Source organism: Pholis gunnellus (assembly GCF_910591455.1).
Source record: "Pholis gunnellus genome assembly, chromosome: 4".
NCBI lineage: Eukaryota > Metazoa > Chordata > Actinopteri > Perciformes > Pholidae > Pholis > Pholis gunnellus.
Genome location: NC_136530.1, coordinates 11,860,983 through 12,005,161, shown reverse-complemented (window position 1 = coordinate 12,005,161; position 144,179 = coordinate 11,860,983). Strand labels below are relative to the sequence as shown.

Below are 144,179 nucleotides of genomic sequence, written 5' to 3'. Positions count from 1 at the left end.
ATAAGAAACCTGCAGAGAGTTTTATTTCTGCCAATTATCACTATCTCTCCTATTCTTCATAACAAAGCCATCAAAACATCATGTTGAAAATATGCTGGTTAGGGGTCAGACATGGGCTGTTTTGCATCGTGCACATAATGCTGAAAGTTGTATTCTGACTTTCTGAGTTTTGGCTTCTCTGGCTTGTCAGCAGTTTTTATACGTTTGCTCCTCTTGCAAAAATCATCCACATGTATCACTCTTTCCATGTCAAAATATTAAAAAAAAAACGCTTTTGTTTATTTTACAAAATATCCTTGCTTCGTTTATACTTTTTAACAATGACAACTCTGCCTCTTTGTTCCAACCTTTGCTTCTAATCACACAGCCCCAGTGGCAATCAGAGGAAAACTACGCTACTAAGCACATTACATTTGGATGGTTCAGTTAAATCAGAGGAAGTCCTCATTGGCCAATAGACCTTATTGAATGACAGTGAACCCTAAACTGGCCTACGAGAGGCTTCTGGAGGGGCTGCATTAAGATCAAGCTATTACTACCTTCCAAGAGCCCTGTGATGTGTATGTTGGTGGGAGGAGATTGAAGTCTTTATCTAAGGTTGGTCATTTAGAGAACAGTGACCCCTGTCGTGTTTTACTCTCCCAGTTTGGAAAGTAAATGTAGGTGGTATGTTTCAAGATGCTAATTTATGTGTCCCCGCTGGCAGCTTAAGCCCTGCTCCCTTTTGAATTGGTAACACCACCAGCTGGTGTGTCCTCACTCTGGCTGAAAGCAGCATTGTTTATGGAGCGTTGAAAAGTGTTTTGCGTATAAAAACCTGTCCCTGATCCTGACAGAAGTATGGGCCAAATGGGGTGCAGCTGAAGCACTTTCGTTATGTGTCTTTAGAAACATAAAGACAGTCTCTGTCACATATTACACGGGAGGCTTTACTAAACAGGGCCTTCATGGAATGGTTGCTTATCACTGAGTCATCTAGCCGTATTCCAGGAAGGAAAACTCAGTTCAGCGTTGTCTTACAGTACACTCACTATTTCCTTTGAGCAGTTTTGTGATGATGTTTCCCTTTTTCTTCAGTGTAAAACCCACATCTACGTATCTGATTCTGGGAAAAATACTCTCAATGTGTCTGGTAAGAAATGCCTGTTTGGGAGTTAGGTCTCTATGTTTGGAGCATTACAGTTATGCTGGCCTTACACTCATTTCAGCAATTTCACCTATTTCAGAGTTATATACTAATATCTGAGTCAGAGTGATATCCAGACCAATATCAATACACTCCCGTCATTAATTGTGAGGGCACAGTTGGAGCTGTCTTATTATCTGACGTCTCTAGTCACACAATGTGTAATGATGCGTTTTCTTTGGCTGACATCAGCACACTGGGGTTGACAGGCTCTAGTAAATACAGTATGTTCATGGCAGTGTTGGCATCAATTTCTGTAACTGTACAAATGCTATAAAAGTAAAAAATTGTCACACATTTCAATGGCCATAGAATACAACACAGGTAGTTCATCTTGTCTGTTAGATGAACCGCGAGTGTACCTATAGCTCGATGTTAGCTAGAAATGACTGTGTATCTCTGTTGCCTGTATCGTGCACTGTGTTTTAGCTTTTTTCAGTTTTTTTTGGTGGTGATAGGAATAAAGGAGAGTGCACAAATCAAAGTATTGCAGTCTTTCTTTTCTAATTATTTTTTTTTATGTTGCAAAGAGCATAATATATACGTATATTCATGTAAAATGTATCAAACACCAGTCTTGGAATTTCCCTCACACTACCTCTGTATATCAATCCAACCCCAACTTAATAAAACACTAACACCACGCCAGATACTGGATGACTCCTGCTGTAGTGTGTGCATCTAACGGAATACAAATGAATGCCTTATGACAGGTGGTTGTTGAATTGTGTCAGAGAGAATTATATGAGTACACAGTCAGACACTCTCCATGTGCTTTCCCGTGATTCCTTACTGTCAATGATCTGTATGTGAAACTTTAGACCGACGGCCTACTTTCTCGTGAGTAGCACAGATAGAGATCTTGCACAGCGTCTAATGGATTAAACGTTACTCCCAGGAATAATTTGCTTGTTTTGTTTGGTGACGGTCTTTTTGGAATGCTGCCACAGGGCCAATTTAAATACCAAGCAGATTCATTACTTATATAAGGTGCACATAATTACACGGGCAGGTAAAGGAGCACTTGACTATGCCCCAAACCTCCTTAGGCCATTATACACAGAGAGTTTGAAATTGAAAAATGAATGAGCTAAAAAAAACAGTTTAATCTGATTTATATAGTTAGCTCCCCAGCTCAAATTTGAAGGTGCATAAATTAAGTAAAGAACAAGAAAAAGAGATTCACATTTTTTAGGTCAGTCCCATGTGTATTTACACCGTAAATGCAGTGATTGCGCTCAGTTTTAAGAGTAATTATGCACACTAACTAATGCTCCTGCTAAAGAAAATACTTCTGTGTGTGAGTGGAGGGTTTTTCCATCCTGACTCATGGTTGTCAAAAGAACCCGTGTGAAAAAAACTGTGTGGGAATGCATTTAGGTCACTGAAGGAAAAGAGTTTTAGAATCACTTACCTGAGTTGACCTTATAGCCTTAACAAATAGCTTAGACAGAAGTTACACTGAAAATCACTTTTGATTTTGACACTTTTTGTGGTTGTCTCAATAGAAGCAACTTTCTCATTTTTGTCTTTTGTTTGTTAATACTTTACCTACAAACAAAGCCATGTTACAACCCTGAAGGATTGTTATCCTTTTGTTTTGATGTGTTTTTGAATGCACTGCAGCAAGAAATGTGGCATTATAGGCTTCTATTCAACACCAGCACAATTCATTCATTTAGAAATAGATCTGATGTACCATGCAACTGGTATATCAAAAGGTGGAATCCAAATGTTGGTGAGAGGACATTACAATGTACAAACATACTAACGCATCTTACTTGAGATGTTGTCTCATGTTGTCTTTTGTAAACAGCTAGAGGATAGCTAGCTGAGGGTATATTGCCAAAGTGATGATATTACACACTAAATTATCAAGAGATTATGTAACTTTTTCAATATGAAAGTAAGCTTACTTCTAAGTGACTTCATGTACAATGGCTCCGGTTTAAACAGACAGACCTACAGAACTGAGCACTAGACCGAACAGAAAGCCAAATCTTAACATTAAACAACACTCGATAATGCAAATACGAAAATAAATAAATGCATACTTTCACCAAACATGCAGTTTTTTTTACAATGTCTAATTTTATATCATTGTACCCAATATATGAACCCTCAACCCTGTAACATTTCTGGGGTAAAGGTAGCATGGAAGTGAATAGGGCAATGATCACAAGACATAGTTAAAGGGCAGATACAAAGGTTCATCCAGCAGGACGCATCAGACCGACATTTGAGATAACAACAATGAGGGAGTTAGAGCATTAAACACTGAGGCACTGTTAAGATGCTTTTTCAGAAGTAGGGGACTACTTACATCACCAGACTGCATGTCTAAACAGGCTTGATTTTATCTAGCACTACGTCATGCTGTATCTCTTGACAGCCTGTAAAACAGTAATAGGATAAGGAGAGAGACGACGCAGTGTGAAGAGGAGCTTATTTTCAAATGCACAGGGAGGTCAGTATTTTTTCAGACTTTGTGTGTATAAAGACTGCATTGTTTTGAGGCAAATCACAGCTTCAATCAAATGATTTTTAAAACAAATGTATCCTCCACCAACATAAATATGTTAAGGCCTTTACAGTCAACTTTGTGTATCTGAACTACTTACATTATGCAATGCAATACAGACGGTACCAGAGGTGGGCTTCAGCTAGCATATCTTCAGTTTAATGGATATATGTGATAAGAGGACAGTAGAGCAAAGGCTGTAGGAAGTTGATCTTCAGCAGTATCAGATAAAACAAGAACATTGTGTTCTTGCCAGGGGGCTGGAACAACAAAAACAACATCAGGCAGAGAGGATGTAAACACAACAACAAAGGACACGTCTCCACAAAAGCTCACAGTGATTCAACTCATGGCCAAGATAAAGACATTACAGTGTGGTATGATCAGCTTGTATGTACAGGGTCTGGCAATGCAATTTATGCAAATTGTTGAAACAATGGAATACGAGGTTCCAATGACTTACCTCAGCCTGACTACAGCATGACTGTTACAAAATGGGGATACAATATTATTTTGTTTACTGTTTGCACCAAAAAAAGTCAGAGTGAAAATCTCATCAATATCAGCAATGCTCTGTCCAGAGAAATATTTCCATTCAGTCATGTCAGCTGGTTTACCTCCAAGTATAATGCAGTCACAGACCATTACCGTCTGTTTTGTGTACATTTTACTGTTATCATGTTACATGTCTCCCTGGTATCTAAGTTATTTTCCTTCAAATATTCACCCTCTCTTATGGAAGCTCATTTATACCAGGAAAATAAATAGATTATGTATGAAAATCACAAAATTACTCTTAGTTAGACTATAGACTGTATAAAATAGACATAGGTCTCTAAAGAGCCAAAATGAAGCTCAAAGTGGACAGCTATAGCCGTCGCCATCTTGGCAGTGACATCACAGCCTGATCCAAAAATGGGCAAAGAGGTGGAAAGTGGATGAAGCCCAGGCGGGCCGACTGAAGGCTGGTTGCTGAATATAACCCACTTAGCTCGAAATTACAAAGCTAGCTAAGGCTAACAAGCTAGTAAGAAGCTAGGCGATAGGCTACTCTGTGTTGTGTAAACGTAAACCCTGTGGTCTTGTTGCTCCCGGTGCTAACACATAAATAATACCCTACTTTTTACTCTCACTGATACTTTGTATTTCCCCAAGAGCCCTGAGAAAATCTGTTTGGCAACGGGTATGCTACATTATTCAACAGTGCACCAGGTAAGTTAAAGTTTCATTGGTGATTATTTGAGTTCTACCAGTGAAGACATAGAACACAGTCAACATTTTTGCATTGTTTTTCAGTCACATATCCTGCCATCCTAGCCTTAGTCTGCCTCGTTCTACCTTTTTTAATTGTTTGTCTTATCAGAGAAGAAATGCAACAGTACATACCTGCATGTATCCTAGTTCCAGATTGCTATCAAACCACAGATTTATCATGTTTCACCCTCCCATGATCTTTCCTAGATGCATTTTTTTCTTGACCCGCATCAGTCGGTAGATCTCTCATCACTGTGCTGTACAGTAGCCACGAGAAATAACAACACAGGGTGGGGGCGAATGGAGCCGGAAGAATGGATGGAGCTAGAGTTCAGAGGTCTACCGGAGTGATGACGGCTGTCCACACCTATCTAGGACAACAGCCGTCATGTTTACAGGAAACCAGTTTGACTCGCTGTTCAAACTTGTGGTTCACAAACACTTCTGCTTAACAGACTGAAAAGACCTGACTTTTCATTGATTCTTTTTTTCAGGTTGTCTCATCCTGGTATTTCTGTCCATCCATCATCCCTGAGGATCAAGCTAATAAAACTAAGAAATGTCAACAAAATCAACGTCAACCCTTGTTCTCGCCTACACTCGCTGTCCAAACGTGTTCTAACAAGGGACCATTAATGTGATTAAATGGGCCAAAAAAGAACAGATTCATTTAAATATACATTCATTTAATATAAGTGTTGAATACTATACATCCCCAAATACATTAAAAGTGGATTTTTCTTACTTATATTTAAAAAAATAAATAATTAAATGTCACTTGGGTCCACATCTTAAGAAGGCCACCGTGTTGACTGCTGTGTTCAGAATAAGTATCCAGAATGCTTTAATTTGCTGTAGAAAAGGATCTTTGCACTAATTAGTTACAATTGCAGCAATTTCCAACAGTCCCTTGTGTGTCTAGTGCAGTGTTAGCAGAAACAATGAGTCAGTGTGAAAGAATAAGAAACATGATCAGAAAAACAAGACGAAAGGCACGTGCAAATACATTTTTTTTGAAAGCTTTGTATTTTTGGTCTATAATCAACAGATCAATAGATCCTTTTTTAAGTGTGCTATGTGCAGTTAAACCAACATAATGACAATGTAACTGGCTTTCTAATTTTTCCTTATTATACACACACAAAAGCTGCCACATCAGTATAGGCAGTCTTAGACCAATTAAAGTATATTCTTTTAAATATAAAACAGATCATCATCTTACAATTGCACAGATGAAAAGGTCCACAGTGTCAGCTGTCACAAAAGTTCATCACCTGCTGGATTGGCATCAATTTCAAGTCATTAAATCCTTAAATCTGATGTACATTTCTTTCACTTAGAGTACTCGCCACCAAATAGTGAGTGTTCTTTGTCAGTGGAAACACTGGCAGAAGTGTGACTTTTTTTTACCTCTGACAGCATCTGCAGAAGTGGAAATAGTGAAAAAGTGGAAATATTGATATCAATGAGCGTTATTTGATTCATTAGGTAGGGTAAATCTATGAGAATATTGTTGATTGGTCCTTTATACATTGACTCTCTTTCCCTTTAGCTCTCAATTAACTTCTTCTCTTGTTATTTAGAACACTGTATTTCTCAAAGTTATACTCTTCACCATGTCATTTGTGGCAATGTCATATAAACTGGCTATTGATTGTGCTGCTGCTCTCACTCCATGAGCGAATAAGTGCAAGATAACATGTTAGATGAATGTCATCTTGTAGTCTAGTGCAGCTGGAAACACTGCATTGACTGTTAGGAAGTTAATTGTTCCTTATCTGCAGGCAACAGTTGCTGTTTTAAGTGAGGATTTAAAGATGCTAGATTCGCTTGATTTGCGGTTTCCTTTAAAGGCTTGAGTGTAGCTCAGTGAACAGTGATTGAAGGGTTGCATTGCAAATTATGAGTATGTCATGGTGATAATTATTATCATTATTATGAATAACTCAGCAGGCTCACAAGAAGATGGGCACTGTCTGCGCTGTGTAAAATAATGTTGGTTGGATCTACAAAAACATGCTGATCTGTGTTTAAAGCATTTTTTGCATTTAGGAAGGTGAAAGCCACTGCTAGAGGGTGTCAACTAAATTCCCTATGTTGGTCAAATAATCTAGTAAATCTAACTGGCTCTGTACCAAACCTACTGTTATAAAGTCCTGCATTCTGCGTCTGCAAACTGCATAATACTTTGGGTGGCCAGTAATGGCTGCATACTCAAGGATCTGTTTGTGGGGATGCACATTTTCTCAAAAAAAACCTTTTATTGCCTGATTTTTACTGCCATTGACTGCCTGATGACTTCTCACTCACTATTCTTATGCGACCTCTGGTCATTAAGGGCCACTAGTGATTACACAGCTGAGTGCATTGCAGACCCCCAGCCGCTACTCTGGGCTCAGAGACACAATGGGGGGGGGAAATACTTTGCACACTTGAACTGTGTTGGACAGCTAACAGCTAAAGAACCTACCAGTACACTACTGAGTACCCTTCTGCACTATACTCAGTGCACCTTTCTTGTTCGGATCAGCAATAACATTGTGTTCCCAAAGGTAATCACTGAGACCTCAGCTTGGCTTAAAAGAAATGTAATGACTGTAGACAGCAGTCAGTCAGTCAGTTTGCTTTTTAACAAACCCACAGGTTTGGAACAATGACAAAAAATCATCTCCCAAGCCAACACAATTGACAGACTGACTTCTTGGTTCAACTTTGACCTAGTGCACTAGCTGTATTTTTTCAGTGCTATGAGGAATTATTACCAACATTTTGAGTGAAGTCAATTTCAGTTTTACCTTCAAATAAAGTGGTTTAGAATGATAACCGGGCTTTTTTGCTTGAAGTTTTGAGTTTTCTTTTAAGGTTCATCTGTCTGTCTGCTCAAAACTGTTCCCATCAAGTGCAAAAGGGACAGCCACAGAGGAGGGGGATGGAGAGTAAGAGTAAGAAAGAGAGTAAAATACCTAGTCTCTTGTACCGCCTAAAGCAATACATCTCCCTGGAGAGGTTTCCACTGACAACAAGACATAAAGATAGAGAGAGACAGAACAAGAGACAAGGAGAGAGGAAAGAGTGAGAAAGGTAAATCAGTTGCCACAGTCATGAGAGATATGGAAATGAGAGCATGCTATACTTTTATTTCACATCACTGGAACGGCCATTTTAACATAAATGCAAAAATCAGCTGCATACAGAATGACTGGGGTAACACCTTGTACAAGGTGGTCACTCATGGTTATTTCATAAAGAGCCCTCAATGGGAACATTTATGCAAACTTTCTGAATTTTACAATGGAGAAAACGTTGTCGTTAGAGGCAGCTGCTCTTCCGTTTTAGGTTCCAGAGAATTAGGTTGTGGGTATGAATGTATCAACAATTTTGGGTTTGGGCAGTGAACATGTGTACTTTCATATGGCCTAATGTAATGCAAAGGCTAAAAGTGGCACATACTCACACTCAGTGGACAGTTGTGGGACAAAGAAAATATACCTTTTTTACTCATTTTAGTTGAATATAATAAACACTCTTGTTTTCTCTGCATCATTTTGTATTTACAAATATATCTGGTTTGGATTTCAACCCAACTTGTAACATCACAGTTCAGTTCACAAAAAACGAAAACATTTGCAAGTGTTTCAACTAGGTTATTTCCAATTAATCCATCCAAATTCTAGTGTCATAATACCTGTTACATCTGCTGGTGAATTCCAATTTTTTCAAAAGATGCTCAGACAGGTCGTACACAACAGTTCAGCCATCCCTAAAACACTTTTGTGTTCAGCAACTACTGTATTTCAAAGTTGAACCCAAAAACGTGTCAGTAAAATGTGATAGATGTTTACAATCTATACTTTCGGTAATACTTCTATGACTAGTTTGGAATATCTTGGGGATTTGTCTATGTGCTAGTGCTACTTGTCCTTACAGACTTGCTTCTGTATTGCCAGATATCAGCACTATGAGTTACAATCTCATTAATAATAATAGGCATGATGGCTAAATCTAAACTCCATTCATCCTGTAAGACTTGTCTTTCACTAGATGGTACCTTTTTAAGTAAACGTCCATTGCTCAAAATGTTTCAGCTGTTTGATTTGTCAAACCAAGTTGTCGCCTACATTCATGAAGAACTGGATGAGGCCTCACAGCAAGGCGTTGCTCTTAAATGTGTCATTATGGCCTCTGAGAGCAGCAGAATCTGAGGAATGCAAGCAGCTGACTTGGTTTTCTTGGCACGTTGTGAGTGACACTTGCAGATTGACACTGACTGACTGACTGCGCCTCTGAGAGACTACCAAAGATTGTATACCAGTGAGTGTCGGTTTGTGTGACTAGATCTGTCTAAGCATGCTTCTCTGTGGTGACAAAAGCACAGATGTGTGTCAGATTGACAAAGCATTCCTATCCGTCAAAGTGGTTGGTTATCTATCTCTTAAAGGCTGTCAGGGTAAATGGATTACATGGTTTAGATATTAAGTTTAGTACATAATGTTGGATCTTCAAAATTCATATTTTGCAGGAAACAAGTTCACTGACCTTAATTTTACTTTCTTGGGGAGATCCTACACACACGTCATGTTCTCATGATTCCTTTATTTCCTGGAGACTTAACCATAACCGCTACCAGCCTTATAACCCTTACCCTAACCTAAAGCTAAACCTAATCTCACACTATTCTTCAACCAAGATGTCACCCCAAAATTTCAAGATTTAAATGGAGACGTGAATTTTGCCCCCATAAGGAAAGTGAGTCCCCACAATGTGACAGTGTAAGCATTTTTTGTCCTCACAAGTCATGAAAACACGCCCACACACAGACATCCACAGGTTTGCACTTCTAGCAGAGCACTGTTCAATGTTTTTTTTCGAAGTCTTATTTTGATTATGTTGCACAAAGCAGAGGCCTGTGTCATACTGGATTCAGCATTGTTGCTTTAAGTGGCTTAACAGACAAGTAAAAACATTTCAAACTGATGAGAGACACCCATGTCTTTTATGTGGTTAAAGTTGTAATTAAAAAATTCTCGCGCATTGACATGTTTGTCCCCACAGAAGACCACAGCAAGGAAAGCTATGTTCCTAAGCCAAAATCATTCAGGTAACTATGCACTCAAACACAGACATAAACAGACCTTGTACTCTTGCGACATGGATCCGAACAGACACAAGACAATGCGGCGACACAGACACTCCTCGGAAGCTCGAGTCGCTCGAGTAAGCTCACCAATTCGGACAAGTATGGTCTAACTGTGGTTAGAATATGCTAAGTATATTTCAGGTTGAGAGTGAAACTCTAACTATGTTAAGGAATTGGCCATTTATTGTAAAATGCTTTCACAAAGGCAATGAGGATTCTGCATTGACAACTAACAACCGTAACAAATATGTGAATAGGTTCAAACTTAGTAAAATGAACAAAACAGAGAGCTTATTTTCATGAATAAAACGTTGTTAGTGGTGGAGGATTGAACATATAGACAATAACCAGACCAAAATACAATGTTTTAATGTTTCTTGCAGTGGTTTGAAATCTTGGAAGGTTCCCTGTGAATGTGTTCGTACAGACACACAAACACACGATAATACTTGAATACACACAAGTGCACACACAGTCATGCATGTACACACACACACACCTTGCCCAAAGCCAGTCCAATTATAGGAAGAGCACAAAGTCCTGCCTCATCAAAATGAGGAAAGGATTAAGAACTGGGAAGGAAGGAAGGCAGCAGAGAACTGGCATGCAAGTGGCTGACAGGCCCTTCAAGCATCATACTGCACTGCCTGGGCATGTACTGGCGCAACCTGTCTGTGTGTGTGTGGTTGTGGGTGCCTCATCATGGATTCTACTTGTCATAATCTGCTTCCTGTACTCTGCTGCCAGAGCTACATGTATTTGGGCTTCCTGGGTCACAAAGGTTCAGGAAGGTGGCAGCAAGATGGAACCTGTCACTCCGTAAGCCAATGTGAACCAGAATGGCTCTCAAACATTGAGCCTTGTGAGAATGGAGTGATCTCGATAGAGCTTTTCCGTTTTGTTGCTATTATTTGTGCTATTAATAAACATATATATTTGAAAGGGTCTATTTTGACAGGCTTTATTCATGTGAATTGATTTATAGTGTCTACATTTCTAGACACTAGTAATCTTGATTGAAAATGGTTCCCCTCTGTGAGTTCAACCAAACCAATTTCTTAAGAGAGCAAACCACATGATGTTTGCTGCATTTTAAACATGGTCACATGTGTGCGTGAGATAAGGGGTGCATAGGCTATCACACAATCACCATCACAAACAAGCACACACACACATACAGTTTCTTTTTTCCCTTTTTTCACAAGCTGAGCCTGCAGATGGTCGGTTTCACAGGCATGTTTTTGAACTCTTGGGTCGGGTCAATCAAACCATTTTACGGGGCAAAGAAAAGGAGAAAGAGGTAGAGGGACAAAATGAGAGCGAGAAAGCACATAAGGGACAAAACACATGCATATGATATTCTTTTGCTCTCCTGTAAAAGCAGCTCTCTAAATGAACTGTTTCTAATGTCTATCTACAAGTCTTATAAACAGAACTAACTTTACATTTTCTTATACAGGGAAGTGTTTTAGACTCACAGCATACAGGTGGATGCTGGGGTGGCTTTCTAAATGCTATAAGGAAGAGCCAATGTTACAGCATCAAGAAGGCAGCAAGAGAACACTCATGAACTGCCATAATCTGCCATAATCAAAGGCCTACATTGGAAATATACTGCTGAGAGAAGAGCAAGCAATGCGAGTGTAATGCAGACTCGAGTTGACTCCCTGAACTAACTCACAGGCTTAATTTCCACACATTCGTAATTGAAAGCAGTTAATCAACCATTCCTCTTCTATTAGCTAAGTAGTTGTTAGAGGAAATTAGCTTTGCTCAAACACCCTTTGACCGAGGTTACTGTGTGAAAGGAGAGTTCTTGTCTTTACCATATAATGAGAAGAATTGAATCTGGAAACGAGGGGTTGCGATATTGTTACCCTTGTTCTATAAGCACAGGCTCCACCCTCTGGTGGACTATATGGGTAATGCTCTCCTCTAATCACAAACTGAAGATTTGCATAAGCGTAGCCAGCCAATCAGGACTTGCCATCCTAAATGCTTGAAGACCCCAAAGTATATAATGCACACTGCTGTCCACCAGGTATATTGTAATGTTAAGGTGTTCTGTTGGTGACGTCTCTTTTTGTTGTTGGTTTTATCTATCTATCATGTCGACGGAGGAGCCGAAGATCGAACCGGCATTCTTCGGATTGGAGGATGACCCGCTCCACCTTTGAGACCCATATGTGTCGCCCCTCCCCGTAAACTGTCTTTTGTGTGTGGACGAGCAACTAGCTGTGGTGCAGCAACTAAAAAGCTGAGACCGACCTTGATCACTTATACTATCAACACTCTTCCAGCAGGAACTTTCTGTTGAGCCAGAGCCCTCTCTGCACTCAGTTGCAACCATCCACCTTGGCTACAAGGAGGGCAATGCTTGGTTGCCTCCGTTGAAAACACATTTTTCATTTGGCCAATGCTTGCAGCCAAAATGTCAGTCTGAGACAGTGGGGTGGGGTAAAGCTGGGAAGATGCCAGCAAAACGCCCAACACACCCAGATTGTAAGCAGGTGCCGCCAGTTGCGCCTCCAGTTGAAATATATATTTTCTAAATTTTCCATTGTCCCTTCAACACACAGTTGCATCGGTAGAGGCATCTTGCTTTCTGAACAGTTGTGGAGCTGTGGAAGCAGGTGGGCTGCGTGAGGCCCTCCTCAAGGGGGGTACTGAGCAGTCAGCCGGCAAATCACCATTCGCTGAAATAAAAAAGAATGTCAGTCAGTATTGTGAGCTGCTTTATATACTGTTGGGTTTGCACTTGTTCGGGTAGGTGCATCTTGATTGGCTAGCTACACATTTGCAAATTTTCATTGGGTGAATGTGGGCTCGTCATTGGAGGAGAGTATTACCCATCGAGTACAGTAGAGGGTCGATCCTGTGTGAGTTAAAACTTCAGATGAAATGTTAATGTACTACTCTGTAAGGAAAACAAACGAGACACATCATCAAAATATGATTTTAACATTTCTATTGCAGTGCACATTGATTGCCACTTCCTTTGTGCTTTCTTGACACTTGTCAATCTACTACCAAATGTTGATAAAACTGCATTTTGAAGTAAGTAAATTGCTGAATTGAAGTGAAAAAGAGCTCAAAGGTGCACATTCAGAAAAAAAAAAATACTTTGTGTGAGTGCTGGGAAAGGGTTCATACAGTTTGTTCTGGCTATCAGTGAGACAGTTTAGGTTAGAGGAAAACCTCATTCGAGGATCCAATATGCCAGCAGACTTGATGTACGGCAGGTAATAACAACCCGGCGTAGTTCTCCCTCTCACTAACGAGAGTTCACCTTAAATTTGGACTCTCTGATCTGAGAGACATTACCTTGTTAAGGCTAACCCGGCACACTTCACCCTGCATGAGCTTTCTCTGTACTTTTAAACTTTTAAATCTACCTAGAAACAGGAAGTGTTCGCAATCTTGACATCGACCAGTTTTCACTTATTCAACATACTGTGTTGGGATGCAGAAATTGGATAGTTACATGAGGAAAAACTGTGTTCAAGGAACAGTGTGCACGTTTTAGTGATATTTAGTGATTTGTGGCAGGTTGCAACCAACTATACCCCTCTGCTCACCCCTCCCTTTCCAAGCATGTTGGAGAACTACGGTGGCCTACAGATATACTGTATATATAGGTATTTTTAGGATTTTTGTACAACTAAGCGTTACTTGGTTGTTCTACATGACTTAATAATAGTTGTTAAAAACATATATAGAATTTTTAAAACAAACCTAAATATTGTTTATAGGGCAGCAAGAGTTTACAACAGCAAAGTCACTATACAACGTCATTAATATCTTAGTGGAAACAAATGTAAAGTGACGTTTATAAAGAATGAAGAACACAGACATTTGTCAGTATCAGTCATTCCTCCTGTTCTCTGTCCTCCTAGTTGCTTTTTCTCAGCCAGCAGAGAAGTTTACAAAAAAACAGCTTTTTGCCGATCATGCATCCTGTGCTTGAGTAAAAATTGCGACGGTGGATGAGAGACTGCGGACACAGCGGATTGAATTAGGTTTCACTTTCGTTTACATGTTCATAGATGAATTGCTAAAGTTTTAGGTTTTTACTCTTAATAATTATATTGCACGTACATTAACAAGCGTTGTTGCTGTCAACTTGAGTATCCTTCACTTCACCTGGTTCACTTCCACAGCTGCCTCTCTGCTCGCACTTGTGCGTGTGTTTGTGTCTATGTGTGCTTGTAGTTGGAGGAGCTTAGCCCGACAGAAGGCGCAGTGTGATAAAAAATGACGCAAAAACTATAATGAAAACAACAGTAAAGTCTGGGCTTATCAATACAATGTTGAGTTTAATACCAAGTTTAGGAACGCAGCCCTACCTTTAGATAATGTAAAAACATGAAAGGCTCTCCCTAGAGCCAGTGTCCATTCATGGCTGCCTTAGAAACATGGTGGTGCAAGACGACCCGCCCCCGTAGATATAAATGGCTTTTTCTAAGCTAAGGGAAACACTTAGTTTCTTAGTTTCAGATGATTGCACTCTGATTAAAACATAGATAGGAATATTGTATTTAATATCTGCCAATAAATTACCCCTAAATGTTAGACGCTGTTAAATGTTAGACGCTGTTCCTTTAATTACCTCCTAATTGCCTCTAACAGCGTATATTTCTGTTCACCATTTAGTGGGACAACAATTTGGGCATCTGGATTTTTCCACACAGGAAAATATAAAATTTCACTGCTGTGCTGTCTTTTTAGAAGTTGTATTCTACCCCTAAAAATGCTGTATTATGTTGGCCAAGGTAATTTAGACAAGATGACAACAATTCAATAAAGTTAATACACTGGCACCATTTTAAAAAACTTTCCTGCAGACAAGATTAAAAGAAATGTAGCTGTGCTGTAGTTATATTTATATTGAAGCAATAATGAATACAGATCTCTGTTCACACAGTGTAATGCTCTGGTTAAACGCAGCAGTAGAAATCTTATTTAGTTTGCTGACAAAGACTGGAATCAATGTTTACTCTAAATCCAACCAATGGTTCAGAGTGAGATCCAAATAAACAACAACACAGTGTGCCGGTCAAAGCTTCACAGTTTGACGGCATACCACAGCTAACTAAACAAATTCTGACTTTACTTGATGAAGCATATGATGGATCTTGTTTAGAACATTTGAGAGTTTCATTATCAACTCAATGTTCTTCAAAGTAAAAAGTAATACCAACAGCTAACACCTATTTTGACCCCTCAGATTTTCATTAGTTGCTGGTTCTACTACTGCTGACTCCGGCTCTAGCGAGCTACCACTTGGCTTGGATTAGAATATTTTCTTGTTGTTGCACTGTCTAGTTCAGTATACTGAAGTGTTTTGCTGTGGGCTGCCACCAGCTTGAGTGTGTTTGTGTGTGTACTAGGCTTTTTAACAGATTGTACCTCCCAAGGTTGTGCCTATAGGGAAAACACTAGGAGAAGACAATCCCACTGATACTGCCTTTGAGACAAACACTTGGCAGTGTTACAACTGCCTTGCTCTCAGGAACGGACTCAAAGTTCCTGTGCAGGAGGAGAAATATGCCAAAGGATCTGCACAGTAATTAATATAGGCAAGCAATGTGAGACTTTGCAGCAAATGCAAAAAGAAAGAACTGACCCATCTTAACAAGGCCAGGTCGTGGTGATGAACACAGATAGAAATTGAAGGATAAACAAAGTCCGGGAAGGTAGTAAATGGCCCTGAGGTTTTATGATCCCTTCGGGCCAAATTTGCTAAATGGAAGTTCTTGCAGCAGTACACGGTGTCTGTAAAATTGCTTCCCTTGAGACGTGATGCCTGTATATGTCACTGTCCTCGCGGGGCTTACGTCCTCACACAGCAGGAAGGACCGTCGTTGGCAAGAGGTCAGACCTCGGTGGAGATGACCTGTCTGTCCTGCCTCTGCTTGTACTTGCCTTCCCTCTTCGACTGTGTCTCTCTGTCTTCTTCCTCTATCTCATATTCCTTTATGTCTATAATAGTCTGCCTCTTCTGCCTCACTCCTGTCTTTTATACTTACTTCTCACTCTGCCCTTCTTTGTCCTTGTTACCATGGTTACTTCTCCGAATGAAGTGGGGAGGCAAGAGGACTGATGGAAGATACAGGGGCCTATGATACTCTTGCCATTCATCATTGTCCTTCTCTCTCTCCTGTTAAATCTTTACCTTTTTCAAGTCTTCAATTAACCGCCTTCAGAGGAAAGTCATGCTGAACAAGTGCCAGAACTATGCTTTCTTGCTGCCCTGTTTGTCCAGTAATTGTTTACCTCAAAGACTAAAGAAAGTCATCAATTTGAGGAAGGCTTTCACGGAGCATTTGACGACTATTTCAAATTCTAATTTGGGTTTAAGGATATAATAATCGTGATAATACCAGGCGATCTTGGTTGGCTAAAGTGGGTATAAGAGATTGTGTTGGTATAGTATGAGGAAACAGAAGAAAGTAATTGCATGTTAGAGAACAGCAGATGAAGAGCAAAGGGGGAGCAAGACAGGTGAAAGGGATGTGCAAGTCTGGGATGCAGATCAAAGTCTAGGTGATACCCAGGGTGGGAAGAAAAGAAAGAAAGAAAGAAAGAAAGAAAGAAAGAAGGAAAAAACACGGACAGTGTTTGTGTGTGTACAGCCACAGAAGAAGTGAGGCTTGTGAAAAGAAAGGGCAGTGATCAAAGAAGAGATGAATCGATGCAGGAGGCAAGGGGGAGACACAGGGAAGAGTGGGAAGTACAGTCGGCGCTACAAGGCCTGTGTGCACATAGCAACTTTATTGTTTTATGGGAATGTTTTCCTTTCATGATCTCTTCCCCCTTTCCTCCTGGCAGATGTGCGCAGACACCCACCCGCACATAAACAAACTGTCACCACCTTTCATACCAGCTTATCTGCCAGGCAGGGGAAGCTCCACGGCCATAAAAGTTCTGGCCACACTGCACATCACTGCTTCACCTTGTTATCCGGACCATAGAATAGCCCCAATCAAAAAAAACGTCAACTGATATTGCAGATGTTCTACCACCTTCCTACATAATCTTATTTGCGGGGCTTGTCTAACTAATGAACAGGCACCAGTGGAGACCAAAATGAGGGAACAGCAGGAAAGTTTAAATACACGTGGCTTCCGCGCAGCAGAAGAGGAAGTTATTTACATAATGCCTGATTACACATCTCCCTGCCAGTTTGTACTTGTATGTGTTAGTCTCATGGGTGAGGTGAGAAAGAAGGAAAAAAGAAACATGGGCTTGATTAGGATTTCCTGTGTAGTGGGGTGATGGCTAATGAGATACTTGTTTAAAACCTTGACTTTCATGGCCTTGGTGTGCACAGATCAAAGGGAGAGGATTTGTTTCCTTCATGCAATATTTGATGTTGTGTAAATGTGTATGCAGATCAGAGGTCCTGGGATGCGGGAGTTAAAACAATAAAGAGTACCACCCACATGTTTTTGTTGGTAATACTTACATTAAACAGTACATGCACATAGGAGTACCGTTAGAGTATAAGCTATGGTCATAGTTGAGTTAAGCTGTTGACTTCCTGCAATTGTATCTCCCTACTTGCCCTGACTACATGCAGTCTCCTGTCAACGGGCTAAACTAGTGTGAAAAAGATGAGATGTTTCCTACCTCGTTTGACTAAAAAGTCAGCTACTTTTAATGCAGGGGAAATAACTGCTTATCCAAACGGAAACACACTTCTGACAGTCTTTGTACTTTTTTCCCCTCAACATCAAAATGTAAAACATCCCCCTAAAGAAGACATTGCTCTCAAAGCTTTGCTCTAAATAAAAATCATGTAGTCTTTGCATCCAGGTTACAAGGGTACAGTAGACTTTATTTTCGTGAAATCTTTTCAAAATGTGCTGTGCTAGCATCGGTGTTGGTGAGTGTGTGTCTTGTATGCAAAAGACTATGTGTCAGAGCCTGACCTGACGGCATACAGGAGAAAAAGTTAAAGCAATGAATTATGTATATATATTTTTAAAAGAGACAGACATTATAAATGTTCACAATAAACATAAAAAAATATAAGCTGAGCTCAGTTGCATATGCATTGTGTCAATCGAAGCTGCACAATGTTACTTAAGAAAAGCTCAGCAGATGCAATGTCATGGTAGAGTTTGAACCAAACAGACCTTGTTATGAAAAGTTTAATTGAGAAGTACTTTCTGCAGAGGTGCCCTCACTAATTTGTGTCCATGGTTATGGATGAGCAAACTTTAGTCACGACATTGTATTGGATGTAAAAACACAACTTTGTAGACATTTGCAGAGATTTGTATGTGCAGTGGCTAAACACTACTGCTACAGTAGTCCAGCAAGTGCCACTGCATCATATCTTAACTGTGTACAATGTTTAAAACCTTTTCCATGTTGACAACAGCACCTCTTTCATCCATGAGAACTATTTTCTTCTGCAATTACAAATTTGGTTGGCGTGTGTAGTTTAATTGCATTTTGTTTGACCTGACCCTTGAACAATGTTCCCGATGATCACTCCATAGACTTAACCAGATTGTAACCAAGTAATCACATTTACGGTAGGTTAAGCACAACCCTCTAGATTACCCAAGTAACTGAGTTAAGAGTAGGATATAGCAAATGTTAAAAAAAACAAAGTAATTCACATTATCTTCGTCATACGAGACTATCCACCACCTCACACCCCGGTAGAACGTGAGTCACTCCATAGTTGTCTTTTGACGGTCAAATCCGGTTCACCCAAGTGACAGTTCGTCCCCGCAACTGAACACCTTGTCACGTTTGCAGACACGCAGGAGAGAACATAACTCACAAAGGGCACTGGGGGGCCAGCCTTGGCCTGGAGGTTGGATGGCCCCAGAGCTGCTGAGCTTCTCTCTACACTCCTCATGAATGATGCATGGCTGGCTGGAGTTTGGTACAGTGTGGGGAAAGAGAGGGAATGAGAGACAGCAGCCATAGAAGCAAATGAGCATTGATCAACAGCACTACAATTACACTGACCTCAGCTAGTTCCTTCCAGTGGGTGCCCCGAGGAGCGGAGGAAATGGCCTTGATGTGTGTGTGTGTGTGTGCGCGCGTGTGTGTGGGTGTGTGTTTAAATATGTTAAGCAGGGGAGATCTTGTAACTGTAACTTTTGAATTCATCTTTTCCCTGTTTGAACTCTAATTTTTCATTCATTTTGATCTGCAGAAGAAGATTTAAAAGTCTTAGAACTGAAAGAGTCCAAAGAACAGACAGAGAGGCAAAAAGGAAAGATTAGTTTCAGGCCTGAGAAACAAATTTAGCGCACATGCATGTATTTTGTCCAACAGCCGCAACTTGGTATGATAATGCTTAAAATGGGACTGTGAGTAGGTGACAGGGATAGAGTAGGATAAGGGAGGGAGATGTGGGGCGAGGGTGGGGGTGTAGGTGTGAGATAAAAGGGAAAGATGGGAGGAATGCAAGAGCGAAGAGGAAAGGTGATACGGTGGGCTGGGGAGTCGACAGATTGATGGATGGCTTCGCTGCAGATGGATACTGAGCAGAAACAGAGCTGCAAAAACACACATTAACACACACACACACACACGCCGACACACCTAAATGCATTCATAGACACACACACACACACACACATTAGGGGTACCATTATGAAAAGACTCACAAATTGGTACGTACATAAACATGTGAAAATAATCACACTGGCACATAAATAGTCAGACACTCTGATCCAAAGGCGGCATTCAGGTGCAGACATTTAACCCAGAACGCTTCCTCCTCTCCTTCTCTAACACACACATTATTAATGTGCGTCATGCAGCACTGGGTAGTGCGCTGACTAATAACTGTAAACAAGTATCACCATGGGGCCTATCACGCAGCCCAGTAATGGTTATTACCATCATCACTCTTCCTATGATTATCTAGGCCCGTCGTTAGCTAGAACATCGTTCCTATCCAAATGTACCACCGGCATTGCAAGAATATAGGAGATCCCTTTCCATTTCGCTCATTTACATCCCGAGCACATCTGTTCGCAAGGTGTCACTGCCGCTGCATTAAAGGTTTCAAGCTGATCTTCTGTCAAAGATTAAAAAAAAAAATAATGCTTGGTTTGATGTATCTGTAACAAGCAGCGACTTACTCGAGAAGGCTGTAATGTTCCCATCTGTCGATGTGTTGTAGCGCACCGTGGTGGCAAACTATGCAAGCTGAGTGTACAATAACCACATGGGGAGCGAGGGCTTGTGGGTTGTAAATGCCAGAGAAGTGTGTATACGAACAAAACTAAAGGCAACTGTGAAACCCTGCCAGATGTATCTAATTTTAAGATTGAACAAGAATCAAAATGTATTTCCAATTAGGAGGTATAGTCTGTTTGCTTGGTGTTTTTTTGTGTGTATTTGGATCTGGGTACACATTTGGGATTAGAGCTCTTTTTAAGTGTTACATGTCTTTATCCGCCGAATACAAAAACAATCTTTTTTAGGTCTTCAAAGTATGTGTCACCAGCTGTAGGTCAGAGGGAGGAGGAAAACAGGATTTATACTTTTTGTTCTCACATTTTTGTTCTCTAAATATGCCATCCTGGCAATCAGAGACATTTTATCAGAGCTTCTTTTCAGTTTATTTTGTCCTTGGTCTGAGGGTGCACTTTATTCCCTTTATAACTCAGTGCAGTGATGTTCCTCCACAACCTGGCCTGATCAACACTCATGCTGCTTGATGATGTGCTTAGCCTAAGGTGTTTGTATTGGTGAGTGATCAGGTATCTTACCAATTTGCATTATGCTGTCAAACGTGTTCATCATTTATTTCATTCATCATTTATACACAGTTGTAAAGCCAGACCAAGAGGGTTGTGCAGGATGTTCTGCAATTGTATTAGACGTGTGTTTGTATCTAAATGCAATCAATGTTATTGATGAATGTTTAGGGGTGCTAACAGAAATATTTAGATAAGGTGTCCAGTTTCAATATGCAATTATATTGGCACTTTTGTTGGTTCAATACTGTGATCTATTCAAGCCACAGTTTCATCGGTATACAAATGGAGTTATTGACACACTTGATATAGCTCATTAAGGGGGACAAATGATTTATATTAAATTATACCAGTATACCTCTGCCAAGGGGATTGTTGTATATCTTTAACAATTACAAAGCTGAAATCACATCTTATCAACAATGTATTTTGTTGTGCATGCTATATGTATCACACCCAGTCCAGAGTTTATTTCTTCAAATGTTGGTAATGTGTATTGTAAAGGCAGCGGTATTCAATTCTCTCTCTCTCTCTTTGGATAGATAAATGCTTAAAGAGTTATGTTTTCAATAAAACAAAATAAAACAGTTAAAAGCAGAGCACACAGAGGAGGCCAAGACTTTGAAATTGGCTCCCCATGGAAAAATAGAGGCATCGCAGTCTACAGTTTGCACTCTTAGGTCAGGTTTAATGGAGCCACAAGTAGTCAGACACTTTTTTTTAATACAAAGCCTGAAGCTGTCTTCATATTTTGTCCTACGGCAGGCGTAACCACGACTGACCGGTTTCAAGCTTGCTGAAACACAGCCTTTTTTGTTGCAGCTTGGGACCACATTTTTCTGCTTTAATCAGGAAATTAATGGCCCTTAGTCACAGAGGCCCCGATAATAAACTCATTCACTGTAAATTAATTAACAAACACAACAGGAGACAGTTAGAGGGAATTATGTAAATTGCTGCATGCATACATAATGGCACGTATATAGTATGCTAATGCTGCATCTATCAGTGTGATATTTAATGTTATCCAATGAGAGAAACAAATCTTCAAAACAAGTCAAGGCCTTTATGTAATCCATTAACATTTGTTTTCTTATAATTTGGTCAGCTAGAGTGAGGTTATTGTGCGTGGGGGGAATTGTTGCTTCTGGACAGCAGAGACAATGTCTGGAAACTTTGGTTTTTAATGTAGTTCTTCTGGTTCTGCTTCCTTAGTTAGTGGCAAGTGACAGAATAAATGGTGAAGATCATGAAAACAAAGCAATGGCTATAAACTGGACTTGATCCCACAACAATACAAACCTATGCAAAAACTCTTAGTCACTGAAACACTTTCTCTGTCACAAAATGATTCCCATTAACATGCAAGTCATCTATATTTCCCTGGACACGGGTGCCTTGTTCTCTCTCTTTCCTGAGGAATAGTGGACAGAGAACCACAAGCATTTGATTGTGTTTCAGAAATTTCCTCCCACCGAGTGAACATGATGAAGGCAAGGGTATATTTAATATTAAATAATCACTGTTTTCAATGCTGTGGAAAAATGGGCCACACAGTGTTTGTTGGTGACATTCTTACACACCAAAATGGCAAACTTCAGGTCTCAAAAGGACAGTCCACAAACCAATGGGTGACGTCATGGTGACTGCCCTCAACCTCGTATATACATTAAGACCTTGCACCACTCACCAACCAAGCAAACGTTTCTTTCCTCGGAGACACCGTTTAGTGGTGTCTAAGCTTGAAATACATGATGAAATTCCCATTTTCACTTTCTCCCTTTGTTCTACTACTGTATGTACACAAGCAGCACGGCTTTCCCTTCTCTTTGCTTTCATCCTCTCTACAGTCATGGCAGGTTCACTTTTTAATGGATTAAAATGGCAAGTGAACCAGAAGCTACACTTCCTCAAGATGATGAATAACAATACTTTCTACTTGACATAAAGACACAAGATAAAATTAATTGCTTATATGAACAAGCCCCCAAGAGGCAGAGAAACACCAAAAACCTATTACTGGACTACGGTGGCAACATGAAATACGTCGTTGGTTTGTTTCTGTACCAAGAGATGTATATGCAGGCAGACGCTTGTAATGTACATGCACACATAATTACTGAAGATACATGCACTACGATGAGCAAAAGGATGCTTACAGTTTGAATTTGTTAATGTTGGGCTGATGATTTTTGTTGGATTTACCTTTAACCAAAAATTAACATTGTGTATCCACTAATTCTGACCAGCAACAAGGATTCTGCTCCAACAGCTAATTTCCTGCGTAACTCATTCATGAACATTAGATTTCTAGCATGCGGGTATCAGTAGAGTGGTAATGACGCACAAATGAAACAGTGGGTGGCTGACGGGCTGGTGTCACTTCCCTGCTTTACAGTGCATGGCAGCAGGATTGTAGCGATATCGTGATATCAAGCGAGAATCGCAGGATAAAGAGATCACTAGAATTTCCATCTTGTCACACTTCAAGTAATGCGACATTGTCTGGACCAACAGTGTCCAGACCAATGAACTCCCTGTAGAGCTACTGGCAGCTACAGGTGTGGTTTAAGGTGCGTGGGATAACACACAGAGGTAACTGTTCGTTCTAGGCAACAATGGCGGCTCCTAAAGAGGTTAGCATATATGCTGCAACAGCCTCAGTTAGCCATCCATCCAATATCTTTAACTGCTTATCCAGACTATGACAGGGCTGACACTTAGAAACAGACAACCAGCTCACATTCACACTTATGGGAAATTTAGAGTCATCAATTAACCTAAGCTGCAAACTTCACACAGAAGGGCTGCTGTTGGAGGGATAAGGATCAAACCTGGGCCCCTCCTGCTGCAAGGCAGTACACAACCGTGCAACCAAGTATCGGGTATATCCAAATTATTTCTTCATTGAGAGAAGAACAAAGAAGGCTTTTCGATGGAAATATGTTTGTGCTCTTCTCCCGACTGGCTTTGGCAAGAGTTAGATTGACAGGCGGTTCATCAAAGTATTTTTTGAAAGTGCCTGCCCTTTTCCAAACAGTTTCAAATGACGGCTTCTCAGCTGGTTCTGTGTAGCAAACCGTCTGGCTCTTGTTTTCTATCTTCTTACCAAAGAAAGTAATACACACTTGAAACCATGACAAGAACCATCTGTGGGATTAACCAACACTCTGGATGCTGAGGAAGAATCCCAGTCCCTTTAGGGAGGTCAATTTAAACTACATGTTCACCTACTGACAGCTCAGGTTGTACAAGCCAGATAGACGGGCCCCAGACTCTTCCCACCAAAGTCTCAATAACTGTTTGAGACAGAAATGAAAGCAAATACACCAGATATGTCATTGATAATTGGACCTGTTGCTCTTCTGGTTTCTGCGTTTTCTTCCAACCCAAGTCCTTTACCATTTTGACCTACCTGCAGTTAGCGAGACAGAAGTCTGATAACCCCGGAACCTCTATAAACCACCGCTCACTGCACACTGTTATGTCTATCCATCATATTCTGGGAACGGGCCTTTTGAAAGCTCTTTTTCAACAAATGATAGCATCCTGACTTCTTTGACCAGTAGAATCTAAAAGCAAGTAGCATTCTGTCAGTCATGGCTTCAGTCACTGATCACATTATGTGGACAGAACAGAGTGTACAAAATAAACTTGCATTTCTATCACAGAGGTTGTTTCTGACTCTTCTGTAAATGGCTTTTGCTGTCTTAGAAATTCCTTAAAACTGAAGACAGTACTTTATCTCTGATCAAACATATGTAAGTGACTCCTTTTAGAAATGTTAGCTTATCAAAACAATTTGACAGGCAATACCTGGGCAAAAAGTATCTGCAGACTTTTACATAACTCAGTTGCCTTTCACAACACCTGCAACCATTCAGAAAAGAGAAACAAATGAAGCGTTTAGTCACGGCTGCATACAGGTAAAGGAGCACTGGCTGCTTATATGGAAATGTGAAAGTGATTTTTTTTATGTACAGTCCATTGTTTGTGAACACATATGTACTCAAATTGCTTTATCTGTTTGTTTGATTGATTATACAGTAGCGTCTCAGCACATTTTTTTGTTACCTTCTATCAATCTATTTTTTCTTTACACACACACATGTGTGTGTAACAAGCCATAGGGTGAAGGAGGCCCAGCTAACGGCATATTAGCCACCTGTGGGCAAGCCAAGTGCTGTATAAATACACAGGGGATCGAGGGGATGAGCTGTGGCGCCCTGTTAGCCCTAATCTAGGAAGACACCTAATCTCCACAATCCCCTGCGGAGCCTTCTCCATCACTCCCAGATGGAAGGCAAACGTTCATGAAGAAACAACCTGACAGTATCGCTGTAGAGAATTCAATAAAACTGAGCGACAAAGGCCAGATCTAAAGATTAATTAAGAACTAGTTTGTATTCTATGAATTACATGGTGTGACGAGACTTTTGAATCAGTTGCTCAGGGTCTACACATTTAGCAGTAAAGAAAGATTGTTTTCTTTAAAGAAATTCTTTAAATAACTGTTTGCTGTTTATCCAAATCAAACATCATCACTTGTTTTATCTTAATCACATTTTGGGGACTAAAATCATGCAAGCACTTCATACATTTGAGCAAATTACCATTTTCACTGGCTGTACTGAGGTGATAGAAGATATTCTATTTTAATCATGGAATATTCTATTCCTTCCATTATTAGTGCTCTGTACTGACAGGCAGCTTCCTTAACCACTGGACAGTATCCAGCTTTACATTTGTACACCTTATTAATATTAAGTTTGTATTTTATTTTTTTTAATCAATGATAGCATTTTAAATTGGAATGTAATTTAAGTGTTTATTTTTTCATAACAGATCCTGTTTAAATCACACAACTTACATGTTATTTTGTCAACGGAACTTTTCTGGTTAGGATGTCATAATATTAAGTGCCAAAGGGTTACGTATATTATATGCTGTGTTTAATGCAAATGAATAGTATTCCATTTAGAACACACTGCTCTCATTGGTAAACACTTTAATTGTAGAGGCGTAAGCATGTATCCCCAAAGATAGAAATTATGTCCTTGGCTCATATTCATGTACTTCAGAACGAGATGGAGGTAGTGCTAGAGAGAATACATAATAAAGTCCTCTGAATCTGATCCTTGTACAGTCACACCTCCAACACTTAGAATCAGAAATGGTCCGCAAGGACGAACGTTGAATAATTCAGTTGGATGCTACTGAAGGACATTTAAACACATTCATCTGGTTTGAATATCCTGTTGAATTCACTGGCCAGAAACAAGCAGTGGAAAGCTCTGTTTTTTTACTGGAACAAGCGCTTTCCTATGGAAGTAGGTCTGAGCTGAACCTCGACCCTAATCCGGCTACTCACACCCAAATGTTACTAATTGCTTGCCTGCACTTCAAATATCACTTGAAAGGTGATTGGGAGAGGGGAGAAAAAACAACAACCAATTTCCATTTTTCAAGCATCGTTCTGGCAGGTGGAGTGCCAATGAACAGTTCTATGATCCATTAATCGGGATCTCGTTTGTGCATTGGCCATCATCGCAAAGTGGCACTTGTGTTTGCAGGGTTCCATCAGAAGGGTTAATGGAGACAATGGTACTAATCAGTCCAAAGCAAACAGTTATCCTCCTGTTTCTATTCACCAGCAGCCAATCAGAAATGTAAGATCGTATGGGGTGCCTAGTTTAAATGTCATGAATATGGCCTCAACAACGCCTACCATGTACAAGGGGACTAAAAGTGTATGGTGGTCTGGTATACAGAACAAATGCTAACAACGGAAAATAGGGGATGATGTATAGGCAGGGCTTTAAGGATGTTTTATGACCCCACTGACTCCCAAATTTAATGAATAAAGGTGCATAATGCATTTGTTATTTTAGGTGTGATCTTTCTCAGGGATGACATCCAGATCACCTGAGGGAGGATTCTGCACTTAAATCCCATTTTAGATTATTTTGTTCTTTATGTTACCAAAGCAAACTAGCTCTTACCAAAGCTTTGTGTTTACATGGTCACACCACTGTCAAACCCCAGACCATATTACCTCTCCTGTCCCCTTCCATCATATGTAAACCAATGCAGCACATTCCTCCTATTTTACATAATCCACAAGTTCCTTGACACTAGTCCTCTATCCACCTCTTCTCTCCACATTGACATTTACACCAAATAATGTATATTCTCTGCCTGTTATGTAGGCCCCATTTTAACCAGTATTGTGAGTTGAGATGTCAGGGAGGACAAGGTGAGCTTACATTGGCACATACAAAGCAGGAGATACATCACCTACCTACGTAGGTGTCTTGTTGCTCAACATAAAGAGAGAGTGTGGAGACATGCTGGTCCAGCCTTGACCTTATGAGTTAACCACTATTTAAGAGCTAGATGACGAGAGCTGAAGGTGACTATTCGTGTGTAACAAAAGGAAGCGTTGAGAGCTCTGTGGCAAATCAATGGGTGGAAATTACTTCTTGATCATAACAGTAATGTCCTCCTGTATAGCTTCCATTTAATTCAAATAAAAGTGCCATGGGGGAAAGATCTATCTGTGGAGAATGTACATATACATTAATAATATGTTGATGTGGGTTTGACGGTACAGTAGGCTCACTCAAAAGATGCTTCTACCATGGTAACAAGTCAGCAGCCTCGTGCCTTATTTCCATGACAACATTATCACATGTTCTGTCAATAAGACAGTGTCAGCCAAAGATCAATGTGGAAAACCACGAGATGATGATAATTCCAGAATGACATAAAAAGACATCAAGCTTTACAAATTAGGAGGGCAATGCCAGGTTATCACAGTAATTGCAACATTCATTTTTCACCGCATGCATTTCCACCTCATACAGTGAACCATGTATTTATGTCAGGGCCATAATATAAACACTTGACAGGGGGTAAGCCTTAATGAGTCAACACAGAGAGCTGTTAACTGTACAGTCCTGAATGATTTATAGTCATGCTGAAGACTGTGGCCTGTTAAGTTGAAATATTACTCAAGATGCAGCAATTCATCTCAGTTCATCATTTTGTTGGTTTGGCCTATTATGTGTTTTTCCGATCTGTTCAACCGATATTTCCTCTCTGCATATTTCAATGTCCATGACTTGTATGTGCAGCACATCATTACATTAAACCTATAAACAATAAACAAGTGAATATAAAACAAAAAATTAAATGTAAAAGATCAATGTTAACCAATAGAAAATGATCACGACGCGATGGAGAAAATGCTCAGTACAGACAAAGGGGACATGGCAGGCAATGGGCCCTGATCTAATTTCCCCATTTGGGAATTAAAACAGCATCAATGCCCATTGTAAACAGACTAGATTTTCTGCTTCACTCCCCCTCCCTGCTCCGTGGTAAATACTTGAATAAGGTCCCACTGTTAGTCATGTGTCATCTCCAACCAATGCGTAGTGATATGCAAAATGGCACCGATCTACTCGGGAGACAAAAAAGGAGACAAAGCAAATGTCAAACTGTGTTCCCCCCGAACTGGGACTGAGACGGGGGGGGGGGGCAGGGGTGGGGGCATGTTGGTGTCATGGGGAGGTTATGCTAAATCTATCTGTGTATGTGTGTCTGCTCCCTAGTAAGGGCTTAAATGTGCAAGCAGATGTGCGCAAACACACGGTAGTTACTTATGTGTGTGTGCATGTGCATATGTGTGTTTGTATATGCAATTATCAGATTCATCAGACATTACCTTGATACTATCTCCCCCTGTCACCCAACCATCCTGGCAAACGCACACACGCACACACACACACAAGTCTCACAAGGCTTGATACTTAATGCATGGGGAAAGAGGGTGTCTGGTGTTACTGTGGGGCCCTAAGCCGGTTAATGATGCCGGGCACCAGAAGCCCCACAGATGGCTAATCTAACCATTGTCTTCCCCACCCAGCCCCTTCAAGCAAACTCCCATCCCATTGGCCCCCCATGCAGCATGCTACTGTTTACCCCTATTCTAACCAATTCTAATCCTGTTTAGCAACATTCTCAGAAATCTGAATGGCCTCCCCCCCCCCCCCAACCCTCTTCCCTCTGCTTTCTCTATCCCCTCTTCTTTTGTTTTTTCAAATGATAAAAAGGGCCACGGTTATCCTCACTTGTGTGAAAGGAGAGATAGGGCCACTGGGGAAGGAGGCGGAAGACTGAAAGCATGAGGGAGGGTGGGAAGACCTTGGAATGTTCAGGGTTTCTTTCAAGGCAAGTTCATGCTCCAGCTAATTAACGATTATGCTTCATAGTTCTTGCATTCACTAATATGCGGAGATGATGGATATGGTGCTGACGTCTCCAGCCCCCTGATGCTGCTCCCAGAGCCTCCCTCTCTCTTTTGCTCGCGTAGCCTGTCAGTCTAACTTCGCTGTGTCAATCTGAGGCCCCAGTCTGGTTGACTAATATTCCCCAAATTCCTTTCCCTCTATCTAGAGGGAAGTGTCTGTGTGTGAGGACAGCATTGTATGTGACATATAAAAATGCCTTAGTTTTTAATCATATTGCTCCTAAGCGCACATATGCATAGCTAGACAACTACAGACACATGTACACACACACACACACACACACACACACACAGGCTGTCTGTAACCTCTACCAAAGTGGGAATGTCACAAAGCAGCCTAGAGAGGATCAGTGGATTGGGCCTGTGTGTTCACTTTGCCCTTTCTGCTAGTCTTTTCACTTTTGTTACCATACATATCAAAGCATTTTTTACTTCTTTTGCTCAGCCTGCTAATATGACACATTGCCATTTATACTGATTTGAATAAGTGGATAAGAGGCACAAAGGCCCACACAGAATAGGGAATGACTTGAAACTCTTTCATCGCCCGCTGAAAAGGACATTGTTACTGTCCGACCTCACCGCCGAGTTCCAGAGGCGTTTCAGCAGCGCAGGGAGATTACAGGCGACGAAAGAATCCACTTAACACGTTTTGTTTTGTATTTCTATCTTTTCCTCTCCTCCTATTTGTTCAGCGGTGGACTTATGAAAAGGAGGAATTATACTCAAATGGGATTGCTGTCTATCTGTTGCACCCAGGTATTGGCACACTATGACTTCAAAGGCCATCGCAGTGCTTTGAAGTGTAGCTTGAAGAGAGACACCTGTTTTTTTCTTGTAGTAATAATTGTTCAACACACTGATATTTAACACCCACGCCGAATGACAGGCTTGGATTCTATGAACATGACAATCAGTCGGGGTCGGAAAATCCTCATATCCAATGACATGGCAGAGGGAAGAACACCAGGAACGCTCAATGATACCTTACTGAGGCGACTTTTAAAAGGCAACTCCCCAAGTACTGGCTAATGTAGATAGTTACTTACCAAATACTATTACAAACTGTGATCTCGTACTTTAATTGATTTGGTAAACTTGCACATAGTTGTTGCTTCAGTTATTTAATATGCTTTCAGAGTGTCAGCAGCTATCAATTCCCCTTTTAAAAACCATGTAATTAAGAAAAACAACCATCAGTCCACAAGGCTGCTGACTTTTATTTTTTATTCTGAAATATTCAAGATGTCCTGAGGCAACTTTGTCAGTAAAAGGGTTTTTTATGTGAGGATGACAGGGAAGGTCTTAACTATGGGGAGGACCCAGTAGAGCGGGTCTGCCTCAGTTAATCTGTAGCCATGCCTGTGACTTCTCAGCCTCGCCTGTGAAGATGAAAATAAAAAGGTATTATTTTCTGACCTCAAGCCAAGGCTCCCCCCCCCCCCCCCCCCGCCCCCAATTGAAAATCACCTCGTCTCACCTTCTTTTCATATGGTGTATGCTTTTATCCAAAGGATCCAAGGACTCTTACAGTACTAAGAGTGCATGCATTTTAAGTATGGGTGGCACGTGTTCAAATCGAAACCCTGCTGGAAAAAAAACATGCAACCCTAAATCAGAGAGACCGTTCCAAACATAATCTCAGAAATGCTTTAGTCTACTAAATCAACTTTGGATATGGTTAGTGTCAGGGTTACAGTACTTTGTATTAATATTTTTTTGAAATTTCTCATGGTAAATGTGCTAACCAACAGTTTTTTTGCTATTGCATCCATCAGACTGAAAGCAACATTTTAGCATGCAATTTGTGTCATGGCTATCGGATATATGTGTCTAACATTCATTCTGCTACTGAGACTCAGTCGATATGCTGGCTCAACAAAAATAATGAGCTTGGGTGAGCCATAAATGTAATACGAAATATACTGTTTAATGCAGGCTAAATGTGGACTAATTATGACAATTTGTCAATATTGGACTAGTTTAACTGAAATGAACTTGAACTAATATTATTTCTGTATTTAAATGCATGAACACAATAGTCAACTTTATTTGCTCAATGAGATTCCATTACGATTTTCATATTTCCGTATCATGCATTTTTACATATCTGGTATAATATTATTTCAATATAGAAGCAGAGGAGCCGAGCTCTTTGCAGGCATGCAGAATATGGAAAAATGTGTGCCAATGAACACATTCTGCTAATCGTTGGGTCTTCCCTATCTAGTTGAAGCATAGGGTCAAATTTTGATGACAGAAGATTAAATGATAATGTTCTTATCGGTATGCTGTTTTGTTATTTTTGTAATGGAAACTGCTTTGCATAAGCTTGAATTTGTGTAGTTGAGGTGAGGATAAATATGCACAACCATCCTCTATCCTCACTTCTAATATTCTCATTGGGACTCACCTCCGAGGGTGGTTTTTTTATGAAGATGTAAAATGTATTTTTCTCATTCCTTTAAGCCCAGGGCACATTATTTACATTTTAAGACATTCTGCTCATTCTGAAATTTCATGAGATCAATTACACAGGTAGCCCATCCTGAGACCTGTAAAGGGGAATGGCAAGCCAGCAGCATCAGCAGCATGAATATACACTGTGGTTTCCAAGCTGAGCAATAGGAAGGCTCCAACACAAAGAGAGGCTCTGTTCCCCCACTGATGAGCCAGCACAAACTGCCAGTCCCCTCACTGAATCATTCCGCTAGTAAATGTCCTTCACCATCGGCTTTTATGCAGCACAGCTCCCTCGCCCAGACTTCAGGCACTGTAAACGGCAAGCAGGGTCAGAGTAATTGAAATCATTAATCGTGTTTTATTCCACTTTGGGGCAAAGTAAGCTTGAATTGGAAAGAGGAAGGTAATGGCTTCGGATAATGTACCAGTCTTTGAGGGAAGCGAATGAAACAATATTGAGTTGCATAGAATACTGAGTTTCAAAGGTGGAATAGTTGTAGATCATGTACTATTATGCTGTCATAATAAAATCATTGATTTTTTTACTTGAATTCAAACCACAAAGACATAGAAAGACGAAGAACACAAACAACCTCTGGCATACACCTTATCACTTATTATCAAAGTAAAACAAAAGGTTTGCCATTGATACATACAATGAGTTGGGAAATAAATGCCGAAGCTTTACGCATGTTTTCCCTTTTTCAAAACATCAATAGGACATTGACACTGTTACGAAAAACTAAATATTATCAGACACAGTAGGTCAGACTGAATTTGAATGGTCTGCCTCAAACTGGATCACTGTTTGACAAAATTGGTCCCACGAACCAAAACTGAGCAGTTTTCCTGTAGAGCTGACAAGTGAACACATCAATGAAGATTTAACCTTTTTTCCAGAAATAAACATGAGAGGTAAAGTAAAAATATATTTGTATTTTCTCGTTGGGTAATCTATAGGCATTTAACCCTGTGCTGCCTCCCAAAAGCCAGAGCAGTAACTACTATCATATGTGTCTGAACCAGACAGGGCTTAAGTTCAAAAGGTGACTGTCTAGTTGACTTCATGTCCTTAGAACAGAGCACCCTGATGTGCAAGGGCAAACATGTCCTGTACCCCCATGGGAGTTGAACGGCATGCTGACCTTTGGCGCCATGCTCCCAGTTTGGGTATGACCTTGTGATGTTCCCCCGTTGGTTCAGAAAGGCCAACAATGTCAGCTTGTGTCTGACTTGTTCCACCTTGCCCTGCTCGAGTTTCAACATTGATAGACACACTGGATGAGGAAAGTATGGTGGGATCTTCATTCCCACAAAAGCTGCTCACCATGCACAAAAAAGTTGACTCTGTCCCTGACCATAGCACATGCTCATTATCATCTTTCTCTGCCCTTGCATGGCCAAGTTAGTTCACAATTAAATATTATTACATTATCATTAATATTATATATTAATATAAATATGTACAGAAAAAGCTATATCTAATTATTATCGTATCATCTTGACAGAGACATATTAACAATATAAGTTGTTGAGGGTACTTTAAAAAGTACTCCCCCTCTGTATTCCAACAAACATGGCACTTTCTGGGTCACCCCTTCTATATAGCCCATTTGGATGTGCTCACTTCCTGTTTGTCAGTTTGGACCCATGGCCAGCAGGTAATATGCTCATGCAAACAAACATTTAGGGGATTGATAATGAATATAACCAAGAAATTGTGTTGGATTGAATATATTATTGCTTTAATTAAATGTGTGTGGGTGTGACAAATGGATCTTTACATTCAAAATGTGAATGTGGCAGTATTCATATATATGTATACAGCAATGAGAAGATATGTTTAGCAGGTTAGCATGCTAAACTCCATACGTTCCACATGCTACCTTAGCCTCAGGCTTTAGGCTTCATAATGCAAAGAAGAGCGATGCAATGATGGCTGGCCTGACGATACAACTAAAAGACCACATCCCAATATTGTCTGTTGGATGAATGAATGAAATGAATTATAGAATTGCAGGTAGTAGTGTGTATCTAGGCAGTTTGCAACCCACTCTGAGAGGGCACAGGTTTGCACAGTGATGGCTCCCACCTCTGGCTCTGCTGCTTCAGTTCTGGTGTGCTTTCCCTCCCCAGTGACCTGGAAGAAGTCATCAGCCTTCTTTGCTGCAGCTGTGCAATCTGCTATACTGACTGGCTGTTGTCCCTCAACCTCTTACTGAGCAGGTGTTGTGAGATGCTGGACTCAGCGGTTCTGGGACTCACCAAAGTGTTGGGAAATCTGAGTTACCAGAACTAAACAACTTCATCGCCCTTAGTAGTTTGTTTAGCTGACTTATTGCCAGCTGCAGGTAAACTTCACAGGCCATCCTGAATCGCTCACACCACATCTCTTTCGATTGCCTGTCCAGCGCTGAAATCAGCAGATTGTTCAGATTGTTAAGCCTTCAGCACCAGCTCAGGCATGATATGTATCTTTTCCACTTGTATTTTCAAACCCTAACCCTTTAGAGTCTGTTAAAAGGCAAAGCCTGTGTGAAATGTGATCAAAGTTACATATTGTAACCCTTCCTTTATGTGACCAGTGATGAGCAAGACTACCCATGAGAATAGATGTCCATATACTTGCAGTGCCTCTTTCTTTGATTTCAACAGAACTATTACATGATGCTTGTAAAATGTATTTTTAATAGCTTTGTGGTGAGGTTTGGTGTTTTTTTTATTGTTGGCTGGAGGCGCAGAGAGGATGTGGCTCTATCTTCCTGTTCCAGGTTCCAGGTGCAGGTTGATTGCCTCAGGACAGGGCCAAGCATGCCTGCGCGCTCACACTATGCGGCATGGCAAGGCAAGCCTTAAGCGCTCACTGGAGATGGAGTGGGATTGCATTCCCTCCCATCATACAAGCTGGCGGACCTGTCCTTATCAGGTTAGCTGGCTTGGGATAGGTTCCATTGTGCTCACTCACTGACACACAGGGAAGACTAACCGTGAAGGCAAGAAAGAGAGTGACAGCTGCTTCTGGAATACAGTTTCTCTTTTTAGTTTTTTTATTTCATGATTATATTTGCCAGATAGCCTTGTTAGAATATTAGTAGCATTGGCATTTTTCCACAAATGTATTTATTGACAATTTAATATAAGCAAATGAATCTAATACACATGACAATTACAGGGAAACACAAAGCATTCTTGCATATTCAGTTTATATGACGCCCATTACTATCCCTAGACAGACATTCAATTTTCTGTTGATGAGGTTTGTGTTTATGTTGTCCTTAGGCGTTTAAAGGTGGAACCGTCTGATGATGAAAGATGCACAAGACTGGCAAGACTGGCATTCCATGCTAAGTAAGCTGAACTAGCCGTGTCTTTAAGAAAGACTATGTATACCATATCGGCATGCATATTTTGCCAGATTTCTCAAAATGTCCTGCTCACTGTTTTTTTTTCTTCTTCAATCTTCAATTAGCAGGTTAAAAATGATAATCTTTGGAAAGGATAACACCACTGTATACAACGGTGAAATATGATTAACGAAAATATAACTTCACCTTGGCTTGATCAAATTCTACAGATGACATATCTCATACTCAATGCCAAATCCTCAAAGAACTCCAGAACTCAACAACTATCAAATCTCAAACACATTAAGTTGAACTTTCAGAGATCTTTTTATGAATATAATTATCTTAAACATCTTTCACAAGGTTAAAAGTTTTATGTTATCCACTGATGAGCTTCTTCAGACTGTAATGATTTCCTTCAATGTAATCCAAAAAGTCTTTCTTCTCAACAGCAATTATACGACAAACCCCTTCCAAGAGGTGTGTGAACCCATTTTGTGGCCTGATTGAAAGCTATTCATCACAGTTGGCAGCCTCCTCACTTCCACATCGCACGCGTACGTGTGCCACGTCTCAATCCTCCGCAAAAAGGTTCTTACTTTTCAGATCAGAGCAAAATGGTCTATGCCTATATTTACCGCTCACGACATACCTTTTAGCTTTTATATGGTAAACACTCAACACTCAAATACAAACTGTATTCATTTATTGTGGATTTGTGTATATGTGACACTGGAAATATTCTTTCTCCTCTCTCTTTGGTCATCATCAAGCTGCGGTCTTACGGTGGCATGGTTGAAGTACTTCCAGTATGTTAAAATAAAACACCTGAAAGTTATTTTGTACCATTTTGAACAAGCCTGCTCAAGAGAAGAACAAAAAAACGTGTAAATAAGCAACAATATAAGCTGTCACATTGAAACGAAATGGTGCGTGTGAAAAGAAGATACAGTATTAGAGAGATTTTTTTCATTGTGTTTCCTATAGGCTACTTGGAGCACGTACACTTAACTCCCCAAGTCATGAATATGGGTCAGGGAGGACGGTGGAGGAGGACACAGGAGGAGAGAGTAAGAGGAGGCAGTAAAACATGATCGAGGGAGAGACAGATTTGTAATAAACCTACAGTATGTCATAATTTTTCACCAGAGCTGAACACCCTTTTAGTAAACATGACCACTATTTGACCCTCTGAGCAGGGGGCAGATGGTGTTGAGGATTAAAACGAAGGCGAGAGGCAATGGGAGGGGGGACAAAGGCATGGGGGATCAAAGAGAATGCAACACTAGAGGAGAGCAGTGAGAAATTAGCGTCTCTTTTCGAGCTTTTTTCTCTTTTCTATACACCATAACAAAGATATATTATCATAATCACTGCTTCTCCACTAACATCAAATCGATTCAGCTCCCCATCACTGTTCTTAAAATCCTCTGGGAGACACATCATTGTGTTCAAGGTGAACCGTGTGCAGGAGTGCTTGTTTTGTGCGTGCATATTATGTGTGTATGTGAAGGTTGCACTTCTGTGAGTCCTGTTGTGTCTGAGCATGTAGAGAATGCTTCCTGGCAGAGGCAATAAAGTCTGGCAATAATCACCAGTCCAGTGAGAGGGTGTTTGTCCTGAGGTAAAAATCGGCTCAGCCAGCAACCACGGTCACATTATCTCAACTACACACAGCAGCAAGTTAACAGTGAGAGAACTACACCTTTTGACCAGAGGGTCGGCGGTTCAAACAGATTTGGAATGTCTAAACAGGAAGGTGAATGAAATGTCTGTTTGCCTTTCAAACTCAACCTGTCCTTTCTATTTTTCTGCCCTTGAGCAAGGAGACGTGACCCTCTAAGTGCTTTAAGCGGAGCGATTTAGCAGCGATTTCTTTGTTTCTGGTGGCACAAAAATAGCTCTTAGGGTCAGCTCTTAGGAAATGTGTGTGTGACATTCCGTTCTTATAAAAAAAATCCAACCAATTACTGTTTGAGAAAAACAAATACTTGCAATTCTGGAATGTATGTACCTTGGTATTTGGTGGTGGGCTTGCAGGGAACTAAAATTAATGAATAATAGACAGACTTTTGTGGGAACATGTGCAACCCATACCTAATTGCAAAGTGACTTGGACTGAATCACTACCTGAAGCAGAAGGTTGAGGATGGGGGTACACAAATATATAAAACCCATTTAAATTAAACATTAACTTGATCAGTTGCTGCATTAAACACGTTGTGAGAGAGCCCAAAGGTGGATGTTTCCTTTAATTGCCATGCAGCTATAAGGCAAATCCGTAAAAATGACATATTCATAGTCAAGGTTACAACACTGTAGAAAATCAAAGTAAAATATAAAATGTTACACAATCCTGGGAATACTGTCTGTGGAAATAAAATCAATTGAATAATGTGCCATAATAAATTTACATTTGTGTTATTGAAACAATTTCCAGGTGCTGCTTCTTTTTAAACTCAGTGGTAGACAGTGTACCAGGAGAAGTGATAGCTATTGAATTGAGCTGTGTCGCTGCATGTCTTTCAACTGTCTGCCATGCCTCTCAGCCTCTCGTGTGATGGTTTTTATCACATCACACGAGACCACTGGAGCATGTGTGCTAGGAGGTGTGCTTGTATTGTTGTTGTCAAGCATGTCTAGATTTTTTTTTTTTTTTAAACCTGCTGCTAATCCTTTTTTCTGCTCCTGTCAGGGAGGGATGGTGTTCATATGTCAACACAGCAAAAACGGCTCCTCTGAAGACAAGCACAGCTGAGTATGAAGACATGAAAGTAAAAATGAACAGCCAAAGGTATGACCACACACAGTCACAGGGACACACAACGGTTACCTGTCCAATGCAGGTGCAACCATCTGAAGGATGCAAAAATCACAACCATCAACAAAGATACTTCAGTTCAGAGAACGTCAAAATTCGAAATAACTGAAGAACTAAAATGTGAATTTAGTTACCGAACTCATCTTGATAATCATACATTACTGATTGTTACATACCTTGTACAATAGCTGAAAATCACTGGATTAAAGCTTTGTCTATAATTGAACACCAATATGCAGTAACCATTAGGTGCAGGATTAAGGGTAGAAGGATTAAGGGTAGAACGAACAGGACGTCACTGCTGTTAAAATGTTCTTACAAGCAATTTCCTTTAAAGTCTCTTCTACCACTTGCAACATACTACAAGATAATACTGCCCCACAAATTAGCACATTCTAATTTTATTATAGAAACTGAGTTTATGGGCAGCCTTTGATGTGTGGAGCATCGCTTTTATTTCACGTTTTCCATGTGTTTGATATGACACGGCTCTAACGATCTAGAATGTAATGAGAGGCAATTGTCTTTGCTAACTATGCCTCTATTGAAAGCCTTTATAGTTCTTCATTGGACACCATTTACACCCTGATAGCACACTCTGCTAAATTAGGCTTGATGCAAATCTTTGTTAATGAGCGATATGTGAGCACTGTGTGTTTAGGCTTGTCTCAACACAGCTATTAAACACAACACTCGCTGATGTAGCATGAGAGCAACAACTATCCTTAAAGCGTGAATGTCTGATTAGTGTATTTAAATCTGTGTCTAGTTTAACATAATGATAGCTTCTCTGTTTACCGGCTGTCCTACATTTCTCCTTTCACAACTGCCCTCCGCCTCGGAAAAAAAGAACATATTTTACCCAAGATGCATCTCGATCTGGCCTTTGTATGACCCCATCCGCCATGATGCGAGTGACTCGCCGCGGGCGGGGTCACATATCCAATCAAAATCCTCTGCTGTGCGTGAGTGGCTGTGATTGGTGCTGAGCCGGGTGATGCGATTGGTGTAGCGTCGCAAAGCAAACGCAACAATAATAACGGCAAAAAGAGAAAAAAATGAAATTAATAACACGACCAGTCTCTTAATCTGTGAAAGCGGACGATGTCCCACTTTTCATGATTCATCTTATTTTATCGGAACGGAGAGCGCTTTGGCTTTCCCGCTGCGTTCGCCTTACATTCAAGCTGCACTGTGTTTTACCCTCCGTCTTTGTTTCATGACAACTCTGGGCGACTCGTACTGTTTACAGGTCATTGGCGGCGCAGAGAGGTGAAGCTGAGTTCGTAATGAGTTGACACTTGGTTCCACATAAAAACACGCATGAAACCACACAGCTGCACAGCCCACAAGAATGTTTGCACATTAGCCAACACCCCCCATTGTCTCGCCTTTGTCTGCCTGCCTTCTGACATTAGGCTGCTTCACTTTGGACTTGTTAGAGGTCCTTAGTGTGGTCAAGGGGTAAGACTGGACACCTGATGGTAGATGTAAAAGATTATAGTTTGTGTGTGAACAAAAAATGAATTTGCCCCATTTTTATTCAATAAACTGGTGTATTGTTTGTTTTAGTTATTAAAATCTCAATTTGCCCAAGTTTGTTTCAACAAAACCGTAGTCCACATATGAAACAGGTTTTTCCTGAAAGATTATAGTTCAATTGTTTGTCTTTTTGTCTATCACCTCTCAATGGCAAAGTTTATATTTCTTTCATGCATGTCTCCTTTGTTGATGCTATGGTTTGTATAAGGGGATTATTTTTCCTCCCGTTGATGGCCTGATGGCATTATTATCAACTGCTTTAGACGTCATATTTGGGTGTTTTCTTGTGTTTTGAGGGAACAGGAAAAAATGTCAAAAATACTATCGTCAGTCTCTGTGATATCTTGTTCTTGTTTGATTATGATATTTTAACCATATTTTAACCTCAGTCGAATTAATGCACAAACTAATTTTGGTAATATCTTTTAAGGTGGACAATATGATTTTACAGACAAAAGAAATATGTGTTTTGATGGGGGGAAACAGTCAGTGCAATAATTCTTTCCATTGCGAATGTAGAGGTAAGAATTCCTGTGAAAAGGTAATTTATGTGATGTAAAATCTTGACAGTTTTCTAAACTCCCCCATTTGTTGTGGACGCACAATAATACAACCCTCTACTGAATTTTTAAGAGAGAAAACAAATAGTCTGTCATTATTGCCAAGCTTGGATGCTGATGCATTTTATCTTTTGCGGTATGTATTCAATAAGGAGAGATAAGGCAGAAGCTGGGAATGTGCTCCTTTCAATTCTATATTCTTTTTTTTCTCAAACTTTCTCAAACATGCCAGACTGTTTCCGTAAATCAAGGACAGTGGGGAGGACGAGGTGTGATTGCTTTCACACCCAGGAAGTAATCACACCAGACCTGCCACAGCTCTGATTAAGACTGATAAATATCGACAAGCAGTTAATGAGATGTCAGGCAGGAACAAGGCCCTTCCCTTCATGCCTACCGATGACACCAATGGAGAGGAAAATGACCTTGACTTGGCAATGTCACAACCGTCTTTCAAGTGTGCAAAGCACAAGCTATTAATTATCTTTAGTTGTTCAGCAAGATTATCGATGGTGCAGCGCGATTATTCACATTAACGAAATAGGGGCCAGCAGATGCTTTTTGGGATATAATTCTTCATAATAATGTCAGCTAAACTAAGAATGATTGTTGTTAATTTGCATTTAGTGCAAGTAACAGACAAACATGGAATCAACAAAAGGCTACCTTCAGACAGGTGAATTGGCTGATTAAAGGATTGATTGGTCCCGATCCTTGAGTTTATAGTCTAAACCCTATCAATAAAATTTAAATAGCTACAGATTCACATTGCAATATTGAGATAATTTATGTTTTTGGTTAGCATAATGACACTGCACTGCTAGACGTCTGCTGAACTATGATGAGGATACAAGCTCAGCAGGGGGCTGAAAACAAGCAGGATCATTATCTCGCCGAGCATCATGTATGCATTGCTCTATGTGTGAGCTCTGTTCCCTTGCGTATAGGCCCACGTTAGTGCGGTTTCATTCTAGGCCATGTGATTTATGCATCATGGTACTGGTATTACGTTCTGTTTTCAGTAAATTAAGGCTCTATCTTGATAAACGCCGCCATGAGAACATCTTATCTTCCCACAGCGGCATTTTGATGTGCTTGTTCAATGGCCTTGCTGTACCTGAAGGCTGCCATGCCTCTCACATGTGACACATTCCCACCAACTGTCCAGCTTTGACCGTGAACTCCAGGTCACCCCATGTTACCCAGCCGCAGTCCTGTTGAATATTGTTTCCCTGGCAGACATACTCAACTCATCAGACAGAAAGACCATGCAGCTGCACCCAAACACCCAACAATAGGATTCTTGTTCTGGTGCAGAAAAGGTCGGGTCCCCTTTTTTGGGGAAGGGGGCGATGTGAGCGGGTGGTCGAATATTTCAGGGGTTTTGCAAAAGGATAATCCTTTGTGATGTTCTTTTGAATGGAAGCGACCATCGGGAGCATTCGATGAAGGGAAAAACTCGTTCTCCCACTTTCTAAATATTTACTATATATATATATATATATATATATATATATATATATATATATTAGGAATTGAGCATTTGTTCTGTTCAAAATACTCGACTATTTTTAAAAATGACTTATATTAGTTATGGTATGTAATACAATTGCGAAACAAGAACTAATAATGTTTCAGTTATGTATAGTCATGTCTGGCTAAAAGGCCTAAACAAATAAAGGGAAAATCAAGCCCATATTGGTGCAACATAATGAATCCATTGTTAAAGTAACAGGAATTAATCAAATGCCAAAAACCCTGGGAAAGCATAATCAGTTCAATCAGGTCTGCCAGAAAGAGCATGTGTTGGAAAGATGGTGTGGGGGTGTTGAAGAGTGGTATAAAAAAAGAGAGTAAAAGAACAAATGCATGGTGTGTGGAGAAAGTCTGGAATGAGCTAAGCTAATCAAACAGGACATTTAATTAGCATCGTCATGACAAACAGCAAAATAATCCAACAACAATAAATATCCATGACCATTAGAAACGCAATATGAGGAAATTAGTGACACATTTTGTAACTCCTGCAGGCAAATCTCTCTGATGACTCATATCGTGCACATTGCTTATTTTTTTTTGTGGTATTTTTTTGTTGTTGATGTCGTTTGTTTCATAGGACCCTTAACTAAAGGAAAGAAACAAAGATGCAAACCAACACACACATGCACACATATACCTCTTTGTTGGAAGTATTTGCCAATTAGCAAGTTGCGGGGTCGGAGTGGTAATTAGGCTTTCCGGTCGGCTGGTGTCTGTGTACAGCTTAGCTGAGACAGGTCCGAAGCTAAATGCCTCGCTATTTGTCCAGCAATTATGTCAGGTCCCCATGTCACAGGACCGACGTGACCAATTAGCTGTGCCAAGCTAAAGTGAAAGAGGGGGATTATGGCAGAAGAGATAGGAGAGGATGAAAAAGTAGACAGAGAATGGGTGTGGGGGTGTTCGTGGGGAGCTCGTAAAAGGGGGTGAGTGAGGGATCGTCTGCAGGGAATAAGAGAGAATAAAGAGAGACAGAGTTTGGCTGTGGAAATGAGGGAAAGGAGTGGGTGAGGAGGGTTTGAGGGAGCGGATTTCTTCTTTTTTTTCTCCAACGTCTGTGTAATCATGTTTCGCACTGATCCTCGTCCTGACCGACATGTGGCTAAGACATGCTAATGCGTTGCGATATTTATGCTAATACCGCCTCACTGACCGAGAAGGGATAAGAAATTGATCTTAATTGACGTCTCAATATTACCCCCTCACATTATATGGCATATTTTGATGAAACAGGCCTGCATACAATCAATATTCTCCAGCTTGGAGTAATGTGACTGTGTGTGAAAGTGAATCACATGTGAATGTAAGAGGTATACAGTGCTTTAGTTCATCTTGGCATTGGTCCATATTTTATCTCAAACTGACATATTATACTATGTATCGAGCACCCGCTATCTGGGTTATTCAAAACACCTCAAAACCGATGATGTGGTCCCAAATCTGTCTCAGGATACATGCAGTAGTCATGGTTATTTTTGTTTCTTTACATTATGTTTCCTCTGCCAAAGTGGTGCCAAGAAAATGCGGATTATTTGTCCATGAAATGCTGCTGGACCTTCAATACAGTGTGACCATCATCTGACAACAACAGTGGAGAAAAGTTGTGAAGTTGAGTCTGAGATGAGAGATAAAATGTATTCTGCCTACTGCAACACAAAAAGAACCCACATAATCCTCTGTTGAAAGTTCTCCGAGCGCATCTAGGGGGGGGAGCGCTTCAAAAATATCTGCCCTACCCAGACACCGAGACCAACCGTTCCAAGGCTCTGTATTTAATTGGACAGAGAGAGGGAGAAGAGGGGAGCCAGGGGACAAGGTGAGGGGCGGATGAGGTAGAATCTATGATCTGAGCATCTTTCCTTTTTTTGCTGGAAAAACAAGACTGTTGGCTCAGTGCCTGCAGAGATGAGAGGAGCTCATATAAATTAGTGGGCTTGAAAGACAATATGGGGAGCTTTAGTGTTGCATGGCATTGGCATGGCTCTGTGGATTGCAAACCTTTTGATTTGATTTTGACAATGTGCCTTGCAAACTTGTGAGCCAGTTTTTAAGGTAACTTTTGTGAAATTGGATCTGATTTGGAATTAGCCAGCTACATTTTCCTTTTCCTCTGGTCAGATGTGCAATTTGACTCATGCTATTCGCAGCTAAATTTGGCAAAATACTTAAGGATAGTGGTCTTTAACTTGGCAACTAAAGCAGCATTAGAAATAGATGAACTCTGGGGTAACTTCTCCCTAGGATCAATATCCATTCATCAGATGCCTGTAGCTATAAATGATGAAAGACAGCATTAAAAAAGATATTTTTCCAGACAGTGTTACTCTGAATACCCTCAGGCTTTTCCAGGGCAAGGAGAATGATGCAGGCTAAACCTTTTTGAAAGACAAACATCAAATCACAGAGCTTTGGATGAAAAATGAACAATTTCTTCTTACAGGTACACTCGGCGCATTTATAGTGATAAGCAGAGTTAAATCTGGGAGTGTGGTATGTTTTTCTGAACTGAGGCCTTTTGGTGCCACTTCATCAATAATAAATGGTCTTGTGATAACTGCTGAAAAACTACATACAGTTCTGATCATGATTACAGGAGTGAGAGACGGCCATACATTTAAACAGTAAAGTGAATGTGTTTGTATTGAAGGTCCAGCAGCATTACTCGACTGGATAACGTGTGTGCGGTTATGTGTTGGCATTGTACCTCATGGAAGAACTATATACTTGAAGTCCACATGGATAAATTATCAATTCAAAACACAACATAAAGACTCAGGAGATCGGGTCACATTTCTTAAATAATTTAATTGCAAAAGGGTATTTTAAAAATATTTCTACAAGAATGCATCATCATTTTTTTAGTAATTTGTTGTGTATGTCTGCAGCATTAAAATACATCTTAATGCTTTTCAAAGAGGAATTAACAATTGCATTTCTCAACGCTTTACTCCGTCCCTTTCGCAGATCACTATACACACACAGTACTCTCTGAAACATCTCACTTCCTTGTATGAAGAGGGGGTTTTCAAAAGCGACCAAAAGACAGATGTGGAGTGAGCTTGTTAGAAGATAGAAGAAAAGACAGTACTGTATATATTTATTTAAAACAGACAACTGAAGAAAATAAAGTTAGGAGGTTGTAACTGATGGGGTTTCGGGACGGGTGGGTGTGTTTGACGGTCTTTGGAGGATGCAGAAGAGGGAGAGAACATTGGAAGGAATGTTGGGAAAGTTTGAATTCTATTGGCACACGAAGAGATAACCACATCTGACAACGGCTAAACTATGCTGATCAAAGTGTCTCTGTAATAAAAAATGGCTATCCTCTTATTTCACACACTCTCTCACACACTTAAACATATCAGTCTATCTTAATTTCAGCAACGGGTGCAGTCAGAAGTTTCTTTCCTGTATGTGAATTTTAAGTCTCCCACAAATGTGTGAAAAATCCAGTTAAAGAATAATTGTTTGCAGTTGATGTGGGAGCAGTTTAATCATTTTAAGATGCGCAACAGTGCCAGTTGAGCTCATCACTCACGGCCGGTTGACTTTAGTGAACACAACTCCAGACCTCAGCGCACCATGTGCACCTCATCAATAGTTCATGCAAGCTCCAAAGCGCTGACATTTTTAAGAGTGGGACTGTCTGCCATCTGATTGTGTTTAGCTCCTATATGCCCCCCCTGCTTTATGTTTATGCTCATCAGCTGTGTCTTTTTTGGTGCCACATGCCACTTTGCAACAGAGGGGCTTAGCTGATTAAATGATTGAGCTGAGGGCCGCTGGGAGTATTATTGTATATTCCCGGGAGACTTTAGGTGAAAGTGAGCTTCTGATTGCATTAATTCTGGTCTTTTCTCGTCTAAAAAAATAGACTCTGTCAATCTTTTCCGAACAAAATTATGTTTTGCTTTGGGGAGAAATGAAATAATTCTGCCGAATAATATCAAGACAGATGTTTGCTCATCTAAAAGGCTCTTATTACATTTTTTCATTGTGATAACAAATCTGACGTTACCGGCGCTTCTGACCTTCAGCCATTGTAGTAAAGATCTGAGCCGACAACAATTTAAGGATATGATACTTCATGTATAGTTTGTGTTCACAAAAGTTAAATTACTACTTGATTTTGTACTACACATGTTACGGGTTAGTAAGCCCTTTGCAGAGTGTACGAGCAGTAGTGAAAACATCCGTCTGTGGAAAAAGATGAAACAATATAAAACTGGAAACACATTGTTGTTTTGCATAATACCCTCCATGGCTTTAGAAGGGACATGAGAGAGGCTGACAAAAGTAATATGGGAAGACACACTGCATGGCCGCTAACATCGCGCTATCATTACACACCTAACTAATAATATTCACATATTGCATTGATCAGCTCCAACCCAAACAATATGGAGACTGTATGGAAGATCACACCAGGGGTGCAGCCCCATCCTTTAATTCAAACACCTTTAAACACCCCTCTGTTAGAAGTGCAAATAGTATAGCGTCCGTGATGCAGCTGCTATCATTTAGGATGAGGTGGTCTGCAGATTTTGGCTTTCTGCGTGCCAGGGCTGTTGATCCTGCACTGTACTAATCACGCAGCAGCCTGAGCTGAGACAGGATGATTGCAGGCCCGACAGGAAATGAATAGAGATAATGATAGGTCAGCCAGCCGTATGTCTGCGCTCACTGCATGCTCGTATCCTCGTAATGCCAGATTGGCTGCTGCATTAATCGACCTGACGGACAAGGACCAATAGGTTTCACTTGACAGCTCTGGACTCAGATGAGGATCCTGTTGCAGGAGGGCAAACAGCGGGTCTATCAATGGAGCTCCGCCTCTACGGTCATTGAAATGATTGGCAGGTAGGCTGCATCAGCTTTGGACCATCCTCCTAATAACTCCTTAACAGTCCGACATAAGATTGATTGGGAGGATCCCATTGTTGGAGGTGATTGAAAATAGGTGAAATTAATAATTATGTAAGCCTAGAAATGTGCCTAGAAGAACTGCTAAGTGCTTCACAGATGAATGAGAATGGATTGGGGAAGCATAATATCCAGTTCACTTGGCACAAACAAACTTGAACACACCGACACAGACAGTCGCACAACAATGGGCGGAGAACAAAAGGGTGACATGTTGTCTAACCATGGGTGTTGTTCATCTCTTCCTCTCCAACTCCTTTATCCATTCTCTCTTTTCTTACTTTACTTTCTGTTAATTTCACTCTGAATCAAACATGTCACAACAACAATTCCATTTTGTCAAAACACCATTTTTCTTTTGTTATTTATCGTATTTTTGTTACAAAACATGTACAGGCTGTTTAGAACAACAACAAAAATACAATATCCAATTTATATGCAATTTCTTTTGTTTAATAATCAGCAATTCATAAGGTGAATCCTCTTGGAGTTTATCTTCCTTCTGATTGTTTCAAGTCCTTCCCAAATACAGTCCATCTGGGTGTTGGTGGGGAGTGGGGGTTGGTGGGCGAGGTACAAATAAATACATAGGGCAGGATGTCAAGAAATTAAAACAAAAATGTTGGTTATTTCTAAATCCAGATAATAGTACGTAGAAAGTAAGGTGTCCATCATGGTTTCTCTCAGTTTCTGCATGTGTGTGTATATATATATATATATGTATATATATATATATATATATATATATCCCCTAAGTTCATTTTTTGGGATTCAATAAAAAAGAATGTTCAACAGTTGTCCACAGAATATAGCGTAATTGTTTCAGATATATTTGCTCCTTGTCATGGTTCAGTTCATGCGTTAATTCTCCATGGTGGCAAATAGCGGAAGCTGTATTGTACAGTATACTTGTGTGCAACTTGACATACTCACACATCCAAGCACACTTAATCACACATATACGCACACATGTGCACGCACACATACAAAAACGCACACAAAAGGCCGAGTGGTCTTTCTATAGTGTTGCCACAGTCCTTGTCTCCCCTTAATCACATTAAGTGTCCAGAGTGGGGGTACTAGGGTTTGACCGGACATTTTGAAACCACAAATCTCCCAAAAATGTGTAAGAAAGCCAAAGAAAATGAAAGAAAAAAAATGTTTGTGGACAAACAAAAATAAAACATTGTATCTGTAAAAACACACTTGATGAGCAGGTGATCCCAAGTTTTGGAGCTATCCTGAGTCACTTCAGGTCAGGGTGAAGAGGGCATCTGGTGACCTTCTGATGATTCAGCGGCCAAAACAAGGGTCCAAAAATGTGACTGCCCTCCTTTGACCTATTTGACCCCTGTGATCTCCTTGACCTCTGATCTCAGCCCATCATATATCCTCTTCCACCACCTCACCCTTCTCCAGCAAGTGCCCTTTTACATTACACACCTTCAATATGAAGATGGAGAACGACACACACGTGCACAGTAAAACAACTTCTATCAGGGAAAGAATTGTCCTCTATCTCCTGTGGGTCCAAAACACCTCTGCTTTTTGTTTCGTCTTTTTGTTTTTGTTTTTTTGTGTGTGAACCTTTCGTCCACTTCTTTTTTTTATACCAGGGCGTTCATTCCTTACTATGTATCACGTCCATCAAAGCTGGGTTGAGAGGTCACAGAGAGGGGCTCTCGAGTGAGGATCAGAGCGTGACATTTCAGTTACAGGGCTAAGGCCAACCTCACTAAAACACACATGCATGCAAACGTCAACCCACACCAGAGCTGGTGAGGCACGCATGGAATATAAGGGGGGTAACTCTTCCTCCTCTTTCAAAAACACACAAATTCTGATTGGATGGAAAAGGAAACAATGAGGAATAACAAAAAAAAGCAGGAACAGGAAATGGAAGTGGTAGTGAAATAACGTGAACAAAAAATAGTCAGAGGCACTGCAAGCCAGTTTCATAGCGTCTAATTGGCAGAGATGGGTCAGGCAGCTAGGGTTTTCCAATGGCTCTCTCTGGCACAGTTCCTCCCCCCCTTTTCCTGTCTGGCTGTCCTTCGACTGCATCGGTCTGTTCGTCCTGACGCTCACACCTGGACAGGAAGTGTTTGGTTCATCTGTAGTCTCATGTCCTGAATGCTACCGAGAATCTTCTTCTGATGGCCAGCCAACGTTACCCCTATCCGCAGCAAGTCCCTGTGGAGTGAGAAGAAAATAAGAACAGGTGGCTGAGTCATAAAAAAAAAGTAGGCAAACATCACATGTTCAAAATTGAAGTGCAAATTTTACTTTTCACCTACAAGTAATCACACGCTCAACCAGGTGCGAACATGGGCAGCACCTTGGCAATCACCCATAAAATGGCATTCAGAGGGTAAGTCAACAAAATGGGAACACTCATCCAGCTATAGTGAATGTTGGTCTGAATGCAATATACTTCTGTTGCCTGGCAGGTGGGCAAGATGAGGAGAGTCAAGGAGCCATAATGTGATAGTTAATGATTAAAGAGCAAACCTAGCTACTGTTCGGCAGCTGGCAGGCTTCACAGAGTCCACACCAGCCTGCCACTTAGCTATAGAAACGGCGAAGCAGAAGATCTTTTTTTTTTTTTTGCAACATTCTAAACAGATTACTCGGTTAGGGGCCTGTCATTCATACTTAGAATGGGTCTGTGTGTCAGTAAATCAGCTTTAGCTCAGCCACTGTTGCAAAACACATTCCTCATTGCTCAAAAATATCCAGGAAAAACTATACAGCAAATAAGACTGGCAAGTGTAAATTAGTCTTATAGCCGAGGGCTTACAGCAGCTACGGTGTAATCTTTAGAGTAAGTTGAAGGTGCAGTGGGAAAATGTGAAATGTTGACATACTGTAAAGTTGACATTACTACACCCTGGGAGAAAAGGCCTGGGAGAGTGCACCTGCTTTGGCCGTCATTAGTCAGTCAGCATAATCTAATCATCGTGGCCCTGTTTGTTTAACGCTGTACAATTATATCATGAGAACCTCTCTTTTCCGCTCGCTTGTTTGATTTCCCCAGTCGATAGAAGAGAGCGGACGGCGTCTGGGGCAGCGATTAGCTAACTGTTGGGGCTCTGCCACAGTCTGCGTCCTCTCCGTTCAGTCACACACACGCACACACACCCAAATACTGGTTAATCTAATATTACACACAGACACCATATACTCTGCTTGTCTCAATGACTCTGTGGCCCCATCCATTTTAGTACAAAAGTGTGCGCCGAAACTCACACATGAGCAAGCAAACGCATACACACATACACATACAGTACGTGCGTGTGCTAACACACACATATACACACTGCACATCCAGCCTCTCCAAAGCCAAATAAGGGTGCATCACCGCAATTTCACACAAATAAATGGTGTTTTTCTTTTTTTTTTTTCACATTTCGCCACCCCCATCAGTGCAGCGATGGAGGATGAAATGATAATAAATGGGAACCATTAGAGGAATTACTGGCCATTAAGGGCAACAGAGAACCACAGTACACCACACCTGTCAGCCTGGCCAAATTGAAACAAATTACCCCCACCTCCATTGCCTATTATGCAGCTAATGAGGATAATTTATTTATCATTATAATCGTAATTCATTTATTTGATCATCTCTGGCCTCCAATTTCCATGACTTCCATTAGATCATTTCCTGTTGGTAAACACAGCAGAAGGTGGATGATCGTCAAGGTCAACTGGAGATCGTAGTTCAGGAAGCAGCGACGAGTGCTTGCTGAAAAATTGTTCTACTCTGGTAAATTGTGCATCTGTCGATTGTGTATAAGCTTCTGGAGCAGGTGATTATTTTTAGTCCCCTCGTGATTACATAATCCAGCAAACCTATCCTGATTGATTTTTCCAGTAAATCTTCCATTTTCCTTTTTTAAGCTATAGTATTCTTTATGTCTACATAAATGCTGGAACACATAACAGTAGATGGCATGATACAGCATGTCTTCAAGGTATGATTCATGTTCGTGGCACACCGAATATACAGTATATTGTGCTTTCATTTTTATTCTTTACATCCATTATTAATTTGATGTCTAATCGGAGCCTCTTTTCCACATCTTATCATGTTTAATTTCGCCATGAGACCAGTTTCATTCCCTCAAGGTCAATCTGTATAACACAAATTTGGTTCTCAAACTCAGCACAGTCAATCAATTTATGGCTGATTAGCTGCATCCACTCCCTCTCCACTCACTCTGCTGTCATCTGGGCCACCAGGTCAAAGGAAGCAAATCCGGCATTGACGAAGTTGTCACGGTAGCGGCTCATCTTGATGGCGTCCAGCCAGTCCCCCACAGTGGTGAAAGTGGTATAGTCTGGCACACAGCGGTCAAGCAAGGGCTGGGAAACCCTACATTGGGGAATGGGGGAGGGAGGAGGGAGAAAGAGAAACAGAGAGAGAGAGAGGGTTAAGGTCGTCACTCTACTGCCTCTACCGGCCAACCTCACCCCCAAACGCCCCCCACTGAGCGCCACCTCTCCATTTCTCCAGCTCTCCTCCTCTCTTCTCCTCTCCTCCATATGTAAGGAGTTGTGTGCAGGGGGGTGGGTGGGGGGTCACTTTTATGACTGTGGAGAGACTGGCTGGAGGCTTGGGTGGTGGGTGGTGGATGCTGATGAGGCAAGGTGGTGTGTGAGCAGATGTCAAATCTTGACTACACACATTGAAATATTACAAGGAACCACATCAGATTTCAAAGTCAGAAACTATAATAATTTGCCATAGTTACAATTAGCTGCCATAGTAACAAAGTGGATATTTTTTCTTAATTAAGAATGCATTTATCTGGCAGCATCAGTGATGTAAGAATGTGCCATGTTTCCCTAAAACTGTCTGGATTGCTCACTTCCTGTTTGTCTTGTTTCAGTGAGATGTCACTGTGTTGCATGGGGACTGACAAAACAGAAAAACAAATCCCACTTGATATTCAATCTGAGAGTTTGTACTGAGTTGCACTTTCAAACCACATGCAAGTGTGGTTTAAATCCTTTACATGTGTTTCTTCTTCCAGATTTGGTCTCCCTGTATGAAAGTTTAACTAGTAAGTTATAAAATGGTATGCGTCAATGTACATTGTTCTTGATTGAATATGCACATGTTCTTACAGGAACGTCATTCGAGGTTGGTTAGACAAAAGGGTAACACAATCCCACAGAGGTGGAAATGCATTTTGGGGAAACGCTTCATGATATCTGTGGAATGTAAACACAGATGTCGTTTACGTGTTTGTGTGACTGCATGGTAGGACTGACTCATGAACCTGCATGAATTGGCAATAATGGAAGGAGTTACTCACAAACCTTCATGTGTGTATTCCTGAAAATGTGTTGGAGTGTGTTGTGCATGTTCTTGCACACCTGTTGACAGCCCTAAAGGGCCTTTTTAAAGAACAAAGTAACCCATGGGCTGATCAATGCTGTAGATAGAGAGGCCACCTTGGGAGTTTTAATAAAACTGTGCTACAACTCAGAGAGAAGTGGAGCGGATAAACAAGGGAGGAGATGATGGTGGAGGGGGAGACAGGGAGGTGTGGTGAGCAGAGTGGGGAGAAACAGATGAGGGAGCAGGCAAAGAGAAAGAGCGCCACTGTCTCCCCTCCTCTCTGCTCTGTTGATCCCTGTCATCCTTTTTGATGGCATTAGATTCATTAACAATTAAAAGAGGAATGGGGAGAGAAAGAGGGGGAAAAGAGAAAAGGCATGGAGGGGGAGTTAATAACAGTGATACAGAGGCTCCATTGAGTGGTGTAGATGGAGGGATTTTTAATAAGGCTTGTGCTTCGGAGCCCAAGGCCTCAGGCCGTTGTTAACGCCAGACCCTGGCTTCTCTTAATAGAGTATTGTTAGTCGTCCTCCTCTAAAGTTGGCTTCAAAAGGGTCCAGACCATTGCTGGCCACATGTGAGCCAAAAGCAGAAACGCAGAAACACAGAAACACAGCAGGAAAGTTGTGTAGTATTGTTCGCTAGCTAGTGAGACAGTTACTGGCCAAGCCTAAATGTAAGGTCTAAGGTTGGGACTGTCAACTGTTTAACAAAGGGTCAGGTCTAAACTGTTCTGCATTTTAGAGAAGTTTAGAGAGTGGGAATGTCTGCATTTTTAACATAGACTCAACAGTAGAAATTAAGCACAGATGGTGGAGGAAGCCTAGCATCACCAAACCTCAGTTGCTCATTCCACTTTACGCCTACAATGCAATATGCAGCCGTGTCAAGTGCACATAACGCACACAACCAAAGGACTTTCATCCCAGACAGTGTTAGCTAACCTCTAGCCACCCTTCAATGCCGACCAGGACGGCGGCATCATCTCTCACTCCTCCCTTGTTAGGTTTGTCGGCAGGAGGCCACCTCTCCGCTGGCCCGTTTAAAATCTCGTTAGTGGCTAATTAAAAGGCGCTCCCGTCTTCTTTTTGCATCGCCTTAATCGAGCTAATTAACCGCAAGCTTAATCTTCTAAGAACGTCACTCTGGTGGCCAACCGAGACCCTGGTGTCCCCCATGAGCCTAAACCAGGATTGTCTGCAGCCCTCCCTCAAGACAGAAAGACCCTGATGCAGGGACATATAGGTAGGTCATCCCCCTCCCTATCGCTCCAACTCCACCACCTTCTATCTTCCAAATTCTTTCCAGGAAACAGGTTGTGGAGGAAGGTAGTGCAGCTAAATGTAGATATGACATCATTGATTAAGCTCCCAGTTGGCGGAGGAGTTGCTTTAAGGGCTGTATTGAGTGATGGTAATTTGGATTTGCATAATGGCCCAGGTTGCATTTGCGAGAATTAAAGAGTTGTATGGGGAGAAATCTGCACTTTAAAGGAGTTAAGAGATCGTTACAGCTGACTCACGTACACCGTATTAACTTGGATAAGAAATATTTGCACAATGGAAATCATTATCGCGGTTGCTCTGGCTCAGGCGCAAATGAAATTGCTCTGCCAGTACTCTCCCGGCTGAAAAGTCAAGTGACTTCATTCAATAAACTAATGACCTATTACTGTAATCTATCACAAGAGTCAGCAGGTCTCCTCAACATATGACCTAAGAAGACCATAGAAGATTTTTAGAAAGCAATCAGCACTAATATCTATTATGCGATGACCATAATGTGACATTATTGCCCTTTACAAAGATCACTAATCCACTTATTAAAATTCATCAAGGACTTCCAGAGCAACTAAGAGAAACGATTTCTATAATCACCAGCTCCACTGAGCATACACAAGATACAACATTTTAACTTGACGTGACCCACATACTTTTTTTCTATCAGAATCATATGACCACTTACCCGGTGGACTGTGCGCTGTTGGTGACCACCTTGAGGCTGGCAGCATTGCGGATAAGCTTGTCCAGCGTGGCCACAATCTGGGTGAATTTAGGTCGCAGGTTCCTCTCTTTGACCCAGCAGTCCAACATGAGCTGGTGCAGTGCTGTGGGACAGTCCATGGGTGGGGGCAGTCGATAGTCCTGCTCCACGGCATTTATCACCTGAGAAAAGACGATAGAGAAATCTCAATCACCTCTAATCACAGAGTACGGTGTAGAGGCAGGATGGAACACGATCAAAGAGATGGGTTGATGGAAATAGCAAGTGAGGGAGGACAGAGGAGGATGAATGAGGGAAATGATGGAGTCAAAGATAAACAGAAAAATTATTTTGGGAATGCGTAGAAATAAGGGACAGAGAAAGATCAGTTTTGAGTGGTAGTTGTGTATAGGTATGTAGAGAGAGTATGGCTTTTGGGCAGAAGTGGTTGAAAACTTTTACAATTTTAAACATGCATTTATATCTTCTTGTGTAAAATGCAAAAGTTTATGCTGGATATTTCAACTGAATAACATTTCTTGGAAATCAATAATATATAGTGTAATGTCACATAATGTAATGGAATAATAGCCTCATATCAGCTTACATCTTGATTGCTCATGTCCCAGTACGGCCGTTCGCCATACGACATCACTTCCCACATGACAATGCCGTAGCTCCACACATCACTGGCCGAGGTGAACTTCCTGTAGGCAATCGCCTCTGGAGCCGTCCAGCGAATGGGTATCTTCCCTCCCTGTGGATATGCGAATGAGTAGGTGAGCATGAAATACTGGAGGGATGGAGCACAAACACAGAATCACACACATACAAGAGGGAGAGAGAGGGTGAGAAAAACACAGTCTAAGGGAAATGCTGATGCACAACACATGGGTGCATGCTGTACAAACCAAACACCATGTACGTACAAGGTTAGAAAATGATATGTACAAACGTGTGAAGCTAGAAGAATATTTAACGTGCTACAAACTGTATTTTTCAACATCGATCTATCACCGGCGTAGAATCCTTTCATATAACTATCTGACAAATTGAACTCTGTCAGAAAGTGCTGGCATGAAATACCAATCACCTCACCTAGTGTAAAGAAAACACTTCCACATTAGGTAGATAGATACTTTATTAATCTCCTTGGATTCAGGTGCCCAGTATATTCGTATTAGTATATATACATTTTAGTTAAATTACTATAAATTACAGATAACACCATTGCTTCCTTGCCATTGTAACATATCCAGAAGGTTTTATTTGAGTTGCACTGTGGAAGAAGAGAGCCCTTTCAGTCAACAGACCCAGAAGGAAGCATAGACTGCTGTATCCTGCTTTGCCAATTTTACAATTTTACATAGGATCAAGAATCAGTCTTTCATAACAGACATGCCAGTAATTTGTCGGCAAAGGATATTGCAAAATGTCTGTAAGGCTGATTCGGCTTCATTACCAACAACGCAGCAGTATGAACAAGTTAAAAAAATGAATACAGCCATCAAAGTGGACGTACTATTTTGACTCGAAATGTAATAAATACAGCGATTAACAGTGTTTCAGCTGCATTTTTTTTAATGATCTTATTTTTTCCACTTTCACCTGCCATCCACAGTGAGAAAAAAACCTCCCTCTCTACCCATAATGGTTACGTCGCATGGGAACAGACATGACACAGATCTATTTTTTGAATACGCTCATACTTGGCAATGCTGTGGATTAACTTGTAAAAGGGGCTACAATTAACATAATTGGTGATGTATCGATGTTAAAACAGTACATGTAGCAACTTTAAACATTGATTCCAAACATGAATACACAAACTCAAGCACATACACACACATTGACTCTGACTCACCAGGGAGCTGGTGTAGGTGGGGTCTGTGGGGTCATCCTCGAGGAAACGGGATAGGCCGAAGTCAGACACCTTACACACAAGATTACTGTTGACCAAGATGTTACGGGCAGCCAGGTCTCTGTGCACGTAGTTCATGTCTGACAGGTACTTCATGCCTGCTGCGATACCACGCAGCATGCCAACCAGCTGGATCACTGTGAACTGCCCATCGTTGAGCTGGCATAGGAAGAGAGAGAACGGCAAGGATAGATTGGATGGTAGATCAAGGTTGCATGTTCAAAGAAATATATGTTAGCCTCCCTTTCACCTTTATTTGTCCTACCTATTTTTATTTTTTTTTCAACATCTTTTACAGTACTTTCTTTGCATATGCCCTCTTTCCTGCATTTTTCATCTAATATCACTTCACACTGTAACGTCTTGCTCTTTGCTACCTATCCATTCTCAGTTCCTCCCTTACCCTTTCTCTGGCAGACAGTGCATGATGTGACTTTGAGGCAGTGATACATTGGAGACTGAGCTCTTTGTAAATGTCACCAATCGCCTGAAAGCGGTATATGTCAGATAACCCTTGTGGGCTCTGCAGCAGTGCTTAAGAAGACCTTTCATGGCTCCAAAGAAAGTGAGATAATTAAAAACAGATTTGGATGGGCTAATTTGCTGTTTTTTGTTCCTCACCCGTAGGAAAGAGTCCAGTGCTCCATTCTCCATGAACTCGGTCACAATCATCACTGGCCGGCTCTTGGTGACCACACCTTCCAGACGGATAATGTTGGGATGGTCAAACTGGCCCATGATGGACGCCTCAGACAGAAAATCTCGCCTCTGGCGGTCAGTGTAGCCCACTTTGAGAGTCTTGATGGCTACGATGATCTCCCGGCGGCCAGGCAGCTTTAGGCGACCGCGACACACCTCTCCAAACTCTCCTGTGAGAGCCCACGTGAGCCAGGCAGAGAAACGGCAAAAGAAGGAGAGAGAGAGAGAAAGAGGGAGGGGAGAGAGGCATGACGGAAGAGTGGAGGAGAGTGGGGGAAAAGAGGGGAGAGGGGACAGTTAACTGGTTAGAACCAAGGAGCCAGGGAAGGGTAGCAGGAGGGGTGGGACAGAGGGAACTGCAAGATAAGCCAGGACTCTAGTGTCAAGGGATGGGGGTGATGGGGGTGCATACAATGACTTTGTGCTGTTAAGCTACGGATTAAAAGGAACAGCATGTTGAGTTTGAGGCATAATGATGAAATGTGAGAAGATGAAAAGTGGAAAAAAAACAACGCATTTGAAATGTGAAAAAAAAATGGTAAGAGCAGGGTGACAGAGTGTGAGAAGCTGAGGGGGACAGAGGAGGTGAGGGGGGCATGTATTTGGTGGGGGGAAGGGGGTGCTATGCTTCAGAGTGACTATAGAAGCGGGCACAGGAGGAGGAGATAGGTGGAGACAGAAGCTTGAGGGTTCTGGGGCTGGTGGACGCTTTACGTTTAGAGTCTACACCAAGCGTGTGCAAGAATGCAAGGGAAATCAGGCGATGTGAGCGATGTGGGGAAAGTCAGGGGAAGGTAGGCAGGGGATGGATGGAGGGATGGAGGGATGGATTGAGGAGGGGGGAGAGGAGAGGAGGGGGAAAGGGAAGACAGGGGTTGAGGGTTCGTCACTTTGAAGGCGAATGCTGGGAAGCGACGGGTTTCAAGTAGTGGCCTCAGAAGTAGAAGAACTGAAGTAGTAGCAGTAGTAATGGTAGTAGCAGAAGCAGTAGTAGGGACTCCCATCTCTGCCATCACAACGTCCTCCATTTTGGCTCAGTACAATACTAAGAAAACTCAACCTCAATTGGCACAGTCCTGCAGCTTTTGAGCAGAGATATTACTATCAAATATATCATAAACATAAAATACTTTTTTATCTACAACATATCAATTTGGGGAGGGTTTCTAAAGGAGGGGACACAACCACATAATGCCAAAAACAGGGGTTACATGTAGTTATCCAGTAGAAGCACTCTTTAATAAAGAGGTTGACAAGACAATAAAAGGTGGGCAAGGTCAGAGACTACCATTCCTGGACAAGAAATGTTTTTATATCTTATGCCCCATGCAGACAGAAATCTATATTTCACAGGGATGCAGGAGATAAATATTAGCCCTGCTCCTTGGTAACTTTGAACAATCTAACACACTCCACAGGCTACTACACATGTAGGATCTGTAGCGTCAGATTCTCCACCTGGTCTTTCAATAACAACTATATGTCAGTAACCAAGTAATGGGTTTTGGTCAAATCTATTCATGTGCAAATACTAAATAGTTATATTTTAACACACAAAGTATCTATCTGTATAAGAAGTCAAATTAGAAATGGCCAACAACTGTCCCTAAAAACAATAGGGCTGTAATTAATACTGAAAGAGATAAGAGAGCAAACCAAACACGTGCGCTCAGACAGGATTGCCATCTCCCCTAGAGAAACAAATCCTGTCTGTATGGGGCTGTAGTCTTGCATTGTGCAAAATCTGATTCCATTAGATTCAAGTTTTTAATCATTTGGAAATGACTGCAGTTTTGTAATTATTTAAACTAAATTAATTTCCTCACATAGCATTTTTCTCAATCCAGGATTGGGCTCTGTTTAAAGGAAATAAAGTGAAAATAATAATCCCCCATACAAAAGGTATTGCAGCTACTCTAAATGCACATGGCATGGCACACAACTTAAAGGTGCTGAAACTGTGAGTGACGCTAACTTAAAGAGTTATGCTTTAGAGTGCTGGAGACATCTGTAAAACTGGAAAGGGGTTCCTAACAGATGACGAGTGTGGGGGGTGGGGGGTGGGGGGGAAGGAGCAAGGAGAGGTCTAGCGATGAATTGAGTGAAAGTACCGCTTGGTGTGAAGTCCTCTAACGGTATGGCCTGGAGGTGACTAGCAGTCTTCCCCCTGTAGCTCAGGAGCTTTGGTGGGTTACCTGCGCCGATGACCTCCTCGATCTTCACGCAGGAGACGTCGATCTCCTTGGCAAACTCGCGCACAGCCTCGTTGGGATCCTCATAGGTGAAGGGGTCAATGTAGACTTTCATTCCAGGTGTTACTATAGGGGATTCAGTGGCAAGAACAGGAAAGTGAATCTATGGCGTCACACTTCATTTGAACAGTATGAAAAGGTCTGAATACATATTCTTTATCAACAAAGGATAGATCAATGCTATATTATTGCACTGGAAGCCAATTCATGATATGTGAGCTATTATTTAGTGGTTAAGGATGCTGAGCCATCGCTAAGTAGTAATGACTGAGCAGAAGTATAGAAATAATGCTTTTGGAATGTGAATAGTGCAAGAGGTAGGAGCATCTCAGCAAAGAGACTTACTGTACTGCTGCAGTTTCTCTGTGTACTCCGACTCTGAACCGTTTCTCTGCTTTCTGTTGAGAAAGATGAAAACACAAACTGAGTCACGTGGCTCCACACAGCAGGGTGCAAATGCTGGAAAGGAACAAAAGCGGGAGGAGAAAACAGATCCCTAATAATGTCTGCAGAGATATAGCCACACTACGCTGTAGCATTTGAAGCAAGGGATGCACTGTAGATAACAAAAGATTGGATCAATGACTGCTGGTACAAATATTCATACTTGGGGGACTGGAACAAGAGTCTAAACCAAAAAAGATATCATACCATTGTCTGAAGCAGCAAGTGAAAGCCACTTACTCTCGGTTCCCTTAAAAATGAGCAAACGAGACAAAAGCAGACTCAAACAGCAAGCTCAGCTGTCTCGGCTTACTCGCCCTACAGACATCACACTGAGTGTTTCTGCCTCTTATTTTTCTCGTCATGGACTCTCTCTGTCTTGCTGTCATTCTCTCTTTCCTTTTCCACTGTTTCCCTTCTCTCTTTTCATTCTTTTTGTTTCTGTATCCTCATCTTCCTTCACGGAGGAGGGGGGAGTGGCAAAGATGATGACAGAGCGAGGGGGCTGGCTTGTTGAAATTACATGTTAATGTGCTTCCTTTGTTGTCTAACGAGTAACCAGGGCAATAATACCCGATGGTGATTTGCATCTTATTTCAAATTCTAATTCGGTTCCGGAATATGCCAAAGCTCTGTGATTTGTATTACTACTATTTTCTTCTTTTTCTTCTGTGGCAGTCAGAGCAGCAGCTAAGCCAAGACCCTGAGAGAGACACAATGTAGCGGTGTGAAAATAGAAGAGAGCGAAGAAGCGAGAGGGAGAGGTGGGGTAGCAAGGGAGATTATTATTCAGTCTAGCGTGACCGATGCCCACGCTTGTCAGCCGCTGCCTGAACTGGCTTGTGGAGGGAACCCAGTGGGCGCAAGTCAGTGGTGGGTGCCAACCTTTCACACGTATATACACACATGCACTGCATTTGCTGCTTGACAAATGAGTGGTATAAGAATACACAAGTGTGGTTAGACCCAGCTGATGCAGTGTCAGGCTTTTTGAAAGGTGTGAGCAGCCGCTCGCATCTTCCCAGTCAATTGGGCCCAGCAGACAGGGCCACATCTGGGTTCTTTGTGGTCGGGCAAACGCACAGTGGATTCTGAGTGCCGGGCCATGAGGACAGACCTATCAGGCCCCACAGCTGCTCCACCATGCTGTGTCCAGTGAGCAAAGTAGCATTTTGGCCAAAGCTGTTTACTATTCACAAATGCAAAAGGCTAATCTGACATTCAGTGGCCTCACAGGTGGCACAGCAATCCGCTGAGACTCTGCTGTGGTGGTTTGGAGGACATGCAAACAAAGTTGACATTTGTAGCTATCTCTGTTTTTTGTTCAACTTGAAGGGAAAATATTTTCCACAAATGTTTCTGTAAATCCTCGCTGGACATATTGTGCAGTAAATGAGTCATGCGTAGACATGTTTTGGCACACATGCTCCTCTTTTTACGGGTTTTGACTTTTTGAGAGGCTGATAGAGTTAGGTATATTCTGACCTGAGGCAGACGATAGCGATGACCACAACTGCAATGATGAAGACAAAGGCGGCGGTGGCTGATCCCACGATGAGTGGCAGCTGCTCCTGCCATGACTTTGGAGGGTCGGCTTTAGGGGTCAAAGAGAAAAAGTGGTTACTTGGAGGACTCCTCACAAACATTCACCACACAGCCGGAAATCCATTTGTATCGCTGATGACTGTGTGTTCTGCCGTAAGTCTAACTGTAAGCTTTTACACCTCTCACGGCATTCCCACTTCAGATTTATATGCTTACATAAGTAGCCATGCCCCTGTGTTCTTCAGGCTTTATTAAGCACAATGGAGAGCAACCTGAGACTAATAAATGCATTTATGAAGACTGCAAGATAGATTATTTAGTTACTTTTCTGTGTCTGCTTAATGATGACTATGATACAGAGTAAAAGTGATGCCTTGACTGATTGCCCGGAGTAGATTTTCACCAAATCATAAGTCAAATTCTCTACAAGGATTTCAGTCTTTTTGCACGAATAGGCATAGTAGCTTCTAGGTCTATAAGCCTTTGAGCCTCCATTATGTTCATAAACGTCTGCACAGCACTATTATAGAGGTATTGCTACTAAGCCACAAATCTTCCAATATATCCCTGGGTAATGAAGTAGGTATGGGAGTAACATACTTTGCAAGTTGGTGCTGAAGTCGGCTGGGCTGCTGTAACGACCGTAGCCGGCCACTGTTCGGGCACGGACCTGTACCACATAGGGTGTACCAGCCTTGAGACCTTCAATGCGGGCGTTGCTCCGTTGTGCAGTCATGGTATGAGCAATGGCCTCTCCCTGATCCTGCAGAGGCAAAGAGAAGCAATTGTAATCAAAACAATGCCAAATAGTGGCCCCCTGTGTTCTCCCTTCTCTGATGCTCTACCCTCCCTCACACACCAATCTAACCACACAGGCCGATGAAAGAAATGCGGAGATAAGAGCGAGAGCAAGAGGGAGAGAGACATATTGTAGCCAGTGTGTTAATTCAATGGGAGGAAGATATGACAACAAACAGAGCAGATATACACTGAGTGCCTTTGTTCTTTCTCCGAGGCATCCAGACACAACTCTCTTGGCCCCTGGAAAATCCAGCACTTTTGTAATGCGTGGATTGAGAGAGGATGCGGGATAAGAGGGAGGGCAAGAGGGAGAGACGGAATTAGAGTTTCAGAAAAGGGCAGAGCATAATAGAAGTACAGAAAAGGATTGGGAGGAGAGAAATAGAAAAATGGAAGGAGGGAGAGAGTGATAGGAAGAGGGATATAAGTATGTGACTCACACAAGCTAATATTGGAAATGGTGACTTGCCTCATTGCAACCATGTGTTTATCAGCAGAGGCATTGTTTTCCACATTAACAGAAACAGATGAAACAGAGACCATGCAAGTCAATGAAATTGGATTGAATTAGAGGCATTGATTTACATTGCTGCTTACCTTCTCATGGTACTTAATCTCATAATCCAGAATGATTCCGTTGGGTTTCTCTGGAGGCAGCCAGGACAGGCTCATGGTGCTCGCTGTGGCCGCCATCAGGTGAACTGTGGGCACTGCAGAGGGAGCTACAAAGGGCAAGACAAATAAAGGGAAATCCGCTTTAGTTATCATTTTCTATGAAATGATTTTTTTCAAATTCTATGCCCTTTGTATGTCCACAGAAGCCCACATACAAAGTCTTAGGCTGTGGGCTTTGTGAAAAGCTTTGGCCGATAGTTAGTATGCAGAACCATTCCCCACTATTGCTCAAATTCTCTCTCCGAGTCCGCGGGGAGGGAGAGGGGATGTCTAAATCTCCTGTGACAAGAGAATCAAACTGAAAAACTGATGGATAAGTCTCTGGTACATGTAGTTCCCTTTACCATACACCAACTGTAGGCATGCTCAGGGGCAAGCACACATACAGATGCAGACTTTTCACTTTTGCATTCAACTCCATTAATGCCAATCTACTGCTGCACTTTTGCTCCAAACTATTGAGGAAGTTTTTTTGGGGCCAGTCATGCTTTCCTCCATTGGTAGTTTAATCCTATGAATTATTTACTTATTTAGACATCATTTATATAATTTGCCCATAAATAGACATGCATGCATTGGTGGACTCACACTCACAACGGAGCATAAAACACATTGGCACTCCACCCACCTGAGCGTCTCATGCTTTGTTCACATGTGCCTATTAATGGCCAAGTGTTGTCTGCCTCTCTGTCTCTCTTTCCTCTTTTCCAGGTTCAGGCTTGTTTTGTATGTCTGATACACTCCCTCCTGTCTACCAACTACTCAGTTTTTGTTTCATAACTTCAGCTGTCAAACTTGAGTTGTAGCTTCTATTAAAAAAAATAACATTCTTCACGTCACTATTTCCTACACAATCACCTTCTTTAATTTTCCCTGTCCTCTTCAGCTCTTCACTTTTCATCTTCCTTTTCACTAATGCAGACCTCCATCTCCACTCAGTCTTAGTCCCTCTCCCTTACTTCAAGCTATTTAATCCTTAATTTTTAGTTATTTCATCCTCCCCCTTGCATTTCCTTTCTCCCTCGGCTGCCTGTGTTTGTGGCCAGACTCTCTCTCTCTCTCTCTCTTTGCGCCCTAAACCTTCCCTGCCTCTTTCCTCCCCCATACTATCCACCAAGGCCCACTACGTCTCCCTTTCTCCCCCAGAAGACAATGCTTCCTCGGCAGATCCCCTGGTTTCTCTAGCCAGGGGATTAGGGGCCCTCCTCCGGGAGAAGACGTCGGAGTAACCATGGAGGTGGCCCCTGGGGCTTATCGCCGCCCTAGTATTTATTTTGCTTCTTAAAAGGTGAATGCACATGCAGGGATGGTCTTGGGACTACACCGGGGGATAATCTGATCACAGTTGATGCTCTCTTGCCCCCTCCTATACCATCACTTCTTTTTTTTGCACCCAACTGACCCCAAGCAACCCCGGATGGACATTGGTCCCTGTCAGGACAGTGCCGAACCCCTTGTAAAACAATGAGGCCCTCATGCGGGGTCCTGTAGGGCCTTTGGGTCTTAGACCTCCAAACAGAAGGCCTCCCTGAAAACGGAGGAAAACGCAATGGAGACAGGCGAGAGATGATGGGGGAAGGAGCAAGGGATAATCCTTGGTGTTGTCTAAACCTGCAGGAATAGTACATTTAACAAAACGACTAAACACATCCAAGGCACAACTTAAGAGCCCTGGGAGAACCTCAACAAAGAGACCAACCCACACAAACTTAAGTGTAGAGTAAGCTCAACAGCACTGAGGTTATTTAAGGTAAATTGAACCAACTGAAATGTGCAAAAATAATCTACCTACCTTCTCACTAACCTACATACCTATCTACCTTTTTTAATGCCAGATCATTAACCCTGAAATTTAATTTAGATTGTACATCTGAAATTTAATATAAGTAACACAAGCAATAGCGTATCATTACTACCCTAGTGTTTTGTATGTATATATATATATACATATATGTATCATATATATATCAGCTGTATTTCAGTCTTCTGTAAATATAATTTTTTCATCCAAGCACTGATTGCAACTTTGGCCTAGTTACTGTTGTTGCTGTGGGCTGGAGGAGTGGTGGGTTGGAAGCAGTGGGCAGCTAGAATACTGAGGGTTCAACACTTTGAATGCAGACTGCCTCGCTATTGCTATTTGCAGTGGTGTTAGTACAGAGCATGCTGTGGGCGTGTGAAAAAGGTCTCTTTCTAAGCTCATTCAGAAGAATGTCGTCCTTCTCAATCCCTGTTCAAATGGAAATATGTAACACACTCCTACATGCATACAATAAATTGATCTCTACTTCTGAAGCGCAGAACATATTCTCTGACATTGTCTTGCATCTTTTTTTAGGCTGCAGCTGCACCTACCGGCCTGATTTGTGGTGATGTTCACTGTAGAGAACTGAGGCGTGTAGGGGCTTTTGTTGGAAACACCGTTGACCGCCTGGATCTCAAAGCTGTACTGCGTGTGAGCTTGTAGATTACGGACAGTCACACGGCGCTGGGTCAGGCCCAGGTGTCGCGGCGAGATGTCGACGTTGTCGTCACACCGCGAGCACATTCCCCGCTCAGGCAGGCACTTCTTACAGATGACGTTGTAGAAGATGTCTTCACGGCCACCCAAGTCACGTGGGTCGCTCCATTCCAGCACAAGTGAGGTTTCGTTCACGCTGGAGATGACATTGCGTGGTGAAGAAGGAACAGCTGCAAAAGAGAAGTAAAGCGTGGTTAAGATGAGGAAAATAGGTTTGGAATCGGAGTGAATTTAATCTCCATGCACAATAGGTGTTACAGAATTTGTCTTGGTGACAGTACAGAGACATACTGACAATAGACAGAGATTCATACAGCAAAAAACACAGTTTACATATCATTATACACATACATTCATTATTCCATAGCTGCTTTCAACACAATTCAAGACCCAAGAATTGTCCTTGTGCTGTGGTATTAGTACATTTTTCATGCATTAACTACAACATTTTTTTCTTCCACATAACAAGAGTCTCTTCCAGCAGTTCTCCAAAAAAAGGGACAGCAGTTCAAATTTAAATTGCATGCTCATTTCCAGTGTGTGTCTGTGTGTAAAGTGCTGGGGGGAACGAGCGAGTCAAACTATTGGCAGAGCTTTGGCAATTCTTATCCAATTACTGGAGCCTTATCTCTCACTGCACTGTGGGAGAATCAGCCCCCCCACCCCAGCAACAGAAAAAAGGATCTTCTTCTTTCCTCACCAGCGAATGAATTAGCTCCTACGTGGTTGCTATTAACGAAGGCACTGCTACAAGAAAAAATCCTCCACTGTCTGTCTGTAACAGGATGGCAGCATCGTGAACAGACTACACTGAGAGGCAGACGGGGGAGGAGTTGGATGATAACGTTTAGGATAACGTTGGGAAAGCAAGCAGACTTGTTTGCCATCCGTGTGGCCTGGTGGGAACCTACTCCTGATGGCTTTTATCAGCCAATGAGAGCACTATTCAGAGAAGGAAGTCTGGGAGAATATTTACGACACAGTCAATAATTTAGTTTTATGGCTAACAATACATTTGATTACTGTATGAATTAAAAAATATAAATCTATTTCTGTCTTGTTTTACAAAGAATTTTAACATTTAACTTCATCAGTATGACTTTGAAACTTGTGGTTGCTATCCGGTCAAAGCGGTCTTTACTTACTGGTACAGGGGGAGTCGGGAGAATCGGTGTCTGAGCGGTAGTAGCCGTTTCTACAGGAGCAAACACTGGATGCTCCTGAGCTGGCACGGCTGTTGGCTGGACAGGGCAAGCAGAAGCTGTCTCCTTGTTTGGACTTGAAGGTGCCAGGGCTGCAAGCTGATGTAAAGAAGAAAAGAAAAAAGGAAAACTTTAAATAAGTAATAGTGAGGATTGCATATAACAATTTAAGGCAACACTTATATTACATTTGTGTGGGTCATATTTTCCAAAGCGGTAGTAGGCCCAAATAATCAATTTTACTTTCACACATCCTTAGTTTTAGTATACAAGCATCCACAACACTAGTGGAACATTCCATGGTGACACTGTTCCAGCTCACTGGTAAAAATGACTACAATCGCTGATTTGATGTGTTTACCATGTGTTTGTTTATGTACATGTGTGCACATGGACATGATTTGTTTTTTTTTCCCCCTCAAGCCCACATGGTCCCTTTTCCCCTGATAGAGAGTGCATGTATGGCAAACTGTAGAGGGAAAAGAGTGGAGAGGGTGTTTTGAGCAGCATGTAGCTGTTTGCTTAAACCCATGCTCACACGATGAGACTGTCATCCGAAATTACATACACAACACTCAGAGCCAACGTGCTGGCATGGTGCTTTCATTTGAATTCAGTCAGTTATGAAATACATATACACATGCACACAGAGAATCAAAGAGGCATACGCTGCAGTGTACACAAACATGAGTCTGGCCTCAACTGTACAAAGATGCATCTCTGTTCACACACACCATTTAGGTCTCAATTCACTTCAATTTACTCAGGATAAGATACTTTTGTCTGAATCCTTCTGTCTTTATAATCTCCCTTCACAGACCTTCACAAAATTAACTTCACCATACTTACCTTAACTGGTTCTCGATTAGTAAAGCCTAGTTAATCTGATAAAAACACCGCTGGCCTTTGTGCATGCCCTTTCTCCATTTATAGCCGCTGTTTGGAAGTTTATAACTCTGGTGATAAGTTGCAGACGTGGAGGGAAACACAGACAGCGGCGACTTTGGCAGGCCCCATATCTTTGATAAACTGTCTCGTTAAAAGATGAATGAGTTTGCCGCAGCGCTTAATAAAGAGAGACGAGAGCAGGTAAGACAGGCAAAGTTTACAGGGGCCAGTTGATTAGCTGACCCACTAGTGCGCTAGCTCGTCAATGTCAAGGACACACTGCGATGTTTGTCCCTCTGAATGATAATCATCACTATAGCTCCTGCGTTTGTTTTACGCTCCCTTGTTGAAAACAACAAAGGTTGGAGGTCAAATCTACAGCAGACTACTTCCTGCTACTGCTGTTTCTTTTCTTTTTTTTCTAAGTTCAATATTAGCACAAAACCACCAGTTGACTGCACCGTGTACATTAGCACTGAGTGTATTTGTTCTTCCACCATTAATCAGAGTCTTTCACACCACTGGCTAACAGGAAATACTGCTTGATAAACAGATAAGAAACAACCTTGAGTTTTACCAGGTGGGGGAACAACTTCTTTGATTTCGTATCATGCAAGTTCATTTAAGTTCACCCAAAGTAAACTACCAGCAATTTTTCAACTCCCAAGGGAAGAGAGTTTGGGGAGTTGGCCTGAAGATTTTGATGTAGCAATCCCATTAAAAAGGAGATTCTTTTTTTTCGAGGAAGGGCTGAAAAAGTGCTGACAAATAACTTCCAGTGATTAAAGGGGTCATCTTCTTCCTTTCATCAATTTTCCCCTTCAAAAAACGGCTAAAGAATGAGGAAGAAAGAGAGACAAGGGGCAAGAGCAAAAGGGAAGGAGAGGTGGAAGAGGTGGAGGCATAGATAATGCTAATTCTGCAGCCCCCCCCCCCCTTCCACACTCCCCTGTGTATTATCCTAAGCTCTATGTTCATGCAGAACATTGAGCTTAAGGAACTGATTAGAATATATGCTGAAATTGGAAAGTATGGAGCATGACGAGAAAAGTAAAGAATATTGGGGGTGCAGAATGTGCAGCAAACAAGTGGAAAGGCAAAAAAAAAAGGCTCATCCATTAATATTAATGCAGACATCGTTACTGTAACTCTTGTGGCGTATTAATGAGAGCAACGGCCTTCAGATTGAGAAGGAACGAGAAAAAGAGAGAAAATGCTAGTACAGAGAAAGGTGGAGAAAGCTGCATGTTGGCATGAGGACAGAAAAGCAGAGAAAAGAAGAGTCATGGTCAAAGCATGATGAGAAATGGGTTTGGAGAGGAGAGTGGACCTGAGGAGAGGTGAAAGGAGAAGAGAGGTAGATTTATCCCTTGTGGTTTCCACTGAAGCTTGATTAGAGTATGTTTTATCAGGACCCAGTCGCCAGGGCTTTAACCTTGAGCTGCCAGGAGCAAACAAATTAGTTTTTAACCACATACACCATGCTTTAGATTTACTACGCTCTCTCTCACACATACGCACTCTCCTTCTAAAGGTGAGTACACATATTTAGGGTCTGCCAGAAGCTGCCAGTGTAAAGTATCCACCCACTCTCTGGATGATCACCAGTATTGGTACTTAACTTAAAGGTCTTCTCAGTCTCATCTCTCACTGCTTTTAAGGAGAAAAATGAGCCCTCTGAACCCAGGCAGGCAAACCAGACAAACTGTACATGTGCAGACACCTCGCATTCAACCCCGCTGATGAATAACCCTACCAGCTCCCCGCTCTCTCTCTCTCTTTCTCATTCTGCTTTCTCCATTTGACCTGCGCACCCTAAGCCTAATTGTACGCCCCATACCCCTCAACACACACACATTTTCCATTTATCCCTCATGCTTTTCCATGCTGTCACCTGCACTGCATTTTAGTCGAGACCTTGCTGTTTAAATTCACCTTGCTCTCAACCTCTGCGAACCCGTCATGTTTTCCATCAGAACTGAAACCATCATAGGGCCTCTCAGAAACAGACAGCCTCCCCCTGCATTTCCATTTATTTAACAACCAGCTGCCAAGCAAAACTGAGGTCAGAGGAGTGCTGACGGTGTCATCTAGTGTGTACATCTAGTGTGTATTATTTGACCTTGTCATCATTGGATTAATGTGTCAAAGAATACAAGGCAAATAAATGGCTCATAATAATGTGGCAGCTGGACAATCTAGTGATAGAGGCTGTGACCTGTAGCCAAAACAATACCGCTTCAATCTCTCCAACAATCAGTGTGTGTCCACAACATCCTTTGGTGCACATGAAGCGTCCTTCAGCAAGACTTTGACCCCTTACTACTCACTCATTGTAATTCACCATGCATGCAACCATCAGATACTATGGGCCTAAAATGCAAATGAACTTTTCTCAGCAGTAATAATGTGATACATTATTGATCGCTATAGGGAAATCCCCCCCGCCCCCCCCAACCACCATCTTGCAGGAAGGAAAGACAGTGAAATATGCAACAACAAAAAAATAGCACACTGCTCTGTAAATTTGTAACGTTTCATTGAGTGGCTTTGGGTAGCAGTTGACATAGGGCTTGGACCTTGTGTACCCTGTTGACGTCTGTCTCTCTAACCTCTAGATTAATCCACCGTGACAAACACTGAGAATTAAAATCCTCGACTGACTCAAAATACCTGTTGTGAAAACACTCACCTTGACATTGAGTATCCTTCATGGCTGGTTCGAAGCCAGACGAGCAAGTGCAGGCTCCTACAGGAACCATCCACTCGCCATCTCCGTTGCAATAGAGCTTCAATGGCACGGACACCTCCAGAGCGTTGGGGACACAAGTTCCCGGCGCAATGACCAAAGAGGTTGCCTCGGCCCCAGTTGCTGTCTCTGGGAAAACTGCAAAGTTGGCAATGGTGGTGGAGCATTTTTTGTAAAAGACCCTCACTGAGATGAGTGACATGCAAGCGCCAAGATCCTGAAACGCCAAGTAGAACCCGGCTTTGGACAATGGCCCGAAACTTCGAACCTTTGTGTTTACCCGCCCAGTCTCAAGCATGGAAAAGCTCTCATCTGGGGCAATGGTATCCACCTTCACATAAGGGTTCTCCATCCAGAAAGGGCTTGTGGCTGTGGCTGAGTCTGAGTCAGACTCGTAGTAGAAGAGGTTGAAGGTCTCTTTGCAGGACCCTGGGATGTTGGGAATGCTGTTGCAATCGCGCACTGTGAATTTCATCTCCACATATACACGCAGCACATCTTTTCGTGGGATGAAGTCACTGCGCAGCCAGTTATTCTGGTTGAGCTCACGTACATTGCAGACTTGGTACGTCCGTATGGGGTTCATGGCATCATCGTACCCACTCACCTCTTCCCACTGAAAAGAGAGTGGAGAAACATAAACAGATCAGAGGCTATAAAAGTGTATTGATATCTTGGATGGATATTCAGACAGTTCTTTCTGCTTTTTGGGGCATTTTCAATAACATTCCCTTGCCTTTGCCATGCTACACTTTTCATCTCTGGTTAGTGGAGCCAGGGACGAGGACTGCAAATTCATCTCAATTACAGCAACCTGTCACCCCCTCACCACAGAGCCACCGCAGCATGTTTACCTCATATCTGTTTGGAAGTAGCAGTCACACTGCTTCACAACCAATTACGCTTCAATTACAGAGCAATGATCGCAACGTCCTCTAATGAAGACGCCGGTTAACCTTCATGATTTTCGTTTTTTACACTCCTCTACATCTTTCAATGCTGCTACAGTACCCAGGGGGTGAATTACTCAGGATAAAATGGGATTACATTTTCTAAACTTTGATTACCAGCTTCATTACATAAGCGCAAGCAAACTAGACTTAAAAGCTTTACTGTTAGACACATTTTTCAATCTCGAATGAGGACACCAAGATTAAATCATTTCACTTCAAATAGCGATTCCTGTGTGTATAATATATCTTTGTGCGTGTGTGCTGAGGGATCTGCTCTCCTTTCCTATCAGACAAACAGAGTGCATTTATTATTAAGGCCTGGTAAGGTTATTTGCATACGAAGCACCTTTAAAATAAGTGTTTTGCATTAGGTATAGCAATGCATTAAAGCATTTAAAAAACAATGAGGAGGGAGATTACATTTAACTAAATAAAACTAGACAAATTAATAAAAGCTCGAGTGCAGTTTCAGCTAAAAGTCTGTACTATTTTACTTGGCTGTCATTGGACTTGCTACCTAAATCCATGAGATTGAACCTGCAACCTACTGATTACAGGGTGGTCACACCACTCAGCCACCCTGAAATATTACAATACTTGACTCTTAAATGCCAAAACACATCTATAACAAATTAAGTGTCTATGGTTGCACTCTCAGGACCGAAGTTTTCCTCGGAGCACTTGATTGAAGGCACCAATTTGTTCTCCAGAGCCAGTTCTTACTATCTGAGCATCTTAATTGAGGCTGTGATATGGATGTGGTGGAGACAAATCTATTCTTCCAGGACCCTGGAGGCCATAAGAGGGAGAGGGAGAATGGGTGCAGCTCGGCCGTTGCATTAAAACGATGGCTCGGCGAGAACGAAAAGGAAGCGACTAGATGGAATCAATAATCACCGGCCAGGTCAATGGGATGGCTAAAAGCATGAAGTGTCAATGGGTATTTAGTTTAGTGTAATAAATCACCCACTGCAAAAGAGCGTTACAGCCAAGTGTTTGTGGGTGTGTGTTTGACTTGGTGCATGTTTGTTTAAATGTGCTAGTGTGAGTCTGTCTGCCTGAGTGTTTACTTGCTCTGTGTGTTTGTTTGAGGGTATGTACGTAAAGTTGTGCGTCTGTTTGTGTATGTGTGTGTTTAGAGAGGTCATCCCCAGAGACACGCACCAGTGGCCAAACACTCTGAGCGCCTGCTTACAAAGCATGAATGAATTAAGTAGGTCATTCGAAAAAGGGTCAAGTTTCTTGGCATCGACTTCCAACAAGATTAATCGTTTTGCGATTTCACTTAATTTTCTCGTTGTCCTTTCCAATCAAAGCTTTCAATTTTACTTTAAGATGATGATGAACAATACCTCTGTGATGCACTGCTTGGCGGTCCAAAGGCCCGCCTTAAAAATATATATGGCAACATTTTGGCATAACTATGGCTCTTTGGAACAAACTATGGATATGGATGGAGAAAGTAGACGCATATTGTGCTGCAGGAATTTAAGACATCTTCATGGACGACCTATGCTATTTAACAACCTTAAATTAATTCATAGTAAACATTAACTTTAACTAACCTTGACAGCAACTAGTCGCATTAATTTTAGGCATTAGCTGAAATGTTGTAGCGCCCACAAGCTTTTGTGCACTTGTTGTTAGTATGAATAAGCTCTCTGAGGCTAATTTTGAAGACATTTTAGCTTGTTCATAACATGTTTTAGCGTGCTGGACATCTGTGAAGCAGGCAGCAGTGACAATAGTTATTATCTCCACAAGCTAACTAACTTGGTATATTGTTATCAGTTTAATTATGGAGAACTCTGTGGTTGTCATTCCAAGTCTGCGGGAAGCCTTGCTACATAGGGGAATACCCCCTCCATGACCCATCTGTTTTGGAGGATAAATGATACAGTATATGGACAAACACACACACACACACACACAATACAGAGAGATATAGGGAAAATTGGAAATGCAAGCACCAACATGAGGGCAGCTCGAGATAGGCGTCTACGTGCACAGACACTGAAACACACATAGACATGCATGATACAACAGATTCTGCAGGCTATTACTATAGACAGATGAAGACAGTGAGATAGAGAAATCCACTAACCAAAGTGCAGACACAGAGGGGAAAGAAAACGTGTACACACACACACACACACACACACACACACACACATGTGATGGCAGTGCCTTGCACGTATTAATAATTAGATGTGCTCTTACAGACACACATTCACAAACCCGCACTGTCACAATTAGATGCAGTTTATGTTTCCTCTGTGTATCTTTATGTCTGATGCTTTATGTGTATGTGTTGTGCAACACTGTGAAAAACACAGAGATGCTGTGACTTGACTGGACAGCATGCCTGGGAGAGTGTGAGTAGTCTATGTGAGTGAGTCTTTTTCTAAGATTTTTTTCTTAGAAATGTATTTTTTTTTCTTCTTATCTCTGCTTGGACATCTCTGTGGATTTTAGTCTCACTGTTCTCCCCCTCCCTTCCAGCTCTTGCAGTGTTTTGTTTTGTTTGTCTTTCTCAGCCACTGTATCGGTTCCTCCTCAGCACTCGTCATACGTTGCAAAAACAGGCCGCGATGCTCCCATTGCAAGAGCCCAAAAGCATACAAATAAACATATGCACAACATATTGTGCATAAAGACAGAAAAATATAGCAGGCGGGATCGATTTTATTTGTAAGAGAAAAATAAAAGGAGGGAACGCAGGGTGGAAAGACAACTCAGGAACAATCACCATCTGTGGGACATTCTGCTACGAAAAAAGGCACGGGAGAAACTCTTCTCCAGTCGTTTGGTTGATAATGGGAAATCTGGAGCGCATTAGGCTCTCCACTGTATGTATATCTATTGAAAAGGAGCATCTGTTGCGTGTTTGCTTGGAAACGAAATGGGAGGCGTTCTGCATGGGTCTGGTGGGAGCATCACTACTGCATTGTATCTTAACGAGGAGGAGGGGGGCAGAGGAAGGCAAAGGAAGATGGATGCATGGGAAGGGAGAGGGACGATGGAGAAGGAGGGCACGAAAGGCTGTTAGGGCGTTTGTCCTACTGATTGTTGCAGCTGAGGATGCTAGTGTGTCTGGCTTCATTAGCGCTCAGTTACTTGGAAGTAAAAGAAGGGGAAAGTAAGGAGGGTGGTCGACTTTGAACAGCTGGGGTGGAATGTTCCTGCAATTGCAGGGTAAAAACAAAATGTAAAAAATGGGGCCCCACCTTTTAAAACACAAGGGCCAAGTCAGAGGGCCACACAAAGGCAAGGGGAGGAGCGCTGGCGGTCTTTGAAGTATAGCAGAGGAAGGGTCAAGACTCCTCTTTAGGCCATTGTGGAGACCACATGGGAAAGCAAGATGGGGCTGTCACTGGCACATTGTGTGTGGTAGATTTGGATGGCGGGGCGTGCAATGGGTCAACGGCAAGAAATACTTTAGTGTTTAAAGGGATAGTTCATGAGGGAAATGGCGTTTTTCATGTTATCAGTGCACTGGGGCAAGGGGAAGGGAACATCTGTGACTGGGCGGGTCAGTGAAATTGGATTGCAGTGTATCTTGTTCTGCTTGCTAAAAAGCGCATCCTGTTGAATCCCAAAACATATCCTGTTGAGTGATTTGTCAATGAAGGTGTGTAGGACTGTTTAACTTCAGAGAGGCATGCAGACACACTGTATGTAGAAGCACAAGCACACACAAACACACTCAACACTAAATGTACCCCTTGAATAAGTATAGGGTTGAAGTTATTGTCTACGCCTGAACATATATGTGAATTTCAATTATAAATCTAAAGCAGCGGTTATGTTGCCCACACAACTCTCTTTTCTCTATCTGTTTCTCCATTAATAAATCAGTCTTACTCTACATGAACACACAAAGGCATGCAACCACACACACACACATACACACACACACTGCACAGTGAACTCACCCCTGTCTCAGGGTGTGCAGTCCAGGCTAATTCTGTCGTGGCCCACTTCGTGTCCATCAGCGTCTCTGTGAAAAGAAGCAGAAAGAAAACAACCAGGTCAGACAAAGAGGAACAGGGTGACAGAGGAGATCAATAGAATTTTCAATAGTTTTACAACAATGTCATAAAACTTGTAAAATGAGCCGCGGAAGAGATAAGAGGCTTTGACCGAAGTTGTTCTCAGATAACTGGGTGAATGAATGAATGACAGAAAGCGCGGGCTTAAAGCGATATTAGATTCAATTAGACAAAGAAGTACTGTACGTCTGTGTGTGACAGGAAGACCAACAGACAGTAAGGCAAGGATCTAGGTGGGTGATCTGTGAGGTATTGTGTGACATTTTACTGCGGCTCCATGTCTGGCTAATTAGTTTCAATTAGACGTTCGCTTTCATGCAGGGGAAAGGAAACAACAGCGAGGCTCGCTGAGAAACGGTTCCGCTTCCCACAGGGCACCGCAACACACACACACTTGATAACACCCCCACGTACAGCGAGTAACAGGTTGTAAAACTCCCTAAGATATACAACCCAACAGAAGGCTTCAGTGAAGAGGGGGGGTTATAAAGTTAGGTGTCACAAAAGAGGAGCTTTTGAGCGGAACAGAGGTCGAAACACTTCAATTGGATTCACTTTCTGCCAATACTTGAGCACATATGCACTTCAAGTTTACCTTACTTTTGTGCCTGTCTCCTGGCACACACAGAGAAACACACACACACACACATACACATACACATCATGTTGACAGTACACACAAAATGGTGGACAGGATACTCTCCTGCAAAACCCTTCTCTCCTCTCCCCTTTTCACCCTCTTATTTTGATACTGGCAGACGACGGCTTTGTGATAGCAGTGAAGGAACACTATAAATGTTGAGTCTTTTACTACCTGGTGCTCAAGGCACAGTACGTAGCCACCCTTATTATCTCAACCGCTGTGCTGTTCTACAAGATAGTAAAAGATGATGAAACGGCGCTGCCAGAAAGTGAACTTGAACCGTCCCTGTTCGTGCGAGGAAGCGTGAGATGTTCCAATGTTTTTGCCTCAGTTTCATGCGATGAACCTGAAGAGGTCTCTCAGCTCACTTTGCTATTCTACCTACATCTCTGAGGTTTTCTCTGACTTCATCCCCCTCTTTTTTCTTTGTATTTATTTTGGAAAAAGGACTTGGGAGCTGCCGTGACTGCTGCATTCAGGAGCACCAGCGGTGACAAACGCAAATACCTTCGAACTCAGAGACCCCTTGTGAGTCTAGCCCTGTAGAGACGACTTGCTCCTAAAGCTGGAAATTCCCATTGAATCTCACCCCCTCATGCTTTGAGTGAGTGTCCCTGACATGTGTATGTGCCTATTACACCGGTGAGAAAACATGACTTCCAAGAGAGTTCCTGCCTAGGGGAAATATGGGCAAAATGGTTCACTGTGAGCCACTTCTCTGTCTCTCTGGGAGTGGTTCAGGGAGCGAATATCATGTACAGGCAGCAGCGCAGGGATCTATCCAGCTCACAGCCAAACAATCTTTTCCCTTTCTCGCCTGTCAGTTTCCGATTTTCTCTCTGTGCCGATAGTGGAGGTGCTTTCAAACAAATCATGAATTCCATCTGCTTTTGCGGAGAGCTCTCTTTGTAATCAGATGCAATGAGCCACATTTGTCTCTTGCGCAAATAAGGGCACATACTTGTGTTTTCATCTCACAAGCCGTGTCAGTGCATATTAGCTGTGGGACTTCCGCTGACTCGTACCATGACAGTGTGTGATTTGAGACCTTTTACCGACAGCCACGCAGGTAGGTAAGCCGCTGTGGTGGAAATTATACGCCTCCGCCGCCTGGTGTTTATTATTATGACTGGCTCGTGTGTTTGGTGTGTTGGCTTGTCATTTTCAGCTGACCTTGCTGAAAATAACAACGCGGTGAAACACTGACAGGCGGAGTCAAAGGGGGGAGGTAAAGGGGAGACAGAGACAAGAGAGAAAGAACGAGAGCCGGAGAGCAGAAAGAGAGAAACACGGACACACAGATGTGCGGTCTGACTCAGTGGTGTACACAGTGGATCATTCGGGAGTGCATGTGCAGCAGTTACACTTCTCTTCTCGATGCATCGCCATTGTTTAGCACTACCAGGCCTGTGCTTTCGTGTGTGTATGAATGTGTGTACGTGTGTCCATGTGCTGGTGTAATTGTGTGCATTTGTGCATTAGAGCTCTGTATTGTGCCCAAAGTGGAGCACCAATCCGGAGTCAATGGGCCAAAGCAAAAGCACCGAATGACCCCGACCTCAACCGGCTGCTCCCTCTCTGTCTGTGTCTGTGTGTGTGTGCGGGCGCGCGCGCGCATGCGTGCGTGTGTGTGTGTGTGTGTGTGTGTGTGCATGTAGGTGCCTGCTATGCTCATTTGTCTCTGCACACTATGTTTATGTGTGCGTGTGTGCATGCGTGCGTGTGTAGTACATTGGCTAATAGAGGAGCACTGCAATATTCATGACGGTGCAGCAAAATCCAGACACTTGCACAGTCACAGAAAATACACAAACACGCACACACAAAACTATAGAGGAAACAAAACAAACCAATGAAATATAGTGCTATGCCCTACGCTCAAAGCAACTGTTTCTGTGTGCCAAACTGACAAAACCCGTGCTATATGGATGATAAAGGATGAGAGCGAGCCAAAGACGGATGAAAGAGCGAAAGGTATTTTTTAAAGCAAACAACCTCTGAAAGCTTCTAAGACCATGCTGGCGGTTTGCCTTATAGGCTCGGCCAAGAGAGAGAAAAAAGAAAATTCGATGGAAAAAAAACCAGAAGGACGAGTTGGGGGAGAAACAGCCATTGTGTGACTATATGATCCTCCCTGGTACACAGGCAGTGCTCTCGTTTGCCTTTTAGCTCTATATGTTTCACTTCACCCTTTGAAATCCTGGAAATGTAAAATGAGAGAGGGGATGATTGTAGGTTGGAGGGAGGGTCGAGAGCAAACAGAGTGAATCAGGCAAATGAACATGCAAATTTACTGCCGTAAAAAACACACACAGTGAGAGTGAAGCGTACGAATGTGGGCGGTAGCACTGGATCAGCATACACAGATGCACAAGCTTAATCCATCTTCCTTGCACGCACTCACTTTATTTCTTAGTTGTTTTCAATCTCTTTCTCATCATCCCTGTGAAACTATGGATTTAATTCCCCATCTCTTTCTCTCAATCTATCCCCCTGTTGTGGCTCACTTCTCTCTGACTACTTTCTCTTTCTTCCCTCCACTCGGAAGTGATAGGTTTGACCTCTTTACATTTGTCCTTTCCTCTTCCTCCCTCTTTTTTTTTAACTCTATATCTGCACTTGTGTTTTCACACTGTGCTGGGATGGATGTGACTTGTGGGGTACAGGGGAATGATTTTCAACCTCCCACCGCTTACGAAGACTATTCAATTAGAGAGTCACTGTTTAAGTAACCCGGGGATTGCTTTAGTAAAGTGCTATTTATGATTGAGGTCAAATGCACCTGGGATAAGCATAGCAAACATGTGGGGGGGGATTGTTTTCCTTGCTAGCTCTGATTGTGTGAGAAAAATTGCAGGAATACAAACAGGCTTGGGGAGATCATATGCAGGCAAATACATGCGTTCACGCACACATGCATGCACACACGCAAAGCCAACCCTTACACTCTAATCCCGTAATGACAGGGCAGGCCTAATAACAGGGGAGGGCACTGAAGCATTTGTCCCTATGGCCGCATCCAACTCACACGCACACACGCACACGCACACACACAGACACACACACACACACACACACACAGACACACACACACACACACACACACAGCACCCACAGTTACAAGCCTCTTAAAATATTTCTTTTTTCAAACAAGCAGACTTCTTAAAGAATGAAAAAAAAAAAAGGCCCAAAGAGGAAAAGGAGAAGAAAGGCTATTATTGAGAGAGAGGAATGTGTAGTCGTTTCACGGGGCCCGAGTAGCAAGGAGCAGACAGGTGAGGGATTTAGCTTGGATCTTGCCGCAACTACTTTGAGCTTTTTAGCATGCTCGTCTTTGTTAGCGTGACCCCGTCCGATGACAACTGAAAGATAACTGAACCAATCACAAAGATATGTCTCAACAACCTCGGAGATAAGATTGTTAAAGACACGCGAGAGCAATGTCTGAAATGTTAGCAAAAAAGCTGACTTAATAATCGCCTCCTGTTGATTTCCTGCTATAAGCACAAAACAAAATGGCTTCTTCTCGTTCCAGCTTTAACTGCTGTATTAATGAAACATGATGACAGCAGGATTTTGTTTTCAGCCAGGAAAAAAAGTAATGAAAAAAAAGCTAAAACTTCAAACCTCCCCGATGACTCCTTCCCCGAAATCCTTTCCTTAGGCTACTCCACTAGTTAATTATCTGCTCCCCACCTCTTCTCCGAGCTGCTTTTGTTGTATTCTCCTCCAGTCAAACAGACCAAGCACATGGCAACCTGGCATGGGGTAGCCACTCCATTAAAATACTATGCCGTCTGGTTGCCAAACACTTGAGCCTCTGTTTAGCCAGAGAAACAGTGAAATGTGTCAACACTGAGAGTGAGGACCCCACGCTCAACTTATTAGCACTATTAGCCTGATTGCTTTCTGTGCTATCTTTGTTGGCTCCACTTTTGTTGGCCAACGTGGAGCAGAGAAAGAGGAAGAGAGACAGGGAAAAAGAGAGAGCAGGAGGAGAGATGCTATTCAAATTCAAATTGTCCAAGCAGCCTTTTTGCCTTTGTGCAGGGCCAGAGTGCGATGATTAGGAGAAGTCCCCTCCATTTTATGGCGAGACCTCCACTTCAGCACACACACACACACACACACACACACACACAGTCACGGTAATTGGTTGCTGCGACATGGACAGGCCAAGGAGGTGATTCCTCTGTGGAATTCCTGAACGGACTCGCCTCTCATGACAACCCCCCCCCCTTCAATCAGCACACACACACACACACAAATACTTCACCCCGCTTCCACTCACTGTCAGTCATCCCACAATGGCTGTCACACAATAGGTTTGTCCTGTGTGTGTGCGTTAACAGGGTTACGCCGTTGGTGCATAGTACATAAGCTCTGTTTCCACCTTTCTGTGTCTCTCTTTCTCCCTCCTTGTCTCTTATTTTTAACTCGAGGCTCGTTCCTATCTCACTCAGTGTAACTCTTGTATCATCTCTCCCCGTGGGGAGGTCTAATGAACGGCAGTCGTTGCTCTCTGCATTTGTTGCTGGGCCCCCATCCCCTCAATTATGTCCCCCTTGTCAAAAGATACCTTGGGGCCTAATACTATGTGGGTTTTTTGGTCCGTCTGCTTGGCCTATCATGTCTGCAGAGGCCATTTCTGACAAGCAGTTCTTACCAGATAACGCTGGGACTTGTGATATAAATAAACAAAAACAAACACAACAATGTTCTTTTCTATCAGAGGCTTTATGGGAGCAGAGCAGAGCAGTTGAAGTGGAAAATAGCTTTGATCACAATAAGGAGGACATTGTGAGCTAGCGCAGCTGCTTCTTGAAATGACATATATGTGTGAGCGTGTGTGTAAGTGTGGGTATTTGCTGCAACCAAGTAGTGTATTGTGTTTTCAAGGGATCATGAAGTCTAGTCTAGTTCCTGCACTGCCGATGGACTGGGCCTCTTTTGTCTTTACCCCCTTTTTTTCTCCCCCTCCCTATCCCCTTCTCTCACTCACTCTCCTAATTACTAAGCACAGTGGATCTGACGAACAGGTAGCCCTAAGGGCAGCTGTCTACAAAACCAGGTGTGCCTCCCTGTGTGTGTGTGTGTATGTCTGTGTCTGTGAGTGTGTGTGAATACATGTCAGCATGTGTGTGTTTGAATGACTATGTGCATATATGTGTACACGTTTCTTGAAGCCGGCGTCTTGCTGTGATGAGTAGGAGTGATTGTACGTGTGCCTGTTTGAGTCATCGATGTGTGCGTAAATGTAAGCGGTTTGAAACTCGAGCTTCTGCTTTGTTTACTGCATTGTCGCTGTGACTTTTACTCTTGTACCTCTTAGGATTATTCGCTCTAATGTTTGCCACTTAGGAATTTAAGCTTCTTTCTCTGTTTCTCTCTGTGTAAGTATATTTAAGGAACTTCATTTTCTTACTCACTTTAATGAAAATGCTAACATTTGAAGTCTCACAAAACTCCAGCTTGCAAACTTTCTTTTGTGTGTGCGTGTGTGAATGTGCACATTCTCTCCCTTCTATTCCCCAACTTCCTAGTTAACCACCCAACCCCTCACCCTGTCCGAGACCCGGAATTCACAGCTGTCTGCATTGTCCCGTGGGTTCATTGAATGGCTCTGTGTTCACTTGCTATTGAATAAGTCACAGCCCCTTCATCAACAGTACTGACAAAATAACACACACACACACACATTAGCGGTTGGAGGGAAGTCTTTAGCGCTTGTTTTATTGGCTACTTCCTCTGACACAAGCACTTTAGAATACCTTCAAAAATCCAATTTTGGAAAGGTTCAATGGGAATCCTCGATACTGTGAGTGTCTGCATTTTGTCAGGAATGCCATCTTTGCTCCTTTTCGTGCACCTCGGACTAATCAGCTAATTTATTTTGTCGCTGTTTGCTTTTAGGTGGAAGTACCGGTGTTCAAACAGCACAGCAGATTGCTCGAGACATGCAGTTTAACTTATAACTAACTGACGTGGTGTTTTCAGCCGAATACTTGAGCTAGCTTTGAACCTGCAACCTTTTAGTTATCGCTCCATTTCCCATACTGTGAGGAGCTGCACTTAGCATTTTGCTTCATTTCTTCTCTGCTCCTTTACTCAGCATGTACACAGCCGTTTTCACGTGTGTGTGCTGCTTCAACAAAACTGCTAATACAGACTATGGTGACTTAATAACAGAATTCTGGGACATTGTCTAACCTCTTCTTTAACCTAATCTTTTGTTTTTTTTAAAGCCATGCCTCACTGCTTGATGTCAAGTTCACAGGGTTTCATTCCTCACCGAAATATTCCTCTGAAGGAGTCATCTCAGGCCATGCTGGTTTACTGCACTGAGATGTTTGGCGTTGCCTAATTAGGGCTCCCGGTGCTCTAACTTGCCTCTCACTGGAAAACAAGCTTAGGGCCATTTATTTGATAGTGACATCATGTGAGATGGAAAACTAACTCCTACAACTACAGTAAACAGGGAAATTGTCCCTGCAAACTACCTCTTCTCTTTTCGTATTTTTCTACAAATTGAAAAAGGTCGTAGAATGAATCAGACTTGAGTAATAATCTACAAAGTATTGCTTCATTGTAGCATTGATTTTATAAGGTTTGATGTCACATTCACCACTTACATTTTATTTTGGAACGGCGTGTTCCTAATTTGCTAATTATTACGTTAAGGGCATCACGTCTGCCTATGTAACCACCACCAGGAAACGGGCGCAGAACCAAGTTTCTGTAGGGACACAATATGTTTACATCACCTAACATGGAAACGATTGCCTCAACCTTTACTGTAAATGAAGCGATTTTTCTTTCACCTTTCCTGGAAATTCTCCACACCTCTCTCTCTCTCTTTCTTTTACAACATTTCAGAATGCAGTCTGGGTTCATTTGTCCCCCCCTCCAAATAAATTCAACATCGATTGCCGACAGTAAACACTGTTTCAGCATAACACCCTAGTCATGAATTAGATTGCTGAATCCAAGCGCGGGTGACTTCTGCGTGAGACGACTAAATGCCGTGATCTGATTTCCTGGCTAATGACTCAGCCAAGTGCATCTTAAAAATGCAAACAAGCAAGCGAGGAGAAGCAGGTTCGTTTTTGCCTCGAGGATCTGCATATGCAAATATGGATCTCCTAGTCAGGTTCTGTGGGTATTTGCGCGTGTGTGCATGGATGTATTAGTCAGAGTGGAAGGAAGGAAGCGAGACAGAGTAATTTGGCTGTCTATCTGTGTGTATGTTTTAGTGTGTGTGTGTGTGTGTGTGAGTGTGTGTGTGTGTGTGCGTGTGTGCGTGTGTGTGCGTGTGTCACTACAGCTGTTGATTTAATTCCGTCTCACCTCACGCTCCCCGGGGGGGGCGGCAATACCTGGAATACAATTTGTATTTAAAACACAATAGTGTAAGTGTAACCTCAGCCAAGTCTGATTGATTTAGCAGTCTGCCAAGCAGATGAAAGGGAAAGAAGAAAATCACTCACACACACACATGAATACACGTAGGTGCACATTTCAAACTTCTATAAAAAGACTTCTTTGACACATATCAAGATAACAAGCAGGCAACATGTCTGCTAACATCAATTCCGCCATTACCTCGCTTTTAACTATACCTATGCATAACATATACTTTAAAAACACCATAGTTCAGCAACAACACAGCCAGCATGACAGAAAATATTCTTTGACATCTTCTAAAACAAGATAAATTTGTTCTTATCTATCCATCTCATGTTCCATGTACTCTGGCATTTACTTAAAGCATGTTACTGATGTTCAACAATTGCCTCATTATATGTTTATCTACAAAGAGAGAGGCATAAAAGGAGGGCGGTGGAGTCATTTACTCGATGAGATAAAGCAGTGCCGATATTCTTTGATTGGCTGCTTTGTCTTGCCAAACCTGCGGACCGCTCGGATGACTCCACAGTGGATATGGCTAATGAGCAAACGGCGCGAAGTAACACGCAACCCTGATACGAATCATGTGAGGTGGCGCAGACGCCAATAAATAGAAGTGCCTCCAAGGTCAAACGAGAAGAGGGAAACTTAGATTATGATTTAAATAGGTTTAAAATAAGCTTCATTCTTACTCAACAGTCTCTTTTACATTTGAAGTCCTCATTAAAAATAGAAAATGAAATCAATCAAAGAGAGGCATGCAGGTATGGGAGGCAGTCATCCATGGTTATGAACACAGATGTGTGCATACAAAATCAAGCATTAACTATCTATCTATGTCTCCTACTTTATTCTCTGTCGTTATTTAAGGAAGGCAGCATCCCAGTATTGTGTTAGGCTGAGCGTGTGTGTCTGTCTGTGAGCAGAAATTCACCTGGCGCCTCTGCCTCTCTAAGGGATTTTGGGTATTAGTGCTGCAGGCTAACATTGTGACAGGTGAGTGTCAAGACTCGCCAACCTCAAAGTCACATTTAGCATATCAAGTCTGCCAATGGGGTTTTGGCAGCCAACAACCTGCCCTTATACTTTGCCATCATCAACCCCGAGCAAAGACTCCTTGGGAGAGTGGCCTTGTGGTTACGGAGACAAGGCTGGAACTAACGCGTCACAGGTTTGATTGCCAAGGTCAGTGTGTGTCCATTATGTTAAATGCCCTTTAGAAAGAAAATGAACTTGTATTTACACAGTGATTATCTGGAGCAGTACAATTTTAAAAATCCACGTCAAAAAGCAATGAATGAGGAATGAACCATGTTAAAATAATATTAGAATATGTGCCAACAGTCATTTTCAATGCATTACTCCCCATCTTAATACAGCCACAGCACAAAGGAAATAACTATTGAATATGGGTTTGTTTGTCGAGATAAGCAAGGGAGAGGCGAGAGAGAGAGAGAGAGAGAAAAAAAAGAAAGAAAGAGAGTGAGATTCCCAGCTCTGGGTGTGGTTGCTCGTGGAAGAAAAAAAAAGTCATCCAGTGAACGCTCATTTACACCAGCATTGCTTGTAAGTCTCCCTAGATTTCAGCACAAGCAAAAAGAGAAAGAGAGAAAAAGGTGAAGACAACGAGACATGGAACAAACAGGGAAGGGAAGGGAAGGGGGAGAACGTGCAAGAGAAAATAAGAGACATTCAGAGAGAGAGGGAGGGAGCAAAGCAGAGAAAGAGATGGGAATGAAAGGCAAGGGGGCCAGTAAGGTAACAAATGGGGGGGGGGGGGGGGGGGTGAAGAGGGAGGAGAGAACACAGAGGAGAGAAAAGGGGGGAGAGGAGAGGATGGAAAGCTGGTACATGCTCTCTTGTATTCCCCACAGCCCCTGTGCTTCTTTCATTGCCACTGTTTTTTTGGCATGCTGACATGCAACGGCCTTCAGAGACCGTGTCTGCGTGTGAATGTGTGTGTGTAGCCGTCTACAATGCCCTGTGTATATGTGTGTGTCTTCCTGAAGTGTCTGTGTTTAACTTGCAGCCTGATGGGAACTGTTTTTGCTCATTGCCTTACTGCAGCCCAGGGAGCCATCGTCTACTTCACTGCTGTCCTTTTCTCTGCTCTGCTCTGCTCTTCTCCTCTCCTCTCCTCTCTTCTCCTCTCCTCTCCACTGTCCCTGTGCCAACCAGGGCATCCATTCATAACTGCTCGATAGGTCTGGCAACAGACTGTGTTGAAGATAACGGCACAGATTCCCAGACTGAACATATGAAAATGTGATAGCTGCAACTTGTCCTTGGGGAGTAATGTGTGAATTTCAATGGAAATATTTCATTGGTGCCGAGAACGGTGTTTGTGTGCACTCACACACTCACCTGTGTGAACGAATGAGTATTTGCTTGTCTGGGTGGAAGCTGGTGATTATCTGAGTGTCTCAGAAGCAGTAGAAGCATAAACAAGCTCAAATGCAGGCACACACCGACACACACACACACGCTTGTGTTCAATAGGAGGTGGGCTATTGTGCTGCCTGTGCAGTTGGATTGTGTGTGTGCAGTTGCCTCACACCTCTAATAGCAGGTTTCAAGCAATTCCGTGTGTCAGCAATGGCTGACTCAACAAACAGAACTCAATCACATGGGAACAAAAACCCATACTGTACACTTGCATAATGCTAATGCATACACAATATGCATATTACGTTATTAAGCAATAATAACACCAACACACCGTCAAATAGAAAATGAGACATGTTATTAAGACTCTCTCTCACTCACACACACACACACACACAAATCCTGTTTGTTCACTGGGGGTGTAGCCTAGAAAGAGCTGGAACCGGGCATTGAATAAAAGCTGTGGCTTTTTGAATGGCTGAGCACCACAAGTAAAGGGCTTAGCACCCAGCTTTGCCATTCTGTTTCAATAGCCACTGAGTCTCTCCAACACACACATGCTCTCTCTTGCTCTCCCTCTCCCTCTCCCTCTCTCATTGTTTCTCTTAATACAGTCTCTCTTAATTCAGTCATTTGCCATCATATCAGATCACCTTCCAGTGCAGCATGTAATGATCGTGTTGAATTTAATTAAAGATGGCTACTTCCTGTTACACCAGGAACAGCTGCCTGTGCGTCTGCAGCTAGGGACAAAGCCCTGATGCGGTCCACATTTTCAGCATGCCAGTGGCTTCCAATTACTTTAAAACAGTTTAAAAAATACTGTGGTGGTAGAGACCAAAAGTCTTTGAGGTTTGCTTGTTTCTTTTCTGCTTCTCCTCGGAAACTTGCTCAGACAGGATAAACAAAAAAAACAGAACGAAAATAGGAGCTGGGGACTACCCTATTAGCGTGGACTCAGCTAGACATACTAAAGGCTCATTGAGCATCCGCAAATGATTTATGAAGATGTTGCAGGGTAATTATCAAGTCAATTATCACCGCCAGACATGTTAATTTCCCAGGTATGCCCTCATTTACCTGTGAGGCAGAAAAGAAGGAGGAGGTTGGGGAAAAAAAGAAAAGGGAGAGAAAATGGCATATGGGGAATTTAAGCTGATGAGTAATTATACTCTACCCCACCTCCATCACACATACACATCACCGCACCCCCACTCCCCTGTCCTATCCTTCAAAAGGAAGGATAAGGAGGACCAGGTGGCGAGCAAACCCTGCGGGCAGACTGATGCTTCTCACATCAGCTTGTGAAGAAGACAGAGGGCTTGTTACAGTTTACCTGCTTGCCCAGTCATTAGCCTTTCAGGTCAGAGACTCAGAGAACAAAAGGGAGGTTAGGGCAGTTAAAGTCAGGAATGCAACCTGCCAAGTCAGGGCTCTGTGGGCCTGTGTGACTGAGACACTGTCGCACGCACACATCCTTTCTGTTAGAGCCACGCAAATCCATATACACAAAGATCACATAAAAGTAGAGATATCTCTTTCTCTTTACCCTCACATACAAAGAGTTGTGGGAGTGGCACTTTATGTAAAACAAGTAAAGCATAATGTAGCATGCAACATTACAAATACAAACAGGAAGGGCAACAATGGCCCAGATGCACTCACACACCAGCTGCTCTTTACTGCATATAAAACATTGTACACTGGGCAGTTCGTTTGATTTCCTTTCTTTTACCCTCGGTAATCCTTTCTTCCTTCCTCTTTATTCTGTTTCTCTTTTGTCTCTACCTTTATGAGAGTCTCTCCTTCATGTGCCTACCACTCCTAGTCTTTTCTATTTTTTTTCTCCTAGGTGTGTGTAAGCTGGCTAACAAACCGCTTTGGAGTGAAGTCGTTCCAGTTTCGCTGCCTCTAAAACCTTAGCAGCAGCATTGCTTTCCTGCGTGAGATAGGTTGATAACAACGTAATTTCTGTCTGACCCTTTTTTTCAGTCGTCGCACTGTGGGCAACGGTTAATGATGACAAACAGCTCGGGATTGATTGCTGAAAAGGGTTTATAGATTTATTTTAGGGACCAGGCTTTTATTTCAATTCTGCAGCGGATGGAGGCGGATGAATTTGTTTATTTGTTATGTGACATCATTAACTTAAAGTAAGAGATGCAAGGGCGAGACCATTATTATTTATGGCTGTTTTGTTTTCCAATGCCACATACCCACAAATGGCTGGGTGAGATTAATCACATTGATCAGTGTTTGAGTTGAAGCTCTCTTTCTCATGCTATCTGTGTATCTCTCTGTGTCTCTCTCTCGCGCTCCCCTCCCCTCGCCACCAAGATTCTTGTCGGACCTGCATTCTTAATCGCTACTGAGTTAATTAATCTCACACTTGGCGGCTGTAATAACTTGACTTGTTAAACCTCCGCTGTGCAAATGGACTTTGCCTCTTCAGCAGCTAAACGCACCAGTAATGAACCAGCCAGGAGACAGGGATAGTCAGGACCATCCATTAAAAGCCTCAAATATGCTCATGACAATGCTAATACCTGCTCAACCTTACACGTGCATTGCATTTTCAATTTAGCAATTCAACATTTCCACAAAGTGGCTTCTTTTAAGTGTAGTGGTGCTGTGCAATAAGCTTCAGGTTCTAGATTGCAAGATGACATAAGAAAATGCAAACATCCGCTCCATCATTCTGACAGCAGATGCAACACTGTGCCTCTAGAAGTATGATGCAATTTGAAGGTAATAAATAACAGCTGAGGAGAAAGAGAAAAGGGGTTTATACTAGTTGTTGTATTAGCTTAATACATTATTACAATGTATACAATGCAGCCTCTAACCTCCAAAATACACATCACATTTGGTACCACACAGATTCCAGGAACCTGGCTATATGACTTTACACTAAACAAGCGGATTGACATAATGACTCAAAACAATAACTACATTTATATTGCAAACAATACAAAACTTAATTTTAGTGCCAAGATTTCAACAATATGATCTCAATAAGACAAAGGGTTGATTTAGGTTTGTACTCTCATATTTACTCTCAAAGGGTGGAAGGGCGAAGTGGCGGCCCCTACTTTTTTATGGAAAATTTGGTAGTAGCTTTGAGAGACATATTTTAATTGTTGTGTACCCCCTTTATATAAAATAGAAAGTGGATGAAGAATATTTGGGATGTAAATAAAAATGGGGACGACAATGACAGGACAGGGAAAGTAATAGCCAGACTAGAGCCTGTAGCATCCACACTCTACCTGCTCTCAGCCCAGCTCTGCATTATCTGGTCAATATCATGGTCAGGGATGGGTGAGGTCCCAAACCTTATTACTTATTAATGTATTTAACCTATAGAGAAACCACTCGATAGATAGGCACGGCACAGATTCTGGGCTCTGGGCAATTAAAAGAAGTTGACGGATGGACGGATAGACACACAAGGCTACTGAGCCCATATGGCAGGTGGCTTCAGAGGCCCACTGCAATTACATAAAGACCTCTGCGCATTGGCATGACACGCAGAGGGCCCCAGACAGCAACACCAGAGAAAGAAAAAATAAATCATTCAGCAGTTAGTAACGCGCACACATGGACACACACATATGCACATACACATGTACAGACAGACACAGACAGACTGGCAAGGACGCAGGTCCCAAAATGCGGAGGCATAGACGCTTTCTCCAACACACAAACAGAAACTCATCCTTTCCTCGTCCTAGTAAGATAGATGTTTAAATAATCGCATCATGATTACAGAACCACTACCATCAACGATTCATGCTCAAGGACCCTCACAGACTCCAGTAAATCCACTAAACCCACAGCGGCTGACTGGCCTAGAGTCAATGCCTTGACTCCTGTTTCATCTGAAGGTGTCCTGTTGTCCTTAAAGCACCTAAACAGCAGCATAAATCTCAGCGACAGGCTAGTCGTAGATCAGGGCAAGGGAGGAGGAGAGGGACACTGTCTCAACAGGAAGTGAGGTAGGTTGAAGTTTCATGGTTTGGCTGAATGATGTGGATGACAAATGAGATTAGGGAGGAATCGTGGAGCTCTGGGTCAAATATATTTTGTACTTCTTTTTCTCATTTTGTCATCTGTCTACCTCTCCATTCCTCTATCTTTCTCTTGGGATATGTAGGAGGAATATGGGCTACCCTAGATAATGTATTATTCACCCTTCATCGATGTGTAACTAAAGCTGGCAGTTAGGAGGGAGAGGGGTGTCACCAATAACCCCCACACAACCACTACCTACACACAGTAGCTCTAGCCACATGGCCTCTAGGCGCCCATTGATTTATTTGCTGACACACATGTTTAAGCACATTCATACGCACACACACAAACATTTTCATGTATCTAAAACTTGATTGGATGTGTGTGTGTGTGCGCACGCACACATGTGACTGTGTGTGTGTGTGTGTGTGGTGTGCGTGTGGTGTACAAAGACACAGAAGGTCATCTGGGAATTTCAAAAGGACCACAGAAGTATAGTGGAGGTGCCACATTATCACCGGCAGACACCAGCAGCTGTGTAGGCGTGCGTGTGTGTGTGTGTGTGTGTGTGTGTGTGTGTGTGTACGGGTGTGTGTGAGTGTGTGTGTGTACTGTGGTGCGCCAAACATTCTGGAAAACCAAATGTGGGGTCTGGTGGCTTGGGAAACAAAATAAGATAAATAAAAATATGATATTCATATAAACAGACGGGGAAGATGGTAAGTAGATCAAAATGACAGGGATTTTGTTCATACATTTGCAGGGGTCATTGGCTGGAAAGGTTGGGTTATATGGACTGTCAATGCTTAGTGTATACATTAACCTTTGCTGTTTCAACAGCCCACTCAGTTTTGAAATAATATTATCTGGATAATTTGATTATCCAGTGGCTGATGGGATAAATTATACCACAGTGAACAAAAGACTGGGCAATCAGGGGATCTTTTTTGTTGTTGGTATAATGTTGTGTTGTATGTATATTTAAGTGAACACAAATAAGATTCATCTGGTTTGGCACCCCGTTGGCCGAGAGAGGCAATAATTCACTTTTTTTATAACTCGCTCAAAAGTTTCCCCACCTACCCACCTGCCTCAATGTGATCCTTATAACACAGCCTCTGGCGAACTTAGCTAGTTAAAAAATAACAACCCCAATGTTTATGCCTAAGCTCACCCATTAGCACAAGTGTTCAGCTGGGTTCACCTCTGTTGTGGCCTGTGGCGATGAAATCTGAAGGGAATGCACAACAACGAGGTGCAAGTTTGTTTTTCTCTCCAACTGGGGACACAGGAAATGAAATGCACCAAAAATATCAGTATGTTTCCATGCAGCTCACCTGTGTTCCATCTACCTTCAACACACACACAAGAACACAAACCAGACCTCCTGGTGGTCCAAGTTAGGTAGGTGTGGTTGGGAATGCTCCAAAAGCAGGGTGTGGCTCAGCACTGACCTGATTAGTCATCATCCTGACCCTGAACCAGCCAAAGTGGGTAGAATACAAATGACTCCCTAAGGGCCGCTGGCCAGTAAATCTGACTCTGAGTCGGGACTGGTGTTTATGGGATTCAAACCGCACCACACAAGGCCACAGCGAATGGGCTCACTGATCCTGAACAGTGACTTCATTTAAAGGAAGGGAAAAAGGCTTTTGGGCAGGGTGTTTGCAGGACTGGTGCTTGGTAGTGGTAGCTTGATTGGTAGCTACAGTAATTATAAGTTGGGGTTATAGTAATGATGTCATACTACTGGCATACTTCATTCAAAAAGGTGTTATGAAGTCAGCAGGATACATCTGTTGTTTTTCCTTTCAACATGTCCCTGTTTAACAGAAGATACACATTTCAATAAGTCATGGCAGAGTTAAAACTGCGAAGCCCTCGCTGCTCCGGGAAAACGTTAATATTTCACCAACATGAAGCATCCAGTTCTGTCCCTTCACTATCCAACCATCGTCAAGGCTCAACACATCTGGGCAGCTCAATTCTTGGGTTAATGAACAGGTGAGAAATTACTTAGACAGATGGAGATGGAAATTGATTTTTTTAAGTGTTGCCTCATTATCCCATGTGGGGTACTTCATCCAGTACCAAAGAAACACAACACCAGACAACATGGGTTGTGTAACGTCAAGGTCATATGGGCGTTATGGTTCCGTGTGTGCATTGACAGAGTGGGGGTCAGTGTTCTGGATTGAGATTGTATGGATTGTCTGGAAGCAGGGCCATTAGTGAGGGACTAATTAGGGGAAACCAAGTGGTCTCCATTCCGGTCGAAGCCAAGATTCATAAATAAGTAAGTGCAGGGGCAGCTTGGTCGCTTAATTAACAAAGCGTGAAAAAAAGGCGTGAATCCCAAGAGGCACAAACCCAATCTGGTTGCAAGGGTGGGCTATCGGCAGCGATCCTGTCGATCTTCGTGGCATTGATTGATGGCAAGCCAAATTGAATCTCTAATCATCACCACCGTTTTAGCTCTTGCACCCCTGGGAATTTGGAGAGGCCAAAATTGGCACAGGGGGTAATGCTTTTGTATCGCTTTCCTGACACTAGTGGCATAAACATTGCAACCCCCCCACAACCTTTCTTCCCTGCTCACTTGACCATCCCCATCTGCCCAGGGGTTATCTGACCCCGGTGTGTGTTCTCGCTTACACTTTCATGTCTCTGTCGATTGTTTTCACACTCTAAGCTGTTTGGCTGAGGTATTTAAAACCCAGACACCTCATGTGACTTCCACTTAGACACCCTCTAGTCACACACCAAAGCAACATATTGCATTACAGCCCACTGAGGCACTCATGTCTTTCTTTTTTTTTAGTATCCATTCCTTCTGCGCTAATCTTTTTTATTGTCCAAGCTGACAGACAAGGAACATGTTTAGTGGAAAAAGCCAAGGGCGACATGTTGAAAGAAAAGTGCATGTCAGACCTGTCATTTCAGGAAACATTTTCGGTCAGTGGAACGAGGGGAGATGACGTGCATTTGCAATGCCTTTCAACTGCAGACTTTCCTCTCTCCATACACAATAGGGGAAGTCCTCTTGACAGTCAAGACCTTATCAAGTAGTAGGCAACAAGAAAGGGTCTCTGAGTAGTAAATAGCATCTGTCTCCTAGCTGCTTACTGTCACTGTTGGGAGTTTTATATCACAAGGGTGTGAGATAACAGGGAAAGAAAAATATTACTGCGATTAGGACCTACTGTAACAGTGATAACCTGCGGTCATAGAAGAGGGAACTGAAGAGGGGCAGAGGGCAGAACGATGGACAAAAAGGATGGGATGAAAGAACAAAGGACGAGAATGACAGTTAAAGAGAGACGGCAGAGAGATCATAGACTATGGGCAAGGCTGGGAAAGAGACAAGGCCAAAGAGAGTGACAGGAAGGTGAAGAAAGGGAAGGTAAATAGCATATAAAAGGAGGCTTTGTCTGTCGAGGACTTTTTCTTAATGGCAACCTTTCTGGTAGAAAGCCTTGTACTTTCAGGTCTTCCTCTTTGGCAGGACGGAGCGCCAAGTTGTCTGGCTGACACAATACATAAGGGGACCTTGAAGTGGCGCTAACTGATAAACTACCACTGCAGTTATAAAACCTCAGACTCCCTCTGATCAAATGGTAATAAATTCTATTGGTCCATATAAATCAATGACCATGTGAATCAAAGGAAAACATTGTCACTATGAAAATAAACCAAATGTTGACACCATGCTTTGTTCCTGTTGATAAGCTAGTTTAACAAGGCTTTGAATGTATAAGACATTTAACCGTGAGCAGGTTATAAAACCACAATGTTTGGCTATTGGTAAGCTTGCAATCACAGTTCATATTAAATGTGTGTTTACATACTCGCTCTCACCGCCTTTTGGTCAACTCTAATTATTTCGTTACATCTGCCATTGACTCAACCATTCTGACACAATCCGAGATTGCATCTTGAAATCGTCACACAATGTTTCAATTGATCTGCACTGGCTTGCTTGTCAGATTCATTAAAGAAATGCTGGCAGATTTCTTCCAGACTGCATTACAGCCTAGACCTTTCATCTGGGACCAATGTGAGTGTATGCGTGAGCAGGGTACAGAGACAGAAAAGGAGAGTAAAAGGTACTGGTGGAAAGCAACGGGTCTTTCTTCCCAGGCATAATCCTGTATCTGAGAGGAAACTGCATGGTGTGAAACTGGAGGCTTGGTTCGTGGCAAGAGTCCAAGGCAGGAGATTACAGTTTCTCTGCTGAGATGGATCTCACAATCTCAGCACCTACTGCTGCTCTGTTCCTCCACTCCTCACACACCTTCCTCCTCCTCCTCTTCCGCCTCCTACCTCGCCCTCCTCCACTCCTTTTCTTCCAACCTAAACATGATTGACCTTGGCTTCCTGCAACCTCTGGCCTGCATTGTTGCATCACTCAACACTTTTTGAAATGAACTGGCTGGCCAATAAACAGAACTAAGTGGCTTTTGAAAATGAAAAGCCCTCCGTTGTCTCCCTTTCTCTCACTCTGCATGGCCTCACACACACACACACATAAACAGCTCCAACTTTGAGGGGCTTTGATAACCTTTCTGACTTTGACTCGGTAGGTGGAGGAGTGAAGCATGGTGAGAGTTAGACCCACCACACATCGCTCACCCAGCCAAGCTAGAGGCTGAAAAGCCAGAGTGGGGTGGGGCAGTTTATGCCTCATGGCCAAGAAGGGGCATCCCTGGAAGCGAATGAGCTTGCACTTGGCTGAAATCCGCCACCTGCTATCTCCATCCTTCCCGTGATGTTGGAATCCACAGTGCTAACACGCTAGTCTTGCAAAGGTAAAAGGAAGGTCAGATGCCATGTATAAACTCTAGGAGGAGACGTCTTGCCTTCTTGATCTTTTTTTAATCCTTTCTCCCTCTTTCATTTCACACACATACATGCACACTGCTACACACCATCAAAACGCCCATATTTCTGGGGAACCAAAGCGGATAAGAAATGAGGAGTCTTTGAACTGCCAGGATGTTTCGAGCCCCTTCTTCTCCTCTCAATCTCTGAGCTCCCCCGCTGCTCTGTTGGGACGGGGAGAAAAGGGGCTGATCGATGGAGACTGACAGCAATGAAATGAATGGAACCAGCTGATTGATTCATTAGCAGAAGAGAGAGTGGATGTGGGCTCTGACCCTAAAAGTGTATGTGTCTGTGTGTGTGTGTGTGTGTGTGTGTGTGTGTGTGTGCTTTTGTTGGGGCTTGTGTGTATGTGTCTTGGGTGGAGGTAATGTGTGCATGCGTGTGTATGGCCGTGAGATTAAGCAACTGTCACCATTCATGTGTGTTAAGTGTGTGTGTGTGTGAGTTGGGGGTCAGAAGGGATTTCCACAGGGTGTTAGAGGGGAAAGGGAAGCTGTTTATGGCCTGACTTGGCACAGAAGGAGGGGGTCAGCCTATATTGTCCAGCGCCTTCATCTGGCTCATTGCAATTAGTCTTTCACAGCGCTGGTTGTCAAATCCCTGTTAAAATCACAGCTAACAACCACCATGTCAAATAGGCATGTGCTCACTAAATATGAAATTGCATGATATATATGAATTTCAGTTTGTATCCACAGTTGAGTTTGCAGTGAAGTAAACTTAGAATACTAATGGACGAAAGGATATTATGGAGACATAATGGAAAATCCTTTGTGAAATACAACTTTACAAATAAATATACTCAACCAGTTGCAGTTGATGGCGTCTTCCAATCAAAAGGAAGAAACTCTGCTGGGCAAGAGATTTTCTTTCAACATTGGAACAGCAGCTCTGTGAACTGACTGAAGCTGATGGCAAACCCACAGGGTGGCCTCCCTTCCCTTCCTCCGTCTGCTGCTGAAAACACACATCATGAGTGTATCTGTGTCACACAGGCACCGCTTTATAGCCCTCTGCCCTCTACCACTCTACCAAATGGACATGTGTTAAGACCATCTAAGTAACAAAAGCCCAAAAGCAACACCTCTACATTTGCTAGATTGCCGCCGTGAAATGCTTGCCTGAATAATAGCCAGTAAGGCGTTTTGACTTTCCTTTCGTTGCCCTCTAAATATTACACTCACTTAAACATCAAGTCACTGTGTCACCGAAACTCCATTCCAACTTCAGCTGAGGTTAAATAAATGCTCCTCACAGCTGGCAGTGCCTCCAGGAGGCTGCAGCGTGGAACCATGGGGATTATGTAAATATCTTGACAAAAGGTCACGTGTGATTGGTGCAACTGCCACTGAAATGTGTTGGATTCACCACGTGTGACCTGTGCAGAAGAGAGTGGGTTTAAGATGTTCAGGGTGAATTTGGTGCACTGTTGATAAGTGAGCAGCGGTCTGGTTAAACCTGCTGCTGTTCTCAAGAAGACAAAAGGGAAAGGTAGAAATATTTAATAGAAGTGGGGAGCCCTCCTCTTGCCTGCGTGCCTTTTTGAAGTGGAGACGAAGTGCAGGAGGCGAGTGTTTTTGACACCAAGGATAAGAAGTGGGGCAGAATAAGGTGTAATAACAGCCATCTGCAACACTCTGAACAGGAACACTCATGCACCCCTTATCAAGTAAAATATACACTGTTCAAACACTCGTCTCCCCACACATGCATTATGGTTAATTACAATGGACATTTAGGCCCATCACATCATATGTGAACTCAGCTTTTTCCCTTAAAGCTGTTCCTATCATCACACATAGACTTACTACGCTGTTGGTAAAAAAGTAGCTTCCCTTGCTCTTGAAGGGAACAAGGCCTGGAGCTGTAGGCCCTGTGCCTCGAAAAGTCCCACCAACATGGTTAAACTCAACAAAGGAATTTCCCCAATCTCTCTTTTCCTCTTATACTTAACAAGACTGGCAAAGGCTGAAACCAGGTGATGCTGCCTTTCTCCCCCCTCCAGGCACGCTGCTTTACATCTGCGTCCACTCTCCAGACAGATGTAACCGGCTATTATTTGAAGACAAGTATCAAAGATCTCTTTCTGTTCCATCGGCAAAAATTTGTTACAAAAGTCTGTAGCTCGTAAAGAAATGCTGGGAGGAGGCCCTGAAGTCTACTCCACCAAACTCCACCCTGTGTTCCTTTGAATATCCCAGTTTCCTCTGTGCGGCATTATGGCTGTCGCATGTCCATTCAGCCTCCAGGCGGTCTCTCATAACTGCTGCAGGTCCCTACATTCAAAGAGTAAAACTGCCCCGATCTGTAGGCTGACCACGCTGACAAAAAGAAGTCAAGCGAACACTTCTGACCCAGTCTCCAACTGTGCTTTTGACCTGGTTCTGTTTGTGTGAATGTTTATGTGTCAACGAGCCGTGGAAAGTTGCACAGTCGATCCCTCTAAATATACACATCCGCTTTCTGTGTATTTTTATTCACCACTGGAAAAGGATAACCCCTGGAGCTTGATTGTGTTAGAACTACTATTGTTGAGATGGAACAAGACTAGCCTTGGGGAGTAAGCCCCCTCCGAATTCATCCAAACCCCCCGCCCCATGACCTCTGGATAGGGGTCACAGGACGTGGGTGGAAAGCACAGCAGGTCCTAACTCACTTTATAATCTGGACAATTTGACATGTGATAATTTCAGCTGCACTTTATGGACATCCGGTGCAGACAGCGCCTATAAAACGCCAACTCTGCTGGCGATTTATATTATGTCAAACATTTCATCAGTATTTTGAAAGCCATTAATATTGTTCAGTAAGGACCAAAGAGGGGGAACATCCCTGTCTGAGTCAGCTGAGCAATGTGAAACACCTATCGTACATCCACGCAAGCACACACTCTATAAAACTTTCACATGCCGTGCTTTCCCATGACAAAAAAATTGAACGGCTGTTTAAGTTTTAAATGGTTTAAGTAGTATTAGGGCGTGAAAATGGTCCGAAACCTTTGAGAGAAAGGTTTTGATTAAAAGGATAAAGCTGAACCGTTGTTTTTTATGAATGACAGGGATTAACACAGAGGATAGTGTTACCACCTCTCTATGCTGCCATCACATTACTTTTTTTCAAATACAATCCACCTTAAACCAAAATTATACTTTCCCTATCTGCAAGTACATGACGTTCCGCCAGGGTCCAGAGGGTGTAAGCGTAGGCTCTGTGCGGGCATCCACGTATACCTCTGGCAACAAGGGCACCGACTGTACAACGAATGCGCATGTGTGGAACGCGTTCTCCAAGAGGACTCCAGCAAGTACAAACAGAACTACTACATGTCCGTAGTGTCAGCAGCTGTCCGTGTACTCGTCCGCTCGGGAGTATATCAGGGGCTTCAGTTAGAGGAGTAGGCATACCATGACATACTGTACCCCCAACAATACACACATAAACAATCCCCAACCCCTGTAACCTCCATAACACACATATACACACTCCTACCCCCTAGATGTACCACCCATCTTGATCTCTGTGAGTGCAAAATCTCTCTTTCTCTGCCTTAGTCTGTGTGTGTGTGTCTCTCTCGCTCCCTTGTTCTGCTCGGCTGACTCCAGACACCAGCACTGTGTCTGTGCAGTGAGCAGGCCCAGACACATTTGCCCTCCTCGCTTGCTCTCGACAGTGGGTGTCAAAGACCTGCCATCCCACAAGGCCCCTGTGTCGGATGCCAGGATGGACTACACACACACATGCTATATCCAAACACAGTGATGCACGCAAGCTGCATACGCACATACTGATTGGAAAATTGTCAGGAAAATATCCTACTATCCTGAAGCTCACAGTCTCAGCTGTACTCCAATTCTACTTGGATTAAAAGGAACACGTTCACATTTCTTTAACTGGGTCACAATACTCATGTCAGAGTATTTAGTACTCGTGTCTTAGAGTTATTGCTATTATACACATACTGTATAGCCATTGACATTTATATCAGCTGAAAAAGATACATGTGGAGGTCACTGTAAACTAACACTAACAAACTACAAAACATATTGTATTACCGTAATAATAATACGCGTGCACTCATCTTTCTCTAAAGTATCATTTTACTGCCGGTTTTATATTCCACTTCTGTTAATCCGGTTTTGCCTGTATTTTGATAGCCCAGACAGTAAAACGGGCATTTGTCTCATGTTTAGTAAAGACTACAAAGTGCAGTGTTGAAGCTGGGTTCACAGCATCCCTATTTCCTCCAGTCATCCTGCTTTGTCCAATTTCTTTGTGTGTGAAGGCCCCAGCAGGCCTTACACGGCTGTTGCTTTCCTACATGTTGAAATTCCAGTTCGGTGAATCTTTCCCTGCCGCCATATGAGCCATGAACCATCAGTCGGTGCACATGAGCGCTCCCGCAGGCCCGTTGCATCTGTAAAGTCTGTCAGCTCTGCTGCTCTCTGGGTCTCTGATCCAAATCCGCCCCATATTCCAACCACCACCTCACAGCTTCCCCTCGATATCATCCCACCCCAACTCCCAACATGTCGTCATCCACTCCCCCTTCTTCCTGAGCGCCTTACGCCAATCTGAACCTAAGTCACTGTACATCTGTTCAACATGGCTGCTGCCTAGCATATGACCAACCGACTGGCTGCGTTCCCTGTCGAGGTCAAAGCACCAGGATACTGCTGAGGGTGATTGCTGATCATTTATAGTTTATTCATTTACTCTTTTGAATAAGTGCATATCTGTGAATAATGAGATGGATCTGCATTGCTGTGCCAATTTCTAGTACCTTCAGTATTAGAAATTCAAATGCACATAAAAGGACAGTTTGAAAATGTGTATATGCTATAAGTATACAAAAATGGATTGACTTTATTTATAAATGTATGTACACTTTATAGTAAGTTGACCAATAATAATAATAATAATAACAGTAAGTGAGATATTTTATATTGATCTTTTTTTTATTTTTTACAATTTCCGGCTATTTCTTGATTTTATTGTTTGTAAGTCTAAATTCCTACCTATGGTCAATATCTTTAGTATTAAGTGTTGTTGCTTGTTGTTGGAAACCGTTTGTGCCAAATGCGCAATAATGAACAATTGATTCAGGACGCGTTGATAAATGTCCTGATGAATTGCTAATTGCTTCTAGCAGTTCAAAGACAGCTAGGCATTCTTTCGCTTCAAACCTGATTCTGCGGTCGTAAAAGGCTGAACAGCGCTGATTGCTCGATCAATAAGTCCGCATCAATTGACACTTGAAACACCCTTCGTGTGTTGTGTGTGCGCGTCTCTGTTCCGTTCTCTACCAGCAGTTTGTTATTACCAAACATTCTTTTTTTTTATTCTGCTTGATAAGCCAACTTTTATAAAAAAATAAATAAATGCTTGTGGTAGATAGAGAGATGGATTGATTCACTGATCCAAGTCATTTACCATTTCACTGACCTCTGCAATGCCCTCGGTAATGATTCATCAGTAGAATTGCCAGAATGACTTTGCTTTTATTTTGCAAATACACTTTCACGCCTCTTTAGCACGTTTCCACTCGGCCCTTAAATGGGCTGTGTGATTGCCACCACAGAGCCTTTAACAGTTCCCTTTGTCACTTCAATTGTGACCCTAAATGCATTTGTTCAGTAATTTGCTTTTGAATGTTATGTAGAGCTGCTCCTGGAGTGAAGTTTATGGTGGCAGCTTCACCGTGAGTTCTACTCAGGGCAGGCCACACATGACTGATGCTGCGCTCCTAAATAAAGCCTGGTGTATGAAGGCCTTCGGACAGCAAGCGTGCCAGACAAAATGGCCACATTACACCGTTCGTCATTCATGTTAATTGAGTTTAGTAAGATACAGCCGTCCCAAACCTCTAAAAATGCCCACGTTTGATTTTGCACTTTGTATTAGTATCAGAGAGAACACATATCAAACAAGCTGATATAAAGGCTATTTATTTTAAATGCATCTAGGGTGAAAAAAAACACATCAGTTGAGCATTTACTATATTTCCTTCAAAATAACGTAAAATCACCTCACTTACACTTTGGTTTATGCACCGTTGATATTTGTGGGAATATATTTATTTTATTTTATTTTTACATTTACGTATTTTTGTAAGGATAAAGTAACTCTAAATCATCATTTACAAGCCCCCCCCGCCGTCACTGTATAGGATTTGCCGCTGCTTCGCTGCCAATGTCTGATAATAGTAACGATAAAATAATGATAATGATGAGGGGATCTCCTCAGCTAAAGAAAGAGCAGGGGAGAATACATCATGGAAGAGAGTTGGACGAGAAATGTGCCAACTGCAAACAAGCACAGGAAAGCTCCTGTGGAGGTGTGATCTCACCCACATAAAAACATAAACATGTGCGCTTCAAAGGTCCAGCTTGTGCGTAATCACTCCAAGAAATGCACCGCCATCAATAGAAAAAAAAAAAAAACACGGAGAGTGGGGGGGAACCCTGAGCTGAGCTGCGGCCATAAAAGCCCATTTGTCTTACTTCAGACAGAAAATGATTCCAGGTGAGTGCTGTTCAACTGGAAGTATTTGTAAGAGAAACGTGTTTTTTGGCTGAAGTGCAAGCACAACGGGGTTGAAGCTTTTGTCACAATAAATACGCTCAAACTTTTTCAATGAACACAAGTCGATTCAGTTGTAACATCTGAACTGGACCCGGAGTTAGTTTGTTCACCTGGAACTGATCAAACTGAACTCTGTCAATAGAAGCCGCATAAAGACAATACACTCAGATAAACAACATCGACGTGGGTGTACTGTCCGCTTGACTGACCGGAATATCATTATAGCGCCTATTTCATGCCTTTTTTTCATGTGTTTTCTCCCTCCATCATAAATAATGTACACCGAGGAGTAACCACACCACCTGTGCGCTATAGAGGACTGTCATCGAAGCAATTTGTCTCCCCAGCACACTGATAGCCGTTCAACAACCAAGGCCTACCAAGGTCCACTGAATAATCTGATCTCAAAAGGATTGCAACGATCTACTTCTTTTTTGTCAAAAACATAATGAAATTCACATTCTAATGAAAATAACTGAAGTGGGATTAGATCCTCAGACAATTAACACATTAAACAAAGTTGAATATACAAACTCCAAAATCAAATGACATATCCTACGATGCGAACTGGATATTTAATTACAACAGATCCACAAAACAGTATCACAAGAATATACAAAATCCTGCACAAAAGAACTGGTTATTCTTTGTATACGTTTTATTTAAGCCATGTACAAGTTAAATGACATAAAAGTGAACGGACAAATTCACATTATTGTTTGATATTGATGTGTGCTGCGACTGAGAGCTCAGAAACGGCCGAAGCTCTGGGTGTAATAGGCCCATAATTAAATAATTAAAAGTAAACTAAATTTAAAAGATTGAAAGCGTTGACTTCAACCATTACATGGCAATTTAAGGGGTGGATGTGGAGAAAAAAGGGACCAAAAGAAAAAGGAGGGAGAAAAAAAGAAAAGAAAACATGAATACATTAAGAGCATTTCCGCGGGCTGTGTGACCCCTGGACCCGGAGAGACGCACGGTGGGGCCGGCGGAAACTTCCCCACCAGGCCGCTTGTTTCTCCTTAAATCGCTATAAACCCAAAGAAGTCCCAGCAGCGGCCATAAATCACCTAGCTGTATTAAAAGCTTTAGTAAACCCCCAGCCAGGTCAGTCGGGTACAATTTATGGCATCACTTATGTACGGAATATATTGTCCTAACGAAATACATCAACTTCAAGCCCGTGCGCAGCCAACGCGCTACTATTGTCAAGAAAACACCCCTCTCTTTCCCCCTCTCTCACCCTCTCTCCCCCCCCCCCCCCCCCCCCCCTCTCTCTATCTCTCTCTCTCTCTCTCTCTCAATCTACCTCTTTCTCAATCTACCTCTGGAGCCTTCTAACTTCTGCACAACAAGAATCCACTCATCGATTCAAGCCATGTGTTTTAAGTCAGAGATTCCCAACTGGGGTCCAGTGACCTATTGGGGTCACTGAGAAGGGTCCAGGGGGGTCCCTCGCAAATGAAAGAACTACAATTTCAAAACAATTTTGCTCGAAAGAAGTTGCTGTTAGAAAATTGTAATGGAAGTCATCCATCAATCTACAGAGTGCAGTAATTAATTCAGTACTTCAAGTTTGATTTGTGGTTCAAATATAGGATATTTGAGGGAAGAAGTACTGTAGTGTACTTCTGTAGTGGGACGCTTATCGTAGCCTGCTTCGAGCCCCAATAACTGTTATTTAATGGTAACCTACCAAGAAAACAACAAACCGCATCAGATAAGCTTTACAATATTTTCACAAATGGGTACCCATGTTTTCTTTACGCATGGTCCCAGCAGAGGAAGCAGAGGAGCTATTTAGTAAGAATGGTAATATCACGAAGAGTTCAAGAAGCAGCGTGTAATCTTTCCTCAGACTGTAACAGACCTCCGGATGTTTGCTCAAATTAAGGTCACAACACTGAAAAGTAATATGAAGAATAGACTTGAATCAAATGCAAACGTACATTTCATTTTAATTATTCAGTTTTGTGGATGTTGAATAAGTAACACGACCTTAGGGTGAAATACATTATCGTTCCCATATGCAATACACTATATATACTGTATGTATAGTCGTTTCAGCCGAACTACTGTATGCTGCCTATTCACTGTCTATCGCTGTTTACATTTTATTTGAAAGCACTGACGTCAAGACTATGTCGGGAAAAGTAAAACTTGCCTTGACAAATAAATTGTCATTTTAACGTTATGACAGACGTCTTTCACCATGATTTAAGAAAATAAAACTCGTACGACGTGCGGACAGGTCGGGAAACAAGCGGAGGGAGAAAGGCGTTTACTGAGCCAGTGGCCCACTGTCCTACTTTCCTACTGGCATCGCAAACCAACCGGGAGCCTCGCCTGGGCTCCAGCATTCATAGTTCAAGCTTCGGGCCCCTTTCAACCTTATTTCTACTGTTCCTTATCCGTATTTGCCCAAACAGAGCAAAGTGAGACATTCCATAATGTAGGAAAGGGAATAATAAAGGAGTGCAACACCTCGCTGGTGGGGAAAAGACGAGAGCTTGAATTTCCCATCGATTTTACGCACGGCAAACACCAACACTCAGCTAAAACAGATGGCTTTGTTTTTGGAAGCAACTGTTTTAAAATGCAACTGTAAATAATCAATCGATGCCGCTTTACTAAAAAACATTAACCAAACGAAAAATCAAATCAACACAGAGATAAATGAATAGCAGTAATTTGATTTAATTTACATTCTTTTAATGATATTTTGCTTTTCAAAGTGATTTTTGAAATTTGAAAAATCATATCTGCTTTTTAAATGAATTGGGTATCAAAATGAACTAATATGGCGTTTTTTAGAGCGTATACTTCAACCTCAAACTGATAGTAAACATGTCAAAAGATCACACACTCATACATCCCTAAAATACACGCAGCCGACCTGAGGGAAAGTGTCTGGGGGGAGGCACGGAGCCACGACTCCCTGGTGAGATACAGTGTGGAGCTAATTTCCTTTAAGTGACAAAGAAAGCTCTAGCAGTCGGCAATAGCTGGTGTAAGGGAAAAGCACAATATACAACCACCATTGAAATGGATGAGCTTTCGTTGACGCGCATTACAATTGTGTATTGAAACCTGTACCGGCCACAGCGGTTGGCTGCGTAAAGCCAATAATGCCATTAGTGATCCTTTCAAACAAGCCAGATGGGCACTTTGAAAATGAAACGTTGGTTTAAATTCGGCGATGGTAAAAAAAAAACTAGAATTTGGGTACAATACAGGAGCCTCACCCGCTGCGGTGCCCAGCCTCTGAGAGGTATGGGTGCTGGCTCACTTGGTATGGAGAAAAGAAAAATACGCTTTAGGCATCCAGCTACGCGACACCAACTAAATATGGAATTTCTTACCTTCTACAGCGGACACCACTGGCAGCAAGAGGCTGCATAAAAGCAGAAAGTAATCCATTGTCATAAAGCAGTCAGGTCGGACATGTAAACAGACCCGAGAGAGAGGAGGGAAACACAATCCTGGGTGATCCCACGCTCCACGCACTCAGTCTCGTCCCAGTCCCAGCGGTGTCAAGCCTCCAGGACCAGAGTTACCCCCATTCACCAAAACACGTAAAGGTGAGTGTTGGGAGGAAATAACACCCTCGGTGTAAATTGTGTGAATATAGCAGCCCTTCTCGATTTCCAGTGATCTCCAACGTGCCTTCTTAAACCAGAGGAAAGGCAACGGGCGCAAGTCTGCCAGTCCCTTCCCCTCGTATTGAGCTAATCAGCTGAAACCAGGTAGTCCAGTCCGCGGTCACCATCCGGAGAATATTTCCAACAATATTTCGTTGTTAGTCAATGGGGGAAAAAAATAAACAGCCGCCTTCGCGAGGAGGTCCAAAGACTTTCTCTGTGGTCAGAGGAGCAGAGGCAGAGATAGCCGCACTTGTGTCAGAGCCATGGTGTACAGTCCCAGCCAGGCATGTGTACTCTCACATGCGTCCGCGATCGAGTGGTATTCCTGTAAAGACACAGCCGCGCGGTTTTAAATATATTTATTCCCTGAGCGAATGTATCAGCTTTGGCTGATGCGTGTGGACCGTCTGCTTCGCTCAGCTTGTGCACTGGAATGAAGCGCACACGGCCGTGGAGAATAACGGCAGAGTGGAGAGAGAGAGAGAGAGAGAGAGAGAGAAAGAGAGAAAGACTGTGGGGGGTGGGGTGGAGGGGTTGGCACCAGGAGGAGGGGTTACCGTTGAAGCAGCTGCATTGAAAAGAATGTCTACCTTGACAATCATTTAGTTTCACATTTATTATCAAAATAAAATCTGGCCGTTTAAAACATGGGTGCATTCTGAACAGTTCTTACTTCTTCTTGGAGCAGTCTTTGTTTCCGCACATTTAAGACAGCATACCAGGCGATCTTCTCTTCACTTGATTTAAGACCTTTCTGTGACAAAAATAGAATTATTGGATATTCGTGGAATAATTTCGCACAACATTTTTGAATTACATGTTCAATTGAATTTGTTCAAGGATATTGCAAGCCATACACTAATGACTTAGTCGTCAAGTTGGTCTTTGTCTATGTATTTATTTTTTCTATGCAGCGTGTCTTTCCCTTCCTGGGACTCCCAGCCGATTCCAAAGACATGGACACACAGCGCCTCCCTGCGGGTCGCTCCGTTTCCGTGCACGAGAGAAAGGACGTTTTTGCTGACTTTTTGCTTTCCTCAAAACACGTTGTTGCTTAAACTGCGTTAATTCAAAAATGTCAAAGCATTTCGAAAAAAAACAGAACTCCGATGGACACTCCGGAATTTAAAATGATCAAAACATCAAATGTGTTTATATTCTAAACTTAGATTACAATTTAGATACGGATGAATAAAATATTCAATTTAAAACTAAAACTTCAATGATGAACAAATTGAAATCCAAGAGTCTGGCGTTGACGTTTCTATAACAAAGCTCATCAAACGTTCCTGGACGCGACGCTTCTACTTGAGCGGAGCAAATAACAGTTGCAGTTATTTAAATCGCTGGTTTGTGTGTGTAACACAGTGAGACATTTAACTCGGTTAGTCGGGCACAACGGAGCAGGCAGTGGGTTTTTTTTTCCTGCAGGATTATAGACCTGCAATTTTCTTTTCTTCTCCCTTGGATGTGTAGAAGAAAGAAGGGGTATTTGCCACGACTCGCGAACGAGCTTGTACAGCTTTTCTTCTCAATCTCTCCTTTACAGTCGTTTTATTATTTCTTTATATCAGTCGGTCTATTCTCAAAGAAGCAGTAAAAACAAGTTGAGGAATCGGTCAAGAATTATACATTTCAGTCCAAACGGCAGCCCTTTATATAACTTATTTTTTTACTTAATGTGCATTTTTTTCAGTTTCAGGGGTCATTATGGTGCTTTAAATGGACGGAAATATGATAATAAAATCCTGATCTGTGGGGGAATCACAGCGCTGCTGAAAAAAAAAGCAGAGCCTATACAGCACACAGTTTATAGGCACACCCCGATGTAGGGAATATTTAATTAGCATGGCCCCTTACTTTAATGCTGTATAATATTGTGTCCAATTTGTTTTGTTTAATTTAGAAATAATCAGCTGATGAATTTCAAATATCAGTGCCAGAGATGACTCCGCAGTTCTATAAGAGGCTGAACTTGGCACAGCCAGCATTAATAATGGGCTACTACATAGCAGGAGTTGACTACATTATTAATAGTGTTGAATATTAATGTGTTCTCTACTGTATTTGGAGATAAGAAAATATGTTAACTACGCTCCTCACATAAAGTGATCAGTACCAAAGTTCATTTAAAGGGATTTGCAGTATATTGCCAGGCTGCTTCAACTTTAATGTGTGCAAAGAATAACAATTATGTTGATACATTGGAATTGTGTCACTTATACTTCACATATATGAAGAAATGGTTTCAGTGTGTGAGGAGGAAGCTCGACCTGTGAAATGTCAAAATGAAGCCAAATGCATGGTCTGTGAGTGTAAAGTTGAAAGGTGATTGGATGCCATTTCCTGTGAGGTGCAAGCAGACAGACGTAACCATGCGCTCTGTGGTGTGACTGTGTTGTATGTGTCTGTGTTGCCACCATCACAGAGTTGGATGGTAATAAATAGTTTAAAAAAAGATAATCTTGTTCCATTTGGTTAATTAGTGTCACATATTTCAGTATCAGTGTGATCAGCAAAGTGGTTGCTCTTGTATCACCAAATCTTCCATTGCATCTCACTCAAGTTTATATTCAACTTATTTGAAATAGTATTTTTTTCTTTTGACCTTTTAAGCTAGTTTGTATGTGAAAAGGCAGAAGTGTTGAGTTGCATTAGGAAGAAATACTTCCAGTACTTTGATTAAGAACAGACATCTTTAAAGTGAGAATTCAAACCCCATTCAGACTCAATTGTCCAAATATTTCAGAGTGAGTTAAAGATCATTTTTACTACTAAAAGGTTGTTGTTATTTTGTGATTTTGCTTTCAGAGCGTTTGGGTTCAGTTGGCCGAAATGTTCCAACCCTTTCAGAATGGCTCTACATGCCATCCCTTACCAAACTTTTTTCTTATTACTTTGGATCGACCACAGAGGAAAGATGTGATAAACAGTTTGGACTCCTGGTTATGAATGGGAACAGGCAGGGAAACTCTTCGAAGTTTGCCAGCTTTGTGTTACAGGCCAACTCGTCAAAGGGATGTTTTCACTTTGTGTTCCCTTGTGTCGGAAAACTTCTTTAATGTTTGCATAGTATTATATATATATATATATATATTTCTTTGAATGACTATAAAGATGAGAAGAGCAACATAGGATATATTAAGCCATACTGTTCTTGTTTTGAATAGAGATTAGCTAAGAAGCCAATATGAAAGCTATATACTAAATGAAAAGAAATCAAATCAAACAATAACCTTTGCTGGTAATATATCCAGTGCACTTGCAAGATTTATTTATTATTATTTTTTTTGTCTGTTTTGCAGACAGCCCAGCATAACACACTGCTAGAAATTGCACTCTGTCATTTTAACAACAATATTAATGCACTATCATTAATTGGATGTTGATGCTATAAAAATAATATATTTTGTACAAATTAATGTACTTTAATGTACTTTACTGTTACTGTAACAGTGCCTTGCTTTTAACTGTGCGTTGCTGCTGTTTTGTACAGGCTGTTACAGTAAATATATACCTCTAGAAGTTCAAAAATGTGATATGCAGAGAATGTGAGACAATATTTGGGTTTTTACAAAAATAAATTATATATATATAAATATATACAAAGTAAAAAAGTTATTACTATATTGTTTATAATAAAAGTATATTATATAATTGTGAACAAAATTGTATCTTTGTATTGTATTTATTGTGATAAATCTATTATAATTTATCATTTTGGTCTTGATGGGCTCAAAAACTCAGAAACTACAGCAGCAGAGAAAAAAAACGTATTAAAAGCTCCCTCATACTTAGTCAACATATTTTGGGGGGTAGGTCTCGCTGACAAAATTTGTCAGTTTCCCATTAGACTTCCTGTATAACTCACAACGACATAGTCTGCTTGAAAGGAAAATTATTTCATAAGTGAAGCGACTTGGGTAAGAGGATCTGTGGCGTCTTCAAAGAAGACTGTCTCGTTTGTTGCCAAAACCACCGAAGCCCCAGCTCTCCTGCCTGGTCGCCATTAAAAGGGCAACCAGAAGCACACTGAGTTCATGACAGCCACCTCTGTTACTTCTATACGCTTATGACTGCTCTTAAAAGGAAATGAGGTATAAAGACTTTAGAGCAACTTTGCTAAGAAAAGAAAACATAGATTTTACAGGTTTTTGTCGGGGGTCTGTTCCACCTAGGTTTCTTCCAGAAGATCAGAAACCAAAATACTAAGTCTATGATAAACAAAAGATCTCCAGGGGTTAGTCTCAGAGAACTGCTGAACCCCCAACTGTTTGCCAATGTAAAAGATAAGTGTGTCAAACCAAAAATACAGGCTTGGTATATACCAGGGGGGCACTTTTTCCAATGACTGGAACGTCCACATTAATAAATCAACAGTTCTGTGCTTCGTAGCCATGGTTGGGTTTTTACACAACTTTCAGAGGTTTATTTTTCTACATTCTATAGTATGTGTCATCTGGGTCCGGTTTGAAGGTTGAGAGTTTTCTCGTCTATGAATGGCAGTGGTAAAACTGTATATACAGCCGTGTTGTTTTATATTGAGTCCAGCGGGTCAAGATTAGTTCTGAAAACACCCACCAACACACACATCCTATTTCTGGAGACAGTGCATTGATACTTTTTTCCTGGAGCCTGACCCTAACCATTGCCCTTACCTTTACCCTATAATCTCTCCGACTAGGACAAGAGGATATTTTAGCTGTTCCTGAATGCAACTGCTTTCAAACCAAATCGTGGACACCAATTTTGTCCCGAAGCAGTGGCTGTTCTGGTTTGGAGTTTGCAATTTGTTCCAAATGTGACTTAAAACAAATATGTGTACACATATACAGTACACAGACACAGATACATGGTTCACGAAGTGTTTGTGAGAAGCACCTGGCACACATTAGAAACTCAATAAGTAAAGTGGCAGACATTTTACTGCCATATGGAAATTTCTCAAACTTACACCTAGTGCACCCTCGCCAGAACCTTGCAAACCTCATCCATCCTTCCTCCCCCTCATCTCATGCCAGGATCTCAGTGTCTCTACTTTCTCTCTTATAAAACGCAACACGGAGGCACACACACACACACCAACATCGACCCAAGACCTTTTTCTCACACACACTTAACTTCTCTTTCTCTTCCTCCCTCACAAATCACATGCCCGGACGCAAACACAAACACGCACACAGTCACCCCCTCTAGCATGCATAAAACTCTGGCAGACTTCACAGACACACACCCTGTAGCCCTTATGTCTGGGTATGGTCTAATAGCAGCACTAATGTGTTGTGAGTGTGAGGGGATCGCTTTACTCTGGCAATATTAAGGGAACGGTGAGCCGTTGGTTATGTAGAGTGTCTCTTGACGTGTATGTGCGTGTGTGCGTGCGCGTGCCTGCGTGTGCATGTGTGTGTGTGTGTGTGTTTGTGTGTGAACAGGCAAAGTGTACTGGTAGTACTGGTGGAGGAGGAGTTGGTGGTGGGAGGCTCTGGAGAATCTCACAAGGGCTCAAAGCTGGAATCCAGGCAGAGAGGAGGTGTGTGTGTGTGGGAGAGAGGGGGGCTGTTTACGAGAGTTTTTTGAGGGGAGGGGGGGGGGGGGGTATAGGGATGGGGGTCTAATCCTAAAGGCCTTCACCACTGACCGAGCACTTAACACAGGATCACAAACGCAGCCCCAACTGAACCCCCCTCAAGACCACCATCATCCACCCTCCTCTACACACACCAGCACAAACACACACACATCCAACACCAAATCCACGGTGTCGCCTCCAGCTGTAAATCAGCACCTCCTTGCCGAGCACCCCCCGACTATCCTCTTCACTTACCACCACCAACACTCCAACTTCTGCCACAACCAGCTACTGTCTGTCTCTGGTGAGTATCTATCACCTTTCAGCACCTTCTCTACCCAACAGAAAAGACATACTTCACTGTCTCAGGTGACTGCAGATTTATGACTCAACCTACCATCACCCCGACCCCGCTGTCTTTGTGCCGACAGACAGACGGATAGTCAGGCATTTAGGCAGACAGGCAGTCATAGGCAGACGCAGTGATACACGTATGAGGATCACGGTGTCACCGAGGCACACACATGCTGAGAACCAGCCTGAGCATGCACATTACAAGCTGTGTTTAGATTATAGTCTTACAGTGTTGCACAACTTTTTTTATATGTACATATGAATCAATATAAATCCTATACGCTATATATACAGTGTATAGGATATAGTCTATGGATATAGTCATCTTCAAATGTACATACTGTACATTATCATCCAGTCCATGTATATCCATTCAGTATTTATTTCTTTGCACTGTTTGTAATATCTGCAACTTATAGAGCACTTGACTTGTACAAACACATTTTCTTTTTTATTAACATAATATTTATGCAATCACAGATTTTTTTCTTCAATGTTTGTGTACATAAGAGTCCTGTCTGTTCTTTACCAGCTTTGTTGTCGTTGTTTCTGTGTCAGTATATCGAGAGAAAGAGTCAAATTTCTCTTATGTGCAAACGTATTTGGCAAATAAAGAAGTATCACTACGTTGTCATAACATACTCTCTTTTTCCAAACCCTCTCTGTGGCCATTAAACATCAATGTGTGTCAGACAATTTCTCTGGCATTTACAAAGGATGTACTGGGTATGGGGTGTATCAGTATTGTAACCTGTAAAAGAAAGGAGAAAGATTGACATTTAAAGTCCCCCTCCATTGTTGCTTCACTTGGATATTTGACCTTGAAAGGCGTCGAAGGAGTAGGTGTAATTTAGAGATTGGCAATTGAGCCTTTTTGTGTAAAAATTACATGAGACAGAAATTATCATTCCAAGCAGCATATTTCTTCGGTCTTGAAACATGTCTGGAGGGGACTTTTAATCATCATATTCAACCAACGTGTTTCCAAAATGGATATGGTCTTGCTTCAAAAGCACTTGCTAGGAGTCATATAGCAAACATACATCAGTCCATACACCTTTCTCTCAACCCTCAATTTCTCTAACATGTTTTTCCTCTCCCTACTCTTTTGCCACTATGCCTCTGGTCTCTGTATTACAGTATTTTGCCTGGCCTGAGGATGTGGTGGAAGGGCAAGGCAGGTACACTAGCCCGCAGAAGCATACGCTTCAGAGCATTTTCCATTAGCACATTGGAAAAATCCAGTGTGTTGCTACTATCATTGCCATTGTAAATGCATGGCCTTCGAAATGTGCGACCTGCTAACTCTCTGCTCCCGAGGTTCGCCTGCCTGTACATTCCAGATGTCTCCTTACAAACAAGCTTGAACTTGAAATATCTTGAATTGAACTCAACAAAGTTAATATTCTGAACGTTTCCATCACGACAGTGGAATATTTTAATGTTAGAAAAGATCACTCCATTTTCTTCAATAACTACATGTTTTGAAGAAAATACAGCCTTGACAAATTCCCAAGGACAAAGTCCAGACGGAGAGGGAAGAAGGAGGCTCATGCAGGAATTATTTGACGTCAGCCAATATCAAAGGTCCAGGATGAATTATCACCGGTGCTGGTCCAATAACAAAATGATTGATTGGCCCAGAGCCCCACGCTGTCTGAGATAACATTGTTCAAAGTGTCCAAACACAATGTAAACACAGTGTCTCCCTCGTGGTCAACGTTCTTCCTTCATACCCAGAAACCCTCTGTTGACCCTTGATCTTTCAGCATGTCCAGCTGCAAAATGTAATCTTCCATGCATTCGTAGACCCTGAGGGCTACCAACAGTGGCACATGGTGGCAGATGATCTCTGTAGGTTATTGGAGGTCACTATAAACATCTCTCAAAAACAAGCCTGGAAAATAACTCATTAAACAGGCCTGGAGGAATTTTCTGCCATTTGATAAAACATCAAAATCTGTGATGGTGTTGTTATGGCTACACTCATATCTCATATAGAAGACTTACTTGAGGCCATTGACTGAAGCAGAGGTCAATAGCTTTGGTGTCTACTTTTTATGAGCATCAAATCACAACAAATCGTCGCTGTCTAGTTACTGTCAGTCAGGTGAAAATGGATTTTCTTCCCCCTCAGTGTCCAGCTCGACTCTGGCTCTCCCAGAGGTAGTTAGTCATGACAAAGTTGCTAACCGCAAAAGCACATGGTTTCAGTTTAGCCCTCGCTACCATTCAACATGGCTCTCATCCGGTCGCCCTCTCCGCATGATCACACCACTCATATACGACACACCATGACCCAAAAGCAGCGTAATGGGAAGCAGAGAGCTTTAACCACCACCACCCTCAAATATGGGCAACCAGGAAATGTCATGGATAAATGCTTATAATATTTCTAATGACTCTGCCTTTATCAGTAAGAGGGCACTGCTGAATCATCTGAAACCCGAGTAAATCCATCCAGTGTAGATTGTTTTGCAGAGGTGGTACTGGTACAGGGTGTCAGCTGGTCAATTAGTTAGCTGGTCTTTTGCATGGCCCGCTGACTATTGGGCATGTTGTGAGAGAGCACAGGCACCTGGCAAGATGGTGCAAGACTGTAGTCATTCACTGTGTATGTGTGGTTATATGTAAGCCAAGCCCTTATTACCTCAGTGTGGGTGGGTGTTAGGTGGTCTGTGTATGTATGTGTGTGTGCGTGCTATGTCCTTATTACCTTAGCATATGCGTAATGTAACCAAGGTACTTATTACCCTGGCATGGCATTGCGTGTCCTTTCTTCCTCCAAACCAGATGAGACTCCCTGAGAACTGCTCAGCATGTTAAGCAACAAAACACGGTGGGGCCATGCATGGACTGCCACAGACATTAAGAAATGTACCTTATTACATGTTAGTAACTGTCACGGTGCTCACACATAAGTGATTGGATTTTTAATCCTTTAATAGTTTAATAAAAGTAAAAAATGACATTGCTCAGGTTGCTGGGTCTTTCCTACCTAGTTCTGGCTACCTATAACAAGTAAATAAGTTACATCGCATCTAGGACTGAAGAGTTAGTTCGCCGAAATAATGCACACACAAAGGGACATATTTAATCGTTATAGTATTGGTTCTATTTCTCTAGATTTTTTTATATCGGTCCCAATACAATAGAGATATGGGGTGTCTGTATTGGTATCAGAGTATTTAAACAAATAATATTTTGGATGTCTTTCCAAAAAACCCTCTTGTTTAGAGTCGGATTGCACTCAACAGGAAGTAGTGCGTACATAGTGTTGTCCAACCTCATCAGAAATCAAAAGTGTTGGTGAAAAACCAACTATCATAGACAGGAAGAGACACTATAATAGTCTAAATATGTGGATGACGGGAAACATTTTCAGACTGGAAGACACCATTGGACTCGTTTCTTTACACATGAAACGTGACAGAAATAGTTGTATTAAGGATGAAAGACGATATCTTGAGAGAGAAGTTCAAATCTTGTCTCCTTTCTCACCTCTGACCAGCAGGCCAGGCATGGCATCAATTGGGTATGAATGTCGGAATGTAGGTTTTGGAAAGTTACAGAAATTGTCCGACACAGACCCCAGATTGGACATTCCGACAAGCAGTTCTAATGAGGCATATGGGCAGCTTTACTCTGGGTGATCCATAAACCTCACTGTGAACAATTTCCAATTAAACTACTTTCTGCAGAAGAAATTCTGTGGATTATCCAGAGTAACCAGGGCATTGTTTCTGAAAACTATGTTGCTGTACAAATAAAAAAATGGCATGAACCCCACGGAAAGAAAACATTCAGACAATACAGACATGGCTTTCTTAGACAATGAAATACACTTTTGACATAGTTAGATACCAATAGAGGTGCGTGCGGTAATTAGATTTTTGGGGGTAAACTAACCCTTTAATATGGCTCTTACGATCTATTGGGATTACATATAACGATCCAAAAACTTTTCCATCTCTGGTGTTGAGATGATGCAATATAACACACTATTACAACCTGTATCACATCGTGAAACCATGTAAATGTAATAGTAAGCAGACAAGAAGAAAGAGTTGGCAGGACTGACCGAAAATAAATTTTCTTAGAAACTATTTCAACACAAAACTATTCTTCCAGGTCCATTTGCAAACAATTGCAAAATGCATCTTTCATGTATTTGCAAATGCAGCACAGTTCAATGTTCATATGACTCTACTTCTCTCTTTCTGCTTTTACGTAAATATTGCCTTGATAAATAACCCAACACATAAAAGTATTGCCAGAGACGAAACAAACACTCGCCCTGTAGTTTCAAAGTTGTTTCACAGGCAGACAAAACAGGGCTGTATTATTGTTTTGCCTAAGGGCTCTAACTTGTCCATGCACTTACACATGATTACATCATCAATATTTAAGGCAACAAGTCAAACGTGTGCTGCTAGGCTGCAAATCATAATATTTCACCTGCTTATGAGTCATAACAAGTTATACTGGCATCGGTACAGGGTGACTGTTTCACACATAATTACTATTGTATTTCGTCTGGTATCGGAGGAAGCAGACACCATAACCAATAATCAGGGACTAACTGTAAATGACTTTCTGTAAATTTGTGTTGTTACTAATGTAAGACTCACTTGAATTATTTTAATGCATTTTCTAAATGTGGACCTTTCTCAAAACTCTTGACAGTTTGTGTGTATTAGTTTATCGATTGTTTAGACTGTCATTTTTGTATAGTTTTAGGATCAGTTGTGTTTTGCATCACTTTATTTCTGTCAAATGTCCTATCCTGTCTACGCTATAAGCTCATGCTCACATGGTCATGAGGGTTTAAATATGAGGTTTGGAATGATGGCATAGCACGTTGCGCTCTTACTTTCTCTACTCAAGCGTGCTGTGACAGCCGACTGGCAGACCAAGAGGAAGGCAGGTCCCTGGCAGAGAAGGTTATTCGGCATGTAATTCAAGAATATGGGCGCATGCACAGACAAGCCTGCGCAGTATGCACATGGCAGAAGGGATGAATGAATGAATGCAGTTGTGCAGGCACACACAAACACATGACTGTACCCAACAAGCATTTGATAGACGGCAACATGCAGGAGGTGGCCAAGTTAAACAACTTTCCAATTCGATGACATTTACATGACACACAGTTTTCTAAAAAAAAGCATTGGGAAATGTTTCAGAGCTGATATCATAATGACATTTAATTTCTGTGGTCACAAAGCAAGCAGGGGGCGTGAATGGAGACAAAAAATAACTTTAGTGCTATATTTACATAGGCGCAGTCCCTCATATCAATGTACTGTATATTCAATGTGAAAATGTTTGCCAAGTATGCATGCTTGCATACTTACATTTACAGAGACAAGTTATGAATTTGCAGACTTTTTTCCCCCCTTAAGCAGCCCCACCTATGTTTATGGCACAGATATACACAGGAAACAGTCACACTGCCAGCACCTACCCGCACACCAACCCCTAACCACCAGTCAGCTGCCTTATGCCTGCCACTGATACAAAGAGACAACACAAAATGCTCTGCCAAGAGGCAATCAGTCAGAAAGAGTGCCTCAGTGATTTGTTATGAGCAGGTGCTGTGTAGAAATTGACAGGCAATGTTTTATCAAGACAGAGTGGATTTACTGTCTGTAAATTGATAGTAGACATAATGAAACAATAAAAACGTCTGCAGCGCTAGCCGGGACAAGGTGCACTGTGGTTGAACATTATGTGTGCGTGTGTGTGTGTGTGTGTGTGTCAGTAGAGATCGATTGCAATTCACCAAACCCCCACCATACATACTCTCATTCATGCCTCATTGTTTTTTTAACTGATAAGGAAGTACTTGAGCTGTTTGCAAACAGTGTGTCAACAAAGGGAGAGGACAATAGAGCTATTCAGAAGGAGGAACGGATAATAAGAGGGAAAGAGAAACAGAGCGAAAAGCATGAGTGTGCATGTGTGTGGGTGTGTGTGGGTGAATATGCGGTTTGTGGGGACAGAGAATGGGTGCCGTTCAAACAAACAAACTTCACCAAAGTGGCTAATTTTCAGCATTGTTGCTTTATATCATGTCTCCCCGCTGCAAGTCATCATAGGGTGTTTAGTGACTTTGCCCAGTGCTCACTATATGCCTCTACCCCTCCCACGACCCAATCCCCCCCCCCCCCCCCCCCCCCCCACACACACACAGGTCTGTCACCCACGGCGATGTGAGTGATCTCTGTATGGACGCTGCTGAGCGGCTCAAGGGGGCATCTGGTCTTTTTCCCTTCTCAGTCGCTGAAATGTAAACACCCCAGTTGCCTGGATTTGCCAAATGAGCACCTGGTATTTCAAAGTGGCCTCCTGGCTGTGTGACTTTTTTTTTTTTTTTCAAGTTGGGGTGGGAGGCAAGGCTGTTCTGCATTACGCAGACATACACACAAGCATGCTTGCACGCACACTCGCTGTTGTTCACCACAAATGTATAGCGGGAGTGGAGACACGAGGTGAGACGGGTCAGCAAGCCCACACACGCACATGTACACACTTTGTCAAAGCTACTTGAACTAAAAAAAAAAATGCATGCTTTGGTACATGAACACTGTGCACACACACATACACATATACTCGTCACTTTCCGTCATTCCCTCACCTGGCCTTGTGTTTAGTCTATACAAAGTGTAATGGTATACGGTAGGATTACTGCGACCCTCTGAGGTGCTGCAGTACAGCGGTGTGTTGTGTGTCAAGACTGTCTGTCCTTGTCCCTGCGGGCTGCTGCAACTTGTCATAAGAGCAGCAGTTAGCCATACAGAGCTAAACCAGATCCCAAACCTTCACTGTTAATCTGAGAAAAAAAATGGGGTCATCTCACAGAATATCCATTGTAAAAGTATGATTGCAATTAACCATGTGGCAAAGTATAAATACACTTGAGGCCAATGCGTTGGTTGTGAGGGGGTGACAGCAGCCTGAGCCAGAGGTCTTCTCAGGATGGGCTTGCCAGAGAGCTTCTTCCATCCAAACCTCCTGAAGGCAATTAAGAGAGAGGAGAGGGACAAATGTAAGCCCAGGATTTGGAAGAAATCATTGGTTTATTCGTTTGTATAATACAATACAATACATTGTCAATGCAATCCGTCTGGGAATTCGCCCCTGAATCTTTGCAGTACAAAATCAAACTCAATTGTTCAGAATTCTTTTTTATTAAACACATTTTGGCACATACTACGTTTTCATCTGGTAGTTCTGGTATCCGTGTTACCACATATACCAGAATTACAGTTGACTAGAAAGTTAAAATCACAATTGATTATCTGATCATCGACACGTTAATATCCACAACAAAGTACACAGTAATCCTAATGAGAAAAAAAGGGGGAAAAAGTGAAATTTGACAAATAATGAATTTGCCCACATTATCTTCAAAGTCATCATTCCTTGATAAATTGTACTGCTGAGAATCAATCTGTTTTTCATACTCAGTGTGATGGTTCACGTCTCCGTTTTCCATTATTGATAAAACCGCATGTTTACTGCCCGTCCACCCCTGCTCTTCTTATATTTTCCAACAAGCATATTGTTCCACTCCTACTTCTTCTACCACCATTTTATACTGTCTCCTTGTAAATGACAAAAGAGAGAGGAGAACAGATAAATATGAGAAGTTGCTTCATAATTTTAGTGGGGCTATGTTCCCTGCACCATAAAGCAGGATGTCTCCGTCTGTGGTGTAATTGCTCATTGGGTTGTTTATGGTAACACTTGCCAAGCCAACTTCTTGTCCAGATATCATTTTGAAATATATATCATGTCTGGAAAAAAATGTTATTCTTGTTCTTTTCCCAAAACCAAGAGGAAAGATTGCGAATGAGAGTGACTATAACAGCCCCATCATAGTATAGGGAGGTGAAAAGCTATGATATCATTTTGCACACCCACAAAACCTCACATAATGTATTCATTCTTATGACAAAACTGCAGCCTTCCACAGTTCATACAGCTACACAGACAACATTTCCATTTGGCCCGGGAAGCCTTTTACTCATCCCCCCCCCCCCAGCTTCTTCCTAAAATGGAAAATGTTGTCTTGTTGCTTGCGATGATGTGATTTGTGGCCTGTTGCTGTTGGAGCTAATTCACATTCATATGATAACAGACTATGTCATGCCACTGCATGCCTCAACACTGACAGTGTAGGGCCAACGTTGGCTGTCTGTCTTCGGTGCACACTGACACATCCTGGCCTGCACCCAATCAGACCTGAATGATGCACCATGGGTAGAAAGTCAGGTGTCTCCTTTTCTGACTCCTAAACACATTCCATGGGACTTAGTCACCAGAATCACCAGGTTGGACTATGAGTGAGAGTCTGAGTTGTGTTTGCTATTTATGTGTGTATGCACATGTGGTGACAGTGGTTTGTGTTTACTTATGAACGAGAACAAAATTTGGGCTTGAGGTGTGTGTATCTAGTGATCTGTTTTGTGGGACAAGTGTTGGTGCGTGAGTTGACAGATCAAAGTATGTTTTTAAGTCTGTGTGTACATTCTTGTATGTGGGTCTGGATGTATGTGAGTATTCTTTCACGACTCAGTGAGCCAATCAGGCACACTTCTCCTCTCAAGCTTTCAAGAAACTTTTCACAAGGGACTGTGATACCCTCCTCTACCCACTCCAGCACAAAAGTGGTGCTCTGCCTTTGTAGCAAATCCCTGTTTTCTCAACGGGCTGCATCCACGGGGATAGCAGAAAACATTCTACCAACAAGCTTGAGAAACACCCCGACAAAACAGACTACAAACAGCGAGCACGGGTACAGAAATACTGATAACATCAGTCTCTTTTTTTCGTCTCTTTTCCCCTGTCTCTATCCGGTACTACTGTATCTGTCATTATTTGTCATTTTGTCTTGGGCCTTTTCTGCTGTTTAGTGTGAACGGGCAGAAGTTTCCCATGGCTGCTGATGGGAAGAAAAAAAAAAGATCCTGGCAACATTTCATGTAGACTCCCCAAGGTTGCAGGACCTTGAGGCTTTTTCCCGCCCGAGCGACAGCCCACCATTGCCTTTCATTACCTATCCTTTTGCCCTTCCTTTTACTCTTTTTCATCAAAACTTCTGCAAAACGGGAGCTCTGTGGTCTCCTCCTATGCGCTGGGGGCAAAGGTGCTCAAGATTAAAAACCTCGCAAATTGAATTTACACTTGATGAAACAAACAGATTTGCATGTGTCTATCCGCCTGAGACGGGGTGGCCAGCTCCAGGCAAAGAACTGTCCCACCTCTGAACAGTGTAATGTGCTCAACTAATTAACGGGCTGTTATTTGAGAAATGTGTCAGAGTTTGAGATGAGGCGATATATAGAGCAATGTGACCCCAGTCCAATAAAGGTCGAGGTCTTTGCTAATAAGATGGAAACAGGTCAATTCTTAACCTAATGAAAGTTCCCAACTCAAGTTTGTAGTTCTCCATGTTAACCTGCGTATCAATCTACCGCAATCACATCTCAGAAAGCAAAGACTGATTCTAGCTCTGTTGGTCTTTCCTGTCAAAAGGCTTACATTTTCATTTCTTTGTATCATGGTGGCAATATAGAAAGTATTCAGGCTGCTTTGAAGCCATATTGCGGTGACAGCTGTGCATTTGAGTTGACAGCTGAGTCCATTATCCCCTTCCTTTTTTCATCAAAGGATGTGTTTCCTCACATTACATCAATTTAGAAATTACAGCGATATGTTGAGGCAAGAACAGTGTTAGAATTCTGTGAGTATCTTGGTTCATTTATTTGATGCGTTTTCTTCATTTGTTGCCTTTGGTCCCAATGGGTGGTGTTATTTTATGATGTACCAAAGCTATTTCTGTAATGGCTCAGGCCACACACCGCTACAACAAGGCCTCTTCACCTAGTGTTTTGTTAGCCTTCATGGCCGCCTCCCTGCTGGTTGCCAACAGAGGTCAGCGGGGAGATCGGTTGGGCATCGGCGACCACAGATAAACCCTCCTCTCTCCCTGGGCATGGCTCAGGGGACCAGTGTGGGTAGACAAGCTGACGCGTTTCCTCCCGCTCTGTGTCCCTTCAGCTATTTACCAGACGGAGGTCCCATCCAAGGAAGAATTTCACACCCTATTGACAATGTGGCGTCTGTCAGCTGCCGCTCCAGCACCCATAACCAGGGGCTCATCCTTCCTTCCGTCTCTTCCTTGTTTCCCTCTCTGTCTCTCTCTCACGGTCTTATTATAATCCTTCAAGGGGGTTCTGCCCTGTAGGTTGTTAAAAGAAAAGGCAGGATCCAGACTTTAAAATCAAGGATCAATGCTTGGTTGGGGATGTGTGGCTCGGGTGTGTCTTTGTTCTGAAGGAGTTCTATTGGTTTAGCTGGGGGAGGTAGTTGTTGAGAGTCAGTGTTGAAAACAGACAAACTGAGTCAAGTAGCCTTGCAGAAAGGAAATAAATTATTGCAGTTCTCAATTGTAGGCTTTAGGATGATGTGACTAATGGTCATAAACAATATTTGGACAGTTTGGTTGTCGACTACTAGGTTTTCATTCCACACACACACACACTTTCCAATCTGAGGTCAGACTGTAATTTAGCCAGTAAGGTTATTCACCGCTAACAGTTATCCACCATTTTTATGAAGGTGTTAACCACTTAGTTCCACCGACCTCGTTGCAGGGTTGTTTGGGCTTCTTAAATTGCCTGAAATGTACCAACAGGCGAACAGGGAAATCCTTTTCTTGGAGGAGAGGTTAATGATGTCAAAAAACAAGTTAACACCAGGCTAAAAAGCAGTGCTTTGCAGACATCTCTGTTTGAAAGTTTCACTGATTGGTGTTGTTGGATGTGGTAACCACAAACCAACACTGATGCCACATGGTTCTGGAGCTCACCTGGACATCACTGCAGCCTGGTGAAAAGTTAAACCACTGGTGGTCATTGTAGATAAGATTTTCAGAGTGTCCCAAGTTATTCTTGAAACATTACTTGCGTTCAGACAGATTTTTCAGGGGCAGCCTTTTTGAATGAAGATTCAAAGTTGTCAACCATTCCGTCAGATCCACTCAAGCTAAACCGTAATACGTAAGGAAAGAGATCTTCAGAGAACCAAAGCAGAGGGAGATTCCCTCTCTGTGTACTGCTGGGGGTGCAATCTCAGTTGCATATGAGAAATCAGAATTGTAGAAATGAAAATATCACAATAATGAGGTTCATGATAAGTGCCACTGCGAGAATGATAAACTCAATCTCTCCAATAAGTCCCCCATCAAGAGTCTATTATCAGTTTTTCATATCGTTCCATCCCATAGAAAGGTCTGGTAGGGAGGAGGAAGACCGGTCAAACCCTTGTGAGAGGGACTTTCAACAGCCACAGTCTTCATCAGCAAATGGAGCTGGCTCAGGTGTTCCTAAAATAAATCATTGTCCTTGAAACTTAATTACGAGTCCGGGTAGGTTGAATGCTTTAATTTGTAGTTTGAAGTGAATTTTAGTCGCAAATGTCTGCACATAGAGTAGGTGCTGTGTTACACTTGTTTCAAAATCAAATCCGGCATGTTTTCAAATGCTAATGAATACTCCGCTCAGTGCAAATACCGTACTGGTATTTCATACAATTCAATGTGACGGGAGGTTATTCATCCCACACAACAATACAGAGTGTGCAGGTCATGGTAAGGGAGATGACACTCGAATAATCCTGAAGATAAAATCCAGACAAAGACGACACAAATTGTGGCAAATGTAACAGTAATGTTACAGCTAGTAATTCAGGTAGAATTGGGATGCATTAAACATTACAAATGTAAATGTTTGATAGGCCTTTCTCCTCCCAACACATAGTGTCTTCTGTGGATGGCATTCACAGGAAGCTGGTTGTATCTGGCAATGTAAGACATGCCATACCTAAATAATCTTACATGATTCTTATTCTAAAGGAGACAACCTGGATTCCCTTGACTAAGGCTGTGTTGAAATGTCTCTTATCACATATAAGTATTCCTTCCTGAAAGGGTAAGGTCACATCCTCTCCTGCATCGAGACGTGTGCTGCGGGGAAGGGGAGTGTTGCTGTCTCTTCCCTGTGTGTTTATGTGTAGATGTAAACACCCAGACAGAAAAGATTAAAGGTAGACCACACGTTTATTTTACATTTCACCTAGCAATCCACGGTATGTGCCGTGATCGATAGACATGTCAAGGTAAGTTCAATTCAAAGTGTGGTTGTTTGGTTTGTGATGGAAATAATAAAAAGTTTCCAACGGCAAAGCAGATGTGTAGAGATTATCTGGCTTGTATAAAATACACAGAGGACTTTTCACTGCTGCACAATGTCTTATGCCGTCACCTCACTTGGCTCATGACAGACATACAGCTGAACTCTGTGTTTCTGATAATTATACTCATACAAATATTAACATCGTGAGTACTGATTGAATTATTTTTATTTTTAGAATAGTACAACATAAACTCTCTACCTTAAGGTCATAGTTAATATGATTTATATTTGCACTGTAAATGTTCTGTAATTGAATTATAGAAAGGTTGATTCAACTCTCTACTCTCATTTTTTTTTAAATAAATACCTTTTTGCTTATAATAGCACTTGTAGGAGGGAATTCCTGGGGAAACATACATCCTCAGCCAGCAGTTTACAATAAATAAGATTAAAAAGAAACATTAACAAAAAAGATCATGTATCATCAGAATAACATCAGCCAGTTGTGTCGTCTCCTGATTCCCTTGCTTGAGAAAAAGTTAAATCTAAAACACTCATATGGTATGCTACTTGAAGCTTGACTAAGACCATATTGCCATGGAAACAGAATATTTTTTGGTTTCATAGAGGCACTTTTTTTTTTTTTTTTTTTTTTTTTCAGGGAAGACAGTTTGGACGAACACACATCATGGCAAGCTCATCTCTGTAGCTCACCGCTTACATGATGTGCGAGAGCAAGGGTTCTGTTAGAGATGCATTAAGTTTACCTTAAACGTGATTAAAGAAGGGTCTGGGATGGCAGAAGCAACTAAATGAGATGGAATGAAATTGGTGGAGGGGGAAAGAGTTAATTAGCCTAATAAGATTGGGGAGACGGGGAGTGGTCGGAGCAAAGAAGGTGAGGAGCGGGGGGGGGGGGGGGGCTGTGCTGGTGTTTTGGACGGGGTCGCTGTGCCGTTGCGTGTCTCTAGAACATGCCAGAGGAACAATAGGAGTGCTAATCTGGCAAATTGAAAGGTGCTCACAGGGATGGGTGTGGGTGCGGGAGTGGCACTTGGGCTCCCATCCCTGGAATGAGAAAAACAAATTAAAATGTTGTAGCCTCAGAATAGTCCCCCCTTTCCACCCTACACTCATTTCCTTGATTGAATTTGTGCCTTGCACACAAGCCTGGGTGTCATTTTATGAGCGACTGAGGGCTGTAAAGGTAAAATTATGTCTGACATTTTTGTAAGATGTGTTTACACACCTCAGCCTTTGTTTTATTTTAACAGTGCTGTGGTCTTTCTTTATCCCTGCTGAACAAATATCAAATAAGGGTATATAATAATAGGTGTTCCATTGGAATGACTTTGAACTCAGCTTTTGCCAAATACAGAACTGCTGTCACTGAAAGTAATGCTTTGTTTCTTCTTCATGAAGTGGGGAATGTCCATTCCTACATAGAGCTCCAAATCTGCTACTTGTTATTATCAAAGCAAAACATATAGTCATGTTTGGAAGTCATGCAGGAAGAGATTTTCTTGGCCACACGGAGAACACAGAAACTCCAGAAAGCCAGTTACTCCCCAGTCTGTATAATTCACAGCCAATATGTAGTTCTACCTCCAATTCAGTTTGTACAGTTTCTTGTCAGAGTATAATTACTTAATGACTATGATGAAAAACAACATAGGTGTAATAACTATTTATCTAATGGTGAATTTTTTTTTTCTTTCTAAAAAGAAGTATCAACCATGTTCCATTGCCATGACGTTTTAGCCTTTTTGTTGTCCCTTTGGCTTGGATGCAGTAAATGTAGGTGATTAGAGAAGTGCCCCAAACAGCCATACAAGCCCAATCTGCAATTCTGAGCATCCACACTCTGCCTTTTAGCATTAATCAATGCTTATCAAGCTGCCTAAACTCTCATGTGTTAAGATGGCTTGTCAATTGTTTAAAGGCCAGATCAGCTCATTTATGAAGCACTTGTTTCATAAAATCACTATTCCCACAGAGAGGTGTCTACACTCTGCAAAATATGACAGCTTGGAAAAAAAACAGAGGCAGCCTCATATTTGCCTGTGGCCAGTGCCAAATTAGATACAATCATCCTCTTGTTGTCAGAATTAGACATATTTTGTTCCCCACCTCATTGGCAATAAAATGAAGGGGGTGAATGACAAACTGAATCAACAGGCTTAATTGCGGGGTCCTTGATGGATGAGGGTCCATTCAAATAGGGAGATAATGAATGAGAAGGGAGATAGGAGAGCTGTGGCTGAGCAGTGAGGAGGACAGATTACCTCTGTGCCCCGAAGAAAGCTTTGAATGGTGGGGTTTATTTTTCAATTTGACTGCCAGGTGGATATGAGTTATTTTTTCCATCTGTGAGAAATATATCGTTTGGCAATGACGTAACGTCTGAACATAACTGATCTTAAAACTCCTTGAGAAACATCCAAACAGCTGCCTCAGAGAACATAAAGATGTCACAGGGTTTAACAACACGGTTTGCTGCTGACAAGTTCAGCAAGTTAAGATATTTTTGCTCTTTGTCGGCTATGATATATCTCATATACATTGTTTCAGCAACATTCATCACTGAATAGAATAGGACAGTCGACCATATTTTTCTTCTTAAACTGCAAATATATTGGACAACATTCTATAGATAGACTAAACATTGAAGCGAGATGTAGGACATGCATGCATTGTTCCTCTCGTATGCAGAAAAAAAGGCCTTGTTGCATTTTTCAAAAGACATTGACAAAGAATGGGTATAAATCAAATGACATGTGAGACTGTACAGTTACATGAGAAGCTACAGTTTCAACATTGAAGGCCCAGAACCTGAAGGTGTTTCTCAACTCAGCACTCCTGCGCAGTCACATGTAGTAAGTCACAGCAAAACCCACCTACCAAAGTATTTCACACAATTAAATGGATATTTCGTGGTTTGAAATGTTGTTTTTTTCACGTCAGAGAGACATCTGATGAGAATGTGGTTTGTGTCTAACTGGATTACGATGTCATCTATCTTTTACAAAGCCACGATGTGGAGTTGCCAGTGGCTACCTCACAAACAAGGAGAGTGGATCTCATGCCAAAACCGTATAGCAGACATCAGCAATTCCTTCCCCTCTGAATTCATTCCTATTAGCTTCACTCCATCTTTCTGTCTCAGATTCTCTCTCCTCTTCTCTTTCCAGTGACTCTATAATATGTTGCCCTAGAAAAATGCAAATAAATAATGCATAGCATGATTCAATTACAATTTCCCTTGTAAATGCATGATGTAAATGTGAAAAGTAACTTGCTGGCAAAGAATTAAAAAAGAGGCTTCATTTCATTATGTAAAGAAGTGCTCTCGGGAGTCAAGAAAAAGAAGTTGGCAATGATATTGGAAGGGTGGTCCTGGCTGATTATGCTGTGTGTGTTGGTGAGCCTAAACTCACAACATGTTAATGGAGCCATTTTGGAAAAAGCGGTATGACATACAAGATGGGCTCTCTTCCATATTTCCTTTCCATATTAGTTAAAGTTATAACAAACATGTAATCGCCGGGTTTGATCTCTCTCTAATATGTTTTTATTGTAACCATCATTTGGCTCAAGTCAGCATCTCCCTCATGTCCCTTCACCAGCAGCAGCTTCTTTGTACTGTTATGTAGGCTGGTCTTCATCCCAGCACAACATATGATACAGGGTTTTCTACTGGGATTGGAACCTTTTTACTGCCATACCGTGTTGACAATGAAAAGCATTCGCAACCATTATGTGGCTGTCCGTAAAATGCACATCCATCCCATCAAATAGACCACAGACAATAAGAGTGGGTGTCAATCAGATGGAGAGTAAGATGCCAACAGGGTGAGATTAAGGAACCTGAATTGAAAATTCTCCAATTGAAATTCCAACTTTGGATTTAAATGTCTGAGTGGAGGCTCAGTGTGGATTTGTCATTGAAATGCAAACCGCTTTGCTTGCAGTGCTGTATACTAAGGGATAGAAATTAACATAAATTTTGATTTTCAACTCATAAAACTGGCGCTTTTTCAGCCAACATGCCAGGTTTCGAAATGCATTTATTCAGCATGCAGTCATTCATTATTCATGTTTATATGTGTGCACCTCATAATTGCTTTATTCAGAGTCAGGTCTTGTTTCGGCATTGGGGCCTTTTGATGGTTTACAGATTAACCCCTTGAAATGTGACCACTTTAGATGTAATGAGTGTCTAATGGACACTTGCACTCAATCTGCTGAAAAGACCAGCCAGCAAAAACATCTTGGCCACTGTCCCTTTGAAAATGAGTCCCACAGGACGTCCTGGTGGCTCACACCTCCTGCCTCATCTGTCACCTCCGGTTTTAGGGACCCCTCTAAAGTACAGTCTGGTTCACAGCACAAAGCTGTCTGGTATTGTAAAACCTCTAACCCCTGACCATTTGTGCCTACTTGTCACCACAAAGACTTACATACCAGACACAGTTTGTATGGTTAGAATCTTTGCAAGTAACAAGAGGTGAGGCATTTCCTCAATTGGCTGCTGCCATCCTTCCTACCACATTGTCAAAAGTGACCTGATTCACATGTAATTAAAGAGGAAAAATGGTCCAAGCTTGAGTTGGGTAGAGAATTATTTCCCTCGATCCCCCTGTGTTCTTTTATTCTTTTTTTTTTCTGGATGACTACATTCTTTTAATATGATGAATGGGAATGCAACAGCCCAGTAATTTCATTCTCCAGCTATGGCCATTTTTATTATTTCTCAGGGCCTAAAGAAATGCTGCTGAATTTTTTGGGAACAAAACCACTTCAAAAGCACACTAACCTCAGGGCTATCGAGTCTAAGAACCAACAGTCTCATGAATTGAGTTAATACATAGCGAGCAACGGATTTAATATTTGACCAAATTCAGACCAACATTCACATGGAGAAGAGAACAAAAAAAAAGCTTATTACCTCCCATTTATGTTCACTTTGCATTTCAAAGGCACGGGCTCTGCTACTTGTCACACCCTAGTTAAAAGTTTAATCCTGACACGGATGAAGGACATGGCCCTCTTTTGTGAGTTGTCTGCTGAATGTCCAATGTTTGGAGGGTAGGGAAGTGATGAAATCAGCAGGAAGGGATGTGGAAGGGAGGCAGCGAGGGGGAGATGATCTGAAGGCTACTTTATCTGCCAGAAGTCACACCGAGTGATTGCCACCAATGAGGCAAGGAGATTAGCGAGTGGGTGTTTGGGTGGGTGGACAGTGGGGGAATAAAATAAAGCATCTGCGACTGCTGGAAGCCAGGAGGTGAGAAAAGAGTATGTGTGAGCATGTGTGTGTGTGTGTGTGTGTGGGGGGGTATGTCTTTAGCGAAGGGTGGCAGTTACAACCAATGTGTCTGATCCCACTATACTTAACCTCAATACATTTTTCATGAACTAACCTCATTATTATCAATCCACCATCACCTTCAACCCACGGGATTCCGAAAGTGAGAGCTTTTCTTTCATCTAAAGCAAGTTAAATGTTAACCACTGAGAAAGTATAAGATGCACCCGGAATAAGTCATTTGTAACATAGTACCTGAGCTGTACCTTGGGCAATAATCTAAACAAATGGATATCATCATCTTGTCTGACTGCAATGATGTTACTCTCTGCACCCCATGAAAAAGATATGTCTTGATGTACCTCATAACCATGGAAATGTATCGTGTTTATTTAATTCCTTAGAACTCCCTGATTATGGTTAAAGGCAAATACATGGTAGCCTAATCCACAAGGTTGTGGGGGTCCACGTGACAAAACCCCTCATTTGCCCATGTCTACAAAGGTACCAAACGTTTTGACTATTGTAAGTTTGAAGAAACAACCAATATGGTTATTTTTTCTCAAGAGGGCAGTTTCTTTAAAGCCCCTGAAAACTTGGTTTCAAGTCTTGACTAAATAAGAATTTCAACATTCAAAAACAAGTCTGTTGGGTGGGTGTGAATTAATCCGATTTGATTAACAGTCGCCTGGCAACATATGTAAATAGACCCCCCCCCCCCCCCAAACGGTCCTCACATTGACATCAAACACTGATTTGCATCAGTGTGACATCACCTTTTTCAAACTGAGTCCCACCCACTTTAAACCAGCCAGAAAAGTAAGGACAAAACCACAACTATAAATTCTCTTAGGCGACAGAACCAAAACTGTTTTGGCAGAAAATAGTGTGTTTTTGTAGGAGATAATAGGTTTCTAGGGCCTTTAACATATTGTATAGTATGGAATTGGTACATAAGGCTACAGTAGCTGGCACTTCTTAATATTGACCATATGTTTACCACCATACCAAAGAGGTCAAATTCTCAGTTGTTGCTTAAAGGTGGAGCGGGTCGTCTTTTAATCGGAGGATCAGTAGTTCGATCCATTTCGAACCTTTTAATAATGCTTAGTTTGAATTATCTTTGTCTTCAGTATTCATAAATTGTCATAAATATAACGCCTGGACCGCGGCACTCAAACCCAAACACACCTGGGATTTGAGGCAAGTGCAATTAAATGCACTCAAAATATGATAAGTGAAAATGACGTCTATAAAATTAAGAACTCTCTCCAAACCTATAACATTTCTATAGGAGATGGAAAAGGGTCCCTTCTGACCACTGACCCATGAAACATGATTGCTCTGTCTGTCAAAACTCCAAATCCCAGCAATGATTTCAGAGCAGGTGGGGTTACTAAAGGGAACACATGTTAATATACAAATGTTAAGAGCTTTTTCTACAGACTTCTACAATTTCTATTATATGGAGGTTTGGTTACGTGTGCTAAAATACGATGTAGTAGCCTAACCTAATATGATCAACGGTTCTGAGGGCTACCAATAGTTCTGATCCTTGTGTGAATATATTTGACATCAGAGTAAGTCAAATGACAAAATGGAAAGTATAGTTTTGATAGCAAAACCTGAATCTTTGTTGGTATACAGTATACAGTATAGGCTACCCACCAGGTGTCATGACATAATATTTGAAACTCCAAATTCATCATCTCATTCCATATGCTTTTGAATATCTGCAAAGCGTCTGTGAAGCCTGGATAAATGAGCAGGAAATATATTATTATTTCAAAAGGAGACATCAGGAAATCAAACCATGTGGCAGGTTGTGTGAGTGAAGAGAGAGTGACTTTGTTCAAAGGGATATTTTTCCCTCTTGTATGTGCACACACACACACACGTACATCTGCATGCGCATGTGAATATGTGCACAGGTGCATGTGTGTGTCTTGTGTGTGTCTTGTGTGTACATGTGCGACTATATGAGACGGCGGAAGGAAAGAGTTGATATACAAAAAACAGGAGAGTGAGAAGCTGATCAAAGAAGAAAAGTGAAAGAAATTCATGTATGCATACTGACACACTTGTGAGAGTCCTTGTGTGTGTGTGTGTGTGTGTGTGCCAGTGATTATCTTTGAAGTCAGAAGAAAAGAGACTTGTGTTTCCGTGCCTATGCTTTATTCAGCAGGACACAACATTCGCGGGCCTAAACGTATACATAATACACTGTGACTACATTCTTTTGGGCAGGAAGAGGGAGGACTTTTAATTATTCATTTATTTTTCAAAGCACATGCACAGCAAAGCACAAAGTCCATTGCTTTTGGAGAGATGCAGCAGCTTGACCATTACTGGCATACCCTTGTGTCTGAATTCACCATGCTGGTGCCCTAAACTCTGGCCTCCCTGGAAGTGGACTTGATCTTTTAACCTATCCCCTGTGACCTCTCCCAGTCACATGGTTAGCTAAGCTGTGACCCTCCGCGACCCCCTTGGTTAAAGGGGAGGCAGCTGTGTTGGGGAGGTCAGGCAGCGCTACTGCTAATAACACTTTACACACCTTTAACACATGGAGCTGCTGGGTGAAGCAAAGCAAGCTTAATCACTCCTGATGTGGCTAAACCCTCCACAAATTAGTTAAAGGCCATGTCAGAGTCTTTGTGGATATCCGTGAAAAAGATGCATGCCTAAAAAAAAGCAGCCTTGGGGGGTGATCTTTTGTGCAATTTCTAACTTCAAGTTCCTATTTTGCTGTAAAGAAAACTGTTGACGCAATTTATTGAAAACACAATCAAGACGTTTCACTTTGCCTCATTTTACTTGTGGATTACTTAGGATTTGATATAAATTGTGTTGCCCCATCTCAGCCCTGCCACACAAGTAACAGTTTCTGCAGTTAAATGTGCAACATAGAATAAAATGATCTCATATTTACATGTTTTCTTCAACAAGAGCAATGGGTACGTAGTGTACAATGGGCTTTCATTCAAAGTATCATGACCTATTATGATTGCATGATATCTCATTTCCTTTCTAGTACATGTGTCTTGGTGTTGACTTGGTTTGCATTCCCTTGAGTGTTGACTTTACTGTACCAGATGATGTTCTTGACTGATACTTGACCACGAATTCAGAGTATTCCAATAGCTCAAAGCTGTCGTTTGTGATGTAACACATTATCTGCCTTTGTCAGATGACTTATTGAAGAGATTTGAAAGTCCTGAGTTCAAATTAGCTTACTTTGACAACAAGTAAGCTGATTGTGCTGGTTTAATTAAACAAGAAACAAGGATGACAACATGATGATACTTATACTTTGATTTGTAGGCTTGTCTCGCACCCTGCTGTGAGACGGTTAGAACGCCTTTGTTTAGTTCTGTCTCGAGCTTGTGACCTTCATGGACATCCTAGTCGTACCATTACATAATGTACATGTTTCTCTGTTTTTGTGTCAGCAGTTTTGCAGTGTGAGAAGTCTTACACGCCAATTTGTCACTCTGGCCAATGTCACGGAAGAGATTACAGTGGGAATTAATGGGGTCTTGGCTGCAATGATGGACCACACTGTTCAGTGTGAACAAGCAGTGCGTATGAACGCATATACTGTGCATGTTTATGCACACACACACAGCGCATATAGTCTTTATTTGTGAATGGGGTTTCGCATATACTCACATACAGACATGTTCAGACAAACTCAAACGTTTTACTGCACTCGAGGTCTGCCAATTTTCTAACTCTGCATTGAGGAGCGAAACCAAACAAATCTAGAGCACGAAGTGTTTCAAGAAGTGAACCTGACATTTATTTAATCAAATTGAAATAAAAATAGTGAAATACAAGCCAAACCTCTGTAACCTTCTCTTGGCCTTCTCACAAATATTTGAGCTGTTAGAGTTCAGTTTTCCACAGACATCTCTCAACCGCCACACACACACACAGACACACACACACCAAAACTGTTGCTCGACCACAATGTGCTGCTCTGTACAAATTGTTACATATTGCGGCAGTTACTAGATACAGCAGAAAAAGGATTTCACAGAGCGCTTATAGAAAATCCTTACTTATTCCCCATAATCCATGATAGACCTGATGTTAAATGGTCTTCGTAGTATTTTCCCTCAGAGCAAGTTCACTTTACACGCAGATTAGGTTCAGGCTAGGACTTTAGACTACTTGATGGAGTTTGTTCTCTTAGGCGCTGAACTGGCCTCGTTTCACCGCTGTCCAATCTACTCTTTTTAGAGTAAAGAACTGTTAGTTTCAACTTATTAGTTTGACTTGGCAAAACTTAAGAACAGCAGGATCCCACAATGCAGACGAGCCCAAGTGGCACGAACTCAGCACCATGGCACTGCGTTCTTTCAGAAGAATAATACAGTGTGATATTGGGGTCAGTGCCACCGGCTGTCTGCTTCAGCCATACATTCAGAGAAACACGACTGTTTTCGTTTCTCTGGGTAGGTTTTCTGAGCTATGTAATTACCCCTGTCATCTCTATCGCACAGCCACTGCAGCCGAGCCAACACAAATGTCCAACAGCAACCTGGAATTGGGTAACAAAAAAAGAAATATCTTAGCTCATAAAATCCTGCAAGGAGGAGTTTCAGTCTGCTTTCTTTGTTCAAAGTGTGTGCTGCAGAAAAACTGTGGATTGCCTCAAGGGTTTAATTCTCTCTGTGTTCTGCCAGTGGAAGGGATGGGTGGGTGGCCCGGGGAATGCCACACAAATAACATGCTTGTTTACTCTGCTTGGATGCAAATGATAGACTGAGGTCACAGACTTGGAGAGTTCGAGAGACAAAAGGCGTCTTACATGCAGCCATGCTTTCTGGATGAGATTGGTGGTTTTGCTCCGAGGTTCATCATCACTCCCTAAAGGGTGTGTTTGATCTGTCCTCTGCTCGCCTCGGTCTGATGTGCGCCGCTCTGTTATGGCTGCTTCTTCTTTGCCTTGCTGCGTATCGTTACAAATTCTGATTCTGAAAGTTCAAACAAGCAGTCCCAGAGGAGGACGGCTGATTCTACAACAGAGCAGAGAGCGAGCGAGAGAGAGAGAGGGGGCACCCCGCTGAGACTTCCCCTGCTTTTTTGAAAACTGGGGAAGGCGAGGGTGGATGGGGGGGATAGATGGATAGAGGGAAGAGAGGAATGTTTGAGTAGTTGATCATCCGCCCATCTTCTTAACAGCTGTGCAGCAGGACGAACCTGAGTTCTGAAGTGTGTGAACAAGTGTATTTCTGTGTCGTTCATCTCATGTCTAACACAGGGAGGATAAAGTTGTGAGGAAGAAGGTGGATTCATCTCACAGCACACAAATTGAAAGCTAAGCTGATTTGTGTGCATTTGCTTTCAACTGCATACACAATTGCTTACTGACGAACAAATAGGATGCCAGTCTGTTCTATATTGTGTCGGGAAAGTTCAAAAATGTGGGATTACAGAAGAAGTCATGGCAACGGAGGCAGGCAAAAAAGGAAAAAAAAAGTCCACCTCAGTCTTCCATGTTCTTCTAACCCACATTGCATACGGACAGAGAAGGAGACAGAGAGACAGAGCAGACCTCTCTGTTAAGCACATCAATTGTAGGATGTGGGGAAATGTTGAGAGACAGCCAGAGTGAGGGATGGATGGAGAAAAGAGACAGAGGACAGGCAGAGGAAATACGAGAGACAAAGCGAGAGGAAACAGGGAGGAAGAAAGTCCTGGAGAGAGAGAACAGTCCTCCATGTCAGGAGTGTCAAACGCAGGAAGTGACGTTTTGATGACAGGCAGAGAAAGAGCAAATGTGGGCAAATATGTGAGTAGATGGATGTCAATCCCTGATAGGTTATTGCCTGTTTCCTGCGCTTTCAACTCTGTTATTTCTAAATTCCGAAGAGGCGAGTGAGTAGTAGATTGATTTTACCTGCAGAAAGATCTGTGTGTGTGTGTGTGTCTCCGAGATAAATTCCTGTCCTTCAAACGATTTAAAGTGACTGTGTTTTCAAAATGACAGCCAGTTGAATGTTTTGGTGCTCCGTCATGTCAACCTGAGAGATATAAAGACATCTAGGAAGGGATAATGAGCCCATCAGTGCTGCATTGTCCACACAGCACTTTGTTGTCCCTTGAGAGAATAACAAAATACCAGCCATGTATCAGGAAAGTGAGACTTAACTAAATGGATGTGTGTATGGCATTTAGAGTGATTCTGTTACTGAATCTTTCGCTTGCATGTGACATGCCATTGTTAGTTGTGAGCGGATGATGAGAAGGGAGGAGGAGAGGGGGTGAAAGAAATGGGTAAGGAAGAGAGTAATAGAGGGGGGTCCCAGTCCCCTGGAGAGCCTGGTCAGGCATTAATCTTCTCCCTTTGACAGCTCCCTGAAAGTTTCTCAAGAAGGGCCATTTCCTTGAGCTATTATAATGCTTCACTCAAGCACAACCCCTATGCTGAGTGTTTGCGGGGGAAGGGAGGGAGGACCGGATAGATAGAAGGGTAGAAAGAGTGAAGAGGTTTGTGGGACCTCAGCAGCAGAATATAAGGGGTCATTTAGTGGATCGAGAGCAATCTGTCACATGGAGAAAAGAATGGAAAGTATTTATTTCTCATTTTGGATTCGCAATGCTGTGGCAGTTCATATCAAATGACTCCTTGATCAAAGCTTTCTATGCCATGATCAAATAATATAAGCTTTATAATATAAGCAAATTTAAGCAAATTAAGAAATACATAGTTCTATTGTAAATTACCCTTTAATTTATTTTTATTTTTTAAGATTTGTTACTTGCATGCATCGGAATTTTACCAAAAAAAAACGCTGTTCACTTATTTCTTCTCCCAAAATGTCTCCGCTCATAAAGTTACGCCAGAAGGAATCTTTGTAAAGTCTTTGAACCAAACAGGCCAAAACAGCATGCTTCCACCGTTTAATCTAATCTGATGCAGTGCTTGTGGGGTTGTTCCATTTACACACTAAGAAATAGCTGAGTCAACACTCACCAACATTTATTCTGGAATTTATAATGTGAGTCTTTCATTACTGACTGTGTGTAAATGCACATATTAATGATAAAATCCCCTTTTCCAACTGAAAAAGCCGTCTGTGGGTTTGCCCTGCAACACCAAATACTTACTCATGAGCATGTGCTTCTGTCCCATCAGAGCAATAGTTGCTGTTTTCCAAGTTGTGGAAGACAGCATATTAAGGTTAATTAATAGTTTTCCGAACAGGGGCTCCAAAATGCCTCCCAAAATCCCTGTATTTCCTCCTCTAGCTCACTGTTGATGTTTTGAAACCTAACTGTGAACTGTGTTGAGTTTCAACACATCAAGAGTTACCTGAGTGGAAATTTGGGAACTTAGCACTGGATAAATTTGCCTCGGTTTGGGTATTTATGGTGCTAATAGGTGCTATACAAAATCAGGGGGTGCATATTTAAGCAGGTGATGTTAGCTGTACTAGCCAGCCCTGTTTCCCTGTTTCCCTTTTGCTGAGTATGAAGCTACAGCCAACAGCCGCTCAGCTTAGCACAAAGACTGGAGACTGAGAGAAACGGTGTTTCCCAGAATGTTTTTTAATAAAATTGCATTATAAATAGCCTACAATTTACTTAACCTATTCATGTTCAGAGAGAGTACAAAAAAAGATGTTCCTCTTGTCTTAAATAAGCTCACGGTGATTCACAAACATCTGCTTGGCGAACATCCATAAACCTGTGTGCTTCTTCAGAAATGAGAATAATGCTGGTTTCTCTGTTTCACTTCCCTCTGCCTGAGGGCTGTCACACACTAACACCTATTAATCTGTAAATATCCTCCTCTCTGTCTCTGCCTCTCTGTTTTTCTAACACATGTAGAGTGACATGGTCACTGTATTACGAGTGTCAGTTTGCACCATATGTGAGTTCTTCTTGCACGATATTTTGAAGTGTGAATCTCTGTATGCTGTCAATATGTCTCCGCTCTAATGCCATCAAAACATGTGCCTGATTCCGATTCACCACCCACATACACATTGTTGTTACTTCTCACATACAGGAATGGTGGCGCTGGCAGTGACGGCTGTCACAGATTGTCCTCCAGGTATGGACAGACAACCCTGGCACTATTACCCAACTACTACTGTGATTAACATTCACCACGGCTAGCACAGGGTCGGGGCCACTGACTGGGCTGGGTGGCTTCGAAATCAGACAACAAATCAGTTTCTTGACCCCGCAGCAGTTCAAGGACAGCAGTTTGGCCTCTTCGGAAGACTCGGCATGGTGACGGTGATAGCTTGAATAAGAAAAGTGGACAGAATGTTGGACGACAAGAAGAGACAAGAGGGGCAAAGGTAAACGCATCCAGAAAAATGGAAGCATATATGAGATGGTGTAAGCAAGAGGCATAGAGCAGAACGGAAGAGTAAGAGGAGAAAAGAAGTTGAGGACAAAGTTAGTTTATAGAGTGGGCAGGAGACAGGTAGAAGAGGTGTAATGTGAGAATGTTGCAAGATCCTGTGATTGCTTGGTTTCTTCTTGCCAGATGCTCCAAAAAAAGCAGACAGGGCATATTGTTATAATAATCAAATGAGTGAATGTGGGAATGTGTGATGAATCACCCTGGAACAGGTGAAAATTAGATGCTGTGTTGAATTACGATGCAGGCGGGAACTAAAGTATTCCGCCACTGACAGAGTAGAGGTATACATGGTCTGGTAAAGCTTTCGGGATGGCACGGAATTAAGGTTTACGGTTCAGTTTTTAATTATTTAGCCCTTCTATGAGACTGCACACATAAATTGCATGATTAATGACACTTTTCCAAAGCATGTACCGTACGTTGTAATTTGAATATTTATTCTCACCAAGCAGTTGGTTATTTTGATTAATTCAGTTGTGGTGCAAAAAAAAGTCTAGCTTGAATTAAAAGTCTCGCAAAAATATATTTGATGCACTTGATTTTTGAAAATATATTTTACAATTTAGGAAAAAACATGACCCAATGCTAGCTTACTAACTGTTAGTTATAAAAAAGAAAATGGCATATCTTTATCTACCTTACTAGTTTATTTTTTGTTTGGAGAGAGCTGTTTTGTAATATGTATGTCAGTGTATGCTCAGACTTAGTATGGAGCACTGCATCAAGAGACCTACAGGAGTCCCACTATGTGGTTCATGACATTAATCACTACTCTCTGTCTGAATATTCTGTGATATGTTTTGGTTTTATCCAGGCAGCAGGTATAATCCCAACATGACCAATGTCACGCTTGTTTGAATCAGCTGTTTCTCTGAACCGTGAATCTTTCACAAGATGATTTTATTGCTTTTAAACCCGGTGTGTGCTCTATGGGGGGGGGGTTCCAGCAACCATTTTCAACGTGCGCTCAGCGATTTGTTCAGTGGGCCATCCTGCAGTCAGTATTCAAAGCCTGCTGTGCAGTCACTCATTCAGCCCTTTGTGAACATCTTTTGTGGACCTCAGTCTACAAAAGATCTGCACCAGAACATGTCCTGGGAGAGTGGTCAGAGAAAGTGTTTCCTTTTTCCTTTAATTATCTCCAAACTGGGGTGCGTGCAAGGGGATGCACTACTCCGCTCTTGCTGGATGTAAGCATGTACTTGGGACACAAATGCTCACATGTATGCTTATAGCCACATAGATGGACAGTGATACATTCCTTCACATGTTTAATGTGGAGACACAATCTCAAACAAAATAACAAATTTACATTTGTGCATATGTGCACACTCTATAAAACACACACGTGTGAAACTTGAAATAAAGCTTCTTGGTTGAAGGCATAAACCAACCAACATTTCAAAGCCCGAGTGAGGCCCAATTGCTATACAATGAGCGCCAATCAAGTAGACGAAAGTGGTCACACTATGATCCAGCACATTGACACTGGACAGTAAGTTTGACTGAGCATTTAGTAATTCAGCTGAGAGGTGGAAACTCGTAAATCTAACTGTGGCTGACATCAAAAGTCTAGCTGGCGATGGAATTTCAGTGTGCTTAATGAGTCCATTAATAGCAAATGTGAGTTGTTAAGAAAATAATGAAGCCTTTAAAGTAGAACCGTTTTAGATAAACAAGCGGAAGCAACTCAGTTCCCCAAATATTAACTAAAATTGAAAAATAAATTCCACAAACGGCAGGCCTGGGATATATAAATGCCTAGAGTAAATCAAACCTCAGAAGAATAACACAGGAGACAGATAACCTGTAGGTGATGCGTGACCGTCAGGGAAATTGATATTTAAGTATCAGGCCTCACTCTCCATTTTCCATACCATCATTCAACAAGGGGAATCGGGAGAAACAAAGAGGACAGATTGCAGCCTGAAGATCATAGACACATTTTCGCCGTCATGGTGGTGGGGCAAAGAAGGTATCTTCTCTGACCCTGGAGTGCTCTGCTCATCAATCTTCAGCAGGTCATCAAATGGGCAGGGACAGAGGAGGCCAAGGCAATTGGATTCGCCAATCGTGATGCATCCACTGCTGGATGCTGGCTGTGTTTTATTTTTTGGAAGACGATAGGAACAATGGGATGGAGAGCAGGGATTTGAAGTCTTTGAGTCGGTGGTGTGTGAGAACAGACATGTTTTTTGTTGTTTAAATAAGAAAAGTATTTTTTCTTGTAGTGAAACAGTGTTCTGTTACATGACTGACTGACTGACTGACACACACACACACACACACACTCACATAACTTGGCCTTTAAACAAGGTCAAGCCTGTAACCGGGTAACAATCGCAACTCATTAACATCCGGGAAGATCCATTGCTCTGGATATTGGCTTGGACAGTCCCTCTGAAGCCGATTGTCTTTGGACGTTTCAAGCCTGTCAGTTCCATCCCAAACAGCCTGTACAGCTGAGAGACATCTGCTGCCCAGAAAGACAACTCTATCCGCTCCTACTATTCCCACATCTGCCCTCAATGATATACCATGCTCAGAACAAAGGCTGAGTTATATTTCTGTATCAAGAACTTGCTGGAACTTTTTCACTTCCAGTTTCCTGGTCTAAAAGTCAAGCTTTCTTTCGGTTGAATGCCTGAAATAAGGTCTGTGGTTAACACGAGCTACAGATATTTTAGCATTTTGTTTCGACGATATAAAGTACGTCAGTGGATACCCCTCTCAAGAACAACAGGTCATCCCTGCCGTTGGTTGAGTTGTGCATTTTACATTCTAAGTAATTGCTTTAATATTTTCTCATATTCGCTTTATGGTACAAAGCTGTAACGATGCCGGGAAGAAGAAGGCCTGTAATGGAAATTGCATTGTGAAATGGGGGAGAATGAAGAAAGAGGAAGAAAGACATGATTACATGAGAGCTGTATGATCGATTATTCATGTATTCATAATTCATTATTTTATGAATTGTTTTCATTTATTTAATTTAAAATTTTCGCTATTCATAATTTATCTCAGGATAACGCTAGTTGTAACCCTGCATATTTGAATATTTGACATTTCGATCTAAGGAGCCTGATTTGACTGCCAATCTCACTGTCAAATCGTCGCAGTGACGGGAAAATGTCGTCATGAAATAAATGATCATTCATAAATAACAACATGGATATTTAAAAATCAAAGAATAGGCCTGCAGATATTAGTTAGTACACTCACATAAGAACGTAGCACTATCAGATCTACGTAGATGTAGTTTGAATTAACGAATGATTCTCTAAAATCACCTGGTGGAGGCGCGAAACTGCTGTTTGCTTGCGTCTCTGTCTCCTTTTGACTGACCATCGCTTCCCTGTTGTTGTCCCTTGTGTCTGTGGATTGTGACAATGTGGAAAATGGAATTATGACCTTAAATCATATTTGCAACCACGAAAATCAAGCAGCAGAAGAAACCGTGTCTCTGAGTTCCGATCTCCGCTCCTTCAGTACTATGGACAGCGCTGCAACCACAAAACAAAGACTGCTGTGACAGCGCTGCACGTCGAGGGCCGGGTCAATACGACTCGAGTCATTAGTATAAAAAACTGTGTTCGCTTGAGGTGTAGTAGAAGAAATACAAGTGACTAATTCACAGTTGTTTGTGTCCCTACAGACACTGCAGACACTACTGTCATACAGTTCCACAATACAAAGCTCTATATTTTATAGATGAGCCACAGCCTGCCATGGCCGTAACATTGGTTTCATTTGGCACAGTTTTATAGCAGTTACTGCTCAGCCTTTGTTTGGATTGTTGTGAGTATTGATAAGCATGCCTCAGGCTGGGTTTATGCCGAGTCCCCGGCGTGAGTGTGCTCGAGGCAAAAAAGACATCACGTATTGTGCGGAAAGCACGAAGGCTCCGCAAGTTGTCGCTGCGCTTGGTGGTGCACCTCTGACTTTTTGTAACGAAGCGTCAGCTGCATATGCATGACTTTTCAGACACCGTAAGATAAAAGCCAATAAATAAAATAATACATTTAAAAAATAATCTATTTGGTTTTGAATGCTTTGAAAGCAGGATATCTTAGAAATCTATATTTGAGTAAATATTCGGTAAACTAATTGTTTACAGGATATTTAACCTTTCAACATTGTTTGATTTTTGTACTTTTAGTTTTCTTGCTTTCCAGTGATTGCCCGAGGGCGATAAAGTATGCATGAATGAGTTATGTTTATGGCATTTTGCTGGGAACACTCGTTGACTTCTTGCTTCTACATAAAACATTTTGTTGTTCCACACCTTCTGGTGTTTCGGGCAATACTGCAAGGAACAGTGTGTTGTGGAGGCCTGCGCCACTGGGCCGTGAGCGAGTATAGACAAAGCTTTACTCTGCAGTGAGTTTCATTCTTTTGAATTTGAGATCCATTTTTTTTCTGATCAGGTTTGTTTGTGTTGTAGTGAAGATGCTTGAATTCATCATTTTAAGCAGTACTAACTGTTAAATTAGGCTGCTGTTGTGCTAACTGTTACTGCTGAACATTAGTATCTTCCTGATATGTTGGGCAGTGCAACTCATTTGACAACCACTGTAGCCTAGACTTCAGTTACTTTGTTACTGTACTAGATAATATACCTTTTAATCTCAACTTTGTTTATGGTATCCCATATTTTTCTGATTTGATCTTCTGATCACCATCATTGAATTTGTTGTCCAATGCTAGTTTCACAGTTTCACAGCTTCCATTTAACACTTTAAAGGCCAGCTGCTGTCTTCAACTTTTATTGGAAGTGTATTTAGCTTGCTGCATAGCCGTGCTCGCACACTCATAGTAAGGGCTATATACAGAAAGATATACAGAGCAACATTTTGAATCTTGTGTGAAATACACCCAGTAAATCCATATTAATCTGACACAGTTATCATTTCTCTCAGATTTTGTTCTTTGAATGATATGGGATATGGTGTTCTGTGCTGCTGGTTTGCAGTTTAATAACCGCACATTCCCAATTAATTCTCGGGCTTCTTTTCTTTTTCAACATTCAATGACCAACGGGTGTGCTGGGCCCCTGGGCATGACCGCCACACTTCAGTGCATTCATATAAATCAGCACTAACAAAGCAACAATCATCTTTTGAGTAAGATGCATACTGTGCATCCGTTCAAGCAGGAATCATGTCCTCATGCAGAGTGCGTGTTTAAGCAGATGAGAGAAAGGAAAGACTAAATTGTAGCGAAGCGGGATACAAGGAGGGTTAAAGGGGTCATAAGACATGAACATAGTGAAATGGTGTGGACAGGCACTGTCACAGCCAGCCACGAGAAGGGCATATGTGTGTGCATGTGTGGTGGTGGTGGTGGGGTTGACTGCTGTGAGTAATGGCTCCTGTCTGACAGGGCCTTGGGAAATGGAGTCGAAGCGATCGATACGTTATAATGTTAACAACGATCCTTCCTCCCATTGTGCTGCCCGAGACAAATCTATTAAAGATCCATCCCATTCCGTCGTCACCAGCCACTGCCAACAGCATACAAAGAGAAAGGGAGAGAGATGGGTTGAGAGTTGGGGTCTGCTGCTATATGCTCCGAAGCTGCTCCAGTAAAACGGGGGTTCGCATTGTGTCATAAAATGTTCACTTACATTCAATGACGAGCCGTTTTATTCTTCGTCATGCACTTATTTGCTTTGGTCCATTTGCAGCTCGATGGAATGCGTCTGGCTGTGTAGTGATCCTCTTGCTGCCGCATTGATTACCTATTAAAGAAGCAATATCGACAAACTCTTTGACGTTTCTGAAATCGTTTCTGAAAAGGTGTTTGGATATGACTCTTCTCACAAACACCCGTTTGGTAGTGTCTTCAAAAGTAATTATTTTGACCAGGAATTTGTTCAGAATCACTTTATTGTTCACCTTGAGAGCAATAGCTCAATTAAAACACATTTGGATGAGTTCGCTTTTAATGGTGGAGGAAGAGAAGTGCCATGGAAAGTTGCCATCGTCTCAGAGAGGTTTAAAAGTGCTGGCTTAAACAGATCAGCCTGTCACTATATCTCCCCGGGGAAAGTCGAGTGGAGAAACATTTGTCGTTTTTTTCTCCAGGGGCCTTGTGTATGTATGTGTATGTACGTGTGTGTGTGTGTGTGTGTGCAATCTGAGTGGCCCCCTCGGACCAGGATGAGCAGTGAGTAGTGACGACAGCTAACGTCAACCATGTCTGATGTGCCACATGTAGAATTTTCATTACAGAGGAAAGTCAAACAGACACGCATTCGTGCAACGCCATCCGCATGACGAGGATGAATGGGGGAGATATGGTCAGCTGAGGTTGGGTAAAGTCTCAGCTGCCCCAGCACCTCCTGCTTTTCACCACCACCCACGCACATTAATGTTTATGTATTTTTGCCAAAGTGCACAGAGAGGATAGAGGTCGCATTCACAGCGAGTCACGTCAAAAAACCTGGCTCACCTTCTGTCTAACCCCGCTCTTTTATTATCGAACAAGCTGTGACACTCAAAGTAAAAGCATGCACACAAACATCCAAACATGTTGTTGCACCAATGGATACAAATAGGTTCACCCTCCCCCTACCCCGCCCCCTGTGTCCCCCGTCCCCCCCGTCCATGCAATCAGGGGCCTTGCAGATCCCCTGCAACCCCAGCAACTGTACATTCTGAAGTTTTACGATCTTGACCTCATATGTAAGTGCCACAGAGTTGCATTCAAGGGATCAGCTTAAGTGAAAGGGCCCCCATTCGTCCTTCCTGCTACGACCCCCCAAGCTGTGGACACAGATCAAGTTGCCCCCCCCCCCCCACCCCAGATGTGAGTCAGGGGGTTATCCTGAGGCTCCAGTAATGTCTGTGGTTGTGTGTGTGTGTTTGGTTGTAGGGCACACTCCTGTGTCGGCAATGTCACACCCCCTGGCACTTGACGCCACAACCTGTCAATGAGATGGATAGGCCTGTGATGCCGATGTAATGTTAGGGTGTGGGTGAGGTGCATGTGTGGAGCCTCTTGCTCTCTATGACACCCTTGCTTTCCTGTAATGAGCACCTCTTTAGTAGCTTGCCCTGAAGCACCCAGTCACACCAACGTCTCCGGAGACCGCGCAGACCCTCGACTCCTTTCCTCCAACCCAACCTCAGCGGTCTCTCACCTCCGAGGTCTTTATAGGCAGCTTTATTTTAAGCCCTGCGCCCAGACAGCGCTGTTCTTGTCAGCATCCCTTCCACATGCATAAGTCTGACCACAGGCGGCGAACCCCCGCCTCACTGCCCATTCCTAAACGGTCAGACACTGCGTTGGGTTCAGATCAAAAGAGGTCTGGGTGTTACGATGGCATGTGGCTGTGTGCAGTCAGGGCGTCCATGCTATTTATAACTTAATTCACACATCTGTTTTCCTTATTGATTGGCCTGCTCAACTTTTAATGCCGGGCCAAATGTAGTGAGGATTGTATTTCTTGTTCTGAGTGGCCAGCTTATCAGATTTTCCCCTTCACACTGACGTTGTCAAACACCGAGCACAGGTTGAACATTAAGCAGGCAATAAGTCAATACGAAGACCAAAGTGGTAACACTTAGAAACCTTTCAACCCTTCTCCCCTCCCACTGCCGCTTGAATATTTAATATGTTGGTGTCTGGCGCTCTAAATCTCAAGATGGCTGCGGAGGACCTGTCATTACTTAGAATGTGCCAAGTCCTTTCTAATGCAGGATTGGATTTGCACGTCAGCGGGTGTAGATTTATGTTCAAGGCACAGAGTCGTGGTCAAATTCCAATCAATAAAGTATCGCCAGGAGGTTAAAGGATTGACCCGTTCCAGGAATCGATGTCCTCATCCATAACCAGTTAGAGGAGAGTTTTAAACTGTCCTCAAAGTAAAGTTGGTATTTATTTCTTGGAAATGTGGAAGAGTAGCATTGCATCTTGACAAGCTTTTGCCGTTAGCTCTCTAGATATTATGATTTGTAATCATTCTTTACATCCTTGTAGCATTTTAATGAAAACGGAGTATGTGCTGTGGTCTGGGGATTTGGTTTGGAAGAATTGGTAAAGGCTTGTGCTAATCATTTTTCCATAAAACAAATTAGTCAGAGGACTCTCACAGTGGATTCCACTCTGCAGTGAGGCGAAACCCTCCCAACGCCAGGAAGACGAGACACGCCACAAGTTGCTTCATCACACACACAAACGCATGTTCACACACACGCAAGGAGATATTCAGACAGACAAATGCTCTCAGACAGATAGATTGGCACACGCAGAGCCAACAACATTCTTAGCAAACCCCAACACACAAACAGGGACACTCGCACAACCTCTCAGTGGATATAACCTAACCCCGACCCGATCACATTGCTCCCACATAGCAGAGCAAGCATAATGAGTGTGTGTTGTGTTTCAAATTAATGCCTATGTGCGGTTG

General features: G+C 42.1%; 1 protein-coding gene across 4 annotated transcripts; it reads right to left on the bottom strand.

The window, feature by feature from the left end:
* Positions 1–46,419: 46,419 nt before the first annotated feature.
* On the bottom strand, positions 46,420–104,302 carry ephb3b (eph receptor B3b). 4 transcript variants are annotated; one of them, XM_079157373.1, is made up of 16 exons: positions 103,659–104,302; positions 74,262–74,326; positions 69,317–69,989; positions 65,680–65,835; positions 64,369–64,704; positions 61,936–62,060; positions 61,138–61,300; positions 60,478–60,586; positions 58,894–58,946; positions 58,408–58,626; positions 56,219–56,466; positions 55,541–55,756; positions 54,284–54,433; positions 53,659–53,858; positions 50,566–50,721; positions 46,420–48,536 (listed from the first exon to the last, which is right to left on the bottom strand). In XM_079157373.1, exons 1-16 carry the CDS (start codon positions 103,720–103,722, stop codon positions 48,428–48,430), a joined length of 3,042 nt encoding a protein of 1,013 aa, XP_079013499.1. In that variant the 5' UTR covers positions 103,723–104,302; the 3' UTR covers positions 46,420–48,427. The 4 variants fall into 4 exon arrangements, with proteins under 4 accessions (XP_079013499.1, XP_079013500.1, XP_079013501.1 ...); XM_079157374.1 differs by having other exon boundaries at positions 58,492–58,626; XM_079157375.1 differs by lacking the exon at positions 50,566–50,721.
* Between the last annotated feature and the right edge of the window lie 39,877 nt (positions 104,303–144,179).

Excerpts from the sequence above, each read along its gene's own strand:
- ephb3b (XM_079157373.1), bottom strand. The coding sequence starts at position 103,722 with ATGACAATGGATTACTTTCTGCTTTTATGCAGCCTCTTGCTGCCAGTG. Across the intron at positions 69,990-74,261 it reads CTGCACACCCTGAGACAGGG|TGGGAAGAGGTGAGTGGGTA; the intron begins GTGAGTTCACTG and ends CTCTCTTTTCAG. Across the intron at positions 56,467-58,407 it reads AGAGGACTTCACACCAAGCG|GAGAGTTTGGAGAGGTGTGT; the intron begins GTACTTTCACTC and ends GGGCTCTCACAG.